The sequence below is a fragment of the Megalobrama amblycephala genome, linkage group LG11 (genome assembly GCF_018812025.1).
Source record: "Megalobrama amblycephala isolate DHTTF-2021 linkage group LG11, ASM1881202v1, whole genome shotgun sequence".
In the NCBI taxonomy this organism is placed as follows: Eukaryota; Metazoa; Chordata; class Actinopteri; order Cypriniformes; family Xenocyprididae; genus Megalobrama; species Megalobrama amblycephala.
Genome location: NC_063054.1, coordinates 37,511,445 through 37,655,623, shown reverse-complemented (window position 1 = coordinate 37,655,623; position 144,179 = coordinate 37,511,445). Strand labels below are relative to the sequence as shown.

The 144,179-nt window shown below is 35.0% G+C and overlaps 8 protein-coding genes and 1 long non-coding RNA gene across 14 annotated transcripts in view; 7 read left to right on the top strand and 2 right to left on the bottom strand.

The window, feature by feature from the left end:
• Positions 1–8,932, top strand: part of fdft1 (farnesyl-diphosphate farnesyltransferase 1) — a 15,783-nt gene extending 6,851 nt beyond the window's left edge. For both annotated transcript variants that reach the window (XM_048207875.1, XM_048207874.1), the window contains 6 exons: positions 1,050–1,233; positions 2,620–2,748; positions 2,950–3,141; positions 4,640–4,816; positions 6,230–6,382; positions 8,443–8,932. In XM_048207875.1, coding sequence (XP_048063832.1) covers positions 1,050–1,233; positions 2,620–2,748; positions 2,950–3,141; positions 4,640–4,816; positions 6,230–6,382; positions 8,443–8,664 — 1,057 coding nt within the window. In that variant the 3' untranslated portion in view covers positions 8,665–8,932. The remainder of the gene's footprint in view (positions 1–1,049; positions 1,234–2,619; positions 2,749–2,949; positions 3,142–4,639; positions 4,817–6,229; positions 6,383–8,442) is intronic.
• Positions 8,933–11,038: 2,106 nt separating this feature from the next.
• On the top strand, positions 11,039–19,117 carry ctsbb (cathepsin Bb). The gene is made up of 10 exons (XM_048207873.1): positions 11,039–11,222; positions 12,217–12,340; positions 12,448–12,533; positions 14,778–14,892; positions 14,976–15,091; positions 15,183–15,268; positions 16,655–16,798; positions 16,884–17,000; positions 17,074–17,202; positions 18,875–19,117. The coding sequence occupies exons 1-10, from the start codon at positions 11,215–11,217 to the stop codon at positions 18,949–18,951; spliced, it is 1,002 nt and encodes a 333-aa protein (XP_048063830.1). The 5' UTR covers positions 11,039–11,214; the 3' UTR covers positions 18,952–19,117.
• Positions 19,118–23,134: 4,017 nt separating this feature from the next.
• On the top strand, positions 23,135–48,266 carry LOC125278585 (nuclear receptor coactivator 7). Of its 3 annotated transcripts, none has more exons than XM_048207871.1 (16): positions 23,135–23,499; positions 24,241–24,360; positions 29,158–29,318; positions 36,954–37,024; positions 37,105–37,212; positions 37,294–37,377; positions 37,496–37,621; positions 39,635–39,819; positions 41,316–41,995; positions 42,087–42,258; positions 43,785–43,932; positions 44,520–44,642; positions 44,772–44,924; positions 45,008–45,103; positions 46,776–46,849; positions 46,932–48,266. In XM_048207871.1, the coding sequence occupies exons 2-16, from the start codon at positions 24,323–24,325 to the stop codon at positions 47,065–47,067; spliced, it is 2,355 nt and encodes a 784-aa protein (XP_048063828.1). In that variant the 5' UTR covers positions 23,135–23,499; positions 24,241–24,322; the 3' UTR covers positions 47,068–48,266. The 3 variants fall into 3 exon arrangements, with proteins under 3 accessions (XP_048063828.1, XP_048063829.1, XP_048063827.1); XM_048207872.1 differs by having other exon boundaries at positions 24,236–24,360; positions 41,349–41,995; XM_048207870.1 differs by having other exon boundaries at positions 23,136–23,499; positions 24,236–24,360.
• An 868-nt stretch (positions 48,267–49,134) lies between these two features.
• On the bottom strand, positions 49,135–64,362 carry irf4l (interferon regulatory factor 4 like). Its single transcript, XM_048207868.1, has 9 exons — positions 64,123–64,362; positions 58,204–58,401; positions 57,308–57,494; positions 54,047–54,132; positions 53,824–53,929; positions 53,621–53,728; positions 53,183–53,503; positions 49,455–49,561; positions 49,135–49,367 (listed from the first exon to the last, which is right to left on the bottom strand). The coding sequence occupies exons 1-9, from the start codon at positions 64,240–64,242 to the stop codon at positions 49,203–49,205; spliced, it is 1,398 nt and encodes a 465-aa protein (XP_048063825.1). The 5' UTR covers positions 64,243–64,362; the 3' UTR covers positions 49,135–49,202.
• LOC125278584 lies at positions 57,011–58,312 on the top strand. Its single transcript, XR_007187181.1, has 3 exons — positions 57,011–57,122; positions 57,326–57,435; positions 58,177–58,312. It is a non-coding gene; the product is annotated as an uncharacterized LOC125278584 (long non-coding RNA).
• Positions 64,363–66,318: 1,956 nt separating the features above from the next.
• On the top strand, positions 66,319–88,614 carry bphl (biphenyl hydrolase like). 2 transcript variants are annotated; one of them, XM_048207866.1, is made up of 7 exons: positions 66,319–66,492; positions 66,653–66,753; positions 85,620–85,786; positions 86,304–86,457; positions 86,526–86,657; positions 87,954–88,077; positions 88,147–88,614. In XM_048207866.1, exons 1-7 carry the CDS (start codon positions 66,410–66,412, stop codon positions 88,235–88,237), a joined length of 852 nt encoding a protein of 283 aa, XP_048063823.1. In that variant the 5' UTR covers positions 66,319–66,409; the 3' UTR covers positions 88,238–88,614. The 2 variants fall into 2 exon arrangements, with proteins under 2 accessions (XP_048063823.1, XP_048063824.1); XM_048207867.1 differs by having other exon boundaries at positions 66,342–66,499.
• A 1,389-nt stretch (positions 88,615–90,003) lies between these two features.
• On the top strand, positions 90,004–92,073 carry psmg4 (proteasome (prosome, macropain) assembly chaperone 4). Its single transcript, XM_048207865.1, has 3 exons — positions 90,004–90,334; positions 91,682–91,757; positions 91,886–92,073. The coding sequence occupies exons 1-3, from the start codon at positions 90,143–90,145 to the stop codon at positions 92,005–92,007; spliced, it is 390 nt and encodes a 129-aa protein (XP_048063822.1). The 5' UTR covers positions 90,004–90,142; the 3' UTR covers positions 92,008–92,073.
• A 5,443-nt stretch (positions 92,074–97,516) lies between these two features.
• On the bottom strand, positions 97,517–119,994 carry LOC125278579 (solute carrier family 22 member 23). The gene is made up of 10 exons (XM_048207864.1): positions 119,054–119,994; positions 113,200–113,303; positions 112,969–113,123; positions 109,952–110,120; positions 106,639–106,766; positions 106,449–106,551; positions 104,648–104,859; positions 104,523–104,555; positions 103,337–103,460; positions 97,517–99,965 (listed from the first exon to the last, which is right to left on the bottom strand). Exons 1-10 carry the CDS (start codon positions 119,456–119,458, stop codon positions 99,599–99,601), a joined length of 1,800 nt encoding a protein of 599 aa, XP_048063821.1. The 5' UTR covers positions 119,459–119,994; the 3' UTR covers positions 97,517–99,598.
• Positions 119,995–136,845: 16,851 nt separating this feature from the next.
• wu:fi04e12 (desmoplakin) overlaps positions 136,846–144,179 on the top strand; it is a 36,905-nt gene continuing 29,571 nt past the window's right edge. Inside the window, exons 1-3 of one of the 2 annotated variants that reach the window (XM_048207862.1) lie at positions 136,846–137,239; positions 141,295–141,394; positions 142,900–143,030. In XM_048207862.1, the coding sequence (XP_048063819.1) occupies positions 137,043–137,239; positions 141,295–141,394; positions 142,900–143,030 (428 nt within the window). In that variant the 5' untranslated portion in view covers positions 136,846–137,042. The remainder of the gene's footprint in view (positions 137,240–141,294; positions 141,395–142,899; positions 143,031–144,179) is intronic. The other variant, XM_048207863.1, reaches the window with a different exon arrangement.

The window sequence follows — 144,179 nt, the reverse complement described above, 5'->3', positions numbered from 1 at the left end:
CAACTTTAGCATGAAAGAATACAAATATATTTACATGGGTTGTAGCTTGTGATGAGATTGCTCGAAACTGCGCATGCGTCGAACGCATATGTATGCATGCGAGTCAAGTGAAGTATACTTTGCAAGGTTGTGCGCTCGACTGTGCGCGTACGCTAGTGTACGCATAAAAAAACGAAGTAAATCTTGAATGCTTTGGATCACAGACTGAAGTTTGGTCTTTTTATAAAGACACTTTTTCAGATTCAGATTATTGCTGAAGTGAAAAAAAGTTTATTATTATGAAAAATGCATAAAAATTGTCAAAATTTAAATATATTTTATATGAAATATAAATTTTCCAAAACATGTTTTATTGTAAAACTGTGAAAAAAATCAAAGGCATAAATCTAAACAAGTTGTGTTCCAAATTTGAGGTTGATATCTCAAAAAATGAGCTTTCAGTAAGATTGTTTGGATGCAGTACCAAACGCTTCCACTAGGTGAAATTCGCTTCCCATTAATTTCCAATGCACTCATTTTTGTCGGACAGTACAAGTGACTATTTTTTTCAGGACCACTTAACCTTTTCGAATCATGTCCATGATTTATTTGTGTGTGTGTGTGTGTGTTGGTAAAAAAAGTGCCAAAACCTTTACCATTTTGCTGAAATAAAAAACAAAACGTAAAATTTCTTTACTCAATACTCGAGATCACTTAGACTTGAGGAACAAACTGTCTTCTTCACAGTTGTGCAAATTCCTTTGCAACACACCTAAACAATGCAAAAATTATAAACTTCCCAGCTTTATATCTTCCATTGAAGACGCTCTGAGAGTAAAGCATTAGATCAGTCATGCACAGTGTGTTTCTGAACCGTCTGCGGGGTCAGCTGAGGGTCACCGATGCAGCCGTGTTGTATTTTTATCAGCAGCTCAGGATTGATCTGCACTTCTGCTTGATGCTCAATCATGTTTGTTCACACTCTGTGTTGTTTATCAATCCAATTGTTGACTTCCTGCACATTCCCTGTTGCTTTTCCATGGATATTAAATCATTAACGTCTCGCTCAGGCATGCTGTGTGTATTTTCTACCTGGTTCTACGAGCCCTGGACACCGTAGAAGACGACATGACCATCCCGCTGGAGAAGAAGGTCCCGCTGCTGCACGACTTCCACACGTTCCTGTATCAGCCCGAATGGTGCTTCACAGAGAGCAGAGAGAAAGACCGACGGGTCCTGGAGGATTTCCCCACGGTCAGTCCCGCCACAGTGTGTCTCATTCATTTCACCGAAAATCAAAATGAAAGTGTAAGAAATTGTGTTTTGCATAAAGTGAATGAGGCCTGTTTCAGGACCATAATTTTAGGATTTTATTTTTATTTTTGTTGCATTGACATTATTAATTTGTTGGCATTGTTTTGATGATAGTTAAACACATTTTACCCCCAAATTCTAATCGCTGTTATGAATAATAATAATAATAATAATAAAATTTATTTTATATAGTGCCTTCTCAATGTTACTTCTCAAAGCGCTTTACACAGAAAAGAGTACAAAGTTAAAAGGTAAAAAAATAAGTACAGTGATAACAAGAGAAATAAAAACGTGTCAAAAAAATAATTTTAATAATTTTACTTATATATTATAGTAATATTATATAATATATAATATTATAATAATATTAAATATTATATATATAATTAAATTATTTACAAAATATATTTAGAAAAAATATATAATTTTATAATTAATATTTTATTGTGTTTTTAAATATATAGTTTTAGTTTTTAGTTTTAATCCTTTTAATTTGATTTATTTTAATGCTTAAACGTAAATGAAAATGAGAAATGTTGCCTTGCCACTCTCTGAAATAAAATTACTTTATTTTATTAATTTTTTTATTTCTAGTAATGACTTTTTTATTGTTTTAATTTTAGTTAACAATAATATAATTTTTATAGTATATAATAATTTTTTGTACTATATAATAATATTTTCATAGTATAAAATAATAGTATAGTTTAATTATACACAAGATCCTAATGTACATAATTGATAACAAAAACTAAAAATAAACCTAATTATTTAAAATTATTTTAAAAATCATTTTAATAATTTTACTTATAGTAACTTATAGTTATATATTTTACTTATAGTAAAATATACTATATATAAAAAAAAACACATGTGTATGTGTTTAACAATAATAATATAATATAATATATATTTTGTAAATCAATATAAATTTAATTATGTACAATAATTAGCATTTATGTATAAATATATGAACTTTTAAATAAGACATCAGAGCCTTTAGCAAAAAAAATATATATATATTTTTTTTTTTTTCATTTTCAATCACATTTTAATCATTTAAATTTTGAATAAGAAAAATGTTATCAAAAATATAATTTTTAAATAATTTATTTAAACCCCAGGTTTCATGTGACTCACTAAAACCAGCAAATAAACAGTGGAAAACTGTTTTTCACATTTTTCTTCATGTTTGCAGTCCTGATGTCTTTGCAAGATGCTGCATTTTTAATTACTCTTTTACTCTAATATATACTAGTTTCTTTACTGTTTATTATTTTATGCTATTTTTATGTTTTTAATATTTTTTATTATCATTCTCTTCAGATTTCAGTGGAGTTCAGGAACTTGGGCCAAGAGTATCGGGACGTCATTTCAGACATCTGTCACCGGATGGGAGTAGGAATGGCTGAATTCCTGGAGAAGAAAGTTGCTTCAATGAAGGAGTGGGACAAAGTAAACTTCACACCGTCTCACATGCGTGTTTGATGCTTATGTAGATTTATAATCGTATAACTCAGCAGAAGTGCTTCACTGTCATCTTAAAGCATTTCTGCATGAGATATTTGTCATGTATGATGTTGTAAACATCTGTCCAGCTGTGTATAAATGCTTTTAGCATAAATCAGCATGTTAATGGCCCTGTTTTCCCTGCAGTACTGTCATTACGTGGCGGGTCTGGTGGGGATCGGACTGTCCCGACTCTTCTCAGCGTCCCAGTTGGAGGATGTTGAGGTGGGCCGGGACACGGAGCTGGCCAACTCCATGGGTCTGTTCCTCCAGAAGACCAACATCATCAGGGACTATCTGGAGGACCAGCAGCAGGGACGGGCCTTCTGGCCGCAGGAGGTACATCCAGCATCAACATACATGCCCTGTCATGTTTTTTGGGATATTACCTTTCATCCCGTGTGTAATCGAGCCGTTTGTGAATGTAAAGCGTCTGCAGAGTTTCAGATAAATTGAGTTATTGTCTCCCAAAAGAAAGAAGCAATTAGTAATTCCAGTCTTAGGTTTGTAACTAATTTGGATAATGCCAGCCTCTGGACTTCATTGGCTGAGCAGCGTCTCATTTTAGGTTTTATGGGACTGAACTTTTCATATTTCGTCACCTGATATACTGATAATATGCATCTTAAGAGTAATAGAATCAGGTTTTTTTTACCAGTTTTATTTTAGTATTATATATATATATATATATATTCTTTTTCTATTAGATTTTATTTTTATATTTTGTTTTCATATATTTTTTATTTATTTTTAGTCATTTTGTTGTTTTTGTGAATATAAAGTTTTAGTATTTAGTTTGATAATTTAGTTTTAATTGATTTAATTTGATTATGAAAATCAGAAATGTTGCCAGGCCACTATCTAAAAATATTTTTTTGTTTTGTTTTGTTTTGTTTTGTTTTGTTTTGTTTTGTTTTGTTTTGTTTTTTGTTTTTTGTTTTTTGTTTTTTGTTTTGTTTTGTTTTGTTTTTTTATTTTATTTCTAGTAATGACATTTTGTATTGTTTTAATTTTAGTTAACAATAATATAATTATATAATTATACACAGACCCTAAAAAAAAAAAAAAAAAAAAATATATATATATATATATATATATATATATATATATATATATATATATATATATATATATATATATATATATATATATATATAGTATAATTTTTTTTAATTAGATTTTATTTTTATTTTTTGTTTTTATATATTTTTATTTAATTTATTTTTAGTCATTTTGTTGTGTTTGTGAATATAAAGTTTTAGTGTTTAGTTTGATAATTTAGTTTTAATTGATTTAATTTGATTTATTTTAATGCTTAAACTAAATGAAAATCAGAAATGTTGCCAGGCCACTATCTAAAAATATTTTTTATTTTATTTTATTTTATTTTATTTTATTTCAAGTAATGACATTTTGTATTGTTTTAATTTTACTTAACAATAATATAATTATACAAATATACACAGACCCTAATGTACATAATTGATTACAAAAACCATAAAAACATAATTATTTAAAATCAAATGTAAAGTGTCAGTTTAAGGTTTTTCACTCTAAATTATATGACTATTTTTATTTCCAAAATCATTAAAAAAGCACAAAATAAAAACATAAAAAACATAAAATAAAAGACAATAGAGAAATTACTTTATAAAAGTAAAAGTGTTCACTGTAAATTAAAAGATGACAGTTTGTTTTTACTACCAAAATCTGCACATTTAACTCTATTTTACAGTAAAATTACATAAAATCTTCCTTTATTTCACTGTATATAGTAAAGGAACTTGCTTTGTTTTGCGGTTAAACCGAGGCTCATTATTGCTGGTTGTTTCTGCAGGCCTGGAGTCAGTTTGCGTCCCGTCTGGAGGATTTGGCCCAGCCTCAGCACCTGAGCTCCGCCCTGTCCTGCCTCAACCTGCTGGTGACCGACGCCCTCCGCCACGTCCCTGATGTCATCGCGTACCTCTCCCGCCTCCGCAACCAGAGCGTCTTCAACTTCTGTGCCATTCCTCAGGTGTGACGCACTGCCTTCATCTCACTGACCGCCCGAACCTTCGTCTGTTTGTGTCCAGTTTAATGGCGTTTATGAACACTAAAGCGTGTTCAGGTCTCACACAGGGATCATGAGCACATCTAATGCTACTAGAGTGCAGATTATAGAAATAAATGGAGAGGATATTGAAATTGAATGGTTTTAAAAACTGATTTTGCAGAAGTGTAAGTGGCCATTTAAGACACAACACATTTGTTTTCCACTTGTTTTGTTTTCTAAACATCCGTTAGACTCAGTGTTGTTATCGTTAACTAAATCTAAAACTAAAAATATTAAAAAGACACAAAATAAACGTTAACAGGAAAAAAATAATAATAATAATAATAATAATAAAAAAAAATAAAAAAAATATATATATATATATATATATATATATATATATATATATATATATATATATATATATATAATTTTTTTTTTTTTTTTTTTTTTTTTTTTTTCCCTGTTAATGTTTATTTTATGTCAATTAATGTGAGTCTTTTTAATATTTTTAAATTTATTTTATATATATATTAGTTAATTGCAAAGGCAAAAAATCTAATTTTCATTTAGTTTAACTTGGAAGTATTAAAATGACTAAAACTGAAACTTAAATAAATTAATAAACACTAAATAGACTTAAAAAAACTAATAAAAACAACTTAAACGCACAACAAAATTATTAAATCTAACTAAATTAAAGTGGAAAGTGAAACTATAAAAATTAAAACTGATTTAAAATACAATATTAAAAACTTAAAATTATTTTAATTCAGTTGCATAGTGTCTAATATTTGTTTAGTTTAGTTTGAAGTACTAAAATTACTAAAATTAAAACTGAAACAAATTTAATAAAAACTAAATAAATATATTTAAAAAAAAACTAAAACTAATAAAAATGACTAAAATGCACAACAAAATGATTAAAATAACTAAAATGAAAACTGAAACTAATTCAAAATAGAATATTAAAGTAATAAATAAAATAAAAATAATACAACTTACACTTTTATTTCATTTGCAAATTGTCTAATATTTGTTTAATTTAGGTTGAGGTACTATAATTACTAAAAGTAAAATTACTGAAATAAATTAATATGTAAATATACATAAAAAAAGAACTAATAAAAATGGCTAAAAGTGTAACAAAATTAAAACGGAAAAATGGAACAAATTCTAAAAACTAATTCAAAATATGAATAAAAAGATAGTATAGTACTGTAGTTATAATTTATGCTATTATTTGCATGTAAATAACATGCTTTATGAATATAGTGATTGTTCAGTATGGTGGTTTCACTCATTTTTGCAAGCTGTGAATGTTTGAACATGTTGGTGTCCTCAGAAAGAGCTTCCTGATGCTGATTGTTGTTGTTGTGTTCTTCCTCCGGTCAGGTGATGGCGATAGCGACTCTGTCTGCGTGCTACAACAATCCTCAGGTGTTTCAGGGGGTGGTGAAGATCCGGAAGGGTCAGGCGGTGACGCTCATGATGCAGGCCACAAACATGGGCGCCGTTCAGAGCATCATTGCTCAGTACAGTCAGGAGGTGCGTCCTTTAATTATAACATTACTGATGTTTAGATATGAAACAGCTTCACAAACAGTCTTTTCAACCACACAGTATCATTATTTCTGTCTTACAATCATTCAGATGATCACAGAAGTACTGAGATAAAAGTTTATAGTTCAGATATAAACACTGATGTCTACGGTAGAGATCAAAATAGAGTGAATCACCTTCTCAAAGTAACTTGATGCTTCAAATAAAGATTGTATCAATTACATTGTTACACCAGTAGATGGAGACAAGTGACTGTTAAAAAATGTATTTGTCATTGAATCATTCATTCAAGAGATTTGTTCAAAAACAGTGATTCATTTAGTAATGAAACAAGTGAAGTCTTTATGAGTGAGTCATTGAATCATTCACTCGAGAGATTTGTTCAAAAACGCTGATTCATCCAGTAATGAAACAAGTGAAGCCTTTATGAGTGAGTCATTGAATCATTCACTCAAGAGATTCATTCAAAAACGCTGATTCATCCAGTAATGAAACAAGTGAAGTTATTATGAGTGAGTCATTGAATCATTCACTCAAGAGATTCGTTCAAAAACGCTGATTCATCCAGTAATGAAACAAGTGAAGTCTTTATGAGTGAGTCATTGAATCATTCACTCAAGAGATTCATTCAAAAACGCTGATTCATCCAGTAATGAAACAAGTGAAGTCTTTATGAGTGAGTCATTGAATCATTCACTCGAGATTTGTTTAAAAACGCTGATTCATTTAGTAATGAAACAAGTGAAGTCTTTATGAGTGAGTCATTGAATCATTCACTCAAGAGATTCGTTCAAAAACGCTGATTCATCCAGTAATGAAACAAGTGAAGTCTTTATGAGTGAGTCATTGAATCATTCACTCAAGAGATTTGTTCAAAAACGCTGATTCATCCAGTAATGAAACAAGTGAAGCCTTTATGAGTGAGTCATTGAATCATTCATTCAAGAGATTTGTTTAAAAACACTGATTCATCCAGTAATGAAACAAGTGAAGTCTTTATGAGTGAGTCATTGAATCATTCACTCAAGAGATTTGTTCAAAAACGCTGATTCATCCAGTAATGAAACAAGTGAAGCCTTTATGAGTGAGTCATTGAATCATTCACTCAAGAGATTCATTCAAAAACGCTGATTCATCCAGTAATGAAACAAGTGAAGTTATTATGAGTGAGTCATTGAATCATTCACTCAAGAGATTCGTTCAAAAACGCTGATTCATCCAGTAATGAAACAAGTGAAGTCTTTATGAGTGAGTCATTGAATCATTCACTCAAGAGATTCATTCAAAAACGCTGATTCATCCAGTAATGAAACAAGTGAAGTCTTTATGAGTGAGTCATTGAATCATTCACTCGAGATTTGTTTAAAAACGCTGATTCATTTAGTAATGAAACAAGTGAAGTCTTTATGAGTGAGTCATTGAATCATTCACTCAAGAGATTCGTTCAAAAACGCTGATTCATCCAGTAATGAAACAAGTGAAGTCTTTATGAGTGAGTCATTGAATCATTCACTCAAGAGATTCATTCAAAAACGCTGACTCTCCAAAGTTGCATTTATTTGATCAAAAATACACCAAAATTGTGAAAAAATTTTACAATGTAAATCAGCTGTTTTCTATGTGATTATATAGTAAAGTGTAATTTATATCATGTGATCAAACCTGAATTTTCAGCATCATTACTCCAGTCTTCAGTGTCACATGATCCTTCAGAAATCATTCTGATATGATGATTTGATGCTCAAGAAACATTTATGATTATTATCAGTGTTCATATTTTTATGGAAACCGTGACAAATTTTATTTTTCAGGATTCTTTAATCAATAGAAAGTTCAAAAGAACAGCATTTATTAGAAATAGAAACATTATAAATGTCTTTACTGTCACTTTTGATCAATTTAATGCATTCTTGATGAATAAAATAAAATTAATTTTCGCATTTTGACCCCAAACTTTTGAACAATAGTGTGTGTATATATGGGCAGATGATCCGTTTACTCCTGTAATCCTGATCCCGGTGTGTAATCCCGTCCCTCCCCCACAGATCCTGCAGAAAGTCTCCGTCACGGATCCGTCCCGGGAAAAGACTCTGTGTATCCTGAATCTCATCTGTGAGAAGAGCCTGTCCGGAGCGGCGCTGTCGTCCCGAGCGCACCACATCTCTCCGGTGTACGTGTCGGCGGCCATGCTGCTGGCGGCCCTCAGCTGGCAGTACCTGAACGCCACGGCGGGACCACCAGGGGGCGCAGACATGCAGGGACACTGAGACGCTTCCCTCCGAACGCCCGACGGCTGAACCTGCCAGAACAGGCTTGAGAAGGGCTCGGGATTTTTAGGTTGTTTTTTTATTTAGGTGAATCTCACAAACACACACGTCCGGCTCATGTTTCACCTCATTTTTCTCAAGCGAGAAAAAATAAGAAATAATATTTTGCATTAAGAAAATTAAGCCTATTATGATTTTTGACTTTGTAAAATATTTTTTTACACAAATGAAATTAAATAAAACATATTTTATTTAAAAAAAAAAAAAACATGTTATAAATTAAAATATAAATAATATATAAATTCAAATTTTATATATATATAATGCATAAATATAAATTACATTTATAAAAACATACATATACACACATATATACTTATATATAATTTATATATGTATGTATGTATGTGAATGTGTAGTTTTTATAAATGTAATTTATATTTATGCATTTTGTATAATATATATATATACACACTACTGGTCAAAAGTTTGGAAACATTACTATTTTTAATGTTTTTGAACGAAGTCTCTTATGCTCATTAAGGCTCCATTTATTTCATCATAAATACAGAAAAAACAATAATATTGTGAAATATTATTACAATTTAAAATTATGAATTTCTATTTTAATATATTTTAAAGTGTAATTTATTCCTGTGATGCAAAGCTGAATTTTCAGCATCATTACTCCAGTCTTCAGTGTCACATGATCCTTCAGAAATCATTCTAATATGATGATTTATTATCAATGTTGGAAACAGTTGTGCTGCTTGATATTATTTTATAACCTGTGATACTTTTTCAGGATTCATTGATGAATAAAAAGTTAAAAAATATCAGCATTTATTTAAAATAGAAATCTTTTGTAACGTTCAAACGTTTGGGGTCAGTCATTTTTATTTTTTTTTCTTTCTTTATTTTGAAATAAATTAATACTTTTATTCAGCACGGATGTGTTAAATTGATAAAAAGTGATAGTAAAGATTTATATTGTTAGAAAAGATTTATATTTTGAATAAATGCTGCTCTTTTTAACCTTTTATTCGTCAATGAATCCTGAAAAAGTATCACAGGTTATAAAATAATATTAAGCAGCACAACTGTTTCCAACATTGATAATAAATCATCATATTAGAATGATTTCTGAAGGATCATGTGACACTGAAGACTGGAGTAATGATGCTGAAAATTCAGCTTTGATCAAAGATATAAATTATATTTTAAAGTATATTAAAATAGAAAACCATAATTTTAAATTGTAATAATATTTCACAATATTATTGTTTTTTCTGTATTTATTATGAAATAAATTCAGCCTTAATGAGCAGAAGAGACTTCGGTCAAAAACATTAAAAATAGTAATGTTTCCAAACGTTTGACTGGTAATGTGTGTGTGTGTGTGTGTATATATATAATATATATATATATATATAATATATATATATATATATATATATATATATATATATATATATAATTATATGTATGGTCATCGGTCATAGATAGCTTAAATATTTAATTTCTGTGTTTTTGTGGTGAAATATGACCTGCACATGTTCCTGAGGTTCACCGGTTACAGTAATTGCGTCTTTGACGGATGTTCTTCAAGCTTCATCTGAGACTCTCAATGAAAATTATTGTAAAGTCATTTTCTGACGCTGAAGTTTTTTTTTTTTTTTTTTTTTTTTTTTTTCCCCATTTTTTTTTTTCCATCAAAAAAAAAAAAAAAAAAAAATCAAGCACACGTGCAGACAAGCACAGTTTTCATTACAATATAAAAATAATCTGTCCTTTAGACAGAAATTTGTTTGTTTTACCTTTAATAGTTCTCAAGTTTTAGGACCATTATGATTTGTTGCATTGTAAACTATTATAATTCATTAATTTCTGCACAATTTCTCAGTGCATTAAAAAAAATAATGTCCAAAAATACTTTTTCCCTCTTGATTATGAGGTGGAAAATGACCCAGACGTGGTTTTGTCAGGTGTCATGTGGTTTTGAAGATCATACGTGTGGAAATGTTTAACGTCCGGTCGGGTCTCATCTCAACACTGGATCATAGTTCTGGTTTTGCACATGAATTGGTCCATTTTCATCGGGTCAGTTTAATTATTCAGTCACTGCGGAGTGAAGATTATCTGCCGTACGACTGCAAAGTGTCCTTAATATTCAGCTTTTATGTGGAAAAGCTTGTACATACCAACATTCGGTTTATTTAGCATTGCTATGTAATGTGGGAGTTTGGTTTGTAAATAAATTTAGAGAATATGAATATATTCAAATGTCTCATTTGATTCATTGCTGCTTTTAGCTTTTAGGAATGAAGGAAAATCCTGTAAACTCTTTCTATTATTTTTTTATGAGGAAAAGTCGTATAAATGTGTTGGTCAGGTGATGTTACACCTGCAGCATGAACACTTTTTGCTTGTCTTGTGACGCTGTAAAAGACACCTGACAGTCGGTCACATGACGAGGGTTTTTAAAGGAGCAAATTTCACATTTTGTGGCATTGTGAATCTTCAGCTTGAGCGACGGAGGAACAGAATCTGATGCTCAGGTAACGGCTTGTTTTCGTGATATTAGTGTTTAGGATCTTGAATGTTTTGAAATCATTTTGATTTTATCTGAGACCTTTATATGTATAGTATAAAATATGTAAGTTTTATTATATTAAATATGGAAAATCAAATGTTTCTATGATGTAATTGTATGTATTTATTGACATTTTATCTAATTTAAATATATTTTTAATTTTTATTAGTCTTAATTTGTCTTCACATAAATATTACAAACATGATTAATCAAATATTGCAATGAAATTGTAACAAGTTTTAATTAAAAAATTGAAAATAATAATTTTGTTAGATTTTTTTCATTTAGAATAATTTCATATTTTTAATTAATTCTTAATATTACAAAATATTTCAATGAAATTGTAACAAGTTTTAACTTAAAAAAACTCAAAATATATATATTTTTTTGTATTTTTTATTTACATAAATATTACATACATGGTTAATCAAATGTTTAAATGAAATTGTAACAAGTTTTAATTTTAAAAATCTCAAAATAATTATTTTATGTGTTCTATTATAATTTAAATGTTATCTAATTTAAATATGTTTTACATTTTTAACTTTTATTAGTCTTAATTTGTCATTTTTATTCACATAAATATTACATATCTGGTTAATCAAATATTTTAATGAAATTGTTACAAGTTTTAAATTTAAAAAATCTCAAAATAATTTAAATAATTTTTTTAATAATTTGATGTAATTTAAATGTTTTATATTTTTTAGTTAATATCTTAATTTTTTTTATTAGTCTTAATTTATCTTTTTTATTTCTATGAATATGACAAATATAGTTAAACATTTTTTAAATAAAAAAAAATGTATTTGTAATTTAGATTTTATATGATTTAAATGTATTTTATATCTTTTTATTAATATATATATTTTTTTATTTTCTTATTCACAAGAATATTAAATCTGAAATATCAGCCACATATCTGAGCCAGTAATAATTCTCATTTCCTTCCTCCTCAGGATGTTGCGTCTCAGTTTCCTGTGTCTGTTCTCCCTGCTGTCCGTCACCTGTGGCCGCCCGCAGCTCTCCACAGGGTCACATGACATGGTCGACATCATCAATACGGCCAAGACCACATGGACGGTCAGAGGGGTTTTACAGTATCTCATCATCAGAATTACGACTGATGCACCTGTTTATCGCTCTCTCTTCCTCTTTTCTTTCCATTCCTCTCTTTCGTTTCTTCACAGGCGGGTGTGAATTTCCAGAACATGAAGGACGGGTATCTGAAGTCTCTCTGTGGGACGCTGCTGAAGGGCCGCCGACTGCCTGATACGTGAGTGACATGATCACATGACACATATGAGACTCAAACTTCACATTAAAATTTCAGTAGATCTTTCTCTAAAATGCAATTAATTTGCATGCTAATATTGTTTGATTGATGTTCATTTGTATCGTTCAATCAGTTGAAAAGCATCTGCCGCATACATGAATGTAAATCTGTGTTTTGTTCTACTGCAATAACATCTGTGTTTTACACACACTAACATTTTATTGGGAAGAAGCTGTGAAATAAAACTGTACGTGTCTCACTCACATGGTACATTTTCATTAAACTAAACTCTCATTATGGTAAAGATTTTAAAGTACTAATATATTATGGTAATATTTATTGTACAACCTTTAATTTGCACTACTATAATATAAGTAAATAAATATATAACACTGAGATATAATGACAAAAATTGCACTATATTAAATAAATAAAAATAATTAAATAAATAACAATGATAAATAATGACAAAAATTGCCCTTAAATAAATAAATAAATAAATGAAAATTACTAAATAAATAACAATGATAAATAATGACACAAATTGCCCTTAAATAAATAAATAAACAAATAAATAATGGGAAATAATGACAAAAATTGCACTATATTAAATAAATAAAAATAAATAAATAAATAAATAACAATTACTAAATAAATAACAATGAGAAATAATGACAAAATTGCACAATATTATATAAAAATAAATAAATAAATAACAATGATAAATGACAAAAATTGCCCTTAAATAAATAAATAAATGAAAATTACTAAATAAATAACAATGATAAATAATGACAGAAATTGCACTATATTATATAAATAAAAATAAATAAATAACAATTATAAATAATACCAAAATTTGCCCTTAAATAAATAAATAAACAAATAAATAACAATGAGAAATAATGACAAAAATTGCACTATATTAAATAAATAAAAATAAATCAATAAATAACAATTAGAAATAATGCCAAAAATTGCCCTTAAATAAATAAATAATTAAGAATTACTAAATAAATAACAATGAGAAATAATGACAAAAATTGCACAATATTATATTAAAATAAATAAATAAATAACAATGATAAATAATGACAAAAATTGCCCTTAAATAAATAAATAAATGAAAATTACTAAATAAATAACAATGATAAATAATGACAAAAATTGCCCTTAAATAAATAAATAAACAAATAAATAATGGGAAATAATGACAAAAATTGCACTATATTAAATAAATAAAAATAAATAAATAAATAAATAAATAACAATTACTAAATAAATAACAATGAGAAATAATGACAAAATTGCACAATAGTATATAAAAATAAATAAATAAATAACAATGATAAATGACAAAAATTGCCCTTAAATAAATAAATAAATGAAAATTACTAAATAAATAACAATGATAAATAATGACAGAAATTGCACTATATTATATAAATAAAAATAAATAAATAACAATGATAAATAATACCAAAAATTGCCCTTAAATAAATAAATAAACAAATAAATAACAATGAGAAATAATGACAAAAATTGCACTATATTAAATAAATAAAAATAAATCAATAAATAACAATTAGAAATAATGACAAAAATTGCCCTTAAATAAATAAATAATTAAGAATTACTAAATAAATAACAATGAGAAATAATGACAAAAATTGCACAATATTATATTAAAATAAATAAATAAATAACAATTAGAAATAATGAAAAAAATTGCAAAATATTATATTAAAATAAATAAATAAATAACAATTAGAAATAATGACAAAAATTGCACTACATCAAGTAAATAAAATAAATAAATAAATAATAAGAACAAGGACAAATAATGAGTAAATTGCACTACATTACATTAAATAAACACATTTAATGAGCACATTACAGTAATGAGAATTTAAGGGGGTAAATGTGCAAAATTGTCTTGCAAAATAATAATGTCACAATGAAAAATAGGCTTAATTTTCTTTATGTAAAACATATTTTCTTAATTACATTTACATTCATGCATTTATCCAAAGCGACATACAAAAGAGGAACAAAAGCAATTAGTCAAAGAACTAATATTCGTAACATACAATGACAGGATTATTACACACACTTAAAAAACTAATGTTGTTGAACAATGTTTTTGTGGAAAGTGGTTTTGAAAGTGCATGAAGGGATTTCAGTAAATATATGGAAAACTCACCAAGTTATTTAATATAAACAACTCATTTTCTCCACCTGTAGGGTGAAACACGCCGCCAATGTGAAGCTTCCGGACAGTTTCGACCCGCGGTCCGAGTGGCCGTACTGCAAGAGCCTGGGTCAGATCCGGGATCAGGGGAACTGCGGGTCCTGCTGGGTAAAGAGCGTCTCAACACGAGTGCTGACCCTCTGACACGTGTGACGTCTGTGATGACCGTGTGTGTGTGTGTGTGTCCGCAGGCGTTCGGGGCGGTCGAGGCCATCTCTGACCGCATCTGCATCCACAGCAAAGGAAAAGTGTTGGTGGAGATCTCCGCTGAAGACCTGCTGTCCTGCTGCGATCAGTGCGGCTTCGGGTGCGCCCCATCATCATCATCACTGGACTGTCAGGAGAAACATCTGAGACAGACTGAGCCGTGACATCTGTGTTCTCTTTGTTTGAGGCAGGTGTTCTGGAGGTTATCCGGCAGAAGCGTGGGACTACTGGACTAAATCCGGCCTGGTGACTGGAGGACTTTATGGCTCCAATGAGGGTGAGTCTGGATCAGAACACCAGTGATCCCATCTGGATCTTTAGCCTTTCCTAATTTAGGTTAAGGATAGTAGATTTATGGTAAAGTTTCATTTGTCAAATCTGCAGCAACACACTTTTGTGGCGTGAATATTATTCTAAATATCTCCTTTTGTGTTCTGCAAAAAAACTCATGACATGAATCATAATTATAAAACTATAAAACTTTGGTGCAATAATGTGGTTTGTGCACTGGAGAAATAAAATATTAAATTAAAATATTAAAATAAATATATTACAATAAATAAAAATAAAATATTTAAACAAATTAAAAATAAAATAAAATATTAAAGTAAATTAAAAAAACATTAAAAAAATAACAAGATAAAATACTAAAAATAAACAAAAATAATTAAAATGAATAACAGAATACTATAAAATAAAATATCAAAATATTAAAATAAATTAAAAATAAAATAAAATATTAAAGTAAATAAAAAAACATTACAAAATAACAAGATAAAACACTAAAAATAAACAAAAATAAATAATTAAAATGAATAATAGAATACAATAAAACAAAATATTGAAATAAATAAAAAAACAAGAAATAACAAAATAATAAAACAAAATATAAAATAAAATAACTAAATATTAAAATAAATAAAATATCAAAATAAAAATAAAAATATTCAAATAAATTAATAATAAAATAAATGTTAAAATATGTTAAAGTAATAAAATAAAAAATAACATAATAAAATAAAATATAATAATAATAATAAATTGAAAAAATAATATAACAAAATATGAAAATAAAATAAATTAACAAAATATTAAAAAAACAATAAAAAACAAAAAATAAAAATAAAATAAATAATAAAATACAATAAAATAACTATATATATATATAAACAAATAATATAATATTGAAATAAAAAAATAAGAAATAACAAAATAATCAAATTAAATATAAAATAATAAAATATTTTTTTTTAAAAATATAAAGTAAAACAATTAAATATTAAAATACAGACAATTATAAATAAAATATAAAAATATTAAAATAAATTATTATTAAAATTTGTTAAAATAATAAAATAAAATTTAAAAATAAATAATTTAAAATATTAAACTGAAATAAAAAATAAAATAAAACATTAAAATACATAAAAAATAACAAAATTAACACTATTAAAAAAGTAATAATAATAAAAAAATTTACAATAAAATAACAATATATCATTTAAATAAAGTAAAATAACAAAATATTGAAAAAACATTAAGAAATAACATTTTAAATAAAAAAATAAACATTAAAATAAATAAAAAATAATAATATCAAATATTAAAATAAAATGAATCTAATGATAATAATAATAAAATAGATGTTTTTGAACACTTCTAGGTTGCAGACCCTACACCATCCCGCCCTGTGAGCATCATGTGAACGGCACCCGGCCGCCGTGTTCAGGTGAGCAGGACACACCGGAGTGTAACGCGGCCTGTATCCCGCAGTACAGCGTCCCCTACAAACAGGACAAGCACTTCGGTGAGTTCACTGCACCTTCCTCTTCTGTCTGTAAGCTTCCAAGCCTCGACCGCCTCACGTCACGTGTCTCCGTCGCCCCCTGCAGGCTATAAAGCGTACAACCTCCCGTCGGACCAGCAGCAGATCATGACTGAACTGTACAACAACGGTCCGGTGGAAGCGGCCTTCACCGTCTATGAGGACTTCCTGCTCTACAAGACGGGTCAGGAAGCTTTAATCATGTGTCTTTAGCGGTCATCTGCAGAACCGGTCAGTTATTCTGTTTGATCTCTCAGGCGTTTACCAGCATGTGACCGGGTCCGAACTGGGCGGCCATGCCGTGAAGATCCTGGGCTGGGGAGAAGAGAAGGGAACGCCGTACTGGCTGGTGGCCAACTCCTGGAACTCCGACTGGGGCGACAACGGTGAGAACCGACCCGGATCACCGCTGGATGATGATGATGATGATGATGCACACTGTTGCATTTTTATTATAATAACTTATTGCCAAAATATTGTGTATAATAATTACATTAATTTATTATTTAATAATACATTCATGGAATTATTTTAAACCGTAATTATTATATTATTGCATATTTTATATAATAGTTGCTCATATTTTAAGATACAGTTTTAAATAACAAGATAAAATATTAAAAATAAACAAAAATAAAAAACTAAAATAACAACATATTAAAATAAATGTAAAAAAATAGAATAACAAAATTAAAATAAAATAACTAAATATTGAAATAACTTTAAAAAAAACAAGAAATAACTAAATAATAAAATAAAATACAATATTTTTTAATTATAAAGTAAAATAATTAAATGTTTAAATAAAATTATAAAATAAAATATCAAAATATTAAAATAAATTAATATTAAAATATGTTAAAGTAATAACATAACAAAATATAAAAATAAAACATTAATACAATTATTATAAATTGTAATTATTATACATTATTTTTATATTATTGCATATTTTATATAATAGTTGCTCATATTTTAAGATACAGTTTTAAATAACAATATAAAATATTAAAAATAAACAAAACTAAAAAACTAAAATAACAACATATTAAAATAAATACAATAGAATAACAAAATTAAAATAAAATAACAAAATATATTGAAATAACTTTAAAAAACAAGAAATAACTAAATAATAAAATAAAATATAATACAATATTTTTTAATATTTTTTAAATATTTATTAATGCTACAATAAAATTATAAAATAAAATATCAAAATATTAAAATAAAGTAATATTAAAATATGTTAAAGTAAAAACATAAAATATAAAAATAAATAAAAAATTAAAACATTAATAAAATTATTACAAATTGTAATTATTATACATTATTTTAATATTATTGCATAGTTTTTTTATATTTTAAGAAACCGCTTTAATATCAGTTTCTTATATTGCAATAATTGTAAAATTATAATAATAATTTCTTATAAATATAATGTATAATATTTATAATGTACAGTAATTGAGGGATATTCCTCAGTCATATTGCAGTATATTTTTTAATAATATTGCATAATTAATGTTACAGTTTCTTATATTGTATTTTGTGGAAATTAATCTAATAATAATAACTGTTTATTATTAAGTGTAATAAAATAATGTATAATACTAATACTAATAATTTATAATAATTACAATAATTTGTAGGCTATATATGATAATTATACATTATTTTAATATTGGATATTTAATAGTTATTAATAATTATATATATATATATATATATATATATATATATATATATATATATATATATATATATATATATATATATATAATTAATTAAAATAATGTATAATAATTATTTATAATAATAATATTATATTTATAATAATACATTAATAAATAATACATTTTTTATATAAGTTTCTTATATTTTTAAAAACTAGTATCAAAGAATATTTTGTGGAAATTATTATGATATATAATTTATTACTAAAATAATGTGTAATATTTATTATTTACAATAATTTAAACCTTTATTATTGTAAATGTGCTAGATTTGACCGAGCGCTACACAGTGTTTGTTAGCTGAAGGTTTTGTCTTCTGCAGGTTATTTTAAGATCCTGAGAGGCCGTGATGAGTGCGGGATTGAGAGTGAGATGGTGGCGGGAGTTCCTCAGCTGTGAACCTTCATCACTGCGCTTTAACCTGGATTTTACATGATGCATGATAAACAGAAATATGAATATGAATCTGTGTCTCATTGTCATAATGCATTCTGAAATAATACACAACAATTGATTAAAAGCAGTTATGGTAATGTGAAAAATAAAATATATCATTTACATTTCATATTATGGTAATATTTATTGTACAGCCTTTAATTTATGATGATGTTCATTACATAGTATTACAGTGTTTGTCACCCGGTGGCTATTTTTAGTACTGCACCTAAACAGAATTTCACAGGAACCTCAATTTTAGTGATATCAACTTCAAATTCATGTTCAAAAAGGAAGTTAAGACATTTCTCCTTATATAGACACTTTTTGGCTTATAAAGTGTTCTTTAAAATTGAGTAAAGCGTAATTAGCTGGTGGATTTACTTACTGTAGAGTTAATGAAAGTTATCTTGAGCATTGTAATGTTGACTGGAAAGATTTTAAAAAGAGCCGTTCATTCATAAATCCGTAAGATCTTACCTTCATGCTGTGGAAATACAAACCAGAAGACACAACACAACGAGCGCAGCGCTGAAAAGGGGCGGAGTTACAGAAGGGTGGTTGATTATGATTTGACTTATTTTAACTTTAGTTAGTGTGTAATGTTGCTGTTTGAGCATAAACAACATCTGCAAAGTTACGACGCTCAAAGTTCAATGCAAAGGAGATACTTTCTTTTACAGAAATTGCTGCTTAAGGACTACAACAAGCTTCTTCCTGGGTTAGTGACATCACAAACCCTCAAATTTACATAAACCCCGCCTCTGAGAACATACAACAAAGGGGGCGGGGCCATGTTAGGCTGCTTTAGAGAAGAGGAAGAGTTGTTGTAGTAGAGTGTTGTTGACATGTCGTCATTTTACGCCGGACTGCTTCACAAACGAGGGTCAATTCAACACAAAAGATGAACATGACGGCACATGCTAGTGGATGAGTTGAATCAACTCCTCAGCAACTACATCAATTTATCCACTAACCATTCAGAAACGTCCAGTTTCATTCTAAAAGTTGTAACTTCTTCCTGAGTCTCTCCATCTGTGTCGACTCCGGTTTGAACAATGTAAGGCTGAACACTTTAGTCATTTTGGCTGCGTGAGATTCTCCAGCTTTGTTGTTGTTGAGCTGTTAAAGCTCCGCCCTCTTCTGGAAAGGGGGCGGGGAGCAGCAGCTCATTTGCATTTAAAGGGACACACACAAAAATGGCGTGTTTTTGCTCACACCCAAATAGGGGCAAATTTGACAAGCTATAATAAATGATCTGTGGGGGATTTTGAGCTGAAACTGAAACTGGGGACACCAGAGACTTATATTACATCTTGTAGAAGGTGTATAGGCTTATATTACATCTTTCTGACTTTTGTTGAATATGAGATGGGAAAGATGTTTTGTTGTTGTTGTTTTACAAAATTATAGCCAATCAGTATTGTTTAAATGCATAAAAAAATTAATGAATATGTTCATACATACAGGGAATTGTGTGTTTATTATTTATTATATTATTATATTATAGATCGTGTTCCAGCATATGTGACGCCAACACTTGAAAACAGCACAGATCAACCACTTCTCTTACTTTTGCATTTTTCTATTAAAAACAAAGATACACACTTCAATGACGCAAGAACTGGTTTCAGTTCTGTTTTAGACAGGTGCTTTCAGACAGATATTTCAACAGTGTTTATGTCCCGGTTAATATCACACACTTCAGTATAGTATAGGTCATGAAAGGGAGAAACTGCAACGCGCAAAATAGCGGAATAAATCCCGCCTTCTAAGTAACAGAGCCAATTGCTGATCGATAAAGTCATTGCGTCACTGCAACTGCCGTTAGAAGCGCGGTTCCCATAGAAACCTGAGACTCGCGTTTATGACTGCACATGCGCATTGGCTCGTCTAGCCTGAAAAATAAGCGTTTTTAACGCTATTTGAGAATAAGAAATAACATTTATGGAACAGCTCATGTCAGATTTTGTTGCTGATTTGAAATACGTTATTTAATTGTGAGTTCGCCAAGCAGTTTTTGAATTTCTTGGATTCCCGAAATGGCTGCCCGGAGGCGTCGAGTGAACAGACTTTCCTTGAAAGCAAAGTCGGCCATCTTTGAAACGCCTATCGGTCATCCAAGTGCAGCTCCTATCTCTTTGAATGGGGAAACATCAAATTCTCCAAAGATGTTCACCAAGCTTTCGATTAAATTTCATATTTGAAATCACCAATGAAATCTGACAACAACTGCCTCATAAACTCTCTTTCCGAACGCTCGAATTAAAAAACGGTATTTTTCAGGCTGGATCAAGCTAGCAAGCACAGTCCTAAATGCGCGTCTCTTGTGCCTCATTTCGGAGGCGCGTGTCTGACTGTTTCTATAGGAACCGGAGCTTCTAACGGCCGCTGCAGTGACGCGATGACTTTACCAATCGGTGATTGATTCTTATTTAGAAGGCGAGACTTATTCCGCCATATTGCTCGTTGCACTTTCTCCCATTCAAAACAATACGAGTGACGCTTCTTGAGTTATGCTATAGTCTTTTCTTTAGTGTAATTCAAAAGTGACCGAAACCGAAACCGGACACATGCATTACCATGGAAAGGAAACTTTAAAACATTTTAGCAGCTCAATTTTTGTGATATCAAATTCAAATTTGGAACGCAACTTAGTTAGATGTACGGCTTTGATTTTCTAGCAATTTTTAGAGTCCAGGTTATTTTGTAAAATATTTTTTTGGATTAAATATAAATATTTAGTTCACTAAATTTGCTTTACAATAAACTTAAGCTTCTACAACATATTTACAATTTTATTTTTTTAATCTGCTGAATGTCGTCTTCAAAAACAGGTCTGTACTCCAAAGAATTCATGAATTACAACCATTTTGAGTTCAAAACTGTGAGCTCAGGACAAGAGTATTATAGATTGGGGCAAGTTGTCACACTTCAGTTTCAAGTTATTTATATATTTAATTAATTACCGTTGGCGATGTTTTGATAGTTTTGGATGTTAATATACTTGTTATAATTTGCTAAAAAATAAATAAAATATAAAATATTTTAAAAAACCACTACAATTGCAAGAAAATAAAATAGAATTCTAGATAAAAACATGTAAATGATGTAAAATGAAAAAACAACACACACACACACACAAAAGGTCAAAATTATGATGACAAACAATAATTATGGCTCAAAAATTCTAAATTACAAGGTGAAGGCCATTATTATGACAAAAAGTTGGAATTATGCTGAAAACTATGAGGAAAAAGTCATAATTATGAGATAAAAGCCATAATTATAACAGAAAAAGTCAAAAGAGGAATATTTAATTATGACACGAAAGGTCAAAATTATGAGATATTAAGTCAAAATTATGACAAAAAATCCAAATCATGAGATAAAAGCCATTATTATGGCATAAAAAGTCAAAACTATCCAAAAATCTAAATTATGAGATACTATGTCATAATTATGATAAAATATATGTGTGACATGATATAAGCATTATAATAATGACATAAAAAGTCAAAACTATATAAGAAAAAATCTATTATGACATTAAATTTCAAAATTATGATAAAAGCTTCATAATTATCACATCAAAATTCAAAATTATGAGATAAAAGCCATTATTATGGCATAAAAAGTCAAAACTATGAGGAAAAAGTCATAATTATGATCCAAAAATCTAAATTATGAGATACTATGTCATAATTATGATAAAATATATGTGTGACATGATATAAGCATTATAATAATGACATAAAAAGTCAAAACTATATAAGAAAAAATCTATTATGACATTAAATTTCAAAATTATGATAAAAGCTTCATAATTATCACATCAAAATTCAAAATTATGAGATAAAAGCCATTATTATGGCATAAAAAGTCAAAACTATGAGGAAAAAGTCATAATTATGATCCAAAAATAATATAATTGTTATAATTTACTAAAAATAAATAAAATATAAAACATTTAAAAAAATAAAAAATAAAAAAAGCACTACAATTGCAACAAAATAAGACAGAATTCTAGATAAAATAATGTAAATGATGTAAAACAATAAATACAGCATAAAACAGGGAGGGGCTTTTCCGCTTTTCCTGTCAATCATATGGAAAAATGGGCGTGGTATAAGAGGACTTCGACCTATGAGAAAACCGACATTTAAATTTAGATATGAATACATAAATAATTCCATTTGCAAACCCAAACACGCACATCAAACGTTTTTGACGATTGACTCTCGATATAACGCGTCAAAGTCCCGAAAGCAGGCGTCGGTGTTTCGGAAATATATCAGGAAACAAACGGAATCCGCTCTGAATCCCGAAATGGAAGGACTTTAATACCTTTAGCTTTAGCCTGTTAGCCTGGACTGCATGTGTGTGTGTTTATATCAACAATAGTGGATTCTCATTCACATCTACACGAATAAGAAGAGCGTTTATATGATCGACGAGAACATCAAGTGAAGAAGGAGCTGCTGGATCTTCAGGGATGTAGTGTTTGTTTAGGTGGGTTCTTGTTTCTTCAAACATGCGCATGCATTTCCTGCAGGATCCAATATATGTCCTTATTATATCTGTTTTCAGATAACATGCATGTCAGGACCATGTTTCAAATGCGTGCAACAGAAAATAATTTAAACATACAGCATTTGGCCTATGCGTCGATCACGATATATAAAGTTATGCATGATGTCATCTTTATAAAATGTTTAATTTTAATGCATGCACGTAATGTTGTCTTTTGTGCATGAATTTCCATATGAAAGCTCGACTGTAATGTGATGCACGTGACGTCATTTTGCATGCATTCGCGTAAAATTACGTGACATCTCAGACGTGATAAACGTGGGTTTCACTCTCTGTTGAATAGGATTATGTCATTTATCTGTTCAGTTTAACCCCCCATCATGTAACCAAAGCAGATTGATTTGAGATATCAGATGCTTTGGCTCAATCTAATCACAGCTTATCTCAAATCAAACACTGGCTTTGTTGATCTTGAACAATAATGAGTGAAGATATGCCATCATCAGAGGTGATCTAATGGCTTCACCCCCAAAAAACAAGCTCAGCCTCAACAGATCCAGTCTGAATCGACAGTTTTCCGACTCGGAGCTGATGTTTTTGTCAGTGGGTTTATTGCAGCAACCTGTATGTGACCTATTGACCCACGACTAGAGATAACGGCAGACATATTAAGGGGCCGATATTGGCCTCCTTCTGCTTTTTCTGTGTTTGTTAGGACAGGAACGCTCGGGCAACGCTGCACGACGGAAGGAGAGGCCCCGATACCGGACTGGAAAGAGTTGCTGCGTCTCAGGGGTCCGTAATGGAGAAGACGGAGAAGAGGCCTGGATACTTTGCCAGGTGAGATGTGCTCGCTTTAAATAACACTGGATTTACACAGGAACCACTTGACAGGAAGTGTGAGGCAAATGGGCAGAACGCCGTACAGTCATGCGAGCGACATTAAGATCTGGAAATGATGATAATGCTGCTGTGGTGCGTCTGAAAGAGGAATTGATAACTTTCTTTTGGTTGGTACATGCTTTTTTCTAGCAGATTTTGCTGTAGATCTTGTTGCTGGTGTGGAAAATTGTTCACTCAAATCATTGTTTACTCACCCTTGTGATTCTCCGAACTTATGAAGGCCTATTTCTGCCACATAAGAAAAAATATGCTTTGGTAAATCATATTTATGATGCAAAAAGTCAAAACTATGAGGTATTAAGTCATAATTATGACATAAAAGGTAAAAATTATGATGACAAACAATAATTATGGCACAAAAAAAGTCTAAATTACAAGGTAAAAGCCATTATTATGACAAAAAGTTGGAATTATAATAAGATATGAGGAATAGATAAAAGCCATAATTATAACAGAAAAAGTCAAAACTGAGGAATATTCATGACATGAAAGGTCAAAATTATTAGAAATTAAGTCAAAATTATGCCAAAAATTCTAAATTATGAGATAAAAGCCATAATTATAACAGAAAAAGTCAAAAGAGGAATATTCAATTATGACATGAAAGGTCAAAATTATTAGAAATTAAGTCAAAAATATAACAAAAATTCTAAATTGTGAGATAAAAGCCATCATCATGGCATAAAAAGTCATGAGGAAAAAGTCATATTTATGATCCAAAAATCAAAATGATGAGATACTATGTCATAATTATGATAAAATATATGTGTGACATGATATAAGCATTTTAATAATGACATAAAAAGTCTAAACTATGAGGAAAAAAAATCTATTATGACATTAATGGTCAAAATTATGATAAAAGCGTCATAAAAATTCAAAATTATGAGATAAAAGACATAATTATGACCGAAAAAAGTCATAATCATGACATAAATAGACAAAATTATGAGAAAAAAGCCATTATTATGACATACAAAAGATGAAACTATGAGGAAAAATTCATAATTATGACAAAAAATTACAAATTATGAGATAAAAGCCATTATTATGGCATAAAAAGTCAAAACCATGAGGGGAAAAAGTCATAATTATGATCCAAAAATCAAAATGATTGATTATTGATATGTCATAATTATGATCAAATATATGTGTGACATGATATAAGCATTATAATAATGACATAAAAAGTCAAAACTATGAGAAAAAAATCTATTATGACATTAAAGGTCAAAATTATGATAGAAGCGTCATCGTAATTATGACATAAAATTAAAAATTATGAGATAAAAGCCATAATTATGACAGAAAAAGTCATAATCATGACATAAATAGACAAAATTGAGATAAAAGCCATAATTATGACATAAGAAAGATAAAACTATGAGGGAAAAGTCATAATTATGACACAAAAGTCAAAATTATGAGATAATACATTATAATTATGATAAAATACATGTGTGACATATGATATAAGCATCATAATTTTGACAAAACTATGAGGAAAATTCTATTATAACATAAAAGGTCAAAATTATGATAGAAGCGTCATCATAATTATGACAGAAAATTAAAAATTATGAGATAAAAGCCTTAATTATGACATAAAAAGACAAAACTATGAGGAAAAAGTCATAATTATATATAAACTTATGAGGACGTTTCAATTATGACATAAAAAGTAAGTAATAATTATGGCATAAATATTTGGAATTATGATAAAAAGTCATATTTTTGACAAAAAGTTCAGATTATGACATAAAAAGTCAAAATTATTAGATGAAAAACCAAAATTGTCAAAGTTGAAATGATGACACAAAAAGTCATAATTATAACATAAATTTTGACTTTTTAATGTAATAATTTTTTCCTTGGGTGCTTGAAACAGGCTTCCATACAAACATTTATGATTTCCTATCTCCAATAACACTATCACAAGTTTGACTCCATATCATAAAAGTAATTCACATGACCTCTGAAGACATGTGACAGTTTTAAATGAATTGTTTTAGTGTCAGCTGTGATGTCATTGGTTCAGGTGTGTGATGAAGCACTTTGAATATGTGAGGAGGAAGATTTTCATATTATTTAGACCGAAACACCGACCCACAAGCCACCAGGAATCTCTCAGATTGATGAGACACAGGATGCCGCGACCTCAGAGGAAACGTGCTTCACTTACGCCTTCATTTCGCTCACGTTAATGTAAGGCTGAACACTTTAGTCATTTTGGCTGCGCGAGATTCTCCAGCTTTGTTGTTGTTGAGCTGTTAAAGCTCCGCCCTCTTCTGGAAAGGGGGCGGGAGCAGCAGCTCATTTGCATTTAAAGGGACACACACAAAAACGGCGTGTTTTTGCTCACACCCAAATAGGGGCAAATTTGACAAGCTATAATAAATGATCTGTGGGGGATTTTGAGCTGAAACTTCACACACACATTCTGGAGACACCAGAGACTTGAAAAGGGGCGTTATAGGTGCACTTTAAAGTTGAGTGTGTAAGTGAATTTGATTGATTCCTCAGATCATGTGTGTTGTTGAGGAGAGTGTTCTGTTACATTACTAGATGCAACATTTTCACAGAAAACGAAAGAAAAAAATCTCACAAATGGACTGTTGGAATAAAGCTGAAATAAAATAAAATGGAAATTTTAGATGAAAAACTTGATGTCGCTCACTGGATAACATTCTATTTCCTGATGTGGGACATGAGCTCGGCGGAGGAATGTGTCCGTACTCGTTTTTAACTTCCCTCTCTAGTGTGTGTGTGTGTGTGTGTGTGTGTGTGTGTGTTATTGCAGCAGAGTCTTTCCTGCAGCTTCAGCTTTAACTGCGTCTCCAGTTTGATCGATCTGCTTCCCCCCGCCGTCATACTCCATTAGAGAATCTCTTTTCCAGTTTCTCCTCTCTCTCTTTCCCTGTCCATCTGTTTATGTAAATCTCTCATGGAACATGTCTGGAGCATATTTCACCTCAAAATCATAAAAAAATATGTATATGAAATTGTATTTCATATGAAAATGAATTCACTAATGAGAATTTGTGGCTAAAGGTGTTTATTTATGATTTCTTTTCTCATGATTTCAATTTTTTATGTCATAATTATGGCTTTTATCTCGTAATTTTAAATGTTTCACCTGAAAATCATAAAAAAATATGTATATGAAATTGTATTTCATATTATAATGAATTCAGTAATGAGAATTTGTGGTTAAAGGTGTTTATTTATGACTTATTTTCTCATGATTTCAACTTTTTATGTCATAATTCCGACTTTTTGTGTCATAATTATGGCTTTTATCTCATAATTCTAAATATTTCACCTCCAAAATCATAAAAAATATGTATATAAAATTGTATTTCATAATATAATGAATTCAGTAATGAAAATGTGTGGCTAAAGGTGTTTATTTATGATTTCTTTTCTCATGATTTCAACTTTTTATGTCATAATTATGGCTTTTATCTCATAATTCTAAATATTTCACCTGAAAATCATAAAAAAATATGTATATGAAATTGTATTTCATATTATAATGAATTCAGTAATGAGAATTTGTGGTTAAAGGTGTTTATTTATTATTTCTTTTCTCATGATTTCAACTTTTTATGTCATAATTCTGACTTTTTGTGTCATAATTATGGCTTTTATCTCATAATTCTAAATATTTCACCTCCAAAATCATAAAAAATATGTATATGAAATTGTATTTCATATTATAATGAATTCAGTAATGAGAATTTGGTTAAAGTGTTTATTTATAACTTATTTTCTCATGATTTCAACTTTTTATGTCATAATTCCGATTTTTTTTTTTGTGTCATAATTATGGCTTTTATCTCATAATTCTAAATATTTAATCTTAAAATCATTACAAAAATATGTATGTGAAATTGTATTTCATAATATAATGACTTCAGTAAAAAGTAAAAAGCCATAATTATAACAAAAAAAGTCAAAATTCAATTATGACATGAAAGGTCAAAATTATGACAAAAATTCTAAATTATGAGATAAAAGCCATTATTATGATCCAAAAATCAAAATGATGAGATACTCTGTCATAATTATGATAAAATATATGTGTGACATGATATAAGCATTATAATAATGACATAAAAAGTCAAAACTATGAGAAAAAAAAAATCTATTCTGACATTAAAGGTCAGAATTATGATAAAAGCATCATTATTATGACATAAAAATTCATAATTATGAGATAAAAGCCATAATTATGACATAAATAGACAAAATTGAGATAAAAGCCATTATTATGACATACAAAAATCAAAATTATGAGATTCTACGTTATACTTATGATAAAATATATGTGTGAAATATATGATATAAGCATCATAATTGTGACATAAAAAGTAAAAACTAACCAAATTTGTGGTTAAAGGTGTCTATTTCATGATTTCAACTTTTTATGTCATAATTCTAAATATTTAATCTTAAAACCATTACAAAAATATGTATATGAAATTGTATTTCATATTATTACTCATCAGTAATGAGAATTTGTTGTTTATTTGTCATAAAAATAATACAAAACCATACTGAGCTCTGTTCGGCCATCTTGGCTCTGCCCACTGCAGTTTCTCTGGATTTGGCACAGATTCACAATTACATCAGCCACCAGAGGAAAAGTGTCATGAGTCTGTGGAAGGATTTTATTTCATTAAGTTTCTTTCGACAGAGTTGATGCTGATGATGTTGTATTTTGTCTTGCAGGCTGAAGAAGAAACGGCAACAGAAGCAGAGCCAATCGGAGAAAGTGGATGCTGATTTGACGCCAGTCATCTGTGAGCCTGCTCCTATTGGACAATCTCAGGAGAGGAATGTGGAAAGAGAACAGCCTGAGAAAACCAAGAGTGGTCAAAATGACAGATCAGGTAAACATTCAGACAGTCTGAGCGTCCATAAAGTAAAGTTTTTAATCACCTTTATTTATATGGCGCATATACAATACAGATTGTTTCAAAGCAGCTTTACAGTGATAACAGAAGATTATCATTTATTATATTAGTTAATTTAGTCCAGCTCAGTTCTTTTCTCATCCAATGGTTTCAATGCAGTCAAATCAATAATATTGTTAAATATCAAGTGTCCCCAACTAAGCAAGCCAGAGGCGACAGTGGCAAACTTCATCAGGTGACAGAATGGAGAAGAAAAACCTTGGTAGAAACCAGGTTCAGTGCTCCAGGCTGCATTGTGGTCGTGTCTAGGAGCAGGTCCTCCGTCTGATCTGGATATGGACCGGATCCGGCTAACTACGGTAACCTCGGGATAAACAGAGAGACTAATATTAGCATACGCCATTCTTCAGGTGTTATGGGAAGAGTTCCCAGTTCCTATTATCAACTGGCCAGAATTTTGAGATCACAACAGACGTGAAGGACTATAATGCTTTAAGAGCTTGCTCAGGTACTGGGGAGCTAAACCATTCAGTGCTTTCTAAGTAATTAACAAGATTTTAATATGTATGTGATGTTTAATAGGGAGCTAATGCAGTGATGACAGAACCGGGCTAATACGGTCATGGTTCTAGTAAGAACTCTAGCTGCTGCGTTTTGGACCAGCTGGAGTTTGTTTATTAAGCGTGCAGGGCAACCACCCAGTAATCTAGCTTTGAGGTCATGAACGCATGAACTAACTGTTCTGCATTTGTCATTGAGAGCATATGTCGTAGTTTAGATATATTTTTAAGATGGATTGCGGTTTTACAGATGCTAAAACATGGCTTTCAAATGAAAGATTGGTATCAAAGAGCACACCCAGGTTCCTAACTGACGACGAAGACTTAACCGAGCAGCCATCAAGTGTTAGACAGTATTCTGGGTTATTATGTGTGGAGGTGTTTGGTCCAATAATTAAAACCTCTGGGGTTTTTTTTTTTAGAAGAAAGTAGTAGGAAATTACTAGTCATTCAGTCTTTTATATCAACTATGCATTCTGTTAATTTTGTGAGTTTGTGGCATGCAGAAATATAGAGCTGAGTATCATCAGCGTAACAGTGAAAACTAACGCCATGCTTCCTAACGATATCTCCCAAGGGTAGCATGTACAGAGCGAAAAGCAACGGTCCTAGTACTGAGCCTTGTGGTACTCCGTACTAGGGCTGTGCAATTAATCGCAATCGCGATTTGAGCACATGCAATTTCTAAATCGCATAAGACTGCAATATTATTTATTAATTTATTTATATTTTAAAGGTCCCGTTCTTCGTGATCCCATGTTTCAAACTTTAGTTAGTGTGTAATGTTGTTGTTAGAGTATAAATAAAATCTGTAAAATTTTAAAGCTCAAAGTTCAATGCCAAGCGAGATATTTTATTTAACAGAAGTCGCCTACATCGAACGGCCAGTTTGGACTACATCCCTCTACTTCCTTCTTTAATGACGTCACTAAAACAGTTTTTTGACTAACCTCCGCCCACAGGAATACACAAGAGTTGCGTTTGTAGAGTGTGTTTGTCGCCATGTCGTCGAAACGCTGTTATTTTCATCCCGCAGTCCAATCACCGGGTCTGATTCCGGCTCAAATTGATAGGGTAAAATTAAAGACATGTTTACAATAACACTGAGCGCGTGCATCTCCACGTTATGGTAAGAGGCGTGACTTTTCCGGGCAAGATGCGCTAAACTGCTGTCAAATCACAACACAGGAACGGCTGGCACAATCAGAACTCGTTACGTATTTCTGAAGGAGGGACTTCATAGAACAAGGAAGTCATCAGCCCGTTTTTATGACAGTGGAAACAGCGGTATACAGATAAGTAAATTATGTGAAAAATACTGTGTTTTTTTACATGCGAAACATGAACACATGTTATATTGCACACTATAAACACAATCAAAGCTTCAAAAAAACACGAAAAACGGGACCTTTAATTCAGAATATTTTGGAGTATTTTGGATTCAGGAGAGAGGATGTGTCAGAGAGCAATGTAATTTGCAAGACCTGTGAGATTATTGCAACGAAACGGGGCAATACAACAAACCTGTTCCAGCACTTAAAACAGCGCCATAACAACTGTATGTTTAATGCATGTCGACAAAGTCCATCGAAACTAACAAAAGCACGCCTCAAAGCCAGCCTGAACCGACTCAACAAGTATCCGTCGTTCAAGTATTTGCAAGCATCACGCCTTATGAGAAAGGATCAAAACGGCACAAAGAAATTACTGACGTGATCACCTAACATATATGCAAAGACAGTGCCTGCGTACATCGTCAGTAAAGACGGTTTCCGAAGACTAATACAAACACTCGAAAAATAATGCCATATCTGTTTATCAAGCTGTTAATACCTATGTTATTTAAAGGTGCCCTAGAACTTTTTTTTAAAAGATGTAATATAAGTCTAAGGTGTCCCCTGAATGTGTCTGTGAAGTTTCAGCTCAAAATACCCCATAGATTTTTTTTTTTTAATTCATTTTTTTTTTAACTGCCTATTTTGGGGCATCATTAGAAATGAGCCGATTCAGGGTGCGCGGCCCCTTTAATTCTCGTGCTCCACGCCCCAAGAGCTCGCGCTTGCCTTAAACAACATAAAAAAAGTTCAAACAGCTAATATAACCCTCAAAATGGATCTTTACAAAGTGTTCGTCATGCAGCATGTCTAATACAGTGTTTGTTTTCATGTTTACATTGATTCTGAATGAGTTTGAGGCTGTGCTCCGTGGCTAACGGCTAATGCTACACTGTTGGAGAGATTTATAAAGAATGAAGTTGTGTTTATGAATTATACAGACTGCAAGTGTTTAAAAATGAAAATAGCGACGGCTCTTGTCTCCGTGAATACAGTAAGAAACGATGGTAACTTCAACCACATTTAACAGTACATTAGCAACATGCTAATGAAACATTTAGAAAGACAATTTACAAATATCACTAAAAATATCATGGATCATGTTATTATTGCTCCATCTGCCATTTTTCGCTGTTGTTCTTGTTTGCTTACCTAGTCTGATGATTCAGCTGTGCACAGATCCAGACGTTAATACTGGCTGCCCTTGTTTAATGCCTTGAACATGGGTTGGCATATGCAAATATTGGGGTCGTACATATTAATGATCCCGACTGTTATGTAACAGTCAGTGTTATGTTGAGATTCGCCTGTTCTTCAGAGGTCTTTTAAACAAATGAGATTTACACAAGAAGGAGGAAACAATGGAGTTTGAGACTCACTGTATGTCATTTCCATGTACTGAACTCTTGTTATTCAACTATGCCAAGGTAAATTCAATTTTTGAATCTAGGGCACCTTTAATTGTGAAATGTTTTGTTATGCACTTCTTGTGCACTGAATACATTTAGAATGTAGCATATTTGAAAAAGCAAAAGCCAAAATCGCAAATAAAATCGCAATTGCAATATTCATTTAAAAAAATTGCTATATAATATCGCAATATTTTGTCAGCCCTACTCCATTCTGAACTTGTGATCGGTATGACATCTTCGTTTACTGCTACAATCTGATAACGGTCAGATAAGTAATCAGGGTAATCCAAATTTAGTTTTAAAAATGGGTCTTAATGTTCTTATTTAGCTTCTATTTTAAATTGTATTAGAGTGCAAAAGTGCTTTTTCAGTGCATTGGTTCCGGAAGTGTTTTTTTCCATTTATTTCTCACATTTAACAAAGACTTAAAGTCTTTGTTAAAGCATTATAAGCCATGAACCAAGTCAACAATCTACAATTTGAATCACAACACTATAAACTTTGATTTGAAGCAAAAAAGTTTTTGAAAATCATACAAAGGTACAAGACTGTGACGGCTTTAGTGATAGAACTGCAATAATAATAATAATTACATATTGATGCAAGATTTTGAATACAGCACCTGAAACGTTCACAATATGACCAGGAATGTTTCTTAAGAAAGTAAATTTTGAGTTCATGTGACTATGTTTGTGAGGATCACAGGAAGTAACCAGCTCTGAGTCTGTTATTTATCTGAGTCAAACAGACAGGAAGAGGGTCAGCGCTTAGACCTGAGCACACAAACACAGTCCGACCTACAGATGAACTCCAGCGGCCGAGTCAAAGGTTACGTTTTGTTTGTTAAGGAAGTTACATAACTAAACCAGATAAGTTTTGCCTGGTGTAAAATAACTGACTGGCATTGAGCTGTATATAAAGACCAGAACTTTCACACAAGACCGTAAGAAACCACCAGAACACAACTGATAATAAATAGCACAATAGTTATATGTAGAATTCAGAAACCCTTGTTTTTAGTGACACCGGTGGCCGTTAGCGGAACTGCAGCCAGGAACTTTTTGCTCGCGCTTGCACTCGTAATGCACAAGTGATTCAACGGAACGGAAGAGAGGCTCTCAGGAGCGCGTGTAAACATTAAATCCTTTTGATTTCCCGGTGTCGTGACAAATCAGGTCCTCCCTCGAAATCGTGTCAGTTAATGATTATCCCAAGTATATACAAATTATATTAATTTAAAATACCCATATAGCTTGCTATATATAAGAAAACAAAAACAATTGAACGTATTTTCTTACACTTGATTAACTGTTAATTAATAAATAATAATTATAATAGCCTATTAAGTGAATAATTGAACATCATTAATTTGTTTTATTTATAACTGAAATACTTGGATATTTAACACTTAATTTAGGGTTAAAAAAGGGTTAGTTCACCCAAAAATGCAAATTCTGTCATTAATTACTCACCCTCATGTCGTTCCACACCCGTAAGACCTTCGTTCATCTTCAGAACACAAATTAAGATATTTTTGATGAAATCCGATAGCTCAGTGAGGCCTCAGCAATGGCATTTCCTCTCTCAAGATCCATTAATGTACTAAAAACATATTTAAATCAGTTCATGTGAGTACAGTGGTTCAATATTAATATTATAAAGCAACGAGAATATTTTTGGTGCGCCAAAAAAACAAAATAACGACTTATATAGTGATGGCCGATTTCAAAACACTGCTTCAGGAAGCTTCAGAGCGTCAATCAGCGGTTCAGAGCTCCAAAGTCACGTGATTTCAGCAGTTTGACACGCGATCCGAATCATGATTCGACACGCTGATTCATAACGCTCCGAAGCTTCCTGAAGCAGTGTTTTGAAATCGGCCATCACTAAATAAGTCGTTATTTTGTTTTTTTGGCGCACCAAAAATATTCTCGTGGCTTTATAATATTAATATTGAACCACTGTACTCACATGAACTGATTTAAATATGTTTTTAGTACATTAATGGATCTTGAGAGAGGAAATGCCATTGCTGAGGCCTCACTGAGCTATCGGATTTCATCAAAAATATCTTAATTTGTGTTCTGAAGATGAACGAAGGTCTTACGGGTGTGGAACGACATGAGGGTGAGTAATAAATGACATTATTTTCATTTTTGGGTGAACTAACCCTTTAAGTATTATATTAAGCAATTGTAAACAGGTGCTAATATAATATATATATATATATATATATATATATATATATATATATATATATTATAGCGCCTTTAAAGACGTTTTACTGTTTAGTTCTTTGCAACCTGCCATAGAAAGAGTTTTTGTCCGATATGGATATGATGACTATCTCTTGCATGCGTGTTCGGTCATGTAACCGCTGGAGGTGTTGTGTTGATGTCTCTTCTCTAGTTTCAGAGGAGCGCGGTGTTGAATGACGTTCGTATTGTTCTGTATGTTTGACATGCGCTGCGTGAGATGCAGCGGCTCATTACGCAGGCTGACGTCACTGAATAAACAACAGCGCTTTATGAGTCTTTAAAAGCTTTTGTCATCAGCTGATGTTCTCCGTGTTGTTCTATAACCGGGTGTTGATATGGACCAGTGATGTTTATTGACTGCTATAGTATTCATGTTTTACATTAGCTTTTATTTTTAAGTTTTCATTTTAATTTAGTCATTTTGTTTTGCGCATTTTAGTTTTTTGTTTTATTTTTAATAATTGTAGAATTTAAACTTACTTTATTTAAACATTTCTCATTTTCTTTTAAGTTTTTAGTTTTTTTTAATTGTTTTTAATATTTCTATTTTGCATTTAATTTATATGTTATATCTATTTCAGTTTTACTTTTAGTAATTTTTAGTGTTTGAACAATTTATTTTAACTAGTGCTGTCAAATCGATTAATTGCAATTAATTGCATCTAACGAACGTTTGTAAATGTGTGTATGTATACATATGTGTGTGTGTGTATATATTTATTTTTATATATACACACACACACATTAGGGCTGTCAAACGATTAGTCGCGATTAATCACATACAAAATAAAAGTTTGAGTTTGCCTAATATGTGTGTGTGTACTGTGTATAATTATTATGTATATATATAAATACACACACATTCATGTATATATTTGAGAAATATTTACAAGTATATGTATTTATTAATATTTTTATATAATTTATATTATATATAAATAAAATATTTTATACATAAAATATTTATCTTAAATATACATTATTTTGTGTGTATTTATATTTACATATTAATTACACAGTACTCACATATATTAGGCAAACTCAAACTTTTATTTTGTAATCATGATTAATCGATTTGACAGCATTTTTTACGTTTATATTTTTCATCTAATACTTATATTTTATTTGATTTAAGCTTTATTTCAGTTAACCAAAAAAAGTTTTTAATAGTTTTATAACACTGATATGAACATTCAGTTACTTCTTAGGAAATTTTACAGCTTAACACTCAATTTTTTTTAATTAATTTTGAGTTCAATATGTCCACTCTGACTGATTCAGTGAGTGATTGAGTCGTTTGAATCATTCGACTCATTTGAGTCATTTTGATTCATTAATTTCGTTACTCGTTCATGACTATAAATTGGACTACACCCATGTTATTTTAGAGGTACTATTATAGTTTTAATTAATTAATATTATTATTTTTTATTTTGATTAGTGCTGTCAAATCGATTAATCATTATTAATTGCATCTAACATAAAAGTTTGTAAATATATATCAATCTGTGTATATATATAACTTTTATTAGTTGCGATTAATCGCAATTAATCGATTTGAATAATTTTGTGTTTTTTGTCATTTTTATTAGTTTTGGCTTTTTTTCTATATAGTTTTTATTCATTTTTATTTTTTATTTTAGTTATTTTACTGCCTTGGCAATATTTTATAATAATTTATATTTTATATTAATATTTAATATTTTATTTTCAGTTAATTTTATTTCAAGTAACTTGTTGGCATGAACAGAAGTTGCGATGGTCTTTTCTTCGTAGATCCGAGTGAAACGGCTTCTCAAACAAGAACAAATGTAGGGCGGGGCTTGATTTTGTTTGTAGAGAATTGATTGGATGGTTGTGGTTTGCTATTGGTGGATCTCATGTGAGTGACAGGTTGCCCCGCCCTCATCATCAGAGAAGAGAAGAGATGCTTGGAGAAGATATTCTGATTCAACATTACGAGGAACATGAATTTAACACAATAATGATGATAAATCATGTATAATAAGAATTTTCCATTTTGATTTGATGGCGACTTTATTTTCAGATGACAACAGTAAATCATGCAGCCAGACCAAGAAAGAGAAAAATAAACCTCCAGGAACCGTGGAGTACACCGTGAGTTTACCAACGACACTTTCTTACTGTATAAACACTGTTCATGCACATCTTTTCACCATGAATGTGGCGATCGTCAGGTTGGACTGAAGGACACTCTGAACAGCATCGCTCTGAAGTTCAACATCACTCCAAACAAACTGGTGCAGCTGAACCGGCTCTTCTCGCACAGCGTCTTACCTGGACAGGTGACTTCTCTCTCTTGGCCTTTGACTCGTGTTCCAGTAAAGTCCAAAACTTCACCTCTCGTTTTACTCCATCCCGTGCAGAAATTGTTTGTTCCTGATGTGGACCAATCAGAGGGCGGTTCTCAGGTCAACGGTTCCTCTGAACATCTCACAGCATCAGAGAAGGTAAGAATACGTTCAGACTTCAGTTCCAGACCGGTTTTTATCTTTTTTTCCCTTAAGGATTTCATGAACGGACACCGTGTGTGTGTGTGTGTGTGTGTGTGTGTGTGTGTGCTGACAGGACGGTGAATCGAGCAGCAGGTCCGGGCGGCCCGTGCGCAGAGAGGTGTCGCCCCTGTCTGAAGACGAGAGTCCGGCCACCGTCAAATTCATCAAGATGAGCTGCAAGTACTTCACTGATGGCATGGTGAGGGTCACATGATGCTGCATTATAGTTAACTTAAACCAAATTAAAATATCTATATATAATAACATTTGTGTTGTCATTAGTTAACATAAAATAACAATGGAAAATATTTCTAATGCGTTTATTAGTTAATATTAATTTTATTATATTTTTTAACAATGCAATTAATGTTAATGGACCTGATTTTCATTCTGTAATTTAGCTAAATTATAATATTTATTACTTTTCTTTTAGGTTGAAGGCAGTGTTATTTTAGTATAATATGCCATTATATTTTTATTAGATTTTATTTTTATATTTTCTGTTTTCTTTTTAAATTTAGTCAATGTTTTAGTACATTTCTTTTTCTTTTTTATTACTATCAATAGTCGTTTTCATATTAATTTTTAGTTAAAGTTTTAGTAATTTTGCTGTTTTTGTCATTTTTATTTTTTTAATATGTCTGCAGTTTTGTTTATTAATGTTTATTTGTTATTTTAGTATATCAAGTTAAACTAAATGAAAATGATAAATGTTGGTTTGGCAACTAGCTGAAATAAAATATGTTTAAGGGTTTTTTTATATTTCATTTTATTTCAGTTAAAGTTTATTTTATTTTTCAAGTAACAATTTTTTTATTATTATTATTATTATTATGATTTTAGTTATAGTTTTAGTTAACTATAATAACCTAGAACCAGTAGTGAACTATGAAATTAAACGTGAAATTAAAATAAATAATTTTAAAATAAAACACTTGCTAAAATAAGAAAATTGTATTTGTTTACCTGTATGTCAGAAAACCGTGAACACCCAAAAAAAAGAAAGTTACTTAAAAAATAAAATAAACTTTAACTGAAATAAAATGAAATATAAAAAATCCTTAAACATATTTGCCAAAACAACATTTATTATTTTCATTTTAGTTTAACTTGATGTACTAAAATAACTGAAATAAAAATGAAGAAAAAACTATAGATATATTTCAAAAATAAAATAAAAATAAAAATGACAAAACAGTAAAATTAGTAAAACTTGAACTAAAATTAAAATAAAAAACAGAAAATATAAAAATAAAATCTAATACAAAATATTAATAAAAAAACTATAGACAAAAAAGTAGTAAAATGACAAAAATGGCAAAATTACTAAAACTTTAACTAAAAATTAATATGAAAACACCTATTGATAGTAATAAAAAAATTCTTGAACACCAAAAAAAAACTAAAACTTTAACTAAAATTAAAATAAAAAACAGAAAATATAAAAATAAAATCTAATACAAAACATTAATAAAAAACTATAGACAAAAAATGTAGTAAAATGGCAAAATTACTAAAACTTTAACTAAAAATTTATATGAAAACGCCTATTGATAGTAATAAAAAGTAATAGTAATAAAAAACACCAAAAAAAAAAACTAAAACTTTGACTAAAATTAAAATGAAAACAGAAAATATAAAAATAAAATCTACTAAAAATATTAATAAAAAAATATAATAGCATATTATACTAAAATAACACTGCCCTAAACCTAAGATAAAAATAATAATAAATATTACAATTTAACTAAATGTTACAATTACAGAATGAAAATCAGGTCCATTAAGATTAATTGCATTGACATTATTTGCATGCAATTAATCACTTTTTTCTCAAATTCTTATAACATTAGTGTAGAAAACAAAAAAGCTATTTAAATTAAGTATTCATACATTGTCAAAGTATTTGGTGTACTGAATTAAACACATTTTCATAATATAGACATTAAAACTAATTCAAAATATTAATAAAAACTCTCAACGATACTAAAATAAATGTCTTTGAAATCATGTGGATTTCAGCTGTAATTTACTGAAGTCAGCCTCTATTTATGGCGTGTAATTTGCCTATTATGGGATACAGTGTTCCCACGCCTTCTGATTTCCAGTCACTCGTGATCCTCACATACTCATTTTCACTCAATAAAGCACTTCTGTGACGCATGATGCAGGACAGCTTTATTTGAGGTTTCTGAGATCTCGTTTCTTCCAGGGCGTTGTCGGAGGAGTGATGATTATAACGCCCAATAACATCATGTTCGACCCGCACAAGTCGGACCCACTGGTGATCGAGAACGGCTGTGAGGAGTACGGCCTCATCTGCCCCATGGAGGAGGTGCTGTCCGTGGCCCTGTATGACGACGTGTCCCGCATGAAGCTCAAGGACGCGTTGCCATCGTAAGCAACGGCCCCATTTCGCTTTGTTTGAAATGATTGTGTGTTTGCTGCCAGAGCACAGAGATTTGTTTTAAAGTTTAGTGTCAGCATTATATAAAAGTGAGGCTTTTATTATGTAATCTGTGAGCAGAGACTTCCTGTGTCTTTTCATTTGGGGAGTTTTAGCGGTTCTGATGTCTCTTGGTTTGTATCAGTTCTGAGGTCACTGTTTTGGTTCAGTAAATATTAAAACATAGATCAAATTAAATTAATTTAGGTTATTACACTGTGAATAATCAGTACCAGTCCAGTTACGTTTTGTTGTTTTTAATTTGTTTTAAAAGAATTCATTAAAATTAACATTTTTTTTTTTACTTATTTTCATTTATTTATTTATTTATTTATTATTTTGAATAAAACCTATTTGATTTATTAAACACTTTTATTTGAGCTCATTTATTCTCATTCTTCTTTAATTATATATTTATTTTAATTTTTAGTTAATTATTTTTTGTTTATTTTAATTTCTTATTTTTTCCATTTAATTAATTACTTAAATTTTTAAATAAATATATTAAAATAAATTAAATAAAAAAAAATATTTTTTAAATTTATTGTCCCCCATTTATTTAGTTATTTCCATTTATTATTTGTTTTGTTCTTGTTTATTTTTTTAAATCCATAATTTAGTCCATAATTTTAATTTTTGCTTATTTTCATTTATTTATTTATTGTTTTGATTAAAACTATATGATTTATTAATTTATTTTTTTATAATTATTTAAAAAAGTTAATCTAAATTTTTTACTTTTTAAATATTTGTTATTTTGATTGATTTATTTAATTTTATTAAATAAATATATTTGTATATTTGTTTTTATAATTAGTTTTATATTTTTTATTTTAATTTTTAATTTTTTCATTTATTTCGATTTATTTATTATTTATTTTTATATTTATTTTAATTTTTAACTAATTATTATATTTTAATTTTAATTAATTATTATTATATGTATCTTTATTTAAAAAATATTTCTTTTTTCCATATATTCATTTATTTTGATTTATTTATTTATTTTTATTTTATTAATTTATTTTATTTACATATATATGTATATTTTGCAAGAACAAGTAGTATACAAGTGGTATACATTTATTTATTAAATGTTTTTATTTTTTCTTATTTATTTTAATTCATTTTTAGTTTGATTCATGTGCAAGTGCAATTCATTTTTAGGTACGGATCAAAATCGTTGATGCAAATCACCTGAAATATTCATTTAAAGACCACCTTTTTCTCTTAGCTGTCAATCCACTTTTTTTAATTTGTCCCTTTTTAGTTCTCTTTTGACACCAAACATCACTTAAGTTTTGTCATCTTTATTTGTCATGTTCTGTTTTGTTTGTTTGTTTCATTTTGGATGTTTTGTTTGTTTTTCTCTCTTTAATTTCACCATCTTCCCCCTCATGATGATGATGATGATGATGATGATGATGACCCCTGTGGTCCGTGGTAGTGATGAACCGCGGGATCTCTGTCCGTTATACAGGCCAGGTGAGTGGGAGGAGCTTCCCTCAGAACGCGATCTGAACCCTTTTAGTCGTTACGAGGCTCTCGGAGCGCCCAACCGCCCAATCATATTAGACGATATCGAATCGGCCGTCTCTGAGATATCAGAGTGCCAAATCGCTGACAAATCGCCATCAGATGAAGGTTTCACTGAACTGGAGCTGCTGCAGAGTGAGTCCAACACTACCTGCTCCGGCCAGGAGGGGGCGTCGCTACAGGAGCACAGAAAGACGCCCACCCGGCTGTCAATGGACCAAAAAGACACATCCGTGAGGTCTTTTCATGCCGAGGAAGATGAAGATGAAGGACTTCACAACCGTTCCACAGATGACAACGCAGAGCTGCTACAGTCTCTTCCCGCACTGGTGCATGATGGGAAGGTGGCTGCAATAGAAGAGGATGAGGTGACCAAAACAATAGTAAACGGTGTCTCGGCAATCGAGGTGAACGCAAACGACCAAAAATGGAAGGTGACCCCAGAGGAGTCTGGGAAATGTAGTCCGCCTGGGCCAAATGTTGAGGGACCAAACTCAGACGTAGAGCTTTCTGAAGAAGAGAAACGCAGACGAGCCAGTGAAGCCGAGGTGAAGTCATGGCTGCTGAAGAGAATGCAGAGACCAATCGAAGGTGAGGGTTTTTGATTGACAGGATAGACCAACCAATCACAGCATGAGCATGCAGTTTGATAAGTTTTGCTGATATCTGATCTGATTTACAGACATGCTGCTGTTCAACGAAGAAAAGAGCAAAGCTCCGCCCATGTTCCTTTGCTTTAAGGTGGGGAAGCCAATGAGGAAGTCCTTTGCCACTGGTCGGACGTCTAGCCCCGCCCACTCATTGATTGGCAGGGGGCGGCAGCCGGAGTATTGGTTTGCTGTGCCTCAAGAGAGGTATGAGGAGTTTTTCCTTAATAAAGTGAAACAAGGCATTTAGACGCAAAATGGTTGTAATTTATTAGAATATATAAAAAATTTAAAAAAAAATTTCCAACTATATTTAATAAATAGATAGTTATTTGTTATTATCAATGTTGAAAACAGTTGTGCTGCTTCATATTTTTGTGAAAAATATTTTTTTTTTTCCATAAATAGTTCAAAAGTACAGCATTTATTTGAAATAGGAATCTTTTGTAACATTATTTATAAATGTCTTTACTGTCACTTTTGATCAATTTAATGCGTCCTTGATGAATAAATGTATTAATTTCTTAAAAAAAAAAAAAAAAAAAAAAATCTTACTGACCCCAAACTTTTGAATAATAGTGTGTGTATATATATATATATATATATATATATATATATATATATATATATATATATATATATATATATATATATATATATATATATATATATATATATATATATATATATATATATATATATATATATACATACATACACACACACACACACACACACACACACATACACATATACACACACACACACACACACACTATTGGTGTAATAAACAGAATATTGTGCCAAAATTAGTAAAATCAGTATATTTAATAATGTGTTAAATAATGTTCTTAGTCTTGCATTTAATTCAACACAAACTCTAGGCTGTGCAGACAAAAGATACAAGAGTTTGTGTTGAATTAAATGGCAGAAAAAATTTATTGCGCAGCCAAATTAGCAATAACAACTATAAGAAAACATTTTTTAATTATAAACAAGCTAAAAGTACATTGATACCAGCGTTGCCAAGTCTGCTTATTAATTGCTTCTTAAAGGGTTAGATCACCCAAAAATTAAATTTCTGTCATTAATTACTCACCCTCATGCCGTTTCACACCTGTAAGATCTTCGTTCATCTTCAAAACACAAATTAAGATATTTTTGATGAAATCCGAAGGTTCAGTGAGGCCTGCATAGCCAGCAATGACATTTCCTCTCTCAAGATCCATTAATGTACTAAAAACATATTTAAATCAGTTCATGTGAGTACAGTGGTTCAATATTAATATTATAAAGTGATGAGAATATTTTTGGTGCGCCAAAAAAACAAAATAACGACTTATTTAGTGATGGCCGATTTCAAAACACTGCTTCATGAAGCTTCGGAGCGTTATGAATCAGCGTGTCGAATCAGCGGTTCGGAGCGCCAAAGTCACGTGATTTCAGCAGTTTGTGTCGAATCATGATTCAACACGCTGATTCTAACCCTAACCCTTTAAGATCTCTTAAAATGATGATTAAGAAGTTTGTCATGACGTTTAAGATATTTAAGACTTTTTTTAGACTTTTTAAAGACCCACAGGGACTTTTAAATATTCTAAAAAATTTTACCCTCACATACATCCTCTATTTTTAGTCGCAAAAGCGAGTGAAACGCTCACACAGTCGATCCCTGCTTGTGTTTAATATGAATGTACGTTCCTAATCTGACCTTCCTGCCGTCTCTCCTTTAGGGTGGACCACCTGTACTCGTTCTTCATCCAGTGGTCTCCAGATGCTTACGGTAAGGACGCTCAGGAGCAGGGCTTCGTGGTCGTGGAGAAAGACGAGCTCACCATGATCGACAACTTCTTCAGTGACCCGGTTCCTCGCAGCTGGGAGGTGAGCGACACATGCAACGGGTTGTGTGAACTTTACACTCACCAGGACACTTGTCTCGACTAATAGCAAAATTGTAAGTTTATCTGCTTCAAGAACAGTGCCATTATTTCCTCGCTAGTCATAAATGTCATGTAGCTTTTAAGTTGCTAAACTTGTTTTTTTACTGATAAAATCGTCAGAGCGGCGCTAACAACATGTTTCTGCGCGAATGTGTGTCCGTTTGAGCAGGAGAAAGAGTGTAGTGTGCTTTTCGTACATAATAAATTGCAATTTTGTGGCAAAAACATGGAAATAATTTGTCGTTTTTATCCTATTGTTTACTATATTTATTTGCTTGGTCAGTGTCGTTGTGGGTTTTGGTTCTTTTGCTGTTGTAGGAACTTTGAAATCACTGAAATCATTTGGCGAAGTGATATGGAACTGTAAAGACCTGCCTGGAACTACTTTAGTCATGCAAAATAATTGCACATCTTAAAAACGTTCGTCAACCAATCAGATTCAAGCATTCAGCAGGCCCATAGTATAAAAGGATGCAGTACGTATGAGAATTCAGTTTATTTACCTCTGGAAACATGTTTGTTTTCTAGATCATCACGATTAATGAGGCCAAGAGACGCCAGAGCTTCAGCTTTGAGGACGAGGAACCTCTAGATCTTCTTCCTGTGCTGATGGACCCCAGCGCACTCCTGGAGGACATGCACATTGAGAAGGTCTCCTTTATTTGCTGCTTCATCTACAGACTTTAGAACGACCCTTATGGATTTGTTTGGGTTCATGACAAGTTTGCTATGAAGTGATAAGTTGTGGTTATGTGACTAGTTTGACGCTCTCCTCTGCAGTTGTCCACTCGTTTGCCGGCACGTGTTCAGGGTTATCCGTGGCGCCTGGTCTACAGTACGGTCGTACACGGAACCAGCCTGAAAACCCTGTACAGGAACCTGCTGGAGCTGGACTGCCCTGTGCTGATGGTCATCAAAGACATGGACAACCAGGTACACACACTACTGTGACCACTGGTGGTGTAAAACAGGTGGAAATTATGTCATGTTGAAAAACTCGGCATTTTCTCCTGCAGATTTTTGGAGCGTTTTCCACTCACCCTTTCCGAGTGAGTGAGCACTGTTACGGGACAGGAGAGACCTTCCTCTACAGCTTCTGCCCGGAGATCAAGGTGTGTTCCTACATAGATTGTTAAGGACAAAATTGTTGAAAAATGTTGAAAAGAAACCATTCAAAACATCCTAGCAGCTGCCTAGCAACACCTTAGAAACCACTCGGAGAACAATAGCAACTGTTAAGTAATGTCCTTGCAACCACTCAGAAAATGTTAGCAACTGCTTGGTAACCAGCAACCCACCAGCTCTCTAGCAACAATCTTGCAACAGCCTAGCAACCTCTCAGTGCTCCTTTAGAAATCAATTCAAACACTCAGAACACCTTAACAATTTCCCAGCAACACCCTAGAAACTGCTCAGAGAACAATAGCAACTGTTACAAATTGTCCTTGCAACCACTCAGAAAATGTTAGCAACTGCTTAGTAACCAGTAACCCATCAGCTCCCTAGAAACCATCTTGGAACAGCTTGGCAACCTCTCAGAGGTCCTAGCAACACCCTAGAAACCACTCAGAGAACAATACCCAACATTAAGCAATGCCTTTACAACCACTCAGAATATTTTAGCAACTCCTTAGTAACCAGTAACCCTCCAGCTCCCTAGCAGCCATCTTGAAACAGCTTAGCAATCTCCTCAGAGGTCCCTAGCAACACCCTAGAAACCACTCAGAGAATAATATCAAACATTAAGTAATGCCTTTACAACCACTCAGAATATTTGAGCAACTTCTTAGTAACCCTCCAGCTCCCTAGCAGCCATCTTGAAACAGCTTAGCAACCTCCTCAGAGGTCCCTAGCAACACCCTAGAAACCACTCAGAGAACAATACCCAACATTAAGCAATGCCTTTACAACCACTCAGAATATTTTAGCAACTCCTTAGTAACCAGTAACCCTCCAGCTCCCTAGCAGCCATCTTGAAACAGCTTAGCAACCTCCTCAGAGGTCCCTAGCAACACCCTAGAAACCACTCAGAGAATAATATCAAACATTAAGTAATGCCTTTACAACCACTCAGAATATTTGAGCAACTTCTTAGTAACCCTCCAGCTCCCTAGCAGCCATCTTGAAACAGCTTAGCAACCTCCTCAGAGGTCCCTAGCAACACCCTAGAAACCACTCAGAGAACAATACCAAACATTAAGTAATGCCTTTACAACCACTCAGAATATTTTAGCAACTCCTTAGTAACCAGTAACCCTCCAGCTCCCTAGCAACCATCTTTAAACAGCTTAGCAATCTCCTCAGAGGTCCCTAGCAACACCCTAGAAACCACTCAGAGAATAATATCAAACATTAAGTAATGCCTTTACAACCACTCAGAATATTTTAGCAACTCCTTAGTAACCAGTAACCCTCCAGCTCCCTAGCAGCCATCTTGAAACAGCTTAGCAACCTCCTCAGAGGTCCCTAGCAACACCCTAGAAACCACTCAGAGAACAATACCAAACATTAAGTAATGCCTTTACAACCACTCAGAATATTTTAGCAACTCCTTAGTAACCAGTAACCCTCCAGCTCCCTAGCAACCATCTTTAAACAGCTTAGCAACCTCCTCAGAGGTCCCTAGCAACACCCTAGCAACCACACAGAACACCTTAGCTCGCCTAGCAACCACAAAGCAAATTACTCAAGTAATCAAACCGCATGCGGTCTCGATACTTTCGGACTTCAAACTGGCCTTCAAAAAACATTTAAATAATGCCACTCAACGTCTCTCATCCTCAGGTGTACCGCTGGACGGGTGAAAACTCCTACTTTGTGAAAGGAAACACGGATTCTCTTCAGATCGGAGGAGGAGGGTGAGTTCAGAAACATGCTAACGTGCCATACATGCGTATCTCTCGCTGCCTCATGTTTAACGCTCAACCGTCCGCTTCCCAGGGGTCGTCTGGGCCTGTGGCTGGACGCTGACCTTTACCACGGCACCACATCCAAGTGCTCCACCTTTAATAACCTGCCACTGTCCTCCAAACAGGACTTCACCATCCAAAACCTCGAGGTGTGGGCCTTCGAATGAGCACCTGCGCATACATAGACACGCTTACGTACCCACACGCACTGTGAGACACGCTTCGCCAAGCTCACGGCATGACATACGAAGAAATGTTGGGCGTCGCTTTATCCCGTTCTGTACGAGGCTGTTTGGCGGGTTTGCCCTATGCGGTTTGCGCAAATCCAGTCATACTTGATGACGAGTTTTTACTTGGTCTGAGCTTCAGACTAGAGTGCAGAGAGAGAAGTTCGTGGCGGCATTAACCTCCGACGCCACTCTCAGCCATCCCAGCATGCAATGTTCTCTAAAGATGTTCTCCTGCTGAAATATAACCAATATATAAACACATATCTGTGTACGTGAACGGAGAGGAATCGTTTTCCGAACTGTGTATGATACTCGGGAAGTATTCGGTGGCCAAATCCGCTGCGTCAGGGTCAGTTGCTCAAATCGAAAATCTTTTTTGTTTACATCGTGGCGATTTGATGCGTTTAGTTCATTTGGTGCATTTTCATGTTCGTTTGACTCAAGTAAATGGACATCCTCCTGCCAATATGTACCACGAATAATTTTTTTGACCAAAGCATTTTATTTGCCTTGTTCTTCAATGTTTTATATTGTTTATTTGAGTTTTTTATATTGAACGTGTATAATCATATTCCTACGTGATGATTGTTTTACTGTTTTGTGATATTTTAGGGACTTTTCTAGTTCATTTGAAAGGGAAGCACTTGAAATGAAGAGATGTCAGTATTATTTTGAACACTATTTCACTAGTAACCAGGTTGCTTCAGTTTCTAGCAAATCAGGTTCACCACTTCACTGTGGGTTTGTGTATGCAATCACTCACTGAATGATGTCACTTCCTGATGTTATCTCGTGGCACGACTTGGAACGGCGTGAAAAGATGCACAAGTTCTGCTCGGCCTCCGTTGCTGTGACACAAACTGTTGTTGGAGGTCCGAATGCTTTGAGATCTCTGGAAGCGTCACTCATTTCACTACTAGACAGCATCTGTGGGTAACTAACCGTGTCCATTCCAAACCCATATTGTGTGGTCCGTGTAGGGAAAAAAAAAAAAGTTTACAAGTGTTTCACTCTAAAAAATTGTCTCTGATTTCAAACACTGTCCAGTTGTGTATGGTAGCCAGTGAATGTCATATTTATTGTGCATTTCTGTGTTTTAAAGTGAACCAAATAAATGCAATAAATGAAGAAATAAATGACTCATGCTTTGTTAATTGAAGGGGCAGAGTTAGACCAAACATTTATATTATTTAATGTTATAAGAATGTATAATATTTAATACTTGCATAAAGGGGCACAGGACATACTGTACGCTATAAAGAAATGTGACAAGTTAATGCATTAACTAATCAAAAATAAACAGTGTTTATTAACATACATTGGTTCATTTGTAACTAATTGTAAAGTTATGGTGAAGTGTTACTGATATGTTTATCATTGCATAATCTATAGTTTCACATACTTTTATTTTACAGTATATACTGTGCAATAAACAATATGTGGATATTTAATTCACATACATTCATTTTAAACAGATTTTGTCCCTGAGATGCTGTTGAATCAGTTTTACAACATTAAAACAGTGCAAGCAGAGAAAATGACATACAAAGCACAAAAATATAAACATTACTAATCAGACAGCCACTGAAATATTTCTTAATGTTTTCAGATTAATACTTTTAATTATTTATATATATATATATATATATATATATATATATATATATATATATATATATATATATATATATATATATATAAAATGTGTGTGTAAATATACACACTACCAGTCAAAAGTTTGGAAACATTACTATTTTTAATGTTTTTGAACAAAGTCTTATGCTCATTAAGGCTCCATTTATTTCATAATAAATACAGAAAAAACAATAATATTGTGAAATATTATTACAATTTAAAATTATGGTTTTCTATTTTAATATACTTTAAAATATAATTTATTTCTGTGATGCAAAGCTGAATTTATATATATTGTGACACACTTTGTATTAATGCATTAAGTTGCTACGTGGCTCACCTATATGTAGTTTTGGGGTTATTAATATTATTAACTGTTAATTAAAAATTGGTATCTTTTACTTTGCTAATACATAGTAAAATCTAGAAACGTCTTGTCACTCTTGGATGAAGTTGCCATGCTGTCCATTGATGGCAGGGAAATCTTGATGGGTGTAAATCTGCTCAGGGGTCAGAGGTGAAAGTTCATGGGTGCTTCTCATGTAATTCACGCCGCCCTGCTGGAGGAGGAGCAGCAGCTGCCGGGCGAACAGTGGCTCCACCTGCAGGACAAGAGAAGTGAGCTGTGTTTTGTCATGTGGAGGTGAACATTGCATATCAGTGTGGATGGAGAGGTCAAAGGTCACTACCTGAACTGTCAGGGGTCTCTTGTCTGCGGAGGGGTCACAGCACTCAAAAAACAGCTGCACGTGGAAACGCGGAGGAGGACGTGCATGCAGGAAATAACCCTGGAGTTCTGAATGAGTGAGTGAATAGAACATTAAAAGTCAACATGAAATCAAAATTGACAATTTTTTTTTTTTATGGAATATTGTAGTATTTATTATAAATGATTTGTTCATTTAATTCATGTGCCTTTATAATCTTGAATCAAAATAAAACTTCCCCTCCCTTTTGCAGTGACATCTAATGAGGAAGAAAAGACTAGTGAAACTTCTCTTTCAAGCTGACTTTAAATATGCTGTTTAGTTGTTGTCAGAGGCGACCTTTGCAATTTCCCAAAAGGAAAAAGACAGACAAAAAAACATTGTATGCAATGCAACAGCAATTACTTTATCTCTTATATTTACAATGTTATTTCATATTTCGCTCTTAATAGTCTATTTATAAATGCATTCTCTGTTTAACCAGAAAAGTGTTCAGTCTTTGTCACTCAGTCCCTCAGATAAAATGAAATTATACTTAAACGGCCTGTAGGTGGCGGCAAATCATTGTCTTAACAAGTTAGTCATTGAATCATTCACTCAAAAGATTTATTCAAAACTGCTGATTTATTTAGGGACAAAGCAGAAGTGACTGAATGAGTCATTGAGTCATTCATTAGAACGATTCGTTCAAAATGGCTGATTCATTCAGGGACAAAGCAGAAGCGACTGAGTGAGTCATGGAGTCATTCACTAGAACGATTCATTCAAAACGCCTGATTCATTCAGGGACAAAGAAGAAGCGACTGAGTGAGTCATTGAGTCATTCACTCGAACGATTCATTCAAAACGGCTGATTCATTCAGGGACAAAACAGAAGCAACTGAGTGAGTCGTTGAGTCATTCACTAGAACGATTCATTCAAAACGCCTGATTCATTCAGGGACAAAACAGAAGCAACTGAGTGAGTCATTGAGTCATTCACTAGAATGATTCATTCAAAACGCCTGATTCATTCAGGGACAAAACAGAAGCAACTGAGTGAGTCATTGAGTCATTCACTCGAACGGTTCATTCAAAACGGCTGATTCATTCAGGGACAAAGCAGAAGCGACTGAATGAGTCGTCGAGTCATTCATTAGAACGATTCATTCAAAATGGCTGATTCATTCAGGGACAAAGCAGAAGCGACTGAGTGAGTCATGGAGTCATTCACTAGAACGATTCATTCAAAACGCCTGATTCATTCAGGGACAAAGCAGAAGCGACTGAGTGAGTCATTGAGTCATTCACTCGAACGGTTCATTCAAAACGGCTGATTCATTCAGGGACAAAACAGAAGCAACTGAGTGAGTCGTTGAGTCATTCACTAGAACGATTCATTCAAAATGCCTGATTCATTCAGGGACAAAACAGAAGCAACTGAGTGAGTCATTGAGTCATTCACTCGAACGGTTCATTCAAAACGGCTGATTCATTCAGGGACAAAGCAGAAGCGACTGAATGAGTCGTCGAGTCATTCATTAGAACGATTCGTTCAAAATGGCTGATTCATTCAGGGACAAAGCAGAAGCGACTGAGTGAGTCATGGAGTCATTCACTAGAACGATTCATTCAAAATGTCTGATTCATTCAGGGACAAAACAGAAGCAACTGAGTGAGTCATTGAGTCATTCACTCGAACGGTTCATTCAAAACGGCTGATTCATTCAGGGACAAAGCAGAAGTGACTGAATGAGTCATTGAGTCATTCATTAGAACGATTCGTTCAAAATGGCTGATTCATTCAGGGACAAAGCAGAAGCGACTGAGTGAGTCATGGAGTCATTCACTAGAACGATTCATTCAAAACGCCTGATTCATTCAGGGACAAAGCAGAAGCGACTGAGTGAGTCATTGAGTCATTCACTCGAACGATTCATTCAAAACGGCTGATTCATTCAGGGACAAAACAGAAGCAACTGAGTGAGTCGTTGAGTCATTCACTAGAACGATTCATTCAAAACGCCTGATTCATTCAGGGACAAAACAGAAGCAACTGAGTGAGTCATTGAGTCATTCACTAGAATGATTCATTCAAAACGCCTGATTCATTCAGGGACAAAACAGAAGCAACTGAGTGAGTCATTGAGTCATTCACTCGAACGGTTCATTCAAAACGGCTGATTCATTCAGGGACAAAGCAGAAGCGACTGAATGAGTCGTCGAGTCATTCATTAGAACGATTCGTTCAAAATGGCTGATTCATTCAGGGACAAAGCAGAAGCGACTGAGTGAGTCATGGAGTCATTCACTAGAACGATTCATTCAAAACGCCTGATTCATTCAGGGACAAAACAGAAGCAACTGAGTGAGTCGTTGAGTCATTCACTAGAACGATTCATTCAAAACGCCTGATTCATTCAGGGACAAAACAGAAGCAACTGAGTGAGTCATTGAGTCATTCACTAGAATGATTCATTCAAAACGCCTGATTCATTCAGGGACAAAACAGAAGCAACTGAGTGAGTCATTGAGTCATTCACTCGAACGGTTCATTCAAAACGGCTGATTCATTCAGGGACAAAGCAGAAGCGACTGAATGAGTCGTCGAGTCATTCATTAGAACGATTCGTTCAAAATGGCTGATTCATTCAGGGACAAAGCAGAAGCGACTGAGTGAGTCATGGAGTCATTCACTAGAACGATTCATTCAAAATGGCTGATTCATTCAGGGACAAAACAGAAGCAACTGAGTGAGTCATTGAGTCATTCACTAGAATGATTCATTCAAAACGCCTGATTCATTCAGGGACAAAGCAGAAGCGACTGAATGAGTCGTCGAGTCATTCATTAGAACGATTCGTTCAAAATGGCTGATTCATTCAGGGACAAAGCAGAAGCGACTGAGTGAGTCATGGAGTCATTCACTAGAACGATTCATTCAAAACGGCTGATTCATTCAGGGACAAAGCAGAAGCGACTGAATGAGTCGTCGAGTCATTCATTAGAACGATTCGTTCAAAATGGCTGATTCATTCAGGGACAAAGCAGAAGCGACTGAGTGAGTCATGGAGTCATTCACTAGAACGATTCATTCAAAATGGCTGATTCATTCAGGGACAAAGCAGAAGCGACTGAGTGAGTCATGGAGTCATTCACTAGAACGATTCGTTCAAAATGTCTGATTCATTCAGGGACAAAACAGAAGTGACTGAATGAGTCATCGAGTCATTCATTATAACGATTTGTTTAAAATGCGGATTCATTCAGTAAAGAAACTGAAACTGTGTTGCTCAAAGACGCACAATGGCTCTACTGTTTGGAACTATTTTTCTTGACAAAATAGAGGAAAAACAGACATTATTAAGTCTAAAATGTAAGTCAATACCAATAACCTATTATCTTATTTATTGAATTGTTGTATAAAATCAATATCACATTTGCAAATGTGCTGATATTCGGGAAAACAGCACTTTTGCTCGAGTGATACGGCTTATAAATATTAAAAACAAGAACTTATACAGAGACTTTTTTTGCACCATATCTTGGTTTTTGAAAGCATTTTTATTCATTTTTGCCCCAAGCCCCCGTTAATTTCCAACCCTGGTGTGTGTGTGTGTGTGTGTGTGTGTGTATACGCATGGCTTAATGGCAGAGGCGGGGCTCTTTTTCCAGTGCAAGCGGAGTGAAACATAGCAAAGCCTCTACTGGTTGTCGTTGCTCATTCTAACCTGTCAGGAAGAGTTGTGTGTCCAGTAGTTTGCTGGTCTGCTCCCTCTCTAGTTTACAGAGTTTGGTGCTCAGGTTTGATTGCGTCCCGTCGCAGTAGACCTGGCTCTGACAGAAGCATCGGGCGTACAGGCCGTCGGGCGTCATCCAGAGCAGAACGCCCCCCTCCAGCGTTCCAGGAAGAGGAACCAGCTCCGGGCCGCCCTGGCCGCTGTAGCTCCAGTTGTCGTCATGAGGAGCCAGTCGACAGCCCTCGGCACTCGTGACGGTGACGTCTGCAACCAGAGTCTCACCGCTGAACACCGTCACCTGCAGACGTGTGTCTGGAAGAGATTCAGAGACACAGGTGAGACAAAACTGGTCAAAACGTCTTTAGAGTTGAGCTGCAATTATTAAGAGATCATTGCATTTGTAGGTAGATGTTTCTAGGGAGTGTGTACCTGACAGTGCCATGGCCTCTGCTGATCTCATGCTGGTCTCCAGGGTGAACGGTGAGGGAGGAGAGTCTGATGTGTTACAGCTGTAGAAAGATCCACTTAGCTGGTACCCTGGACACACACACACACATTTCTTTTCACTTTATATGACAATATATTTAACAAACACATGACCACACACACACACACACACACAGAGTAAATACCAGTGTCCCAGCGCGAGTTCTGGCTGAAGTGGATGTCTGATAGTGAGTTCTGCTCACACAGGAAGTCCCTCCAGCTACGGTCTGCAGCAGACAGGAAGTTACACACCTGAACAGAGAGACGGCCATAGAAACAGATCAGTATTGTCTTTGAATCAATTTATCTCTCATTCATATTATCATGGGCAGTTGTAGTCTGCAAGAAACTTGTGTCCGCTTGTGTTACCTGACTCTCCACAGGTTGATATGACGGATAAAACGGGTAGTTATGGTGACCTGAGGTTGTGGAAACTTTCTCATATGATTTTGGTCCTGAAATGGAGGAGAAATTAGTTTAAATTCAGTTGAATTTCTTTTCTTTCTTTTTTTTATTAATTTGTATTTTTAATATACATATATACTTATTTCTATATATTTTTATATTTATCTATTTCGTTTAAATTTTTAATAACAAATATATATACATTTTTAGAAATTATAATTTTATATATATATATATATATATATATATATATATATATATATATATATATATATATATATATATATATATAATTACAGAAAAATGTGCAATTAATTAGTTGATTTTTTTAATGCATAATGCATATATATATATATATATATATATATATATGCATTATGCATTAAAAAAAATCAACTAATTAATTGCACATTTTTCTGTAATTAATTGTGATTGATTGCGCCTAACATTACAATTTTAATTAAAATTATATTTTTTATTGTATATTGTTCTGATTTTTACCAAAATATATAGATGAATCCTTATTAAAGCTACAGAAGTTATTCAGACAAGAGCTGTGAGTGATTTTCTCTTGGTCTTTGTTCTTTGATTAACATTAAATATATAATGTTATTTCATGTATTCTGACTTATTTACACTGTTGAAGAGTTGGATTCTCATGCTAAACATGGCCAAAGTTTCAAAACACGAGTTGGACGTATGATGGAGTATTTCTGTGGCAAAAACTTCGCAGTCTTTTTTTCGAGTATGGGGCTGTGTGACATCATAAAGGTCAGAATTCCTTGTACGGGCACTTCTCCCGGAAGAGCACGTGTGCACACGTCGACCAGAGCGAGAGAGCAAGAGCACTCCCATCGACGCACGTTCAGATTTACGGAAGTTGTCGGCAGCGCTGCACAGGTCATAGGACTTCACATAGGCTGTTTTCGGAAAGACTCTGTACAGCGTTTGTATCTAAAGACTTTTCTGAGATATGAAGGATGCTTTACTACTCTATAGGTACTCCAGATTAACATGAGATTGGCAGAAACTGTGTGTGACACCCCCCTTTAATGACAGACAGCAGCAGGTTTATTAGGCTGCTGTCACTTTAAGACCTGACGCACAAGACGTGTATCTGACACACATCTGATGTTCTTATAACTCATTTAAAACTTTTTAACTCATTTAAGACTGATTACAAGGATACTCAACAATAATCGGCATGTGTGTCTGTGTTAAAGCGTGAAAGAGAACCCAGTGCGGTACTGGCGCGCTGTATACTTCGGCTGTCTGCGGCCGCGTGATGTAATTGTCGTCATAAGGAGGGTTCGCGGATGTCCACGAGCAGACCACGTGCGTATACGGAGCCCTGCACATGACATGCAAGAAAAAAAATTTAATTGTGTGCACGATTTACTAATTCGTTCCCTTGATTTACTAATTCGTGTGCACGATTTACTAATTCGTTCCCTTGATTTACTAATTCGTGTGCACGATTTACTAATTTGTTCCCTCGATTTACTAATTCGTGTGCACGATTTACTAATTTGTTCCCTCGATTTACTAATTCGTGCGCACGATTTACTAATTCGTTCCCTCGATTTACTAATTCGTTCCCTCGATTTACTAATTCGTGCGCATGATTTACTAATTTGTTCCCTCGATTTACTAATTCTGTGCACGATTTACTAATTCGTTCCTTCGATTTACTAATTCGTGCGCATGATTTACTAATTTGTTCCCTCGATTTACTAATTCGTGCGCATGATTTACTAATTTGTTCCCTCGATTTACTAATTTGTGCGCACGATTTACTAATTCGTTCCTTCGATTTACTAATTCGTGCGCACGATTTACTAATTCGTTCCCTCGATTTACTAATTCGTGTGCACGATTTACTAATTCGTTCCTTCGATTTACTAATTCGTGCGCACGATTTACTAATTCGTTCCCTCGATTTACTAATTCGTGCGCACGATTTACTAATTCGTTCCCTCGATTTACTAATTCGTGCGCACGATTTACTAATTCGTTCCCTCGATTTACTAATTCGTTCCCTCGATTTACTAATTTGTGTGCACAATTTACTAATTCGTTCCTTCGATTTACTAATTCGTGCGCATGATTTACTAATTCGTTCCCTCGATTTACTAATTCGTGCGCATGATTTACTAATTCGTTCCCTCGATTTACTCATTCGTGCGCATGATTTACTAATTCGTTCCCTCGATTTACTAATTCGTGCGCATGATTTACTAATTCGTTCCCTCGATTTACTAATTCGTGCGCATGATTTACTAATTCGTTCCCTCGATTTACTAATTCGTGCGCATGATTTACTAATTCGTTCCTCGATTTACTAATTCGTGCGCATGATTTACTAATTCGTTCCCTCGATTTACTCATTCGTGCGCATGATTTACTAATTCGTTCCCTCGATTTAATAATTTCTGCGCATGATTTACTAATTTGTTCCTTTGATTTACTAATTCGTTCCCTCGATTTACTAATTTGTTCCCTCAATTTACTAATTCGTTCCCTCGATTTACTAATTCGTGCACGATTTACTAATTCGTTCCCTCGATTTACTAATTCCTGTGCATGATTTACTAATTCGTGCGCGCGTTTTAGTAAATTGAGGGAACGAAATAGTAAATAGTAGTTTTCCCGCAGAATTGGACTACTATTTCACTGTTGCCGCAGGTTGATTTTCATGTCCGCAGGTTGAAACGACCCCAAATAACATGATATTTAGCCCCCGGAATGCGAATTTTACCAGGTGAACCTTGCCAAAAATGCAGATTTTTCCCCCCAGAACGCGATTTTTACTGGGAAACCCCATGAAACATGACTGGGCTCGTTTTGAGTAGCAATTGGACAGGTTTTGTTGTGAAAACCAGGCAACCCATATAGTCAATAGTACTGCGCATGTGTACAACCGCCATCCGCATTCATCACAGCGGTTGTGTACTTTGAAAGCTGTGCGGATGCGGACACATCCAAGATGCATCCGGACGCGGACAGTAAAGAATACCCGGGCCTTGTGCGCGTGTTTAGGGTGAGTGAAAAAAAAAAATTTGTAAAATTGATCCGTTAATTTTGACAGCCCTAATAGCATGATTTGTTATTATTTTATGTCATACGAATATCAAAGGCTATTTAAATGTAATGTGAGTGTGTCTATATGGGACATATAGAGACCCAAATATATATATATGTTCATGCTTGTATGTGAGTGTTTACCTCTTTTGGTTCCCTCAGGAATAACCCGGTAAACTTTAAACGGCTCTGATACGTCCAGCTGACTTCGGCCCACGAGCTCCTCAAAGTCGCTGCTCTTGTTCAGCGCGCACCTGAGACGCGTTTTCCAGGTGGGAGGATCCGGTTTATCTATTCCCTCACGATACTTCCCTTTAAACAGAGCCCAGGCCTGATCCAATAAACCAGACGTCATTAACACTCATTTACAAGCTGTTATATAATAATTTGCATTCATGTATGAATATATACAGCAGCCCTAAAGACACTTGAAGGTGCAGTGTGTAAATCTTAGCAGCGAGATTGCGAATTGCAATATAGAAAAGCAAAGATGTCGCTGAGACAGCAGAGACGTAGTGAGTCAAGCAAACGCGTTTGTCCATTTAGGGCTACTGTAGAAACACGCCGGCGCAAAATGGCGACATGTAAGTGGTGTATGAGATAGAAATGGCTCATTCTAACCCTGACAGCAACATAGTGTCGGGCCAGATCTGGGCCATATTATGTTGCTGTCTGGGAAGGTAATAAAAACATAATGGTTCATTATATAAGGTCTTTACACACCACAGAAAACATAGTTATGTATATTATATTGCATTTCTGTCAATAGATCCTCCTAAAATTTACATATTGCACCTTTAAAAATGGCTGAATGTCAAATGCATTGATGTAAAATATCAAAACAAGAAAGAAAAAAAAAGCACAAATACACTTTACAATTAAAACATTTAATTAAAAAAGACTTAAACACATTTATAAGTGTTAATAGCAACATGTACTTCATATTTTATTATTTTGTTGCTTGCAAATACAGTTATTATTGATTAATATTGATTATTGTGTACACTGTGCAGTGTTACTCATATAGTGACTTTCATCACCTTGAAGAGCGCCGCGTCCTCGTCTCTGTTATAGTCCTGCTTCCCTGCGTGTTTCCATGGGATGCGGAAGGTGGTTCGCTCTCGATCCTCCCACACTAACCCGGGATATTTCCCCGTGTCCACCTGTTCGATCAGCCACTGACGCAGCTTCCCGTTCCCGGAGCTTCCCGACATCCTCAGTTTGATCCAGCTGTGCAACTCAAAAAGTGGGAATATGAACTAAATAGTGCAATAATGCTGTATTATTATAAGCTGTGATAGTGGCTGATGTGTTCAGCAGAGGCTGGGCAGAATTTGGTTTTGATAACTCATGTAGTTCAGTTTTGAGATTCAATTATTTGCCTATTCATGGGTGGAGCATCACCATTCTCCAACAGATGTCAATCTCAAAGTCATGAAAGTTCGCACTGCAAATCTTTTTTTTTTTTTTTTTTTTTTACTATTTTTGTCTTGTTTTCCAGTAAAAATATCTGAACATTCTTAAATCAAGATACTTGAAAAGCAAAAAGTGTATCAGAAATAGTGCTTAAAACCAGATTTAATATCTTCAGTCATTTTGCTTCTCCAGTAAATGCATCTTGATTTAAGAACGTTTAGATATTTGTGCTGGAAAACAACATAATTTGTGGCACTATTATAGTTTAACCCCAAATTTTTTGCATTATTGAATGTGAAATAACATTAATTCGCCTACTTTATGTCACTATTGAGTCAATTTGTGCAGGTTTTACTATATTTGTCACTGTTCCATTGAAAATATTTTATTAATATCACAGACGTGACATGACAGCAGCAGTTTAAAGCCACAAATTCCCCTCCGTGTTAAATGACGGAGCAGTTTTGGTGGCGATGTGCACCTGTGAGTGTTCGTGGTCCTTGTGTTATGACTGGACGTGAACACGAGTCCTCTGGGACCACAATTACTCAGCAACACACACACAATAACAACACTTTTATCTGCTCCTTTTGGGGCGCAAATGTTAAAGAATTATTTAGAAGCTTTATACGGTTTCATGCAATGTCTTTTCCTGTATATATGTGGGAATCCAATCAATCAGACATCATTAATGTTCATTCACAAGCTAAACAGATCAATTTTACATTCATGAATGAATATACAGGAGCCCTAAAGGTGTTCAGACACTTAAAAATGTCTGAATGTCATTGCATTATAAAATGCATTGATGTGAAATATTAAAACAAGTGGCATTTATTGCAAAAAAAATATGCATGAACACACTTTACAAATAAAACATTTAACAAAAAAGGACATTGCAACAGTTTGAAATGATAAAACACTTGATCTAAATAATGATATTCACACATTTATAAGTTTGACTCTTTAAATTAGCAACATGTACTTAATATTTTATTATTTTGTCACTTGCAAATACAATTATTGTTATTATATGGGAATCAGAATCAAGTTCTACAGGAAACTCTATTCAACTCAGAAATGCATGTAAAATTCATGTAGCAGAATTCGTGTAAATATAATTAACAGCCTAGACTGTGGATTTTTTATTTAATTTAATGTTATTTTTTATTTTAATGTAATTTAATTTAATTTTAAATAAAATGTTTTTTTTTTTAGTTTAATAATTTATTTTAATTTTATTTAATTTTTTATTAATTTTAATTTTATTTAATGTTGCGTTATTTTTTATAATGTATTTTATTTTAATTTATTTTAATTTCATTCAATTTTTTATTTAATTTCATTTGAACTTTTTTATTTTATTTTATTTTATTTTATTTATGACTCAAAATGCAAACACTTTCCCAGAATTCTGTTGCATTTTATGGCAATTAAAAGCTTAGACTGTGGATTTTTTATTAAATTAAACTAATTAAAATGAAAATAAATGAAAATAAATTAAATATTAAATGAACAACATTAAATGTAATTAAATTTTATTAAATTAAATTTAAATTTAATTATTTTTAATTTTAATTAATTTAATTTAATTTAATTTTAATTAATTTTATTTTATTCACGACTCACGAAAATGCAAACGTTTTCCCAGAAATCTGTTACGTTTGTGGTCGACTGCCGGATATTCAAATGAATCCCGTCTACAAACTAACCACCTGTTTAACTCATCTTAACTCATCTGTTCAGCACGAAACTCTTACAAAACTGTTAAGTCATGAAATTAAAATGAATCTCACATCATGTTTCACCCCAAAGTCTGTTTTCTTTGATTTGACCTTGAAATGTTTTCATGAGATTCATCTAAATGCATCTTTCCGCAGACATGAAGAAAAAAACTGATGGATGGTGTGAATTAATGGTGCCTAAATGCAGAAATGTAAAAAATAATCTATAATTTTAGATGAAATGTTTTGTAACATATTTGCACTGTCATTTGAAAGGTGCTTCCCCCCCCAAAGAGACTTCTGAGGAATAATAAAAATAAACTGTTACTCATACAAAGAGTCGATTGTTCTTCAAGGTACAAATATCAGTCATTTAATATATGAGTGAGGGAAGGGTTATTATACGATATTTGACACATTTGTCATGTTTAAACTGTCTTTATTTAATCATGTCAATGTTGATAGAATTAATTTCTTTTATAAGACTTTATGCAGCTCCTGATTGTCACGTTAAATCATAAACATGTTGCATGTGTCAGAATTGGTTTATTTACACACTTAAACTCTTGCTGTCTGTTGAAATGGAAGCTCAGAAGTGACTGATTTCAAATGAAACTCGACTTCATTTCAATAAAGTAGTTAAAAACCTCATGCACAGGGTAAAACAGTTCATTTAAATTACATTGAACATTTTTTTCTTATACTTTTCTGTATTTGATTCATTTCAAGTATTTATAACCAACATCTCTTGTGTTTCTGTCTGTCATATTGGATACTTTTGTTTCTGAACTTGTTGCAGTGCATTCTGGATGTCTATGATGCCTTAACTTTAGGAACAGAGTCTTTTATTTCTTCTGTTGAAAACACGTCTAACATGACGTCTTGTTCATTTTGGGTTCCCGAGAAAAGATGAAAGTTCTGAAAGATTGACATGAATATCAGAGAAACATCCACCAGATAATTATCACAAATTCAGATATAAATACATACAACCCTTCATCATATATACAGATGCATAAAAACAGATGAGCGCTTACACACACACACACACACACCCATGAGAACGGCTTTGTTTCGATTGATGTTGTGACACTATATGAAACTGGCATCATTGGCTTAAATGTTTATTTCTGAACATATTTTATTCATTTCGCATCTTAACCCCTTCAGGAAGTTCAATGTTTGTCATTTACCGGCAACCATTTGGACTAAAACCTGATGTTGTGTCAAAAATAAGACTAAAAACATAAAATATAGTTTAATTGGATTTTATATATATATATATATATATATATATATATATATATATATATATAATATGTATATGTGTGTGTGTGTGTGTAAATCCTACTTTTAAAACTTTATTTATTTATTTATTATAAAAATAACATTAAAAAGGGAAATTTGTCACTTTTAAACCATTTTTTATTTATAAAAATAATTAAAATTGGTAAATCACTTATGGTTTAAAAGTGATGATTTACCAATTTTAATTATTTAATTATTTAATTATTTATTTATTTTTATTTTATTTGTTTATAAAATAAATACAATTTAAAAATGGGTAAATCCATCAATTCTTTTCTATTTAAAAAATAAATTATTTAAAAAAAGTGATGTTTCATCACGTTTTTTATTTTATTTTATTCATTATAAAAATAAATAAAATTTTAAAATTGGTAAATCAATCCCTTTTTAACCATTTATTCATTCATTCATTTATTTATTTTTATAAAAATAAATTATTTAAAAGTGATAGTTTTTCCCATTTTTAAATGTTATTTATTTATTCATTATAAAAATAAATACAATTTTAAAAATTAGTAAATCCATCACTTTTAAATCTTTAAAAAAAAAAAAAAAGTTAAAAAAATGTAAATCCATCACTATAAAACTATTTATTTATTTATGCAAAAACAGAATTTCTGAAACAGAATGATGCTTTTTAAACCCTTTTAACATTCATTCATTCATTCCATGCTTTTTCCCCCTAAAAACACATGGATGACACATTTATTATAAATGATAACAAACAGTTCTGATTCTCTTTATTTTTAATCAGTTTTGTCTCTCTGCCTGCATTATCTGCTTTTATAGCTTATTTTGCTCCTTCAAAACCTTTAAAAGCAAAGTATAAACCCTTCCTTTCCGCCTTTTCTGCGTCTTTCATTCTGACTTTCTCACACACACACACACACACACACACACATCTGTGAAAAACTCCTGTTAGAAAGTTACAAAACATAAGATAGAGATTCATTGTCTTGTGAGATTGTCGCACTTTCCTTTCCTCATCTGAAAACAGGGAAAGTTCAATTTCACTTGCGGGATCAGTGAAACACTCTCCACTTTCTTCAGCTTCTCTTGATCATGAGTTTCACAGCGTTTGTTTTCAGAAAGTCTAAAGACCTGAATGTTTTCTCAGATGACGACTGTAGTCTACTGGTTACGGTGCTTTATGTTATCTTGATTTGATTGATTTGGACAGTCAAGAAATGTGATTTATTATGTTCGCTCGCTGCAGTTTTGTCTGAAATGCACACGCTTCTGAAGCAGGATGGATTCTGATTGGCTGGCAAAGTTTTTATCTTTCATCAGATGGGAAAAAAAAGCGTTCAGAAAGTGATTTTATTGTGTGGACAGTGCTATTTTTAAAACCATATATTTATCGTTATTGGTATAATTATGTGGGTCAAACAAGCCTTTGCAGGGATTTCTGGTTGAAAAAGTGCACAAACAGCAGTGCATGTGCACTTAAAGGAACAGTTCACCCAAAAATGAAAAGTCTGTCATCATTTGGTTGAAAAAACCTGTATGAATTCCTTTCTTCTGCTGAACACAAAAGATATTTTAGGTAACCAAACAGTTTATGGGCCCCATTGACTTTCATAGTATGGAAAAAAAATTAGTAGCTAGTTTGGTTACCCGTATTCTTCAAAATATCTTCTTTTGTGAGTAAATTATGACAAAATTTTCATTTTTTTCGTGAACTATCCCTTCAACCAGGTGACCTGCCGCTGCAAACCAAGCATTTGCAACGTCAACAGGTCGTGTTGCTAAATGCGATTATTTTTGCCCGGCAACAGGGCCCTTTGCCCCCCTCTGTCCTCAAATCCAGCAACATCTGCTGCCATATTCTTTCACACATGCCAAAATAACACACACAGGCTTTTCTCATTTGAACTGAAAGAAAAACCGGAAAACCAGTGTTGCTAAAAGAGTTCAACACCTTGTCCCAAAAGCAAGAAACAGTAAATGTCCTAATCAAATATGGTGTGTTAGAGGAAGCCAAGGCCTGTGAACCCTGGACAGATGTTCTCAGGGCTGAGTTTAGGGTTTGGCCTTGAATTAGGCCAGATTAAACACAATTAAAGCAAATCACAGGAGTATCAGACTTCATATAATGAATGCATTGGATGTGCAATGGTGTTTAAACTCAACATCAGGTGGTTATTGGTAAAAAAATGTTAGTGAAATAACTATAATCAAATAACTCTGCAAAGACATCAGAATGCACAATACACAGGCATTACACTTTAATATGTTTTATACAGATTGCAGTACAATCTGAATCTATTAACCACTTTCCCCACAAATGATTATTTGCATACGAGTTATTAAACTATAAGTTAGTTTTATGAAGTGCAAACAGAACCTCAAATTAAAATCTGGGATATGAGAGGAAATAGAACGAGACATGCTTCATATTTGCATATGCTGATATTAAAACATAAGAATATTGGATTAAATTGGAGCCGAATGCAGATATGTGTGATGTGAAGCTGTTATTGCGCTCTGCCGATGTTGTCGTGCTCTTACCACACTCATGCATTGCTGACGGTTGTACACATTGGAGATTGTGAGAATGTCAGAAAAATCCCCTTCAATTCCCCATGCACTCGCTGATGTACATGCACTCATACACACAGATGTAAACATTCCTCTGTCCTGTCCTTGAATGATCAATCTCGGGGGACGCTGAGGGGCCAGAGTCTCGAGGAGGGACACCCCCACTCATCCCAGCACCTGTGGGCAGAGCAGCACGCGTGTGTCAGGCCAACTGTGTGTTGAGCAGATGATTGTTAGTGAAACCCCAGTGCAGACCAGCGTGACGCTGCGGGCTTGAGCCACTGGGAAGTGAAACACTCTTATCGACTTTTCCAGAGCTTTAATTCTGCTTTCACATGCGTGCATCAAAGACATTTTACAGTGAAGACTCCAAATACTGCTCAACAAATATTAAACATTGGCATAAATGAGTACACCCCTCTGAACAAATACAAAAGATGTATTTTCTTTATGATCACTAATACAATTAATGGAAAGATGGCAAAACTAAAATGCATTAAACATATACATAATAAAAACTGAGAAAGTGATAACAACAACCATGCATGTCATTTCTGCAGGCTGCATCTTACTCTGTGAGATAAACAGTCACTCTTTTCATAGCTGACACTCGCTTGGTATTTATCCTGCTCTTTGTCTAGCAAAAAAATCCCTCATCCCTAAATGAAAACTTAAAAATGCATGTCATTTCCGCAGGCTGCATCTTACTCTGTGAGATAAACAGTCACTCTTTTCATAGCTGACACTTGCTTGGTATTTATCCTGCTCTTTGTCTAGCAAAAAAAAAAAACCTCATCCCTAAATGAAAGCTTAAAATGCATGTCATTTCTGCAGGCTGCATCTTACTCTGTGAGATAAACAGTCACTCTTTTCATAGTTGACACTCGCTTGGTATTTCTCCTGCTCTTTGGCTAGCAAAAAAATCCCTCATCCCTAAATGAAAACTTAAAAATGCATGTCATTTCTGCAGGCTGCATCTTACTCTGTGAGATAAACAGTCACTCTTTTCATAGTTGACACTCGCTTGGTATTTCTCCTGCTCTTTGGCTAGCAAAAAAATCCCTCATCCCTAAATGAAAACTTAAAAATGCATGTCATTTCTGCAGGCTGCATCTTACTCTGTGAGATAAACAGTCACTCTTTTCATAGTTGACACTCGCTTGGTATTTCTCCTGCTCTTTGTCTAGCAAAAAACCCTCATCCCTAAATGAAAGCTTAAATTGAAGGCCTGATTATTTCAGGGGTCTTGTCACAAGTCCATTGTTTTTGAATTTCTGTGTTACTTTTGCTATATTTTCACACTTAAAACAATGATTTGGTAATCCTCTTGTACCACTGTCCTCTTTTGTGCTAAGAAATAAGTCTCCTGACAGTTCTCTCCCATTGTTGTCAGCATAAAGTCTGAGAATGATTCAGTGGGCTATATAACACTTTTAATTGTCAAGAAATTACTTCTCTTTAAATGTTTTGGTTCAACAATTACCTGTTCAAACATTGCCTTAAACTTACACCAGAAAATTTTATTTAGTAACTTTTAGGAGGGTGTACTCATGTTCTACACAACATTTTATCACCTTGATAAGAAAATCTTATTTTCCTGAATAATTTTGACATGCTTCTTTGGTAAATGATTAAGCAGACTTGCTGGAACATTATAACTCTAAATAACCCTAACATGTCTTCTAAGTAATTGCTGACTTTCAGAAGTTTCAGAGGGGGTGTACTCATTTATGCTGTGCACTGTAAGATTAATAAAGTAAATGATTGATAGTGTTGTAATAACAATAATAATAAAACACTAAAATAATATATTGTGATTTTTATATTATATATTTGTTGTTGTTAAGCAATTATGGCAGGCAATAATAGTAATTATTAATAATAATCATAATTATATAATGATTGAATAATTAATAATAAAGACAATACAGAATTTTAGCCCTCATCATCAACATTGTAAAGCTGTTTGTTCTCTTGCTCAAGTGATTCCAAAACTTTATAATAATATACTGGTTTTGTTCATTTCAGGTGCGGCAGAAATTAGATTATTTCCTCATCTATAGATATAAAATTAGTTTTTTTTTTTTGTTTGTTTTTTGCCTTTTTTATAAAATCAGGAAAAATGCCCGAAATCTCTGTTCGTTTTCCATGTGTGTAGAATCTGCTGAACATGAAATCAAAGACTGATTGTTAATCCCGACGATCACATTCGCAGTCTCGGTGTTTTAACTTCAGTTTCAGGTGTTTATGTCTAATAATGGCGACACTCGTTTACAGTCAGACTGGACTCTTACTATACGGCGTCTTCAGAAGAGCTGTAATACAGAGACGATTCTACGGGTAAAACGTCAGTTCTCGAGTTATAGACTAGTTTGCAGAAGATGAAATCATGCATTCTGTTTAGTTTTGTGCGTAGAATTATATGGTAGTAAATAAAGTGGTTGCTCGGTGGAGTGGAGTTCTTCACGATACTCTGAATGTCTTCTCATGTCTTGTACAGTATGTCTGTCTCCGGTAAGATGTCCGTGAATGGAGTGGATCTGCACTATCAGCGCGCTGGAGACGGAAAACACGCTGTGCTGCTGCTGCCTGGAGCTTTAGGTCTGCATTGCAATACACACAACCCGTCAAAGTCTGTCACACGTGACTGCATTTGTTTCTCATGATCCTAAACGCCTTCTGCTCTGCTGAAATGAGCTTTGAAATCATCCAGAAAACTAAACAAGTAAAGTGGATAAGCTGGAGAAGATAATCAAATATTCACTGTACATTTTCCTTTAATTATAGTAAAGAATGAGTGTGTTTCAGTGTTATTTAAGTATTATTTATATACTATTATATACGGTGACCGGGAAAGCTCAATGCACTACAACTGAAGAAAACACATGCAAATAGAAAAAAACACTAGCATACACCAGCAAGAAAACATCAATTTGACAACATAAACCTGCAAATACTCACAACGCAACCAAATACAAAAATGCGCTGCAAATACTCACAACGCAACCAAATACAGAAATTCGCCGCAAATGCTCACAACGCAACCAAATACAGAAATTCGCCGCAAATGCTCACAACGCAACCAAATACAGAAATTCGCCGCAAATGCTCACAACGCAACCAAATACAGAAATTCGCCGCAAATGCTCACAACGCAACCAAATACAGAAATTCGCCGCAAATGCTCACAACGCAACCAAATACAGAAATTCGCCGCAAATGCTCACAACGCAACCAAATACAGAAACGCGCCGCAAATGCTCACAACGCAACCAAATACAGAAATTCGCCGCAAATGCTCACAACGCAACCAAATACAGAAACGCGCCGCAAATGTTCACAACGCAACCAAATACAGAAACGCGCCGCAAATGCTCACAACGCAACCAAATACAGAAATTCGCCGCAAATGCTCACAACGCAACCAAATACAGAAATTCGCCGCAAATGCTCACAACGCAACCAAATACAGAAACGCGCCGCAAATGCTCACAACGCAACCAAATACAGAAACGCGCCGCAAATGCTCACAACGCAACCAAATACAGAAACGCGCCGCAAATGCTCACAACGCAACCAAATACAGAAACGCGCCGCAAATGCTCACAACGCAACCAAATACAGAAACGCGCCGCAAATGCTCACAACGCAACCAAATACAGAAACGCGCCGCAAATGCTCACAACGCAACCAAATACAGAAACGCGCCGCAAATGCTCACAACGCAACCAAATACAGAAACGCGCCGCAAATGCTCACAACGCAACCAAATACAGAAACGCGCCGCAAATGCTCACAACGCAACCAAATACAGAAACGCGCCGCAAATGCTCACAACGCAACCAAATACAGAAACGCGCCGCAAATGCTCACAACGCAACCAAATACAGAAACGCGCCGCAAATGCTCACAACGCAACCAAATACAGAAACGCGCCGCAAATGCTCACAACGCAACCAAATACAGAAACGCGCCGCAAATGCTCACAACGCAACCAAATACAGAAACGCGCCGCAAATGCTCACAACGCAACCAAATACAGAAACGCGCCGCAAATGCTCACAACGCAACCAAATACAGAAACGCGCCGCAAATGCTCACAACGCAACCAAATACAGAAACGCGCCGCAAATGTTCACAACGCAACCAAATACAGAAATTCGCCGCAAATGCTCACAACGCAACCAAATACAGAAACTCGCCGCAAATGCTCACAACGCAACCAAATACAGAAACGCGCCGCAAATGCTCACAACGCAACCAAATACAGAAACGCGCCGCAAATGCTCACAACGCAACCAAATACAGAAATGCGCCGCAAATGCTCACAACGCAACCAAATACAGAAACGCGCCGCAAATGCTCACAACGCAACCAAATACAGAAACGCGCCGCAAATGCTCACAACGCAACCAAATACAGAAACGCGCCGCAAATGCTCACAACGCAACCAAATACAGAAACGCGCCGCAAATGCTCACAACGCAACCAAATACAGAAACGCGCCGCAAATGCTCACAACGCAACCTAATACAGAAACGCGCCGCAAATGCTCACAACGCAACCAAATACAGAAACGCGCCGCAAATGCTCACAACGCAACCAAATACAGAAACGCGCCGCAAATGCTCACAACGCAACCAAATACAGAAACGCGCCGCAAATGCTCACAACGCAACCAAATACAGAAACGCGCCGCAAATGCTCACAACGCAACCAAATACAGAAACGCGCCGCAAATGCTCACAACGCAACCAAATACAGAAACGCGCCGCAAATGCTCACAACGCAACCAAATACAGAAACGCGCCGCAAATGCTCACAACGCAACCAAATACAGAAACGCGCCGCAAATGCTCACAACGCAACCAAATACAGAAACGCGCCGCAAATGCTCACAACGCAACCAAATACAGAAACGCGCCGCAAATGCTCACAACGCAACCAAATACAGAAACGCGCCGCAAATGCTCACAACGCAACCAAATACAGAAACGCGCCGCAAATGCTCACAACGCAACCAAATACAGAAACGCGCCGCAAATGCTCACAACGCAACCAAATACAGAAACGCGCCGCAAATGCTCACAACGCAACCAAATACAGAAACGCGCCGCAAATGCTCACAACGCAACCAAATACAGAAACGCGCCGCAAATGCTCACAACGCAACCAAATACAGAAACGCGCCGCAAATGCTCACAACGCAACCAAATACAGAAACGCGCCGCAAATGCTCACAACGCAACCAAATACAGAAACGCGCCGCAAATGCTCACAACGCAACCAAATACAGAAACGCCGCAAATGCTCACAACGCAACCAAATACAGAAACGCGCCGCAAATGCTCACAACGCAACCAAATACAGAAACGCGCCGCAAATGCTCACAACGCAACCAAATACAGAAACGCGCCGCAAATGCTCACAACGCAACCAAATACAGAAACGCGCCGCAAATGCTCACAACGCAACCAAATACAGAAACGCGCCGCAAATGCTCACAACGCAACCAAATACAGAAACGCGCCGCAAATGCTCACAACGCAACCAAATACAGAAACGCGCCGCAAATGCTCACAACGCAACCAAATACAGAAACGCGCCGCAAATGCTCACAACGCAACCAAATACAGAAACGCGCCGCAAATGCTCACAACGCAACCAAATACAGAAACGCGCCGCAAATGCTCACAACGCAACCAAATACAGAAACGCGCCGCAAATGCTCACAACGCAACCAAATACAGAAACGCGCCGCAAATGCTCACAACGCAACCAAATACAGAAACGCGCCGCAAATGCTCACAACGCAACCAAATACAGAAACGCGCCGCAAATGCTCACAACGCAACCAAATACAGAAACGCGCCGCAAATGCTCACAACGCAACCAAATACAGAAACGCGCCGCAAATGCTCACAACGCAACCAAATACAGAAACGCGCCGCAAATGCTCACAACGCAACCAAATACAGAAACGCGCCGCAAATGCTCACAACGCAACCAAATACAGAAACGCGCCGCAAATGCTCACAACGCAACCAAATACAGAAACGCGCCGCAAATGCTCACAACGCAACCAAATACAGAAACGCGCCGCAAATGCTCACAACGCAACCAAATACAGAAACGCGCCGCAAATGCTCACAACGCAACCAAATACAGAAACGCGCCGCAAATGCTCACAACGCAACCAAATACAGAAACGCGCCGCAAATGCTCACAACGCAACCAAATACAGAAACGCGCCGCAAATGCTCACAACGCAACCAAATACAGAAACGCGCCGCAAATGCTCACAACGCAACCAAATACAGAAACGCGCCGCAAATGCTCACAACGCAACCAAATACAGAAACGCGCCGCAAATGCTCACAACGCAACCAAATACAGAAACGCGCCGCAAATGCTCACAACGCAACCAAATACAGAAACGCGCCGCAAATGCTCACAACGCAACCAAATACAGAAACGCGCCGCAAATGCTCACAACGCAACCAAATACAGAAACGCGCCGCAAATGCTCACAACGCAACCAAATACAGAAACGCGCCGCAAATGCTCACAACGCAACCAAATACAGAAACGCGCCGCAAATGCTCACAACGCAACCAAATACAGAAACGCCGCAAATGCTCACAACGCAACCAAATACAGAAACGCGCCGCAAATGCTCACAACGCAACCAAATACAGAAACGCGCCGCAAATGCTCACAACGCAACCAAATACAGAAACGCGCCGCAAATGCTCACAACGCAACCAAATACAGAAACGCGCCGCAAATGCTCACAACGCAACCAAATACAGAAACGCGCCGCAAATGCTCACAACGCAACCAAATACAGAAACGCGCCGCAAATGCTCACAACGCAACCAAATACAGAAACGCGCCGCAAATGCTCACAACGCAACCAAATACAGAAACGCGCCGCAAATGCTCACAACGCAACCAAATACAGAAACGCGCCGCAAATGCTCACAACGCAACCAAATACAGAAACGCGCCGCAAATGCTCACAACGCAACCAAATACAGAAACGCGCCGCAAATGCTCACAACGCAACCAAATACAGAAACGCGCCGCAAATGCTCACAACGCAACCAAATACAGAAACGCGCCGCAAATGCTCACAACGCAACCAAATACAGAAACGCGCCGCAAATGCTCACAACGCAACCAAATACAGAAACGCCGCAAATGCTCACAACGCAACCAAATACAGAAACGCGCCGCAAATGCTCACAACGCAACCAAATACAGAAACGCGCCGCAAATGCTCACAACGCAACCAAATACAGAAACGCGCCGCAAATGCTCACAACGCAACCAAATACAGAAACGCGCCGCAAATGCTCACAACGCAACCAAATACAGAAACGCGCCGCAAATGCTCACAACGCAACCAAATACAGAAACGCGCCGCAAATGCTCACAACGCAACCAAATACAGAAACGCGCCGCAAATGCTCACAACGCAACCAAATACAGAAACGCGCCGCAAATGCTCACAACGCAACCAAATACAGAAACGCGCCGCAAATGCTCACAACGCAACCAAATACAGAAACGCCGCAAATGCTCACAACGCAACCAAATACAGAAACGCGCCGCAAATGCTCACAACGCAACCAAATACAGAAACGCGCCGCAAATGCTCACAACGCAACCAAATACAGAAACGCGCCGCAAATGCTCACAACGCAACCAAATACAGAAACGCGCCGCAAATGCTCACAACGCAACCAAATACAGAAACGCGCCGCAAATGCTCACAACGCAACCAAATACAGAAACGCGCCGCAAATGCTCACAACGCAACCAAATACAGAAACGCGCCGCAAATGCTCACAACGCAACCAAATACAGAAACGCGCCGCAAATGCTCACAACGCAACCAAATACAGAAACGCCGCAAATGCTCACAACGCAACCAAATACAGAAACGCGCCGCAAATGCTCACAACGCAACCAAATACAGAAACGCGCCGCAAATGCTCACAACGCAACCAAATACAGAAACGCGCCGCAAATGCTCACAACGCAACCAAATACAGAAACGCGCCGCAAATGCTCACAACGCAACCAAATACAGAAACGCGCCGCAAATGCTCACAACGCAACCAAATACAGAAACGCGCCGCAAATGCTCACAACGCAACCAAATACAGAAACGCGCCGCAAATGCTCACAACGCAACCAAATACAGAAACGCGCCGCAAATGCTCACAACGCAACCAAATACAGAAACGCGCCGCAAATGCTCACAACGCAACCAAATACAGAAACGCGCCGCAAATGCTCACAACGCAACCAAATACAGAAACGCGCCGCAAATGCTCACAACGCAACCAAATACAGAAACGCGCCGCAAATGCTCACAACGCAACCAAATACAGAAACGCGCCGCAAATGCTCACAACGCAACCAAATACAGAAACGCGCCGCAAATGCTCACAACGCAACCAAATACAGAAACGCGCCGCAAATGCTCACAACGCAACCAAATACAGAAACGCGCCGCAAATGCTCACAACGCAACCAAATACAGAAACGCGCCGCAAATGCTCACAACGCAACCAAATACAGAAACGCGCCGCAAATGCTCACAACGCAACCAAATACAGAAACGCGCGCAAATGCTCACAACGCAACCAAATACAGAAACGCGCCGCAAATGCTCACAACGCAACCAAATACAGAAACGCGCCGCAAATGCTCACAACGCAACCAAATACAGAAACGCGCCGCAAATGCTCACAACGCAACCAAATACAGAAACGCGCCGCAAATGCTCACAACGCAACCAAATACAGAAACGCGCCGCAAATGCTCACAACGCAACCAAATACAGAAACGCGCCGCAAATGCTCACAACGCAACCAAATACAGAAACGCGCCGCAAATGCTCACAACGCAACCAAATACAGAAACGCGCCGCAAATGCTCACAACGCAACCAAATACAGAAACGCGCCGCAAATGCTCACAACGCAACCAAATACAGAAACGCGCCGCAAATGCTCACAACGCAACCAAATACAGAAACGCGCCGCAAATGCTCACAACGCAACCAAATACAGAAACGCGCCGCAAATGCTCACAACGCAACCAAATACAGAAACGCGCCGCAAATGCTCACAACGCAACCAAATACAGAAACGCGCCGCAAATGCTCACAACGCAACCAAATACAGAAACGCGCCGCAAATGCTCACAACGCAACCAAATACAGAAACGCGCCGCAAATGCTCACAACGCAACCAAATACAGAAACGCGCCGCAAATGCTCACAACGCAACCAAATACAGAAACGCGCCGCAAATGCTCACAACGCAACCAAATACAGAAACGCGCCGCAAATGCTCACAACGCAACCAAATACAGAAACGCGCCGCAAATGCTCACAACGCAACCAAATACAGAAACGCGCCGCAAATGCTCACAACGCAACCAAATACAGAAACGCGCCGCAAATGCTCACAACGCAACCAAATACAGAAACGCGCCGCAAATGCTCACAACGCAACCAAATACAGAAACGCGCCGCAAATGCTCACAACGCAACCAAATACAGAAACGCGCCGCAAATGCTCACAACGCAACCAAATACAGAAACGCGCCGCAAATGCTCACAACGCAACCAAATACAGAAACGCGCCGCAAATGCTCACAACGCAACCAAATACAGAAACGCGCCGCAAATGCTCACAACGCAACCAAATACAGAAACGCGCCGCAAATGCTCACAACGCAACCAAATACAGAAACGCGCCGCAAATGCTCACAACGCAACCAAATACAGAAACGCGCCGCAAATGCTCACAACGCAACCAAATACAGAAACGCGCCGCAAATGCTCACAACGCAACCAAATACAGAAACGCGCCGCAAATGCTCACAACGCAACCAAATACAGAAACGCGCCGCAAATGCTCACAACGCAACCAAATACAGAAACGCGCCGCAAATGCTCACAACGCAACCAAATACAGAAACGCGCCGCAAATGCTCACAACGCAACCAAATACAGAAACGCGCCGCAAATGCTCACAACGCAACCAAATACAGAAACGCGCCGCAAATGCTCACAACGCAACCAAATACAGAAACGCGCCGCAAATGCTCACAACGCAACCAAATACAGAAACGCGCCGCAAATGCTCACAACGCAACCAAATACAGAAACGCGCCGCAAATGCTCACAACGCAACCAAATACAGAAACGCGCCGCAAATGCTCACAACGCAACCAAATACAGAAACGCGCCGCAAATGCTCACAACGCAACCAAATACAGAAACGCGCCGCAAATGCTCACAACGCAACCAAATACAGAAACGCGCCGCAAATGCTCACAACGCAACCAAATACAGAAACGCGCCGCAAATGCTCACAACGCAACCAAATACAGAAACGCGCCGCAAATGCTCACAACGCAACCAAATACAGAAACGCGCCGCAAATGCTCACAACGCAACCAAATACAGAAACGCGCCGCAAATGCTCACAACGCAACCAAATACAGAAACGCGCCGCAAATGCTCACAACGCAACCAAATACAGAAACGCGCCGCAAATGCTCACAACGCAACCAAATACAGAAACGCGCCGCAAATGCTCACAACGCAACCAAATACAGAAACGCGCCGCAAATGCTCACAACGCAACCAAATACAGAAACGCCGCAAATGCTCACAACGCAACCAAATACAGAAACGCGCCGCAAATGCTCACAACGCAACCAAATACAGAAACGCGCCGCAAATGCTCACAACGCAACCAAATACAGAAACGCGCCGCAAATGCTCACAACGCAACCAAATACAGAAACGCGCCGCAAATGCTCACAACGCAACCAAATACAGAAACGCGCCGCAAATGCTCACAACGCAACCAAATACAGAAACGCGCCGCAAATGCTCACAACGCAACCAAATACAGAAACGCGCCGCAAATGCTCACAACGCAACCAAATACAGAAACGCGCCGCAAATGCTCACAACGCAACCAAATACAGAAACGCGCCGCAAATGCTCACAACGCAACCAAATACAGAAACGCGCCGCAAATGCTCACAACGCAACCAAATACAGAAACGCGCCGCAAATGCTCACAACGCAACCAAATACAGAAACGCGCCGCAAATGCTCACAACGCAACCAAATACAGAAACGCGCCGCAAATGCTCACAACGCAACCAAATACAGAAACGCGCCGCAAATGCTCACAACGCAACCAAATACAGAAACGCGCCGCAAATGCTCACAACGCAACCAAATACAGAAACGCGCCGCAAATGCTCACAACGCAACCAAATACAGAAACGCGCCGCAAATGCTCACAACGCAACCAAATACAGAAACGCGCCGCAAATGCTCACAACGCAACCAAATACAGAAACGCGCCGCAAATGCTCACAACGCAACCAAATACAGAAACGCGCCGCAAATGCTCACAACGCAACCAAATACAGAAACGCGCCGCAAATGCTCACAACGCAACCAAATACAGAAACGCGCCGCAAATGCTCACAACGCAACCAAATACAGAAACGCGCCGCAAATGCTCACAACGCAACCAAATACAGAAACGCGCAAATGCTCACAACGCAACCAAATACAGAAACGCGCCGCAAATGCTCACAACGCAACCAAATACAGAAACGCGCCGCAAATGCTCACAACGCAACCAAATACAGAAACGCGCCGCAAATGCTCACAACGCAACCAAATACAGAAACGCGCCGCAAATGCTCACAACGCAACCAAATACAGAAACGCGCCGCAAATGCTCACAACGCAACCAAATACAGAAACGCGCCGCAAATGCTCACAACGCAACCAAATACAGAAACGCGCCGCAAATGCTCACAACGCAACCAAATACAGAAACGCGCCGCAAATGCTCACAACGCAACCAAATACAGAAACGCGCCGCAAATGCTCACAACGCAACCAAATACAGAAACGCGCCGCAAATGCTCACAACGCAACCAAATACAGAAACGCGCCGCAAATGCTCACAACGCAACCAAATACAGAAACGCGCCGCAAATGCTCACAACGCAACCAAATACAGAAACGCGCCGCAAATGCTCACAACGCAACCAAATACAGAAACGCGCCGCAAATGCTCACAACGCAACCAAATACAGAAACGCGCCGCAAATGCTCACAACGCAACCAAATACAGAAACGCGCCGCAAATGCTCACAACGCAACCAAATACAGAAACGCGCCGCAAATGCTCACAACGCAACCAAATACAGAAACGCGCCGCAAATGCTCACAACGCAACCAAATACAGAAACGCGCCGCAAATGCTCACAACGCAACCAAATACAGAAACGCGCCGCAAATGCTCACAACGCAACCAAATACAGAAACGCGCCGCAAATGCTCACAACGCAACCAAATACAGAAACGCGCCGCAAATGCTCACAACGCAACCAAATACAGAAACGCGCCGCAAATGCTCACAACGCAACCAAATACAGAAACGCGCCGCAAATGCTCACAACGCAACCAAATACAGAAACGCGCCGCAAATGCTCACAACGCAACCAAATACAGAAACGCGCCGCAAATGCTCACAACGCAACCAAATACAGAAACGCGCCGCAAATGCTCACAACGCAACCAAATACAGAAACGCGCCGCAAATGCTCACAACGCAACCAAATACAGAAACGCGCCGCAAATGCTCACAACGCAACCAAATACAGAAACGCGCCGCAAATGCTCACAACGCAACCAAATACAGAAACGCGCCGCAAATGCTCACAACGCAACCAAATACAGAAACGCGCCGCAAATGCTCACAACGCAACCAAATACAGAAACGCGCCGCAAATGCTCACAACGCAACCAAATACAGAAACGCGCCGCAAATGCTCACAACGCAACCAAATACAGAAACGCGCCGCAAATACTCACAACGCAACCAAATACAGAAACGCGCCGCAAATGCTCACAACGCAACCAAATACAGAAACGCGCCGCAAATACTCACAACGCAACCAAATACAGAAACGCGCCGCAAATGCTCACAACGCAACCAAATACAGAAACGCGCCGCAAATGCTCACAACGCAACCAAATACAGAAACGCGCCGCAAATGCTCACAACGCAACCAAATACAGAAACGCGCCGCAAATACAGCGCGCGCAAATGCTCACAACGCAACCAAATACAGAAACGCGCCGCAAATGCTCACAACGCAACCAAATACAGAAACGCGCCGCAAATGCTCACAACGCAACCAAATACAGAAACGCGCCGCAAATGCTCACAACGCAACCAAATACAGAAACGCGCCGCAAATGCTCACAACGCAACCAAATACAGAAACGCGCCGCAAATGCTCACAACGCAACCAAATACAGAAACGCGCCGCAAATGCTCACAACGCAACCAAATACAGAAACGCGCCGCAAATGCTCACAACGCAACCAAATACAGAAACGCGCCGCAAATGCTCACAACGCAACCAAATACAGAAACGCGCCGCAAATGCTCACAACGCAACCAAATACAGAAACGCGCCGCAAATGCTCACAACGCAACCAAATACAGAAACGCGCCGCAAATGCTCACAACGCAACCAAATACAGAAACGCGCCGCAAATGCTCACAACGCAACCAAATACAGAAACGCGCCGCAAATGCTCACAACGCAACCAAATACAGAAACGCGCCGCAAATGCTCACAACGCAACCAAATACAGAAACGCGCCGCAAATGCTCACAACGCAACCAAATACAGAAACGCGCCGCAAATGCTCACAACGCAACCAAATACAGAAACGCGCCGCAAATGCTCACAACGCAACCAAATACAGAAACGCGCCGCAAATGCTCACAACGCAACCAAATACAGAAACGCGCCGCAAATGCTCACAACGCAACCAAATACAGAAACGCGCCGCAAATGCTCACAACGCAACCAAATACAGAAACGCGCCGCAAATGCTCACAACGCAACCAAATACAGAAACGCGCCGCAAATGCTCACAACGCAACCAAATACAGAAACGCGCCGCAAATGCTCACAACGCAACCAAATACAGAAACGCGCCGCAAATGCTCACAACGCAACCAAATACAGAAACGCGCCGCAAATGCTCACAACGCAACCAAATACAGAAACGCGCCGCAAATGCTCACAACGCAACCAAATACAGAAACGCGCCGCAAATGCTCACAACGCAACCAAATACAGAAACGCGCCGCAAATGCTCACAACGCAACCAAATACAGAAACGCGCCGCAAATGCTCACAACGCAACCAAATACAGAAACGCGCCGCAAATGCTCACAACGCAACCAAATACAGAAACGCGCCGCAAATGCTCACAACGCAACCAAATACAGAAACGCGCCGCAAATGCTCACAACGCAACCAAATACAGAAACGCGCCGCAAATGCTCACAACGCAACCAAATACAGAAACGCGCCGCAAATGCTCACAACGCAACCAAATACAGAAACGCGCCGCAAATGCTCACAACGCAACCAAATACAGAAACGCGCCGCAAATGCTCACAACGCAACCAAATACAGAAACGCGCCGCAAATGCTCACAACGCAACCAAATACAGAAACGCGCCGCAAATGCTCACAACGCAACCAAATACAGAAACGCGCCGCAAATGCTCACAACGCAACCAAATACAGAAACGCGCCGCAAATGCTCACAACGCAACCAAATACAGAAACGCGCCGCAAATGCTCACAACGCAACCAAATACAGAAACGCGCCGCAAATGCTCACAACGCAACCAAATACAGAAACGCGCCGCAAATGCTCACAACGCAACCAAATACAGAAACGCGCCGCAAATGCTCACAACGCAACCAAATACAGAAACGCGCCGCAAATGCTCACAACGCAACCAAATACAGAAACGCGCCGCAAATGCTCACAACGCAACCAAATACAGAAACGCGCCGCAAATGCTCACAACGCAACCAAATACAGAAACGCGCCGCAAATGCTCACAACGCAACCAAATACAGAAACGCGCCGCAAATGCTCACAACGCAACCAAATACAGAAACGCGCCGCAAATGCTCACAACGCAACCAAATACAGAAACGCGCCGCAAATGCTCACAACGCAACCAAATACAGAAACGCGCCGCAAATGCTCACAACGCAACCAAATACAGAAACGCGCCGCAAATGCTCACAACGCAACCAAATACAGAAACGCGCCGCAAATGCTCACAACGCAACCAAATACAGAAACGCGCCGCAAATGCTCACAACGCAACCAAATACAGAAACGCGCCGCAAATGCTCACAACGCAACCAAATACAGAAACGCGCCGCAAATGCTCACAACGCAACCAAATACAGAAACGCGCCGCAAATGCTCACAACGCAACCAAATACAGAAACGCGCCGCAAATGCTCACAACGCAACCAAATACAGAAACGCGCCGCAAATGCTCACAACGCAACCAAATACAGAAACGCGCCGCAAATGCTCACAACGCAACCAAATACAGAAACGCGCCGCAAATGCTCACAACGCAACCAAATACAGAAACGCGCCGCAAATGCTCACAACGCAACCAAATACAGAAACGCGCCGCAAATGCTCACAACGCAACCAAATACAGAAACGCGCCGCAAATGCTCACAACGCAACCAAATACAGAAACGCGCCGCAAATGCTCACAACGCAACCAAATACAGAAACGCGCCGCAAATGCTCACAACGCAACCAAATACAGAAACGCGCCGCAAATGCTCACAACGCAACCAAATACAGAAACGCGCCGCAAATGCTCACAACGCAACCAAATACAGAAACGCGCCGCAAATGCTCACAACGCAACCAAATACAGAAACGCGCCGCAAATGCTCACAACGCAACCAAATACAGAAACGCGCCGCAAATGCTCACAACGCAACCAAATACAGAAACGCGCCGCAAATGCTCACAACGCAACCAAATACAGAAACGCGCCGCAAATGCTCACAACGCAACCAAATACAGAAACGCGCCGCAAATGCTCACAACGCAACCAAATACAGAAACGCGCCGCAAATGCTCACAACGCAACCAAATACAGAAACGCGCCGCAAATGCTCACAACGCAACCAAATACAGAAACGCGCCGCAAATGCTCACAACGCAACCAAATACAGAAACGCGCCGCAAATGCTCACAACGCAACCAAATACAGAAACGCGCCGCAAATGCTCACAACGCAACCAAATACAGAAACGCGCCGCAAATGCTCACAACGCAACCAAATACAGAAACGCGCCGCAAATGCTCACAACGCAACCAAATACAGAAACGCGCCGCAAATGCTCACAACGCAACCAAATACAGAAACGCGCCGCAAATGCTCACAACGCAACCAAATACAGAAACGCGCCGCAAATGCTCACAACGCAACCAAATACAGAAACGCGCCGCAAATGCTCACAACGCAACCAAATACAGAAACGCGCCGCAAATGCTCACAACGCAACCAAATACAGAAACGCGCCGCAAATGCTCACAACGCAACCAAATACAGAAACGCGCCGCAAATGCTCACAACGCAACCAAATACAGAAACGCGCCGCAAATGCTCACAACGCAACCAAATACAGAAACGCGCCGCAAATGCTCACAACGCAACCAAATACAGAAACGCGCCGCAAATGCTCACAACGCAACCAAATACAGAAACGCGCCGCAAATGCTCACAACGCAACCAAATACAGAAACGCGCCGCAAATGCTCACAACGCAACCAAATACAGAAACGCGCCGCAAATGCTCACAACGCAACCAAATACAGAAACGCGCCGCAAATGCTCACAACGCAACCAAATACAGAAACGCGCCGCAAATGCTCACAACGCAACCAAATACAGAAACGCGCCGCAAATGCTCACAACGCAACCAAATACAGAAACGCGCCGCAAATGCTCACAACGCAACCAAATACAGAAACGCGCCGCAAATGCTCACAACGCAACCAAATACAGAAACGCGCCGCAAATGCTCACAACGCAACCAAATACAGAAACGCGCCGCAAATGCTCACAACGCAACCAAATACAGAAACGCGCCGCAAATGCTCACAACGCAACCAAATACAGAAACGCGCCGCAAATGCTCACAACGCAACCAAATACAGAAACGCGCCGCAAATGCTCACAACGCAACCAAATACAGAAACGCGCCGCAAATGCTCACAACGCAACCAAATACAGAAACGCGCCGCAAATGCTCACAACGCAACCAAATACAGAAACGCGCCGCAAATGCTCACAACGCAACCAAATACAGAAACGCGCCGCAAATGCTCACAACGCAACCAAATACAGAAACGCGCCGCAAATGCTCACAACGCAACCAAATACAGAAACGCGCCGCAAATGCTCACAACGCAACCAAATACAGAAACGCGCCGCAAATGCTCACAACGCAACCAAATACAGAAACGCGCCGCAAATGCTCACAACGCAACCAAATACAGAAACGCGCCGCAAATGCTCACAACGCAACCAAATACAGAAACGCGCCGCAAATGCTCACAACGCAACCAAATACAGAAACGCGCCGCAAATGCTCACAACGCAACCAAATACAGAAACGCGCCGCAAATGCTCACAACGCAACCAAATACAGAAACGCGCCGCAAATGCTCACAACGCAACCAAATACAGAAACGCGCCGCAAATGCTCACAACGCAACCAAATACAGAAACGCGCCGCAAATGCTCACAACGCAACCAAATACAGAAACGCCGCAAATGCTCACAACGCAACCAAATACAGAAACGCGCCGCAAATGCTCACAACGCAACCAAATACAGAAACGCGCCGCAAATGCTCACAACGCAACCAAATACAGAAACGCGCCGCAAATGCTCACAACGCAACCAAATACAGAAACGCGCCGCAAATGCTCACAACGCAACCAAATACAGAAACGCGCCGCAAATGCTCACAACGCAACCAAATACAGAAACGCGCCGCAAATGCTCACAACGCAACCAAATACAGAAACGCGCCGCAAATGCTCACAACGCAACCAAATACAGAAACGCGCCGCAAATGCTCACAACGCAACCAAATACAGAAACGCGCCGCAAATGCTCACAACGCAACCAAATACAGAAACGCGCCGCAAATGCTCACAACGCAACCAAATACAGAAACGCGCCGCAAATGCTCACAACGCAACCAAATACAGAAACGCGCCGCAAATGCTCACAACGCAACCAAATACAGAAACGCGCCGCAAATGCTCACAACGCAACCAAATACAGAAACGCGCCGCAAATGCTCACAACGCAACCAAATACAGAAACGCGCCGCAAATGCTCACAACGCAACCAAATACAGAAACGCGCCGCAAATGCTCACAACGCAACCAAATACAGAAACGCGCCGCAAATGCTCACAACGCAACCAAATACAGAAACGCGCCGCAAATGCTCACAACGCAACCAAATACAGAAACGCGCCGCAAATGCTCACAACGCAACCAAATACAGAAACGCGCCGCAAATGCTCACAACGCAACCAAATACAGAAACGCGCCGCAAATGCTCACAACGCAACCAAATACAGAAACGCGCCGCAAATGCTCACAACGCAACCAAATACAGAAACGCGCCGCAAATGCTCACAACGCAACCAAATACAGAAACGCGCCGCAAATGCTCACAACGCAACCAAATACAGAAACGCGCCGCAAATGCTCACAACGCAACCAAATACAGAAACGCGCCGCAAATGCTCACAACGCAACCAAATACAGAAACGCGCCGCAAATGCTCACAACGCAACCAAATACAGAAACGCGCCGCAAATGCTCACAACGCAACCAAATACAGAAACGCGCCGCAAATGCTCACAACGCAACCAAATACAGAAACGCGCCGCAAATGCTCACAACGCAACCAAATACAGAAACGCGCCGCAAATGCTCACAACGCAACCAAATACAGAAACGCGCCGCAAATGCTCACAACGCAACCAAATACAGAAACGCGCCGCAAATGCTCACAACGCAACCAAATACAGAAACGCGCCGCAAATGCTCACAACGCAACCAAATACAGAAACGCGCCGCAAATGCTCACAACGCAACCAAATACAGAAACGCGCCGCAAATGCTCACAACGCAACCAAATACAGAAACGCGCCGCAAATGCTCACAACGCAACCAAATACAGAAACGCGCCGCAAATGCTCACAACGCAACCAAATACAGAAACGCGCCGCAAATGCTCACAACGCAACCAAATACAGAAACGCGCCGCAAATGCTCACAACGCAACCAAATACAGAAACGCGCCGCAAATGCTCACAACGCAACCAAATACAGAAACGCGCCGCAAATGCTCACAACGCAACCAAATACAGAAACGCGCCGCAAATGCTCACAACGCAACCAAATACAGAAACGCGCCGCAAATGCTCACAACGCAACCAAATACAGAAACGCGCCGCAAATGCTCACAACGCAACCAAATACAGAAACGCGCCGCAAATGCTCACAACGCAACCAAATACAGAAACGCGCCGCAAATGCTCACAACGCAACCAAATACAGAAACGCGCCGCAAATGCTCACAACGCAACCAAATACAGAAACGCGCCGCAAATGCTCACAACGCAACCAAATACAGAAACGCGCCGCAAATGCTCACAACGCAACCAAATACAGAAACGCGCCGCAAATGCTCACAACGCAACCAAATACAGAAACGCGCCGCAAATGCTCACAACGCAACCAAATACAGAAACGCGCCGCAAATGCTCACAACGCAACCAAATACAGAAACGCGCCGCAAATGCTCACAACGCAACCAAATACAGAAACGCGCCGCAAATGCTCACAACGCAACCAAATACAGAAACGCGCCGCAAATGCTCACAACGCAACCAAATACAGAAACGCGCCGCAAATGCTCACAACGCAACCAAATACAGAAACGCGCCGCAAATGCTCACAACGCAACCAAATACAGAAACGCGCCGCAAATGCTCACAACGCAACCAAATACAGAAACGCGCCGCAAATGCTCACAACGCAACCAAATACAGAAACGCGCCGCAAATGCTCACAACGCAACCAAATACAGAAACGCGCCGCAAATGCTCACAACGCAACCAAATACAGAAACGCGCCGCAAATGCTCACAACGCAACCAAATACAGAAACGCGCCGCAAATGCTCACAACGCAACCAAATACAGAAACGCGCCGCAAATGCTCACAACGCAACCAAATACAGAAACGCGCCGCAAATGCTCACAACGCAACCAAATACAGAAACGCGCCGCAAATGCTCACAACGCAACCAAATACAGAAACGCGCCGCAAATGCTCACAACGCAACCAAATACAGAAACGCGCCGCAAATGCTCACAACGCAACCAAATACAGAAACGCGCCGCAAATGCTCACAACGCAACCAAATACAGAAACGCGCCGCAAATGCTCACAACGCAACCAAATACAGAAACGCGCCGCAAATGCTCACAACGCAACCAAATACAGAAACGCGCCGCAAATGCTCACAACGCAACCAAATACAGAAACGCGCCGCAAATGCTCACAACGCAACCAAATACAGAAACGCGCCGCAAATGCTCACAACGCAACCAAATACAGAAACGCGCCGCAAATGCTCACAACGCAACCAAATACAGAAACGCGCCGCAAATGCTCACAACGCAACCAAATACAGAAACGCGCCGCAAATGCTCACAACGCAACCAAATACAGAAACGCGCCGCAAATGCTCACAACGCAACCAAATACAGAAACGCGCCGCAAATGCTCACAACGCAACCAAATACAGAAACGCGCCGCAAATGCTCACAACGCAACCAAATACAGAAACGCGCCGCAAATGCTCACAACGCAACCAAATACAGAAACGCGCCGCAAATGCTCACAACGCAACCAAATACAGAAACGCGCCGCAAATGCTCACAACGCAACCAAATACAGAAACGCGCCGCAAATGCTCACAACGCAACCAAATACAGAAACGCGCCGCAAATGCTCACAACGCAACCAAATACAGAAACGCGCCGCAAATGCTCACAACGCAACCAAATACAGAAACGCGCCGCAAATGCTCACAACGCAACCAAATACAGAAACGCGCCGCAAATGCTCACAACGCAACCAAATACAGAAACGCGCCGCAAATGCTCACAACGCAACCAAATACAGAAATGCGCTGCAAATGCTCACAACGCAACCAAATACAGAAATGCGCTGCAAATGTTCACAACGCAACCAAATACAGAAATGCGCTGCAAATGCTCACAACGCAACCAAATACAGAAATGCGCTGCAAATGCTCACAACTCAACCAAATACAGAAACGTTCTGGTAGTGTATTGTTGTTTAGCAAGAATCCATTAAGGCATATCACATTATTTTCTGGTCTATGTTGTCTCTTGTCTCTTCCTGTGGTGACAGGAAGTGCTCAGACTGATTTTGGCCCACAGCTTGAGAAGCTGGATAAGAGGCGGTTTACGCTGGTGGCGTGGGACCCGCGGGGTTACGGACGCTCACGTCCTCCAGACAGAGATTTTCCTGCTGATTTCTTCCACAGAGATGCGAAGGATGCGCTGGACTTGATGCAGGTATGACACGAAAGAGTTAAATATCAATCAGTGGCATGTTGAAATTTTAAACCAGAAATCAGAAAGAAATCTACCTTGATTCCAGAGTCAATTATGTGACACTCAAAATGACACTTTAAAATGCAATAGTGACTCAAATACACCTTTTCTGTGATGAACATGTTTTCAATTAAAATTAAATGTATAATTTTTCATCAAAAGTCAAAAACGTGGTGATGTAACCGTAATGAAGTTTGTAATAGAGAAAAAAAGTCAAGTATGAAAATAGTCAATATCTTTATTGGCATCTGTACTTTAGTACAATGAAATTCTTATTTTGTCCATTTCTCTTAAGCAAGACAGTAAATCATAAAGGTTATAAATAAAAAAGATTAGACCTACACAAGAGTTCTTTAATATTCATTAATTTGATCATTTTGTGTGACCCACAAGCCACTATGATGCTAAACTGACTACCATATTCATAAAGCATTGTAAACAGACCTCTAATAGAGTGTAATTCCTCACTGTCCTTCAGGCTCTGGGTTTCAGGCGTTTCTCTCTGTTAGGCTGGAGTGACGGCGGCATCACTGCTCTGATCGCGGCTGCGTTAAACCCCAAACTCATTGACAAGATGGTGGTTTGGGGCTCCAACGCTTACGTGTCTGAAGAAGATGTTCAGATCTATCAGGGTAAGACAGGACAAGAGTTTATCAGAGGAAAGGCAGGGATTTTCTTGTGTCATCACACTGTGTTTCAGCGATCCGTGACGTGTCGTTGTGGAGTGAGCGGATGCGACGGCCGATGGAGGAGATGTACGGCGTTCAGTACTTCCGTCAGACGTGGGAGAAATGGGTAGACGGGATCAGCCAGTTTACACGCAACCCGCAGGGTGAGGAATAGTTTCATTTTATCGCCCAGTTTTAGTGTTTTGTAGTGGCCTGATTAGCCTGATATTTTAATTCAGCCTTTTATTTAAGTGCATTGTGACATTATTTGTATTTTCCAGTGATAAAATGTCAAAGCATCAGATTGCACCATGCAACTTTGATGTCAGGGTCAATTACAGTATGAGATTTGTTAATTTGTTAAAAATGAATGCAATTCATAGTGATATATCTCTTCTGAGATGAACATGCTTTCAATTTCTGAATTAAATTTTAATTTTTTATTTGAATAAAGTTGATGAGATTATAATGAAGAGTTATTAAAAGGCTGAAATACTTTTACATTTATTTGCATTTATTCTTTTAACAGACATTTAAGCAATTTACAAAAGAGGAATATTATTTTTTATAAATATTATATAAATATTATTTTAGAATGAAACTGCTTTAAAAAGTATAAAGTTAAAAAAATCTTATTATTTATTTATATATTCTTCTTTTGAAGCAATAGAGTAGTTTTGATTTAAAATAATATTCGAAAAGATTTCAATTAAATTAAATGTCACTGTGGTTCAAATTCATGTTAATCAGGCCTTTTTTATTTGTTATTTATTGCTTTAAAAACAAACAAACAATTACAATTTATTATTTGTTTATATATTATTCTTTTTTGAAACAATAAAGCATTTGATCTAAAATATTTCAATATTTTATCCACTAAATTAAACATCATTGTGATTAAAATTCATGTCATTCATGTGCTGTCAAATCGATTAATTGCATCTAACATAAAAGTTAAATGTAAATATATAATATAAATGTGTGTGTGTACTTTTTTATTTGTTCTTTATTGCTTTAAATTAAAAATAAACAAATAAAAAAATAATGTTAATCAATCCTTTTTTTTTTTTCCTTATTGTTTTGAAAATAAATAAATGCATTTTATTATTTATTTATATATTATTTGTTTTGGATGCAATAAAGCAGTTTTGATCTAAAATATTTTAATATTTTATCCACTAAATCAAACATCATTGTGATTCAAATTCATGTTAATCAAACCTTTTTTGTTTGTTCTTTATTGCATTAAAAATAAATAAATAGATAAATACTTTTTTTTTTTTTTTTTAATGCATTAAAGTGGTTTTGATCTAAAATAATATCTAAAGCACTTTTATCCACAATCAAATTCATGCTTTTTCTCTTTGCATTCTGACGTTATTCTCATTCTTATTATGATAATACATAATGAATCATCCTGTCCACATGCATAATGAGCTAAAATGTGTCTTTCTCATTAGGGAACATCTGTATGGAAGTGCTGCAGCTGATTTCCTGTCCCACACTGATCGTCCACGGGGCCAAAGATCCCATGGTGCCCTCATGTCACCCAGAATACCTTCAGCAGAACATCAAGGGCTCGAGGTGATTTCAGCACAAATCCTGCTCATCTCAGTGATTTTCTCTGTGCTGATGGACGCCTTCTGTTTTCAGGCTGTACGTGATCCCGGAGGGGAAGCATAATGTGCACCTGCGATATTCCACTGAGTTTAACACACTGGTGGAGGAATTTCTGACTCGATGAGAAGATCATGACCTCCAGAGGTTTGGTGTCCAGATACTGAGGAAACGAGGAGGTGGACTATGAAATAGTGTTATTTTCGCAAAACAATGACAAAAAAAGCTTTTTTCCCGTGACTAAGACGATAACTGTGACTATATCAACATGCATATCATTGACGAGACTAAAATGTAGTTGCAAAAATAAAACCTTTGCCAAAAATTGCGACTAAATCTGCGTTTCGAACCTTCTTGGCGATGAACTGTAATAAATCCAAACATGAATCTCGACTATATTGTGATTGCTGAACTTACGCAATCTCTGTGTGACGATACAAGGTGTTTTTTGCTGTTGTTTTAATAGAAATAAACATTGTTTTCTTGCTTTAGCAGTTTTCGAAATGCAGAGAGTGTGTTAATTGATATGATAAATAGCTTATAATAAATCATGAAACTAGATAAGGTAAAATAAAGCACTTTGACATTCTCTTGATTTGGGCTTATAGGTGAAAGTGCAATAATTCTGATGAAATGTAAAAACAAATTTCTGTTATTTTGAAGGGAAAAAATACTATGGAAGTCAATGCGGCCTATCAACTGTTACTGACATTCTTCAAAATATCTTCTTTTGTGTTCAGCAGAAGAAAGAAAGCCGTACAGGTTTGGAACAACTGACAGAATTTACATTTATTTTATTTTTTTTTATAATTTATTATGTCTTCCAATTCAAGCATATTTAATACAATTATACCAATTATACCTTTAAAGACATATTTTTTTACCAATAGTTATTTCCTCATTTTTCATTCTATTTTCTCTTCCTTTTTCTTTTTCTTTTGTGATAATCCCCATCACCAACACAAAATAAATAAATAAATAAATAAATAATTAAAGGCATAGCCAATACATACCTAATTAAACACTTTTACAAAAAAAAGAAATATACACACACAGATAAAAAATTTGACATTAAATATTCATTTTAAAATCTTATAATGACACCTATTTCCTAAGAAGTAATTTAAATACTATTATTTAAACATCAATTAATAGTAATAATAAGTATATATATATATAAAATAGTAATAATTTTAATGATAATAAGTAAGTTAAAAGGAAGCAGAATTGTGCAAGAAGGTAATTAAATTAGGCATTCCTTTATTTTTTATGATATATACTTTAATTTTAAAGGTGCCCAAATCTTTTCAAAATGTATACTTTTGCTCTTCATTTCATGCGTTATCCTCTTTTGTTATACTTGAATGACTTGCACTAGCATATTGTATATGATAATTTAGTTCAAACTTTGACCTGTGGAGGGCAGTAATACACTTAGCAGTGTCTACACTGCTGGAATTCAAATAGAGAGGAAGAAGAGATCTAGTTCAAAATGAGCATTTATAGTTAAAACGTATAAAATTTTAAAAAAATTTTAGAAAATGAGTGATGGTTTCTCTAGATAAGACTCTTATTTCTCATCTCGTATTATTTAAAGCTCTTTGAAGCTGCACTGAAACTGTAATTTTGACCTTCAACCGTTTGGGCTCCAGTGAAGTCCACTATAAGGAGAAAAATCCTGGAATGTTTTCCTCAAAAACCTTCATTTCTTTTTGACTGAAGAAAGAAAGACATGAACATCTTGGATGACATGGGGGTGAGTAAATTATCAGGAAATTTTCATTTGAAAGTGAACTAATCCTTTAATTCGTTTTATCAGAATTTTCATTTTTTTGTGAACTGTCCCTTTAATATAAAATTCATGACGGTTTTGTTTTTGCACTCCTCCGCCAGACCCGCTGGTGTCGCTAGAGTCTCGCGTCGCTGTCATTGAGCGGAACTGAGGAAGAGCGGGACGCGTGTGTCAGACGTGTGTTTTTACTTTCATTATGAGATTTCTGCATGATCTGATCGCGGTGTGAAGCTGATCGGGATGGAGACTGTGGCGAACGGAGACTGCAGCGCTCAGGCGCCGGTGGAGTCCATCACGGTCCATGATTTCTCGGAGAAGATCCTGGAGCAGCAGGTTCATTTCCATGTGATGAAGCTGAGCGGCGGATTCTTCCTCTGGATCGGGTCCAGCCCGGTTCTGTCGAATCTGGCCGTTTCCATCAGCAGTAAATATGTGAGTCCAGTATTATGTTCGACATTTGTGTTATGAAAAGTGCGTGTGTGTGTGTGTGTGTGTATGTGTGTGTGTGTGTGTGTGTGTGTGTGTGTGTGTGTGTGTGCGCGTGTGCACACACACACACGTATATAGTAAAAGCAAATTCAAAATATCAATAAAAAATAGTAGTACATTAATAATGTACTAAAACAACACTCCACACACACACACACACACATATATATATATATATATATATATATATACACAGATATTACACATAATACACAGAAATTATTGTATATATTTAAGAGAAATGTTATTTATGTACAAAATATTTTTATTCTATTTTATAACTTAAATACAAATATAAAAAAATACATATACTTGTAAATGTTTCTCAAATATATACATGAATGTGTTTGTATTTATTTATACATAATAATTACACACAGTACACCCACATATATTAGGCAAATCAAACTTTTATTTTGTATGTGATTAATAATGATTGTTTGACAGCCCTATATATATATATATATATATATATATATATATATATATATATATATATATATATATATATATATATATATAGTTAAATGTATAATATATAGTTAAATGATTGTATACAATTAATTGAAATGTTATTTTTATTATGATTATTGTGAATTTTATTACTCTTGAGTTTTCCATGAATATAACCTTTGATGCTGAATGCGTTAAATGGTAAATAAGTAAATATATGTATGTTATTTTAGTTATTTTATATACATATATAAATAATATATATGTATATATGTATATACACACTATATATGCAGTGTTTTTTTCAGTACATTATGTACTATTTATTGATATTTTGAATTTGCTTTTATTATATTTTAATTTTTTTAAGTTTTAATTTATGTGGATTTAGTTTTCTTTCAGTTTTAGTAATTTTAGTACTTTTAACTTATTTCAGTTAGTTTTCTATGCATTTCTCTTTAATAATTTTTAAGCTTGCATTTTTCATTTAATATTTATCTTATATTTCATCTTTATTTCAATTAACAAAAAAAGATTTTTAATAATTTTAGTTAATAACAATAACAACAGCGGTTGAATCTACTTCATTTTAACTTTTGGTGGTTGCAGTTGACATTTATAAATATGTTCAGTCTATTTTTCATAACAAGCATAAATTATCATAGTTAATTTAACATAACTATAGCAATATAATTTTTTTTTGTCTGTGACAAATATATTTTGTTACTGGCATGTGTGTATTTTCGATTTAAAATGTCTTCCAAATGTCTTCCTTCCAGCTCCATCGGAGTCGTGTTTCCTGCAGCTCATGTCATGTATTTGCTCTTTTTTTCCCAGGATTCAGTGCCTCTGTCTACTCTGGTGCTGGGCGACACGTCAGACACGACACCAAGCTCTCTCGCACAGAGACTCAGTACGAACACTTTCACTCATAATTAATCACACTCATTACTGTCTAATTTTAAAACTTTATGTGGCGAGAATTTGGCAAACCTGGTGTTCAACTAGTTTTCAAGCATTTATTTTTCTCTTTCTTTTCAGCAAAGAAGACAAAGAAACAGGTGTTTGTAAGTTACAATTTACCCATGACAGACTCAAATCTTACATTACTGGTGGAGGACAGAATCAAAAAGGAGATGGAGCTTCATCCTGACAAGTTTTAAACATTCACTGTTTTACTTCATGGCACTTCTTTTGTATATAGCTCAATAAATCTAAAGCAAAAACTATGCTGTTGCAATGCAATATTATTTTGTGTGGTACTTTTCTGGTTATGAGCCAGATATATGTGAGTTATAGCAAAGAATAACCTGGTAAAAACTGATCTGGTATTTTCTAACTTTTCGTAATTTTAATGTAATCATTTCAGGTTGTGTAAAACCTGGAAATATGAGGGAGATTTTAAAGCGTCTCTATGTAGAATTCAGAAAACCTTGTTATTAGCGACACCGGTGGTCGTTAAGTGAACTGCATCCAGCAAATTATTGCTCGTGCTCGCACACGTAACGTAAAACAGACGGTGAAGTTCTCTTTCAGTCTTTGCTTAGAAGTAAAAAGAAGTTTTTGCAGCGAACTAACATCCGCTGAGAACGACAGTTAGATGAATATGTAAATATGTGCGGCGCTTTCCTCTCAATAACAAAATAAACACAACAAAATGACTGCATTGAGAAACAGCAGTTCAGAAATCATCTGATCATGTTTGCACCAGCTCTGTGATTCACCGGCATCATGTTGACGGATGAGGTCATTAAAATTACACTGTTAAGATAGTTTGATTATGAATTTGAGACTATAGACTATATAGATATGACTGTGTGAGACTATAGTTTGAATTTAATCCCTTTTCGATGGCTTTTTCGGCATTATAACGCATAATAGCATTCGGTTTGTGTGTCACTGAATGGAAGAGACGATGTCGGGAGCGCGCGTAACCGTCCTATCCTTTGAATTTTCTCGGGGAAACCGACCCGAGTCTTCTGCATAAAAATCAGTTTACAGGCTTTCATAGACAACCTAGGAAGTCGAGGAAGGTCTCGTTTTTTAAGTTTCGTTACAAGCTGTTCACTACGGAAGAGGATTAGGGCCAAGCAATAATAAAAAAATAAAACCATCTCGAGATTAAAGTTGTTAAATTTCGAGAAAAAAGTCAAGATAAAATGTTGAGAATAAACTCGTTAAATTACGAATTTGTTCTCATAATTTAACGAGTTTTTTCTCGTAATTTAATGACTATTCTCAACATTTAATCTCGACTTTTTTCTCGTAATTTAATGACATTTAATGACATTTTTCTCATAATTTAACGACTTTTTTCTCGAAATTTAATGACTTTATTCTCATAATTTAATGAGTTTATTCTCAACGTTTTAACTCAAATTTTTTCTCGAAATTTAAAGAATTTGTTCTCGTAATTTAATGAGTTTATTCTCATAATTTAATGAGTTTATTCTCAACATTTTAACTCAAATTTTTTCTCGAAATTTAACGAATTTGTTCTCGTAATTTAACGACTTTTTTCTCGTAATTTAATGACTTTATTCTCATAATTTAATGAGTTTATTCTCAACATTTTATCTCGACTTTTTTCTCGAAATTTAACAAATTTGTTCTCGTAATTTAACGACTTTTTTCTCGATTTTTAATGACATTTTTCTCATAATTTAACGACTTTTTTCTCGTAATTTAATGACTTTATTCTCATAATTTAATGAGTTTATTCTCAACATTTTATCTCGACTTTTTTCTCGAAATTTTACGAATTTGTTCTCGTAATTTAACGACTTTTTTCTTGTAATTTAATGACTTTATTCTCATAATTTAATGAGTTTATTCTCAACATTTTATCTCGACTTTTTTCTCGAAATGTAACAAATTTTTTTCTCGTAATTTAACGACTTTTTTCTCGAAATTTAATGACTTTATTCTCAAAATTTAATGACTTTATTCTCAACATTTTATCTCGACTTTTTTCTCGAAATTTAACGAATTTGTTCTCGTAATTTAACGACATTTTTCTCATAATTTAATGACTTTTTTCTCTAAATTTAATGACATTTTTCTATAATTTAACGACTTTTTTCTCGTAATTTAATGACTTTATTCTCATAATTTAATGACTTTTTTCTCGAAATTTAATTACTTTATTCTCATAATTTAATGAGTTTATTCTCGACATTTTATCTCAACTTTTTTCTCGAAATTTAACGAATTTGTTCTCGTAATTTAATGACTTTATTCTCATAATTTAATGAGTTTATTCTCAACATTTTAACTCAAATTTTTTCTCGAAATTTAACGAATTTGTTCTCGTAATTTAACGTCTTTTTTCTCGTAATTTAATGACTTTATTCTCATAATTTAATGAGTTTATTCTCAACATTTTATCTCGACTTTTTTCTCGAAATGTAACACATTTTTTCTCGAAATTTAATGACTATTCTCAACATTTAATCTCGACTTTTTTCTCGTAATTTAATGACATTTAATGACATTTTTCTCATAATTTAACGACTTTTTTCTCGAAATTTAATGACTTTATTCTCATAATTTAATGAGTTTATTCTCAACGTTTTAACTCAAATTTTTTCTCGAAATTTAAAGAATTTGTTCTCGTAATTTAATGAGTTTATTCTCATAATTTAATGAGTTTATTCTCAACATTTTAACTCAAATTTTTTCTCGAAATTTAACGAATTTGTTCTCGTAATTTAACGACTTTTTTCTCGTAATTTAATGACTTTATTCTCATAATTTAATGAGTTTATTCTCAACATTTTATCTCGACTTTTTTCTCGAAATTTAACAAATTTGTTCTCGTAATTTAACGACTTTTTTCTCGATTTTTAATGACATTTTTCTCATAATTTAACGACTTTTTTCTCGTAATTTAATGACTTTATTCTCATAATTTAATGAGTTTATTCTCAACATTTTATCTCGACTTTTTTCTCGAAATTTTACGAATTTGTTCTCGTAATTTAACGACTTTTTTCTTGTAATTTAATGACTTTATTCTCATAATTTAATGAGTTTATTCTCAACATTTTATCTCGACTTTTTTCTCGAAATGTAACAAATTTTTTTCTCGTAATTTAACGACTTTTTTCTCGAAATTTAATGACTTTATTCTCAAAATTTAATGACTTTATTCTCAACATTTTATCTCGACTTTTTTCTCGAAATTTAACGAATTTGTTCTCGTAATTTAACGACATTTTTCTCATAATTTAATGACTTTTTTCTCTAAATTTAATGACATTTTTCTATAATTTAACGACTTTTTTCTCGTAATTTAATGACTTTATTCTCATAATTTAATGACTTTTTTCTCGAAATTTAATTACTTTATTCTCATAATTTAATGAGTTTATTCTCGACATTTTATCTCAACTTTTTTCTCGAAATTTAACGAATTTGTTCTCGTAATTTAATGACTTTATTCTCATAATTTAATGAGTTTATTCTCAACATTTTAACTCAAATTTTTTCTCGAAATTTAACGAATTTGTTCTCGTAATTTAACGTCTTTTTTCTCGTAATTTAATGACTTTATTCTCATAATTTAATGAGTTTATTCTCAACATTTTATCTCGACTTTTTTCTCGAAATGTAACACATTTTTTCTCGAAATTTAATGACATTTTTCTCATAATTTAACGACTTTTTTCTCGTAATTTAATGACTTTATTCTCATAATTTAATGACTTTATTCTCAACATTTTATCTCGACTTTTTTCTCATAATTTAATGACTTTTTTCTCGAAATTTAATTACTTTATTCTCATAATTTAATGAGTTTATTCTCGACATTTTATCTCAACTTTTTTCTCGAAATTTAACGAATTTGTTCTCGTAATTTAATGACTTTATTCTCATAATTTAATGAGTTTATTCTCAACATTTTAACTCAAATTTTTTCTCGAAATTTAACGAATTTGTTCTCGTAATTTAACGTCTTTTTTCTCGTAATTTAATGACTTTATTCTCATAATTTAATGAGTTTATTCTCAACATTTTATCTCGACTTTTTTCTCGAAATGTAACAAATTTTTTCTCGAAATTTAATGACATTTTTCTCATAATTTAACGACTTTTTTCTCGTAATTTAATGACTTTATTCTCATAATTTAATGACTTTATTCTCAACATTTTATCTCGACTTTTTTCTCGAAATTTAACAATTTTTTTCTCGTAATTTAACGACTTTTTTCTCGAAATTTAATGACTTTATTCTCAAAATTTAATGACTTTATTCTCAACATTTTATCTCGACTTTTTTCTCGAAATTTAACGAATTTGTTCTCGTAATTTAACGACATTTTTCTCATAATTTAACGACTTTTTTCTCTAAATTTAATGACATTTTTCTCATAATTTAACGACTTTTTTCTCGTAATTTAATGACTTTATTCTCATAATTTAATGACTTTTTTCTCGAAATTTAATTACTTTATTCTCATAATTTAATGAGTTTATTCTCGACATTTTATCTCAACTTTTTTCTCGAAATTTAACGAATTTGTTCTCGTAATTTAATGACTTTATTCTCATAATTTAATGAGTTTATTCTCAACATTTTAACTCAAATTTTTTCTCGAAATTTAACGAATTTGTTCTCGTAATTTAACGACTTTTTTCTCGTAATTTAACGACTTTTTTCTTGTAATTTAATGACTTTATTCTCATAATTTAATGACTTTATTCTCAACATTTTATCTCGACTTTTTTCTCGAAATGTAACAAATTTTTTCTCGAAATTTAACGAATTTGTTCTCGTAATTTAACGTCTTTTTTCTCGTAATTTAATGACTTTATTCTCATAATTTAATGAGTTTATTCTCAACATTTTATCTCGACTTTTTTCTCAAAATTTAACGAGTTTTTTCTCGTAATTTAATGAGTTTATTCTCAACATTTTATCTCGACTTTTTTCTCGTAATTTAATGACTTTATTCTCATAATTTAATGAGTTTATTCTCAACATTTTATCTCGACTTTTTTCTCAAAATTTAACGAGTTTTTTCTCGTAATTTAATGAGTTTATTCTCAACATTTTATCTCGACTTTTTTCTCGTAATTTAATGACTTTTTTCTCGTAATTTAATGAGTTTATTCTCAACATTTTATCTCGACTTTTTTCTCGTAATTTAATGACTTTTTTCTCGTAATTTAATGAGTTTATTCTCAACATTTTATCTCGACTTTTTTCTCGTAATTTAATGACTTTTTTCTCGTAATTTAATGAGTTTATTCTCAACATTTTATCTCGACTTTTTTCTTAAAATTTAACGAGTTTTTTCTCGTAATTTAATGAGTTTATTCTCAACATTTTATCTCGACTTTTTTCTCAAAATTTAATGACTTTATTCTAAACATTTTATCTTGACTTTTTTCTCGAAATTTAACAACTTTAATCTTGAGATGGTTTTATTTTTTTTATTATTGCTTGGCCCTAATCCTCTTCCGTAGTTCACACATTGGTAATACAAATAGCGATTAATACATAAAAATACTTAAAAAATTAAAGCAGTTGATTTCCAGTCCTCTTGTAAAAGGTATTTTTCTGTTCTCTAATTGCTTATAAATTGCTCTTTGTGAATGATCACAAGGTTATAGAAATGTATTGATCAGAAGGTGTGGGAACCCTAATAAAATACGAGCAACAAAATACACTGTATTAAAAATGGTATTTATTTACAAGTGCAATGTCTTAAAATGGACTATTAACATGTATGAAATTCTAATCTTAATCGTCAAAATGAGTCAAATACAGAAAAATACGCTAATTGAAAATGTTTCAGTCTCTTGCACAAATTTGTTTATGCACTCCATGTTTGAGTGAATCTCATTAATGTGTGTCCAGGTCATGTTTCAAGCCAAAAGAATCTATTATTTTAGTCTATTTTTAAAACAAAAATATTTTTTTATTTATAATTAAGCAGTTTTTTGGTGACGTATACCTTACAATTGTGCATGACAATTTTATCCCACACAATATTTTGTCCCACATTAAAGTAATGAGAGATTTTTGGTCCTAAAAATAGGTTTCATTCTCTTTAAGAAAAATATACTTTGTCATTTCTTTTGGATTTTTGGAGTGAAAAAAGGCCTGGGCATGTTGTTGTTTTTGTGAGATTCACTCATTTGTGCTCGTTCTTCCAATGTGCTTTAATCAGTATCGTGGAGTGCTGAAGCTTATACAGGACAGTAGCCAAATGCATATATACGTGAGTATTGATCCTGTGCTTGTTTCTGATTACTCACTATTACTCCTGCTAGTAGGATGTGAAATACCACGACTCACATTCAGAGATAAATACATATATCCCAGAAGCCTGTATACACACAATACCTGCAATCACAGTTTAAAACCTTGAAATGTTTCATTAATGTCCTGCTATAAGGTCGAGAGACTGTTGTTTTTTCATAATTTGGTTCCATATTCAGTAGTTTAAGGATAAACAGGAGTTTTGTGATGTTCAAGTTACTCCACTGCTATTCTACACATTAATAATAATAATAATAATAATATACATGAAAACACTCAGCAGCCCTTCTAGTGGTCATGCTCCACATCAACCAGAGTTCACATTTATGATTTGAGTAAATGTCATGAAAGTGTGTCTGGGTCTCATTTCACTCCAGAATCAAAAGTAAAATAGATAAAATGGTTGTTTTTACAACCATTATAATAATATTTAAGCATTGTGACATTATCCTCTTAAATATCATTAGCACAATGCAAAAGGAAATGACCATAATGCATCTGCACATTATTCCTATTTTTATTATTCTTGATGATTGTCATTAAATTCTCATTACTTTAATACATTTATGTTTTTACTTGGCAAATAACAAACATATCAAGCCAGTACAATACTAAAATAGTATATGAATACTTGAATATTTTCACATTACATTGCGAATTTGGGAGGAAAATGTATTTAATTGCCATTGATGTAATGAAAAATCTTAATGTTCTTAAAAGTACACCATTTATTTCTTGTTTTTATTGATTTTGTTGTGCGATGTGACCCGTGACACTTTCCTGACAGGTTTCACCAGATGAAGGTTATTGAGTTTGTGAATGTTTGCTTGTTAAGAGCAGACCATTAAGTTGTGCTGTTGTATTTTTTTTAAACAGCCATCATCTGTCTAGATGTGGTTTCATACACATTCAGTTCAGATTCATCTGGCCGACTGATGATTGCTTTTCTAGTTTTAGTGCAAAACAGACAGACTAAAAAAAACCTGAACATAGTGAGGTGCACACGAACACGACGCGCTTCATTCAAGAAACGTGAGCAAAACTCATTTCTGTCGCGCTTGACCACCATTCCTACGAATGGAAAGCATTACAACTACTTAAATTTGCTTCACTCGTGTCGTGAACGAGGCCCGTCGGTTCTTACTGTCGTCATTCTGTCCTTAATAAATACCAAACATTTACCAAACATACAAAAAACACATTCAAATCAGTGAAACTCCTCCATGAGGTTGTTGTTCGGAGACATTAAATTAGTGGCCGTTCGAAAAATAGAACTCCTTTCATTGAATGCAAGTTAAAATAACATTTTCAGTTTCTACAATGGTAATAATCTTCACCGATGCTGGTTAATGAGGCGTTTGACACTTTTATCGGGACATCTGTCTCAGTCCGCGGTTTTAAAAACAAATGAATGAAACTCGTTCTTTACAATCGAAACCTATCGCTCCCACTGTTCTTCGATTGGCCGTTCTTAGAAAATGCTGTCATGAAGTCCTCACGCCATTGGCTGTACTGTTGCTAGGCACTGAGCCGTTGCCGGGGTTCACGACCTGGTGAAGGGGCGTGTCCTGAACACGCGAGTATTCCCTGACCTCGGTCCTGGCCAGGAGGTGGTGCTGCTCTCCAGGGAGGATGGGCCGCCGCAGTAGCCCCTCCCCTTCAGCTATAGTCTCGGGCAGCGGTTGGCCGGCGGTCTCCGGGAGCAACGGTATGCAAATGATGCAGAGCAGCGTGCAGCAGGTGAGGATCACGTGATGCAGGAAGAAACCCTTCTGATTGTGGAGCTCCATGAGAGGTGCTGTTAACATGCCGAACCCTGCACTCGCGAGGACCAGACCGACGCCGCCACCCCTGTTACGACAAACGAAAGGACAGTGGTCAAAACACGTATTTATTACAGGTAATGATGTTTATTGCTAAGCCAGGCATGCAAGTATTAACCCTTTAAAGTCTAAAATAATAGGTTTAAAAATCTTTTTTTTTAAATGGAACAGTTTATTGAACCTTTAGACAAAATAGGCTTTCTCTATTTTAACGTTTATTCCCAATAAACACAGACCGTTAATACAAAATCGAACAAAAAGTTTTAGTTAACCCTTTCCTGAGTCCGTAGCTTCCGTGTTGAGATTTGTAAATTCCTTCAAAGTACAATTTTGGTCAGTTAACTCTTTCCTGAGTCCTTAACTTCACTATTCCGAATTGTGAAATTTTTCACAGTACAGTTTTGGCCAGTTAACCCTTTCCTGAGTCTGTTGCTTTCCTGTTGGATTTGTGAATTCTTTCACAGTACAATTTTGGTCCCGTTAAATCTTTCCTGGGTTAACTTCAGTATTGTGATTTGTGAATTCTTTCACAGTACAGGTTTGGTCAGTTAACCCTTACTTCAGTATTGTGATTTGTGAATTCTTTCACAGTACAATTTTGGTCAGTTAACTCTTTCATGAGTCATTAACTTCACTATTGTGATTTCTGAAATCTTTCACAATACAGTTTTGGTCAGTTAACCCTTCCTTTATTATTGCAATCAGTTCTTCCCTGGGTGCCTAACTTGACTATTCTGGTTTGTGAAATCTTTCACAGTACAATTTTGGTCAGTTAACCCTTTCCTGAGTCTGTAGCTTTCCTTTTGTGATTTGTGAAATCTTTCTCAGTATTATTTAGGTCAGTTCTTTCCTGAGTCCTTCAGTAATGTGATTTCGGAAATCTTTCACAATACAGTTTTGGTCAGTTAACCCTTTCCTGAGTCTGTAGTTTCCCTGTTGTGATTTGTGAATTCTATCACAATACAATTTTGGTCCGTTAACTCTTTCCTGGGTTAACTTCAGTATTGTGATTTGTGAAATCTTTCACAGTACAATTTTGGTCCAATTAACTCTTTCCTGGGTTAACTTCAGTATTGTGATTTGTGAAATCTTTCACAGTACAATTTTGGTCCAATTAACTCTTTCCTGGGTTAACTTCAGTATTGTGATTTGTGAAATCTTTTACAGTACAATTTTGGTCCAATTAACTCTTTCCTGGGTTAACTTCAGTATTGTGATTTGTGAATTCTTTCACAGTACAATTTTGGTCAGTTAACCCTTTCCTGAGTCTGTTGCTTTCCTGTTGTGATTTGTGAAATCTTTCACAGTACAATTTTGGTCAGTTAACCCTTTCCTGAGTCTGTAGCTTTCCTTTTGTGATTTGTGAAATCTTTCTTAGTATTATTTAGGTCAGTTCTTTCCTGAGTCCTTCAGTAATGTGATTTCGGAAATCTTTCACAATACAGTTTTGGTCAGTTAACCCTTTCCTGAGTCTGTAGTTTCCCTGTTGTGATTTTTGAATTCTATCACAATACAAATTTTGGTCATTTAACCCTTACTTCATTATTGTGGTTTGTGAAATCTTTCACAGTACAGCTTTTGTCTGTTAACCCTTCCTTAAGTTCATAACCTCACTATTCTGATTTGTGAAATATTTTACAGTGCAGTTTTCATCAGTTAACCCTTCCCTGAGTCCTTAACTTCACTATTGTGATTTGTGAAATCTTTCACAGTACAATTTTGGTCCAATTAACTCTTTCCTGGGTTAACTTCAGTACTGTGATTTGTGAATTCTTTCACAGTACAATTTTGGTCCAATTAACTCTTTCCTGGGTTAACTTCAGTATTGTGATTTGTGAATTCTTTCACAGTACAATTTTGGTCCAATTAACTCTTTCCTGGGTTAACTTCAGTACTGTGATTTGTGAATTCTTTCACAGTACAATTTTGGTCAGTTAACCCTTTCCTGAGTCTGTTGCTTTCCTGTTGGATTTGTGAATTCTTTCACAGTACAATTTTGGTCCAGTTAACTCTTTCCTGGGTTAACTTCAGTATTGTGATTTGTGAATTCTTTCACAGTACAGGTTTGGTCAGTTAACCCTTACTTCAGTATTGTGATTTATGAAATCTTACACAGTACAATTTTGGTCAGTTAACTCTTTCATGAGTCATTAACTTCACTATTGTGATTTCTGAAATCTTTCACAATACAGTTTTAGTCAGTTAACCCTTCCTTTATTATTGCGATCAGTTAACTGGGTGCCTAACTTGACTATTCTGGTTTGTGAATTTTTTCACAGTTCAATTTTGGCCAGTTAACTCTTTCCTGAGTCTGTAGCTTCTCTGTTGGGATTTCCAAAATATTTTACTGTAGAATTTTGGTCTGTTAAGCCTTCCTTGAGTCCTTAACTTCACTATTCTGATTTTTGAAAATTTTCACAGTACAGTTTTTGTCAGTTAACCCTTTCCTGAGTCTGTAGCTTCCTTGTGATTTGTGAATTCTTTCACAGTACTATTTAGGTCAGTTAGCTCTTTCCTGGGTTAACTTAAGTATTGTAATTTGTGAAATCTTTCACAATACAGGTTTGGTCAGTTAACCCTTCCTTCATTATTGTGATTTATGAAATCTTACACAGTACAATTTTGGTCAGTTAACCCTTTCCTGAGTCTGTAGCTTTCCTTTTGTGATTTGTGAAATCTTTCTTAGTATTATTTAGGTCAGTTCTTTCCTGAGTCCTTCAGTAATGTGATTTCGGAAATCTTTCACAATACAGTTTTGGTCAGTTAACCCTTTCCTGAGTCTGTAGTTTCCCTGTTGTGATTTTTGAATTCTATCACATTACAAATTTTGGTCATTTAACCCTTACTTCATTATTGTGGTTTGTGAAATCTTTCACAGTACAGCTTTTGTCTGTTAACCCTTCCTTAAGTTCATAACCTCACTATTCTGATTTGTGAAATATTTTACAGTGCAGTTTTCATCAGTTAACCCTTCCCTGAGTCCTTAACTTCACTATTGTGATTTGTGAAATCTTTCACAGAACAATTATGGTCAGTTAACCCTTCTCTGAAGGTCTAACTTCACTATTCTGATTTGTGATTTTTTTACAGTGCAGTTTGGGCCTGTTAAACCTTTCTTAAGTCTTTAACTTCACTATTGTGATTTGTGAAATATTTCACTGTACACTGATATATTTCACAGTATAGGAAGGGTTAACTGACAGGAACTGTACTGTGAAACTTTCACAAATCAGAATAGTGATGTTAAGGTCTCAAGAAAGGGTTATCTGACCAAAACTGTACATTGAAATATTTCACAAATCTCAAGTCCTCTGTAAACTGCTTTCTGTGTGAACAGTCATCGTCCCTTAAGAGTCATCTGACAGACAGGATCTGTGCTGGAGACAGAGATGTGCTGACCTGATGACAGTCGGCGTGATCTCTGCGCAGTAAAAGATGCTGAGTGTGCTGACAGCATGAGACGAGAACATCCCGATGATGGAGAACGCGTAGGAGAAGCGCCGATTCAGGGTGTCTCGCAGAACTATGACAGACAAGAGAAGATTTCAGACAAAATGCACTTTGGACAAACAGATCCAGTGTTTCCCTGCATTTTTCCGTCTAATGTATAGCAACATTGGTAATCACTGAAATTTTTGTGCATGTTGTTATATTAATAACAAGCACAAATGTAAATATTTCTTACAAAAATGGTTGCAATCAAATCAATGTGACAATTTATGCAAAAATTTTGTGATTTTTAAAAAATTTATATGAAATATATATATATATATATATATATATAACATGTTTTACTCTAAAACTGCACGTTGTGTCCCAAATATGAGCTTGATATCTCAAAATATGAGCTTTCAGTAAGATTTTATTTGGGTGCAGTACCAAACAATTCCACTAGTTTCCCATTAGTTTCCAATGCAGTTATTTTTGATGCAAACAGTACAAGTGTGACACTATTTCCAGCACCATTTAACCTCTTCGAATGATGTCCATGATTTATTTGTGTTCATATAGCAAGTGCTAAAACCTTTACCAAGTTTCGTACCATTCTGATGAAGTAAAAAAATTCAACAACAAAAAAAGTGTGAAAAGGAAGCAATAAAGTCGCAATTACATTTTTTTACTTTATTTTTCTATACTAAAGTGGAAACAGGGTTCCATAATTATCAATTATCCTTTATAACAGTGGTTCTCAACTGTTTTCTTTCCAAGACCGAACATAGTAGTAACCCCACACTGAAGTTGTTTAGCATACAAAATGTAAACAAAAATGTCTTCAAAATGAAATACTGAAATGTATTGGTTTTTAATTGGTTTCTGAATGTTTCTTGAATTGGATAAACTTGCAAGAATAAACTGGATGTATATTTTTAAAACGTTGCACAGATTTTTCATTGTTTCATTGAATGTGTCACACGACCTGTTTATGTTGCCATATAATACTAATTTGGCCAAGTGAGATAAAAGTGCACCAAAATAATGAATTAATAACCAGCTTAATTTTGATAATAAAACCCTACCATCAGTAGAGAACCACTGCTTTATAAAACATATAATGCATAATACAGTACTTCTTGTTTAGTTTTACCTGCATCATGCCGAAGACTGTACTTCCCAATAACTGTGTTAAGAGAAAGAAAACAGCCATTACTGCACATTCAGAGGACGATACACAACCACAGAGTCTCTGTTATAGACTGTAAGTGTACGTACGGTTGAGCAGACCCAGCTGCAGCAGCGATGCCAAGGCTGTAATGATCATGAAGGTAAGCAGGCCTCCTCTCCTGCCAAAACCACCCACCACAGGACACACCACAATACAGGAGGCGAATGCGATGGCAGCCACTGCGTAGTAATTCAGATGAGATTCGCTGCCTTCCAGAACACTGCGAGCAAAACAGTGATGGATGCCGTAGCCTGTCAACCTGAGAGGAAGAAGGGCCGATAACAGACGCACAATGATTAGCTCGCACACTAGGGTTGCATTTCAATCAAACTGCCTTTCGAGATCGCTTTGATTGCACCTTCGCCTATGCAAAACTGCAGGTAGTGACATCATCTAGATCAGTGGTTTTCATTGGGAGTGAAAGGAGGTCTGTGAAATACTTCAGAGAAGTAAATAATAAAAAATGAAAAAATATATAATAAATAAGATTAAAATAAACAAAATTACATGAGTACATGAGAAAATACATGAGTAAAAATTCAATTAAAATAAATTAGATTTAAATAAATACATAAAAATGAGAAGAGATGTAAATATGTACACATTAATAAAAATATAAAATTTAAATAAAAATTAGATTAAAATAAAAATATAAAAATTGATTAAAATAAATAAAAGGAAATGTAGAGAAGAAAATATGTAAAAATAAAATAAATAAAATTAAAATAAAAATGTTTAAAATAAATATATAAAAATTGATTAAAATAAATAAACATTAAAAGTAAATATAATAAGGAAATGTAGAGAAGAAAATATGTAAAAAATAAAATAAATAAAATTAAAATAAAAATGTTTAAAATAAATATATAAAAAGTGATTAAAATAAATAAACATTAAAAGTAAAAAATATAAATTAAATAAAAATAGATTAAAATTAATAAATAAAAGTAGATAAAAAATAGAAATGTAGAGAAGCTATAAAGATGTGAAAATAAGAAATATAATTTAAATAAGGTTATTAAAATTAGATTAAAATAAACAAGTAAACAATAGATCAAAAATAGATTTCAATAAATTAAAAATTTGATTAAAATATATAAAAATGTATTAAAATAAATAGAGAGATTTAGAGAAGAAACTGTAAAGGTGTAAAGAAATAAGAAATAAAATTACAATACATATATAAATATATTACAATAAATATATCAAGATGTATTTAAATAAATAAATAAACATTAAAATAAAACATATTAAAATGAATAAATTAAAATAATTATAGAAATGTAGAGAAGAAACAGTGTAAAGATGTGAAAATAAATAAATACAATTCAAATAAATAAGGTTATTAAAATTAGATTAAAATACACAATAGATTAAAATAAAAAAAAGATTAAAATAAATAATTAAATATATAAAAATGGGAAATGTGGAGAACAAAGTATAAAGTTGTAAAAATAATAAATATAATTCAGATAAGTTTAGAATAAATCAAAAATGGATGAAATATCTAAAAATGCATTAAAAAAATATATAAATAAAAATTAGATTAAAATAAAAAATAGATTATAATAGTAATTTTTCCACAGTATAAACTGCCTTTTAAATTTCAGGAAGAGTGTCCCTGATATTTGGTTAGAATGTAAAACACTGAAAACCCCTGAACTGGATGACAGCTAGGCAACATCACAAACAATCCCAGAAAAGAGTCATTTCAGTTTATAAATCTACTTGCCTTCCAAAAGTGACTCTAATATAAACTCTGATATTTCTGCCTGTGTTTCAGATCACTCTCTAGTGAGGCTCATTTCAGCTCACTAGGTTTTGAGACGCAGCCGAGACAGCACTTACGAGTTCACGCACAGGACTACGGTGTTCTTCCACAGGTTTCGGGTGCCGGTCAGCTGCGTTACGCAGGACGTCTTTGGCTTCTGCTGCAGTTCCGTCTCCAGCTCTACAAAACCACCATCATCATCATCATCATCCTCATCCTCCTCAAGGTAAAACACATTCACCTCACATCAACAACAGCCGTATTCACCTGAGAGGATGCCACTGGGGTCGGTTGCTGTGTCGACGCTGTTGCTCTGGGCGATTCGGTACATTTGTCGCTTGGCTCTTTGGTAATGTTGAGTGGCCAACAACCAGCGCAGGGACTCGGGAAACATCCTGACAAATAAACGGCGATAACAGGAGGGTTAGTTCAAGTCTGACTAACATGTGAAGTGATCAAACTGTTTGTCTTGTTTTTGTGTGTTGTTTCAGGATGGTCCAATTTGAAATAGATTATACACTAGCATAATGGACCAAAGCAAAAACTCAATCAAGATGTGGCACAGCAATTTATGCAAACGGTTACAGAAAACAAAACACCACTAATAAGAGGAAATGTGGTCTGTCCAAAAGTACTAATTATTTCACATGCACAAAACAAAGTGGAATACAGTTCTGCATGTAGATATCTAGTTTACTAAAAGATTTAATGGTAAAAATTATCAAACTTAGTAATTACCCAGCTAACAAAAATATGTTCTAATAAAATTTTGCTAACGTTCCCTCTAAGTTATAAAAATGTTTCTTCTAAATGTTCTCTGACCGCTCAAAACGTCCAGATTTTTAAATATTTTAAAAACACTTGGTTATGCGAACCATTCAATTTTATTATTCTTCAAATATTATGGTAATGATACTTTTGAAGGTTCTCTGAACATTCTGAAACGAGTAGAAACATTTAACCATCTGGTGCTCTTCGGTCGAAAAATTTGTTTAATTTTTTTACTTAAAGGCAGGGTAGGTAAGAAATTTTGTTCCAAATTTGTTTAAACTTTCTATATATATACATGCATAATTAAAATGTAAGAACTCTGATAAAAAGAGTATAAAAATCGAGTGACTCTAGACCGTTTAATCTGTATTAAACACAGCTCATTATTTCCATCCGGGACGAAACATAGGATTGGCTTAGGCGGCTGTCACTCTCTCGCAACCATGGCAACCACCCTTTTGCCACACATGACCTGCCCACTTGCGCGCGCACGTTTGATTTGGGGAATCCAAGAGGCATGGATCCTAGGAATACCAAAACAATGGCAGAGAAACAGCAAGCTAAATTCACAGTATCGGCCTATGCAGTTAGTGAAGGCAAACCAGGCAAAAAAAGGAAGACAGTAACAGTACAAGAAAAGGCAATGAACAAAAAGTCTTTGGATAAACAAAGAAATAAAACGCGAGTTAATATCGGCGTGGCTTTCCAGCGATGGCGAGAACTGAGGGAACTCAAGGGGCTGAAAAGTGACTCCTTGATGGCTTTATTTCTGCTGGACAGGTAAATCTTTCTTTTTGTATTTTGATCATACATATTTTTTTGTTTATTTTTTCATGAAGCATGTGTCATTAGCACACGTAGCTGCGTAATATAGCTAACATAACATTACTTAGCGAGCCGTAGTAGAGACGATAAATAATGATAGCTATAGTGTTGAATTGTGCATAATTTTACCCTCTGTCTAAGTCTTTTACCATGTTCACCTGCAAGTTTACCTGCACGTTTTTTTCGCCTTTGTTTTGTTTTTATATTCTCTACCTATGTTTACTGATGTCTTTATCTTGTATCTGTGTGTGTCGTACACACTTTGTTGTATGTGTGTGTTATTATTTTGTGTCTGCAATGCAGTTGTGAGTTGATATTTGAGTGTATGTTACTCTGTTTATCTGTAGAACAACGTATATGTTATGAATCTTACACGAAATTCATCTTCATCACAGTGTAAATGATGGTAATGGAAAAACGTGTATCATGCAACCTGTTTTTAGCTTTGCCTTATAGATAACTAGCTCGTTAGCGAATCAAAAAATATATATTTTAAACTTTACCAATATCAATATGCTAGCTTGATAGTGAGTACTAAAATACATCTTGTTTGTTTATCTTCATAATTTTAAAGTTATTTTTATTACATGTGATTCTGACATGATGTCACTACATGCACTGTGCTCCTTCCTCTCCGCTCGTCTCAGGTAAATAATGCGTCTTCCAGCTCAGTGGTCGGAGTCACACGTTCATGCGTTTTGGGGGCGTGGCTTTGGAAGGAGCCCAGAAGGGAGGGGGTGGAGTGAATGGAAATAATGAGCTGTCTTTAAAACAGTCGTGAGAGGTCTACAGACACTCGATTTTTATACTTTCTTTTTCAGAGTACTTACATTTTAATTATGTATTGATATATAAATAAAGTTTAAACAAATTTTGAAAAAAAGTTTTTTATACATTTTTTTGCCTACCCTGCCTTTAATCTGAATGGTACGAAACTTGGTAAAGATTTTGGCACTTGATATGTGAACATAAAAAAATCATGGACATGATTCGAAAAGGTTAAATGGTCCTGAAAAAAATAGTCACACTTGTGCTCCTCGCAGTTAAAAATGAATGCACTGGAAAGAATGGGAAACGAATTTCACCTAGTGGAAGCGTTTGGTACTGCAACCAAACAAAATCTTACTAAAAGCTCATTTTTTGAGATATCAACCTCAAATTTGGAACACAACTTGTTTAGATTTATAGCTTTATAGATTTTCTCACAGTTTTAGAGTAAAACGTGTACTATGTAAAATATATACTACATATATTTGGAAAATATATATTTAATATAAAATTTAAAAATCACATTTTTTTTATGCATTTTTCATTTTATACTTTTTTTAGTTCCACTTTTTTATTTGTACGTCAGCAATAATCTGCCAAGTGTCTCCTTTGAAAAAAATGACCAAACTTAAGTTTGTGCTCCAAAACATTCTTGATTTACCACAGTTTAAGTCGGAAATTTAATTTTCAGGTCTATGCTAAAAAAAAAAGAAGTAATTAACAGGTAATAAATGGATCATAACTATCCTATAAATATAGTTTAGTAACATAAAATCCCCTAAAATATTACATAAATAACATTATCAAACTAAAATATAGTATATTCTTTTCATTGAATAAAAAAAAAAAAATCTGTATTTTTTGACCGCTACGCAAGCAACACCAGAAGGTTAAAAAACATCAAAGTAAACCTTTCAGGTAAAAATGTTCCATGAACTATCTATAAATGATATTTTTGTGCTAATGTTTTGAGAACATTAATAAAGACCAGATAAATTTGAACAAGTGTTTTATTAACATTACTGGAAGAACGTTTGTTCATAACTTTGAGAGAACCTTGCCTGAACGTTCCCTGTTAGCTGGGTCGGTTCTTCCTTATAAAACAGATTTTATTTCCATTCATTGCAGTCGTGCAATCTGATCTGAGCGCTCTTCTAGTTTTGTGTTTCATGCATCTGTAGGCGAACCGAACTATATGCTTTATTGAGCGTCTTACCAGACATACGGCAGCATAAGCACAAATGGGGCGATGATCGCGATCTGAAGAATCTGCCAATCACGGCACAGCGCCGCCAAACCGGGCATCAGCAGCTGCCCGCCCACGATGATCAGACTGGCGATCATGGTCATGGAGAAACGCCATTTGGGCAAACACAACTCAATCCCTGAGAGACGGAGAGATCATCACAGAATCAAAACAAACGGACACTTAAAGTCATGAAATCAAAATGGACAATTCTTGTTTATTATGGAATATTGCAGTATTTATTATTATAAATGATTTATCATCATTATTGTGTTAAATTCATGTTCCTCGTAATCTTGAATCAGAATATCTTCCCCTCCATCTTGCAGCATCTCTTCTCTGATGATGAGGGCGGGGCAACCTGTCACTCACATGAGATCCACCAATAGCAAACCACAACCATCCAATCAAGTCCACACAGACAAAATCAAGCCCCGCCCTACATTTGTTCTTGTTTGAGAAGCCGTTTCACTCTATAAACGTCAAATGTGTAAAAAAATACAAGATTCAATAGAAATTACATTAAAGTATATTTTAGTTTACCATAAATGCTTGTCAGTACACCTTACAGCTATACTTCAAAAACAATAACTTATTTAAAATTACATATAAAGAGAAGAGACTACAGTGTAATGTTATACTACAACTCTACTCATGTGTGAGTAACTCATTCATTTTGCCCCGATGAACTCCCAGCAGATCAATTTGTCATGTCATGAGCGGATATTAAACAAAGAAGAGATGCTGATTATTCTGTTCTTGTGAAGATGCATTTAAGAGTTTTGTATTTTTTCATCTGATTTGACTTGGCAAACACCAGGAAACAAAATATTTGATGAAAGTGAAAGTCTTGTTAATGTTATGGCTTATTTCTCCCTCTGTAAATCATTTTGATGTCCATTATAAACAAAAAGCTTCTGAGAAAATTGGGTGCTGTAAAGCATCAGACTTCAAATGTCATCTGAGTCTGAGCGAAGCAGAAAGTGGCTCCATTAAAGCAAATTAATGAACTCTAAGGTGTTTTTTGCGATTAGACACACACACACAGCTTCCCCCGGCCTCTGAAAAAGCTACTTAATCAGCAACACTTAATGTCTGCTCATCAGAAAACCACTTTCTAAAGCACACAGAGAATTAAATGGATCACATAAATTAAACTGTGTGCTTACAGGAGGACCTTGGCTTTGAGGCGACTTTTTCAAATCAAAATAATATGTATGAAATTATATTTTGCATAAAGAAAATAGACTATTTTAGGCTTTATACATTCCAGATATTTTGGTTTGTTTGTTTGTTTATTTTTGCAAATCTTATTCTTAATGCTGATTCTCATTAAAAAAAAATTCTTATAAAAAAATATAAATATAGTAAAAAAAAAAAAAAAAAAAAAAAATATATATATATATATATATATATATATATATTTTTTTTTTTTACTATATATTTTTTATAAGAATTTTTTTAATGAGAATCAGCATTAAATATATATATATATTTATTTATTTATTTATTTTTATTTTTATTTTTTATTTTTTTTGTCAAACGATTAAAATGTTAAATCAAATTAATTATTCTATGATGTGCGATTAATTTGTGAATAATTAGATTAATTAATTGCCATTCATCTAATAATTCGCAAATTAATCTCACATCAAATTTGGCAGAGAAATTACCCCCAAAAGATCAATTATAGTCATTATTGTGTTAAATGAGAAAAGCATCAAATAGACAAAAAAAATACTTTATTTGATTGAAATGATACTCTAAATAAGAAATTAAAGCTGCCAGTAGGTGGCAGTAAATGTCTAAATGAATAAGTCATTGAGTCTTTCATTCATTCGATTCATTCAAACAGCTGATTCATTCAGGAATTAAGTAAATCGCTGCGTCTGAAATCGAATACTTCTCTACTATATAGTATGCGAAAAAGAGTAGTATGTCTGAATTCATAGTATTCGAAAAACAGTAGGCGGTAGACTTACTACTTCCGGCAAGATTCTGAAGTGCGCATTGGATGGACACTTTACTATCCCATGAGATCACGGGAGATGATTTGTGAATGGAGTTGAAGGGATGTAACTGACGCTGGTAGGTCATGTGACAGGAACAACATGGCGGATTGGATTTTCATTCATACTACACACATTCATACTATATAGAACATACTTTTTCAATGGTCATGAAGTAAATTTAAATTCAAATGTAGTACCTATTCAACAGAACGCGATTTTGGACGCAGCTACAGTGTCTTTATGAATGAGTCGTTGAATCATTGATTCGCCTGATTGATTCGCTCAAAACACCGCTGTGTTTTGCTCGGAGATGCAGTTCTGCTCTGGCTTTATATTTAATATTTTCGTTGGCAAAATTGATCAAAAACAGACAATATTGTGTCTAAAATATCACAATATTAACTTCTTATTTATTAAACTGTTGTAAATCAATATCACATTTGCTGTTCTGGACAGAAAAACAGCACTTGTGTGATATTGCTTAACCATATCATATGATATAAATATGAGACAAAAACTCACACAATGCATTGCATTAACAATTTTAATGCATTATTTTTTCCCATAACTAATTCATTAAATTAATGCGTTAAATCAACAGCCCTAATTTTTATATATATATATATATATATATATATATATATATATATATAGTTCAGTCATGAAACTCTAGATGGCGCAGGATGATCGGTCCTTTACATGCAATCTGCAAGCAATCACATCATTAGCACATGGCACAAGCTGATTGGCCTCTGCTGATCCTGCAGCCAATGAGATTGCTTGCTCAACATTTAAACTGTCTGACTCATTGGCTCTGAACCCCTCCACCTCCCCAGCTCCACCTGCCTGGATCTGCTACAGGATTTATGTATGTCTATTTATGCAGCAGATCCTACATGCTCACAAATACTAATACTAATAACAAATACTAGATTGATGGATAAATACTTTACACTTTAAGAGAATAAAACTCACTCAGGACATAAAGGGACAGTCTGATGGCCGCCAGACAGAAACCTTCAAAGAAGCGCAGTGTGCTGAACATGGCCATATCCACGGAAAACGCCACGGCTAACCCGAACACCAGCACGGACAGCACGGACACCAGCAGCACTGGGATACGGCCCAACCTGACAGGGTTCAGAGTAAGTATTGTAAATATATATTTATATGATCGTAACCATCATACATATTTTGTTAACGTACCAGTCTGCCATCGCTCCCATCAGCAGGTAGCCAAAAATGGAGCCGACCAACAGAGAGAACTTGGCGATGTGAACCTTCCACTCTCCGTCACACACCAGCGTCCACTGCAACCAAAACAAGACAGATGGATACATAAATATCATATACCAATAAAAAACATTATATAGCACCATAATTGTCAATATAATCAAAATATGACATACAGTAAGTCATACAGGCATGTACTTGACACCATAAACCCGGCCCAATTTAATTAGCAAGTATGAAATATATGGTGTAACCTCTCAAGAATATAGTGATATTTCAGCCTAAAATTAAAATAAGATGTTTTGCAATATTTTCAAGTCTCAAAAATATATATATATATATATATATATATATAATTATCCTAACAATATGTAAAAAAATGCATTTAATGAAATTCTATATTTATACATAATTATAGTATGTTATAATTTAATTTATGCTGATTAGAATGTTTGTATCAGAGTATTTTTATTGTATTACATTAAAACATTTAGTGAATTACAATTGACAATCAGAATCAAAATGTTTTGTGATATTATTTTCATGCCAATTAAGCACATTTCTCCTCACTAGTTATAAAAAAAATCTAATTTATTTTACTGTAATGTGTAAAAATACATTTATAATTTCATTTATCGAAATTATAAAATACTTATACATGATGGAACTATTTGTCATATTTTAATTTATGCTGATTTAAATTTTTGTATTACAGTATTTTTATTATAATACAGTAAAACAAAATTAAGACACACCCTAAAAACAAAATGCAAATGCAAAAAATATAAAAATGTTTACTTTTTATGTCAGTTAAGCACATTTAAGCATATAACCACTAATTATCATTATCCTAATTAAAATATCTAATATATATTATTACTGTACGTGTAAAAATAAATCCATTGAAATACATACAAATTCTTGTATTAGAGTATTTTTACTGTAATACAGTAAACACAATTAGCGAATTATATTTGAGAATAATGAGAATCAGATTTAAACTCAATAATGAAAATTTGATGGTGAAATGTGGTCAAATATCATGAAAACAATGTCACGTTGCAATGCAATATATCTTTATAAGTATAATTAATTTGTTTATACTGATTTTCAGAAGGAAAAAGAAGCAGGGCCTAAAATATCAAACGCATCCTGCATGACTCACTTCACATCTACCTTTGAAGGACACTGTGTTTCTGTCATTGAAACATGACAATTACCACGACAAATTTGATTAGAAACTGCACTGCTGAGTTCACAATGACCAATAAACTTCAATAAACCTATAGTGAGCAAATATCCTCTCTCCTGCAGTGTCGTCTCGTCCTCAAACACCAAACGGGCCAGAATGCTTCATTAGCATTTGTTTGCACGCCCGGCGGCATGAATGAATGACCCTCTTTAACACACTCGGTAAAGACACTAGACTATCGGTGTGAGAAAGGTCACACACACACAAAACAAGTCATCAGGCGTCCGGCTATTCGGGCAAAGAAAAACAGGAACGCCGTGCATCACTTATCTCAGAGTTTGAAGGAGAGCTTGTGTTTACAGGGCATCTTCTGTGGAAATGGGAATGTGGAAGGGAAACGTGTGAGATAATGCTAGTTCTGCATGCAGCAGTCATAGATGTTTATTCAGAGTCTGACCGTCCCTTTAAACTCTTGGTTCAGAGCGCCGAGCAGTTGTCGGGCCTCAGTTATCTCTCTGCACGTTGTGGTGAGCATTTACACGGGTTATCTGCTCCAGTCTGTGCTGGGTGTAACACTCAATTATCCGTCTGATATGCATACTGTAGGTGAAGTGATACGCTCACGAACCCCGTGACACTGCTGTTTAAACACCTCATTTACATAACCATCGCTGATCAATGCAAGCTTGAGCAAAAAAGGCCTATTCAACAAAATCTGCAATTTGCATCAAATAATTGATATAGTTCTGTGACAACTGGTTAAAAATGGAGACAAAATACCAGCTGAATGTTGTTTGCATATTCAGTGTGAATTTCAGTGCATGCAACATGATTTTATGTGATTTCTTCTCATCAGAAGTAGATGGTAAACACATTGTGCCATGTTAGATCTAGTAATAAAGGAGAAGATCCTGTACATTTCCAGTGTTTTGCACAGTTGTCTCTTTTAAAGGAAATAAAGGAATAGTTCACCCCCAAACTTTAAATTCTGCCATAATTTCTCAGTTTTCTCATGTTACCTGAGGTTTGTCACTCCAGACCAATGCAAAATTAATGTTAAATGCTCATTTGCACTTGCTGATATGTTTCTGACTTGATGTTGTTGAACTTAAAAATGATAAAAATAAGAAAAAAACATCATATAAGAAATGTCTTAAAGTAAAGGAAGCCCATTTCCTCCAATCATGCTTTGGTGGATTATAATTATGAGATTAAAACATTGTCATTATAAGGCAAAAAGTTAAAATCATGTCATAAAATTCAAAATTAATGATGTTTTGTCATCATTTTGACTTTTTTTCATAATTGTTAAATTTGATGTCATAATTATGACTTAGTATGTCATCATTTTTAGGGATGCACAATATATCAGCCACCATATCGATATTGTCTGATAAATGTTAATTTTAATGTTATTGTTATCGGCCTGATAAGAAAATTTGGCCGATATATTAAAGCCGATAAATAATGGATTATTTCCTTGAGCTGAGACACTTCAGATGCGCACTGTTCGCAATGATGGTTTTGATTTAGATTTATCAGCATATATATCGGTTATCGGCTTTCAAATAGAAAGAATTATCGGTTATCGGTATTGGCTGATATGTTCATTTTTAATGTTATCGTTATAGGAAAATATGGCCGATATATTAAAGCCAATAAATAATGGATTATTTCCTTCAGCTGAGACACTTCAGATGCACACTATCCACCATTATGGTTTTAAATTGCCTGAAATATGATTGAAATCACTTCAAAAAGGAAAACACAGTTAAGTGCAACATGTACAGCACAAGTCTGTCATATAAGCATTATAATATTATAATGAGAACATTATAATTGTGTGCTTGAGACATGGATTTAATGGTGAGACTTTTGTTTTTGTAATCAGCCTCTCAAAAATTATATAAAAATTTGGATTTAGATTTATCTGCAAATATATCGGTTATCAGTTTTCAAATATAAAGAATTATCGGTTATCGGTATCGACTGATATATGTTCATTTTTAATGTTATTGTTATCTGCCTTATAAGAAAATTTGCCCATATATTAAAGCCGATAAATAATGGATTATTTCCTTCAGCTGAGACACTTCAGATGCACACTGTTCACCATTATGGTTTTAAATTGCTTGAAATATGATTGAAATCACTTTAAAAAGGAAAATACAGTAAAGTACAACATGTACAGTGCAAGTCTGTCATATAAGCATTATAATTGACTTTTGTTTTTGTAATCAGGTTCACAAAAATTATATAAAAATTTGGATTTGGATTTAGATTTATCAGCCAATATTTTGGTTATTGGCTTTTAAATATAAAGAATTATCGGTTATCGGTATCTGGCTTATAAGAAAATCTGGTCGGTGTATTAAAGCAGATAAATAATGGATTATTTCCCTCAGCTGAGACACTTCAGATGTGCACTGTTCACTATGATGGTTTTAAATTGCTTGAAATATGATTAAAAATCACTTCAAAAAGGAAAACACAGTAAAGTACAACATGTACAGCACAAGTCTGTCATATCGGCTACATAAAATTATAATGAGAACATTATAATCATGTGCTTGAGACATGGATTTAATGGTGAGACTTTTGTTTTTGTAATCAGGCTCTCAAAAATTATATAAAAATTTGGATTTGGATTTAGATTTATCAGCCAATATTTTGGTTATTGGCTTTTGAATATAAAGAATTATCGGTTATCGGCATCTGGCTTATAAGAAAATATGGCAGATGAATTAAAGCAGATAAATAATGGATTATTTCCCTCAGCTGAGACACTTCAGATGTGCACTATCCACCATTATGGTTTTGAATTGCTTGAAATATGATTGAAATCACTTTAAAAAGGAAAATACAGTAAAGTACAACATGTACAGCACAAGTCTGTCATATCGGCTACATAATATTATAATGAGAACATTATAATTGTGCACTTGGAACATGGATTTAATGGTGAGACTTTTGTTTTTGTAATCAGGCTCTCAAAAATTATATAAAAATTTGGATTTAGATTTATCTGCAAATATATCGGTTATCAGCTTTCAAATATAAAGAATTATCGGTTATCGGTATCAACTGATATATGTTCATTTTTAATGTTATTGTTATCTGCCTTATAAGAAAATATGGCCGATGTATTAAAGTAGATAAATAATGGATTATTTCCTTTAGATGAGACACTTCAGATGTGCACTATCCACCATTATGGTTTTAAATTGCTTGAAATATGATTGAAATCACTTCAAAAAGGAAAATACAGTAAAGTACAACATGTACAGCACAAGTCTGTCATATCGGCTACATAATATTATAATGAGAACATTATAATTGTGTGCTTGAGACATGGATTGAGACGTTTGTTTTTCGTAATCAGGCTCACAAAAATTATATCAAAATTTGGATTTAGATTTATCTGCAAATATATCGGTTATCAGCTTTCAAATATAAAGAGTTATTGGTATCGACTGATATATGTTCATTTTTAATGTTATTGTTATCTGCCTTATAAGAAAATATGGCCGATGTATTAAAGTAGATAAATAATGGATTATTTCCTTTAGATGAGACACTTCAGATGTGCACTATCCACCATTATGGTTTTAAATTGCTTGAAATATGATTGAAATCACTTCAAAAAGGAAAATATAGTTAAGTACAACATGTACAGCACAAGTCTGTCATATCGGCTACATAAAATTATAATGAGAACATTATAATTGTGTGCTTGAGACATGGATTGAGACTTTTGTTTTTTGTAATCAGGCTCACAAAAATTAAATAAAAATTTGGATTTAGATTTATCGGCCAATATATCGGTTATCAGCTTTCAAATATAAAGAATTATCGATTATCGGTATCAAACAAAACGTTTATATCAGTGCATCCCTAATAATTTTGAGTTTTATCTTATAATTATGTCTTGGTAAGTCGAAAAAATTAACACTTTTTTTTAAATCTCATATTCCCCCGTTTCACAGACAAGGCTTAAAATAGTCCAAGACTAAAAGGCATGTTTGAGCTGTTTTACCTGAAAGCATATCTTAAAATACGTCAGAGCCATTGTTTGGTCTCAAGATACACACCAGTAATGTTTGTTTCTAACGCATGTTTATTAAAGCTACTTAAATGCTCTAATTGAACTAAGGCCTAATCCTGGCTTAATCTAAGCCCTGTCTGTGACACTGGGCCAATATGTCATAATTTTGACTTTTTATCTCATAATTATGATCAAAAAACTGTCTTTTTACGTCATAGTTGACATTTTATGACCTCAGTATGATTTACCAAGGAATGTTTTTCTTTATGTGGCAGAAAGGGCCTCCATTATGTGATGAACAATCCTAAATTCAAGCTGTTATTTGCTGACAATCTTCCCAGCTCAACCGGCCCAGTCCCTATTCACTCCCATTGTGTAGAAATTAACGGTGTAAACATTTGGTTAAACATCTTTTGTGTTCCAGTGAAGAAAGCAAGTCATAGAGGTTTGGAGGGACACGAGCATGAGTGAATATGACAGAATTTGACCGATGACGGAATTTTCATTTTTAGGTGAGCTATTCCTTTAAATGGTAGATTTCCATCAGCCGGAGGGAATCCTTTCCAAGGGCATCCATCAGAGGATCTTACCTTGGTGACCACATTCTGCTGCAGTCCCGACTGCAGCTCAAAGCGCCACTCCGAGCACATACACGCCGTAACGTAGCTGTTATCGGTGGCGTCGCTCCCGTTCGCGATCAGATCCAAGAATAAATCCCGATCCGAGCCCGTCCCGTTCCCCGCGCTGCCCTGATCCGGGCGGACGCACTTCCTGTCCGGCTGGCCGAGCAGAAAGTGATCCGAGAACTGGATGAACGAGATGAGGAACGCCGGGATCCACGTCAGGGCCACCAGGCGCCGCTGATACCTCCCGAACCCCCCGAGGAATGGCAGAACCACCGTGTCCACCTGCGAGAGCCGCTTGGGCGGTTCGGGCTGCGACACATTGCCGTTCTCCGCCGGTGGGTCGAGCCCGTCCAGCCGAACCGCATCCATAGCGCGTGGGTTTCAGCGGTGCGCGCAGGGTCTTTGTCTCAAAATCACACTCACACACACTGAGAGAAGGAGGAAGGTTCGGTCCAGTCAGTATAAGGCCGGTCCGAACAGAATCCAGAAGCTATGATAATCCAGCGGGCGCGTTGATGCGCAAGGGGCCCCATAAGGTCTTTGTCGAACCCGGTGGTCACAGCGCCATCGCTGGGCTGTCTGCTGCCCAGAGCTGCGAGTCTGTGCCCGGTGGTCTCCAACAGGTCCGCGGGTTACGCAGCTGGCGCACAGGTGTGGCCCGTGTATCCATCCTTGAATCCCGCTGTACTCACATCAGGGATGATGCTGAGCCGATCCCACCCGACGCTCGCGCACTAGCTCATAAATAACCCCTATGTAGTGAAGGTTTGGTCAGTGCATCGCACGCCCGACGCAGAGCAGCCCCAGTGTCCGTCCGCCCGCTTGCACCGGTGATCGAGCATCGCACGGCATCCAAATGCGAGATCCGCCCTCGTCTCAGGGACCGAGCTCTTCCATTGGCGCGCGCGTGCGCGCACACGCACTAGCGGTTCTGTCCTCCAGTGTGTGTGATTGGACGAGCGCAACAAAGAGCCTTTGTGTGGCATCTGCCCCCCATGAGCTCAGGGCAAAAACACTTCAGTGGCTTGAACATTTACTGCGCGTTCAACTTTAGCAGGAGATTTGATGCAGATTTATGTTCAGTTTATTTCAAATAAACAGATTACACAAAACAGCATTCGGGCATTATATTATATTATATTATATTATAATGTGCATCATATACTGTACATTACCTCGCCACATAAATAATTATTGCCATTTAATGGACATGAAATATTGATTCATAAAAGTATGTATTTGAGAAGTGTTAAGTTATATTATATTATATTAAGTAATATAATATTACATTTTAATGTGCATTATGCTGTACATTATCTTGAAAAATAAATAATTAAATAAATGGACCTGAAATATTGATTTGAGTTAAGATGATACACTGTCAGAAAAAAAGGTACGGCGCTGTCACTGGGGCTGTACCCTAAGGTACAAAAGTAAATAATTAAATAAACAAACATGAAATATTGATTTTAAGAAAAATTGATTTTGAGTTTAACAGAGTGATATTCATGTTAAATCGTGTTAGCAACATGTTAAACATGCTAAAACATTAAATCATGCCAACAAAATGATAAAACATACTAGCAATGTGTTAAATCATACAATCAACATACTAGCAAACATGCTAATTCATGCTAACAACAGACCAACAATTCTTCTAGCAACATTTTAAAACGTGTTAGCAACGTGTTAAATCATGCAATCAACATGCTAGCAAAACATGCTAATTCATGCTAACAACATGCTAACACAATCCTTCTAGCAACATTTTAAAACATGTTTGGAAAACATGCTAATTCATGCTAACAACAGGCCAACAATCCTTCTAGCAACATTTTAAAATGTGTTACCAACGTGTTAAATCATGCTAGCAAACATGCTAATTCATGCTAACAACATGCTAACACAATCTTTCTGGCAACATTTTAAAACGTGTTAGCAATGTGTTAAATCATGCAATCAACATGCTAACAAAACATGCTAATTCATGCTAACAACAATCCTTCTAGCAACATTTTAAAATGTGTTAACAACGTGTTAAATCATGCTAGTAAAATGCTAACACAATCTTTCTGGCAATATTTTAAAACATGTTAGCAAAGTGTTAAATCATGCTAGCAAAACATGCTAATTCATGCTAACAACATGCTAACACAAAGCATGTGTTCTAGCAACATTTTAAAACATGCTAGCAATATGCTAATTCATGCTAACAATAGGCCAACAATCCTTCTAGCACCATTTTTAAATGTGTTAACCACAAGTTAAATCATGCTAACAACATGTTAAATCATGCAATGAACATGATAGCAACATGCTAATTAATGCTAACAACAGGCCAACAGTTCTTCTTACAACACTTTGAAATGTGTTAGCAATGTGTTAAATAATGCTAGCAACATACTAAAACATGCTAACAATGTGTTAGCTAGTAATATGCTAAAAAATGCTAACAACATGTTAAAGCATGCTAGCAACTTTTTATTTCATGGTAGAAATGTGTTAAAACATGTTAGTAATTATTTTTTTACTTCCTCTGAGTAATAATTTCTAGCTTCTAAAGTTGTTTTGAACTTTCAGACAAGGCTTTGCCAAGCCAACATCAGAGTTTGTTCACAAACTTTACTCATTTAGTTGTAAATTATTGTCCATCCGGTTGCAGCGCACGGATTGAAGAAAGACAATGCAGTGATATTCATTTTAAATGTTTACAATGTACTGAACGTGTTTGCAACACTATAGGAATGTTTAATCAGTCTTTTAGTGGTTGATTGAAGTCACTGAAAGATCTGCATGTTTTCATTCATTCAGGCCCTGATGCACGACCATATGGTCTGGCACAACTCAACGCCGCTCTTCTGGCCAAATGCGTCTCACAAAGCTTCTCCTGGAAGTGTCTGCTGTCCTTGGCTCAGTCTGCTGCGGATTATCCTTTACTTCCAAACAAGGACAAGTTCAACACTTCAGGACACTGTACTGTTCATCAGGTGAGCTTCATCACAGGTGACTCATGCACTGCAGCAGCGTTGGATCTATCGACACATTTATGTCTATTGAAATATGAAATTCCATCTTAAAATATAATGATTAGCATTTTAAACTATCTGAACAAAGAGTGCAATGAATACTCTTGTAATGAAGCACTTCAGTATTATGTTTGTACACAAACAATCCAATCAAGCTGTTGACCATCTTATGTTTAAATAGTCACAAATGAATAATGACTTGAAATTAAGTGAATGACATCAAAAGAGAAAAATGATGTACGTGTACCTCAAACTTTTCATGAGTTCCCCCTGGAACATGCTAGTAAGAATTCATGCTAACAACATGCTAATCAAGCTGGCAACATGTTAACAACATGCTAGTCATGTTATCAACATACTAAAACATGTTAGCAATGTGTTAAAACATGCTAGCAACATGTTAATCATGCTAACAACATGCTAATCATGTTATCAACACTAAAACATGTTATCAATGTGTTAAAACATGTTAGCAAAATGCTAATCATGTTAACAACATGCTAACAACATGTTAACAACATGCTAATCCTGTTATCAACATAGCAAAACATGTTAGCAATCTGTTAAAACATGCTAACAAAAAGCTAATCATGCTAACAATGTTAACAACATGCTAGTCATGTTATCAACATGCTAAAACATGTTATCAACAATGCTAAAACATGCTAACAACATGCTAATCATGTTATCAACACTAAAACATGTTAGCAACGTGTTAAAATATGCTAGCATTATGCTAATCATGCTAACAACGTGCTAACAACATGCTTATGTTATCAACATACTAAAACATGTTAACAATGTATTAAAACATGCTTGCAAAAAGCTAATCCTGCTAATCATGCTAACGACATGTTAGCAACATGCTAATCATGCTAGTCATCTAGGCAACATGTTAGAACATGTTAGTAATGTTGTAAATCATCAAACATGGTATCAAAATGCTGAAACATACTAGCAATGGGTTAAATCATGTGAACAAAAATGATAAAACATGCTAGTAACGTTAACAACATTCTAAGTCATGTTATCAAACATGCTAATAATGCTAACATGTTAATAATGCTAGCAACATGTTAAAACATGTTAGCAACATGCTAGCAATGAGTTAAATCATGCTAGCAAACATGTTAAACCATGCTAGTAATATGCTAATCAATCGTTAACATGTTAAACGATGTTAACATTATTTTAAATAATGCTAGCAAACATGTTAAACATGCCAGTAGTATGCTAATCAATCGTTAACATGTTAAACCATGTTAACATTATTTTAAATCATGCTAGCAAACATGTTAAAACATGCTAGTAGTATACTAATCAATCGTTAACATGTTAAAACATGTTAACAACATATTAAGTAATGCTAGCAAACATGCTAAAACATGCTAGCAACATGTTAAATCATGTCAAGCCAACATCAACATTTGTTCACAAACTTTACTCATCTAGTTGAAAATGATTGTCCAGCTGGTTGCAGCGCACAGACGTCCCTGTCACATGGTTGCTGTTATTCCTCTCAGCGCTGGTCAGAATGGACCAATCACAGTCATTTGTGATGGGCAGATAGTAGTTTTTATAAACCAATTTACAGAAATTCAGCCACAATTCAGCTACAACCGATTCATATTCACATCAATTGTTGGTGTATTTTTTTTAGTGTAGAATTTGTAGTGTACAAATGTGTCCATTAAAACAAAACCCAAACAGGGCTCAAGAGAGGATTGGGATTTTAACCCATAATGCACACTCTGGAGGAAGAACAATTATCTCATAAAAAAAAAAAAAAATATATATATATAGAGAGAGAGAGATTTTCCGTCTGAATGGTCAAATACAAATTCAATTAAATTCTAATAGACTAACAAAAGGTCAAAGGCCAAAGCATTTGTACATAAGAGAAGAAATGCTGCTGTTTGCTTCCCCCTGGAGGCGCATGACTGTAAGTGCATAATCCAAATCTGAGTTCATATTTAGTGACCAGCAGATGGCATTACATGTTAAAAAGAACAATATGGAGCAGATTTATCATGTGACCACTGAGGAGTGAAGGCAGAACATTAGTTTCAGTCTGGTGCGTCTCCTCCTGCTGTTATTACATAAAACTCCTCTTCATCTTCTCCAGAGAGTAACATGATTTCCAGTAAATGTAAAAGCACACACACTCCCAGCGTGAGCTGCAGAATCTGCAGAATTTCAGCTTCTTGTTTTCTTGTGTTCCAGTTCATCCCAAAGGTTCAAGTAGGGTTTAAGAATTTTATTTTTAATAGTTCAAGAATTTTCTAAAATGCATATGGAATTTGTATGTTTGTTTATTTTATTCATTCATTCATTCATTCATTCATTCATTTGTTTCATATTATCAAATATGTTTTATATTTGATAATAGAGTTTTATTTTTAATAATTCAAGAATTTTCTAAAATTCATATGGAATTTGTTTGTTTATTTATTTATTTCATCATACTTTTTGTATTTGACATTATAAGAATTTTATTTTAAATAATTCTAAAATTTTCTAAAATCCCTATGGAGAGTATGTATGTAAGATATTTATTTATTTATTTATTTATTCATTCAATCATTCGTTTGTTTGTTTCATGTTATCAAATACTTTTTTATATTTGATAATACAAGAATTTTATTTTTAGTAATTCAAGAACTTTGTAAAATCCATATTAAGAATTTATTTATTTATTTAAATTAATTCATTTAGCCATTCATTTTCACTTTTTTGTATTTGATAATAGAAGAATTTTATTTTTAATAATTCAAGAATTTTCTAAAATCCATATGGAGTTTATTTATTTATTTTCATTTATTAATTTCATTCATTCATTCATTCATTCATTCATTCATTTATTTCATATTATCAAATACTTTTTTTAGTATTTGATAATAGAAGAATTTTCTAAAATTTCTAAGTTTATTTATTTATTTAATTATTGCATCATACTTTTTGTATTTGATATCATAACATTTTTTAAATAATTCTAAAATTTTCTAAAATCCATATGGAGAGTATTTATTTATTTATTTATTTAATATTAATTATTAATTAATTAATTAATATTCATTTATTAATTTAATTAATTAATTCTATATTTCATTAATTCGTTTCATATTATCAAATACTTTTTTATATTTGATAATACAAGAATTTTATTTTTAATAATTCAAGAATTTTGTAAAACCCATATGGAGCATATTTATTTATTTATTTCAGATTATCATATACTTTTTTGCTTCAAATGAAAGTTTGTAATGCTGTGGTTGGTTTGGTGGTTGGATCAGAAATCTTTACTCAAGAATTTCCATATGAAGAAAATGAATGGAAGAAAATACTTCATAAATTCACAGGCACATTGAGATGATCTACTGTACATCATTACCTGATTCACACACCGTGATGTTTACATGCTAAACATCAAAACTACCACAAATAATACTCCAGTATCACCGGCAGCTCAAACATGTGCTTTACATTGAGTGTTTTGTTCTTCTTTCTACAGAAGGTCTCATCAATCATTGATGACAGCGAGCGTTCAGCTGCCAGATGCCACTGCGACCAACAGGTGACATCATGAGCTTAGAAGAGGAACATTATTATGAGAGAGAGAGAGAGAGAGAGAGAGTGAGAGAGAGTGATGAGCGTCTTCACACTGAGACGACAAGAGTACAGTCAGAGCTTATCCAGCTCACACATCTATCTATCTATCTATCTATCTATCTATCTACAAACCCGATTCCAAAAAAGTTGGGACACTGTACAAATTGTGAATAAAAACAGAATGCAATGATGTGGAAGTTTCAAATTTCAATATTTTATTCAGAATACAACATAGATGACACATCAAACGTTTAAACTGAGAAAATGTATCATTTTAAGGGAAAAATAAGTTGATTTTAAATTTCATGGCATCAACACATCTCAAAAAAGTTGGGACAAGGCCATGTTTACCACTGTGTGGCATCTCCTCTTCTTTTTATAACAGTCTGCAAACATCTGGGGACTGAGGAGACAAGTTGCTCAAGTTTAGGAATAGGAATGTTGTCCCATTCTTGTCTAACACAGGCTTCTAGTTGCTCAACTGTCTTAGGTCTTCTTTGTCGCATCTTCCTCTTTATGATGCGCCAAATGTTTTCTATGGGTGAAAGATCTGGACTGCAGGCCATTTCAGTACCCGGATCCTTCTTCTATGCAGCCATGATGTTGTAATTGATGCAGTATGTGGTCTGGCATTGTCATGTTGGAAAATGCAAGGTCTTCCCTGAAAGAGACGACGTCTGGATGGGAGCATATGTTGTTCTAGAGCTTGGATATACCTTTCAGCATTGATGGTGCCTTTCCAGATGTGTAAGCTGCCCATGCCACACGCACTCATGCAACCCCATACCATCAGAGATGCAGGCTTCTGAACTGAGTGCTGATAACAACTTTGGGTTGTCCTTGTCCTCTTTAGTCCGGATGACATGGTGTCCCAGTTTTCCAAAAAGAACTTCAAATTTTGATTCGTCTGACCACAGAACAGTTTTCCACTTTGCCACAGTCCATTTTAAATGAGCCTTGGCCCAGAGAAAACGCCTGCGCTTCTAGATCATGTTTAGATATGGCTTCTTTTTTGACCTATAGAGTTTTAGCCGACGACGGCGAATGGCACGGTGGATTGTGTTCACCGACAATGTTTTCTGGAAGTATTCCTGAGCCCATGTTGTGATTTCCATTACAGTAGCATTCCTGTATGTGATGCAGTGCCGTCTAAGGGCCCGAAGATCACGGGCATCCAGTATGGTTTTCCGGCCTTGACCCTTACGCACAGAGATTGTTCCAGATTCTCTTAATCTTTGGATGATATTATGCACTGTAGATGATGATAACTTCAAACTCTTTACAATTTTTCTCTGAGAAACTCCTTTCTGATATTGCTCCACTATTTTTGGCTACAGCATTGGGGGAATTGGTGATCCTCTGCCCATCTTGACTTCTGAGAGACACTGCCACTCTGAGAGGCTCTTTTTATACCCAATCATGTTGCCAATTGACCTAATAAGTTGCAAATTGGTCCTCCAGCTGTTCCTTATATGTACATTTAACTTTTCCGGCCTCTTATTGCTACCTGTCCCAACTTTTTTGGAATGTGTAGCTCTCATGAAATCCAAAATGAGCCAATATTTGGCATGACCTTTCAAAATGTCTCACTTTCAACATTTGATATGTTATCTATATTCTATTGTGAATAAAATATAAGTTTATGAGATTTGTAAATTATTGCATTCCTTTTTTATTTACAATTTTTACAGTGTCCCAACTTTTTTGGAATTGGGTTTGTATCTATCTGTCTATCTATCTATCTATCTATCTATCTATCTATCTATCTATCTATCTATCTATCTATCTATCTATCTATCTATCTATCTATCTATCTATCTATCTATCTATCTATCGTTCTATCGTTCTATCGTTCTATCGTTCTATCTATCATTCTAACATTCTATTATAGTTTGCCTCGCAGTGTGGGTGTGTTGCAACACAAAATATTTGTTTCATCTCCACCCACTCAAGGTCACAAACACACACACACCCATTTCCACTCCCAGCCCCTCACTCACACACACACACACACACACACACACTCATACAAACCTGTTCTGATCAGGATTATGGAAAACCTGCATGTGTGAGAGGCGGAGACACAGAGTGGGTGTATGTGGTGTATGTGTGTGTGTGTGTGTGTGTGTGTGTGTGTGTGTGAGAGAGAGAGAGAGAGAGCGAGAGAGATAAAGAAGTTCAAGGTAAAGTGACTTTCATTTAAATAGTAATATATTAAAATAATCAAATGAAAATGTAATTTTAAACATATTTGAAATATAATTTCCAGCACAAAATAAATAATGATTGGAGATGTGGTGGAATTGGATGTCTATTGTCAGACAAATTAAATAAACTATAAGAAACAGTTTATTTTAGTCCACATGAATGAAAGTGTGCATTGTTGAAGAAACACCCAGTTTAAAAATGGAGTCGCTTTTAACCACATAAATAATTCTGCTTGAATCTTGGGAATGATGGACAATAGACTGACAGAGAAGGAAGCGAGTTTAACAAGAGTATCAGGTGAAGCGTAACATGATCACTTTGGGCTTTTGGGAACAAAACACAAACACACAGTGCCTCTCTCTCGCTTTTCTCCAGAATATCTGAGCGTTTCTCATCAGGAGGGTCTTTCTGACTCACTTCCTGCTGAAAAAGCACAACTGCATCCTGAGGTTCCTCCAATCACACATTCATTCATTCACACTGCCCTCCGTACAATGGACTTACTGAACTTAAGAGGATATTCCCCAGACAGACAATAATAAACATCTGCCCAGCTAACAAAAACGTGTTCTAATATGTTTTTTTCTTGGTTATGCATACGTTCAGGATAGGGAACATTACTTTTGAATGAACCTGTATGAGCAAGTAGTAGTATTTAGCAATTATCAAACAAAACAAATTATACTTAGAAATCATTAAAATAGCCTCTTCTTTTCTTTATATGTCTGTTTTGCTGAGCATTTGATTTTCAGTAAGTGACGCAGGTGCTTTCCATGTCGCTCATTTGTTTGGTGTGAACCATTGTAAGGGCGTGTGATTGTAGTGAGTTGCCAAATATGCCAGTTTCGATTGTGCCTATTTGCATTTTAGATCAGACACTCTGGCATTGTCTCCTAAAACAGTATATGCCAGTCTAGACATATTTAACAGATATTTCCATGTGTTTTAGAAAACGTTGATGTAACTCTTTTATGAAAATGATAGATAGTCAGAGTTTATAAATAATTAAAGTCCCCCTGTAGTCAATAATTTTATCTTTTAAAACTCATCTTTGATCACCAAAATTACATATTTAAACGTTTTTTCCTGTGAAAAAAATTCTTCATGACTTAAAATAGCTTGAATGTAACTCTACACCAATGTAATGATATCATTTTTGTTGCGTGCACCCAAGCGAACTTGTGGACGCATCGATCAGGCTTCAGATAGTGTGGCATTACTGAACTGTGTTCTCTTTCATGTCTTATCGCACTTAAAGTTGCCCTTGAACCAGTTTTCACAAGATGTAATACAAGTCTAAGGTGTCCCCTGAATGTGTCTGTGAAGTTTCAGCTCAAAATACCCCATAGATTTTTTTTTTATTAATTTTTTTAACTGCCTATTTTGGTGCATCATTAACTATGCACCGATTCAGGCTGCGGCCCCTTTAAATCACATGCTCCCTGTCCCCTGCGAGCTCTCGACTATAATACAGTGCATTTACAAAGTTCACACAGCTAATATAACCCTCAAATGGATCTTTACAAAGTGTTCGTCATGCATACTGAATGCATGCGTCGGATCATGTGAGTATAGTATTTATTTGGATGTTTACATTTGATTCTGAATGAGTTTGATAGTGCTGATTCTGAATGAGTTTGATGGTGCTCCGTGGCTAAAGCTAACATTACACACTGTTGGAGAGATTTATAAAGAATGAAGTTGTGTTTATGAATTATACAGACTGTAAGTGTTTAAAAATGAAAATAGCGACGGCTCTTGTCTCCGTGAATACAGTAAGAAACGATGGTAACTTTAACCACATTTAACAGTACATTAGCAACATGCTAACGAAACATTTAGAAAGACAATTTACAAATATCACTAAAAATATCATGTTATCATGGATCATGTCAGTTATTATCGCTCCATCTGCCATTTTTCGCTGTTGTTCTTGCTTGCTTACCTAGTCTGATGATTCAGCTGTGCACAGATCCAGACGTTAATACTGGCTGCCCTTGTCTAATGCCTTGAACATGAGCTGGCATATGCAAATATTGGGGGCGTACATATTAATGATCCTGACTGTCATGTAACAGTTGGTGTTATGTTGAGATTCGCCTGTTTTTCGGAGGTCTTTTAAACAAATGAGATTTACATAAGAAGGAGGAAACAATGGAGTTTGAGACTCACTGTATATCATTTCTATGTACTGAACTCTTGTCATTCAACTATGCCAAGGTAAATTCAATTTTTGATTCTAGGGCACCTTTAAACGGACAAATACACAAAATGCCTGTTTTGGTGAGTATCCTCGTAAACAGTCTTAACTAAGTTCAAATAAAAAGTCTTAATAAACTTAAAAAGTTGGGAGAAAAAGTTTGGTGCATGTCTGATCCATGCATTTGGTCTTAAAGTGACAGTAGCTGAATACCTTGTGCCATTAATGCTGAATAAAGAACAACAACAACAACAAAAACTGCTCAAATCTGCTCTTGACTTAAAAACTTCTTTAGCTTTAATAGGATTAATATACAGTATTCAACACTTGAAGTGCATCACAAAAGTTCATCATAGTTTATATCTTATAATTTTTCACAATTCCGATCTATCTAATCTCACAATTTCAACTTTTTCTCACAATTCCAAATTTATATCTGAAAATTCCGACTTTTTTCTTGCAATTCCAAGCTTTATCTCACAATTCCAACTTTTTTTCTTGCAATTCTGAGTGTATCTCACAATTCTTACTTTTTTCTCCAACATTTTTTTCTCACAGTTCGAGTTTATATCTCACAATTCCGACTTTTTTCCCCGCAATTCCGAATTTATACCTCACAATTCCGACATTTGTCTCGCAATTCCAAGCTTTATCTCACAATTCAAATTTTTTTCTTGCAATTCTGAGTTTATCTCACAATTCTGACTTTTTTCTCCAACATTTTTTCTCACAATTCCGAGTTTATATCTCACAATTCCAACTTTTTTCTCCAACATTTTTTTCTCACAATTCAGGTTTATATCTCACAATTCTGGCTTTTTTCTTGCAATTCCGAATGTATATCTCACAATTCCGAATTTTTTCTCACAATTCCGAGTTTATATCTCACAATTCCAACTTTTTTCCCCCGCAATTCCAAATTTATACCTCACAATTCCGACTTTTGTCTCGCAATTCCAACCTTTATCTCACAATTCTGACTTTTTTTCTCGCAATTCCAAATTTATATCTCACAATTTCAACTTTTTTCTCACAATTCCAAATTTATATCTGAAAATTCCGACTTTTTTTCTTGCAATTCCAAGCTTTATCTCACAATTCCAACTTTTTTCCTTGAAATTCTGAGTGTATCTCACAATTCCGACATTTGTCTCGCAATTCCAAGCTTTATCTCACAATTCTGACTTTTTTCTCACAATTCCGACTTTTTTCTAGCAATTCCGAATTTATACCTCACAATTCCGACATTTGTCTCGCAATTCCAAGCTTTATCTCACAATTCCAACTTTTTTCTCACAATTCAGACTTTTTTCTCGCAATTTCGAATTTATATCTCACAATTCCAACATTTGTCTCGCAATTCCAAGCTTTATCTCACAATTCAAACTTTTTTTCTTGCAATTCTGAGTTTATCTCACAATTCTGACTTTTCTCGCCAACATTTTTTTCTCACAATTCAGGTTTATATCTCACAATTCTAGCTTTTTTCTTGCAATTCCGAATGTATATCTCACAATTCCGAATTTTTTCTCACAATTCCTAGTTTATATCTCACAATTCCAACTTTTTTCCCCGCAATTCCAAATTTATACCTCACAATTCCGACTTTTGTCTCGCAATTCCAAGCTTTATCTCACAATTCCGACTTTTTTTCTCGCAATTCCAAATTTATATCTCACAATTTCAACTTTTTTCTCACAATTCCAAATTTATATCTGAAAATTCTGACTTTTTTCTTGCAATTCCAAGCTTTATCTCACAATTCCAACTTTTTTCCTTGAAATTCTGAGTGTATCTCACATTTCTGACTTTTTCTCCAACATTTTTTTCTCACAGTTCGAGTTTATATCTCACAATTCCGACTTTTTTCCCCGCAATTCCGAATTTATACCTCACGATTCCGACATTTGTCTCGCAATTCCAAGCTTTATCTCACAATTCCAACTTTTTTTCTCGCAATTCTGAATTTCTATCTCACAATTGCAACTTTTTTCTCACAATTCCGAGTTTTTTCTTGCAATTCCAAGCTTTATCTCACAATTCCAACTTTTTTCTCACAATTCCAACTTTTTTCTCGCAATTTCGAATTTATATCTCACAATTCCGACATTTGTCTCGCAATTCCAAGCTTTATCTCACAATTCAAACTTTTTTTCTTGCAATTCTGAGTTTATCTCACAATTCTGACTTTTTTCTCCAACATTTTTTCTCACAATTCCGAGTTTATATCTCACAATTCCGACTTTTTTCTCCAACATTTTTTTCTCACAATTCTGGCTTTTTTCTTGCAATTCCGAATGTATATCTCACAATTCCGAATTTTTTTCTCACAATTCCGAGTTTATATCCCACAATTCCAACTTTTTTCCCCGCAATTCTGAATTTATACCTCACAATTTCGACTTTTGTCTCTCAATTCCAAGCTTTATCTCACAATTCCAACTTTTTTTCTCGCAATTCCAAATTTATATCTCACAATTTCAACTTTTTTCTCACAATTCCAAATTTATATCTGAAAATTCCGACTTTTTTCTTGCAATTCCAAGCTTTACCTCACAATTCCGAGTTTTTTCTTGCAATTCCAAGCTTTATCTCACAATTCCAACTTTTTTCTTACAATTCCGAATTTTTTCTCGCAATTCCGAATTTATATCTCACAATTCCGAAGTTTTTCTCGCAATTCCGTGCTCTATCTCACAATTCAGTCTTTTATTGTTGACAGGTTTTATTGTGACAGATTGCACTTATATTGCTGCCTATGATGAGTGATCTGTCACATAATGAACATGAACATCCTGCACTGTCTGAGAATCTGCCATTGAGATGAATGGGATGAAGAATTGAGATGAAAACAAACAGCCTCTCTCAGGTATTACACATCTCTGGTTGTGATACAGAGGACATGAACACAATACCATTGCATAATGTTTTGAGAAAAGACGCCTAATCTGTTATGTGGGTTTTTAATGAAGACTAAATTATTTGAAATTTAAATAACGTTACTAAAAACAGTAAATGACATGAAGACATGCTTGCGTCTTGAGTCATTATAACCCTGTCGAGACTCATCATGAGTTTACTCATCTCAATAGAAGGGATTTATAACAAGCATCACTGATTAAAAATTTCTCGTAGGGCAGTTTGTTAGTCATATAATTGTTGAGATGATGACAGCAGTAAGTCTCATGCCCAACAGCTACATAATAACATGCAACTCACAGAAACATGTTTGGGTCATATTTCACCTCAAAATCAAAAGAAACGTACTTTGCATGAAGGAAATTTTTTCATTTTGTCATTATTGTAATCCTAATTAAGCATGTTTCTTCCTAACTTATGGAATAATTTGCATTAGTTTCATTTAAAGGCATTTTAGGCAACAAATATTAAATATTAAAAATATAAATATTATTTATTGCATTGCAGTAATGAGATTTAGCTTCTTTTATTTTTTTGCAAAATATAATTGTTTTCTTTTGGTTTTGCGGTGAAATATGACCCGGATATTTTCTCAACAGGTTTTCTGAAATTCACTGTATGTGAACCAAAATCAGCAGAGTTGCAGCATGTCGGTATGTTTGTGTATTTTAAAGGAAAGTGCGTCTGTTAGGCCGTGTTCTGATCATCTCCACCCTCGCTAGAGGCAACACGGAAAAAAGACTGAACATGTTTGCATGTGTAAGTGTGTGTGAAAGATAGCCTCATTTCTGCCGCTCTGGGAAAATTAGAGTGACATCTGAAAAAAACATATACCTCTAAATGTGTGTTGGTACAGTCAGAGAGTGTAAAATATCAACTACGCCTCGTCCATCTCATGATGGAACCCTTAAAAAGTTCTGTACTGTATATGAAGGAACTGTTATAGGTTCTATGTAGAACCTTTTCTTCTAAGAGTGTAGAGAAGACTGGGTTTTTAGCCAGTAGAAACATCTGAAAAGCAGGAGATTTCAGTAAAGTCATTGCTCACTAGGAGAAGCAGTTGAAAAGTTGAAGAAATCCCAGTTGCAGCTTTCTATCTTATGCAATAATGATGTGTATTTCTTGGTGAGAAAGTGTTTTTACAAATGCTTCTGATTATATGTTTGATGACAGTCAGAGGTTTGCTGAGATGGAATGTGTGTCAGGCTGAGACATGCAGTAAAAACCTCAGAAATGTGCCCAGAGCATTGATTAACCGATTGAATCTGACAGGCAGAAACTCTCTCTCTCTCTCTCTCCTGTCACAGAGAGAGTGACCGTATGCGCGGTCAGATGCGCTCATTCACACGTCCTGGTGTGAAATACTGCGACTGCATGGCTGAGCTAACACGCCATTCACACCCACAGAAACACCAGCGTTCTGATGGCATTATTAAAGACAATGTGAAACGGCGTCCAGAACACATTTTACTTCAGTAATGTGATGCATTTTGAGTTTCAGAGGCGAAGTTATTATATTTTGATTACCTAAGCAATCCTTTTCTTCTTGGGAATAACATGCACTGTTGAAGCTTGCACACTAAGACAAGGAGCATGCATTAAGAAAGAAAATCATTTAAAACATGTCCGTAAAAAAGGTAGTTGCGACATTTTATCCCTTTTATTCGCCCAATTTTAAGTTTATATCTCACAATTCTGACTTTTTTCCGTGCAATTCTGAGAAAAATTCAGAATTCCAAGAAATAATCTTAGAATTGCAAGATATAAAAGTTTATTAAAAAGTTGAAAGTTTATCTCACAATTCCGAGATTCTAACAATTCCTACTTTTTTCTCACAATTCCAAGTTTATATCTCACAATTCCGAACTTTTTTTTTCACAATTGCTGGTTTATATCTCACAATTCAGACTTTTTCTCGCAATTTCAAGTTTATATCTCACAATTCTGACTTTTTTCTCACAATTCCAAGTTTATATCTCCCAATTCCGACTTTTTTTCTCACAATTCCAAGTTTATTTCTCACAATTGCAAGTTTATATCTCACAATTCTGACCTTTTTTCTTGCAATTCCAAGTTTATTTCTCACAATTCCGACTTTTTACTCACAATTGCAAGTTTATATCTCCCAATTCTGACTTTTTTCTCACAATTCCAAGTTTATTTATCACAATTCCGACTTTTTACTCACAATTGCAAGTTTATATCTCACAATTCTGACTTTTTTCTCACAATTCCAAGTTTATTTCTCACAATTCCGACTTTTTACTCACAATTCCGAGTTTGTATCTCACAATTCTGACTTTTTTCTCACAATTCCAAGTTTATTTCTCACAATTCCGACTTTTTACTCACAATTGCAAGTTTATATCTCACAATTCTGACTTTTTTTTCACAATTCCAAGTTTATTTCTCACAATTCCAACTTTTTCCTCACAATTCCGAGTTTATATCTCACAATTCTGACTTTTTTCTCACAATTGCAAGTTTATATCTCCCAATTCCGACTTTTTTTCTCCCAATTCCAAGTTTATTTTTCCCAATTCCAAGTTTATTTCTCACAATTGCAAGTTTATATCTCACAATTCCGACTTTTTTCTCACAATTGCAAGTTTATATCTCCCAATTCCGACTTTTTTTCTCCCAATTCCAAGTATATTTCTCCCAATTCCAAGTTTATTTCTCCCAATTGCAAGTTTATATCTCCCAATTCTGACCTTTTTTCTTGCAATTCCAAGTTTATATCTCACAATTCTGACTTTTTTCTCACAATTCCAAGTTTATATCTCACAATTCCGACTTTTTACTCACAATTCTGACTTTTTTCCCCAAGTCTGAAAAAGTCAGAACTCCAATTAGAATGTCAAGATATAAAAGTTTATTTAAAAAGTCAAAAGTTTATTTCTCACAATTCAGACTTTTATAAAATTCTGAATTGTAAGATATAAACTCACAATTGTGAGAAAAAAGGTCAGAATTGCAAGATGTGAACTCAGAATTCCAAAACAAATTCTAAATTGTGAAATGCAAACTCAGAATTTGGAGGGGGGAAAAAAGTCAGAAATGTGAGAAAAAGAGGAGTGTGCATGAGGAAAGACCCTAAAACAGCACACAGAGATTCTGCATTTACTGCAGCAACGACCTCTGAGTTCAGGAGAAAGTCGAAAGCCACAACACACCCCACCCATACACACAACTAAAACTGCACTCTAATCATTTCAGAAATGATGGCATGCATTGATAGTTGGAGTTTAATGTGCATGCATTATAATCGTGTCCTGTGTCAACCTGTTTGATTTCTGACATACCAGTGCACCGTTTCTATAATCAGGTGCCAAGGGCGATTGAAGCTTGGAGAAGCGTAATGACAGAAATGTCTTCAGGGGTTTTTAGGAGAAAGACTCGTCTTTCCTGTAGACCCAGAACCATCAGTGATGGCAAACACATGTGAATGATCTCAGCTTGGACTTTTAATTTCATGAGCATTCAATTTTCATATGTAAATACATCAAGGGAAAATGTTTTAAAACATTTTGTGCACAGTACATTTCAAGTTACTACAATGAAAAACTGAAATTCAGTTGCACCTAAACGGACATGGGGATGGAAAAAATATATATCAATGCTTTTAATGCATTTAAATCATCATGCAAATGCATTTCTGAAAGTAGCCTACACATATGCTCTCGGAGGACATAAATCTGCATGCGCGATAATTGGCAACAAGTATGTTGTTTAAAATAGTTTTTTAACATGTCATAATGCTGAATGTAATTGTGAACTTCCCTCAACAGTGCACAGAGAGACGCCTCCAGGCGCGTGAGGGTGTGTTCAGATGGAGGTCTGTGGGAGTGACTTCGGATCAGTGAACTGCGGCTCTTCCTAGTGGAGTTGCGCTCGGAGGCTCTTCACGGCTGCTTCATCTGGAGCTGCGCATCTGACCTCAGGTTCACTTTTAAAACTCCGCCATTTTAAGTGAAGCTCGGGCGCAGTCATGAGCATGTACGGGTCGCAGCGCGGGCTCAACATGATGGGACGCCGCTCCGGGTCGCGCAGCGAGCTCAACGCCGCGGCTCCGTACGCGCGCAGTGAGGTGGTGGTGGTGCAGCGGGGGAATAATGGCTTCACTCAGGAGTACGTGGAGGGATACAACCAAAGCTTCTCCAGAGCCTCTATGAGCGCGGGGCAAGTGTGAGTAAACACCTGTTACTTGCGTTTTTTTGGCTTTTTATACACTTTTTAACACTGCAGGTTCGTGCGTTTAATATGAACGTGTTATTATTATTTCACCTACATCACAAATAAAATTAGATTAAACGTTTGCATTAACATGCACTATAGGCAAAAAGTGTCTAATTTGTTTTTGTTTGCGAAAGTTTTCAGTTTATACAGAATAAAATAAATGCTTCAAAAGTACACATAATTTATTAAAATAAACCATATTCAAATATTTTTTATTTGAATTAATTTTATCTGGTGCATTATTTTACATTAATATCTTGAGTAGGTGTTCTGAGTTCTTCTAAAACATGTGATTCAAAGTTGAAACAAAATGGAATGTTCTGGAGCAAAAACTTAGGCGAGTAAACAAATAGAATAGAATAGAAACAAATAGAAACCAGAAAAATGTTAGTATTCAGTCTTCAGACATGGGCTATTTAAGAAAAATTAAATCTAATACAAAATGGTAGATCATTCAAAATAATTTTAAAAAATAATAATGCAAGTTTATATCCGAGTTTATATCTTACAGTTTTGAGTTTATATCTCACAATTCCGACTTTTTTCTCAAAATTCCAAGTTTCTATCTCAAAATTCCGACTTTTTTTTCAAAATTACAAGTTTCTGTCTCACTATTCTGAGTTTATATCTCATAATTCCGACTTTTTTCTCAAAATTCCAAGTTTCTATCTCACTATTCCGAGTTTATATCCCACAATTCCGACTTTTTTCTCACAATTCCGAGTTTATATCTCAAAAATTCCGACTTTTTTTTTTCAAAATTACAAGTTTCTGTCTCACTATTCTGAGTTTATATCTCATAATTCCGACTTTTTTCTCAAAATTACAAGTTTCTATCTCACTATTCCGAGTATCCCACAATTCCGACTTTTTTCTCACAATTCCGAGTTTATATCTAAAAATACCGACTTTTTTTTTTTTCAAAATTACAAGTTTCTGTCTCACTATTCTGAGTTTATATCTCATAATTCCGACTTTTTTCTCGCAATTCCGAGTTTATATCTCACAATTCCGAGTTTATATCTCACAATTCCGACTTTTTTCTCGCAATTCCGAGTTTATATCTCATAATTCCGAGTTTATATCTCACAATTCCGACTTTTTTCTCACAATTCCGAGTTTATATCCCACAATTCCGAGTTTATATCCCACAATTCCGAGTTTATATCTCACAATTCCGAGTTTATGTCTCACAATTCCGAGTTTATATCTCACAATTCTGACTTTTTTCTCACAATTCCGAGTTTAGATCTCACAATTCTGACTTTTTTCCTCGCAGTTCCGAGTTTCTCCCCCCGTAATTCCGAGTTAATACCTCGCAATTGGGTTAAAGCGGCTGGGTTAATTGTAAACCTGCTGGCTAGTTTTATTTAACTCAACTATTGTTTGAAAATTACTATATTGCTCGCTTGAAATGAACCTAAAATAGGTAACATTTATTTAATAAGTTTTTATAACTAAATAGTAAACATTTATTAAATTGCTTATTAATAAAATGTTCACCTTCTGATTATTATTGTTGCCTCTAGTAATTATGTGTCTGATTTTTAATTTCCAACCTATTTTGGGTTCATTTTAAGCCAGACATAAAGTCATTTTTAAACAAAAGTTGAGTTATATAAAACTGACCAGCAGGTTGGTCAAACGTTTAACTCAACCGCTAAGTTTGTCCATATTTAACCCAACTAGGGTTGTTTTTTAACCCAGCATTTTAATAAAAACAGCGATGGAGTAAAACCTATGTGAAGTACATCTGTTGAAGTGAAACGGTATCATAAATCAGCAGAGGTTCAAAGATTATATAAGCACATCAAAGGCGCTCATATCTTCCAGAACGAGAGTATATAAAGCTGGGAGTTTCTGAAGTGTGCTTGTGTAAATGTAGGCCTCTGCTGCAGGTGGATCGGCCTCTTCGGTAACACAATCCCTGCTGATACTGTGTAGCTCCTTTGTTTTCATTTCTGCACGAGTTTACAGGTCACTTTCAGACTCACACTTGTCGTGCAAAGCTTCCTGTAAATCTACATACTCAGTAATTGCAGGATCCTGTGGGAAAGTCAATGGCTGCCGTATCCGAGCGCTGCGCAGAAGTTCATGAGTCATTTGGCAGCTACTGGTCATAAACATGAATAACGACTCTGTTGTGCATTCAGTGCATATTCTCCATTCAAATGAGACGCATCTCAGCTCGTTCAGAAGTGTCTGGTTTCTATTTGTTTACTTGCCTAATTTTATTTGTTGAATGTTTTGCACCAAAACATTCCATTTGGTTTCGACTTTGTATCACATATTTTAGAATTTAGAACGCCTAGTCAAGATATGAATGCAAAATAATGCACCAGATAAAATTAAAACCAAATAAAAAATATATATTTTAAGATGGTTTATTTTAATAATTTATTTAAGAATGTATTATACTGAACTGTATCATAAATAATGCATTAAAAAACTTTCATTTTCAACAATAGGCTATGCTTTAAAAATGTAATATATATTATAATATAAAATATATGAAATATTTAAATACATTTTAATTATTCAATATATAAAATATATAATATTTAATATATTTTAATGTATAACATATATAATTTTGTATTTGTTTTACATTTTTAAAGCTGCTTTTTAATTTTATGCAGAAATATTATATAATAATAATAATCATAATAATATAATTATATACTTTAATATGTGTATATATATATATATATATATATATATTTATTATAATATAGTAAATATTATATTTTAATTATACATGTAATTTCATTTCAATAATTTCAGTATATATTTTTAAAATGTATTTTACATTTTTAAAGCTGCTTTTTAATTTTATGCATAAAATAAAAATATGCAAAAAAAAATATATATATATATATATTATACTTTAAATATTTTATATTTATATATATATATATTTTATTTTTATTTTTATTTATTTATTATATATATATATTTTTTTATTATAATATAGTAAATATTATATTTTAATTATACATGTAATTTCATTTCAATATATATTTTTAAAATATATCATATTTTAATATATATGATGTATATATAATTTTGTACTTAGTTTACATTTTTAAAGCTGCTTTTTAACTTTTCAATTTTATGCATGCACTCTAAAATGTTTGGGTCAACCCAAATTTGGGTCAAATATTGACAAACTCAACCGTTGGGTTAAAAATTGTATTTAAAAATGTAACCCAATGGTTGGGTTTGTCCATTTTTGACCCAAATTTGGGTTGAAACAACCCAGCATTTTTAGTGTATTGTTGAAAGGTTAAAAGCGTTTGTATATTTTTCTAACAGGATCTGATGTGCTTGATTGCTTTGTTTGCACAGCATTAAACGGTCCTTATCTACAGTTAATATTTATTGAATAAGTGATCTATAAAACTATCATTTTCAGCTGGAAACATACATGTATAACCTGTAATATAATAAAACCTGACAAGTATTACTCTAAATAGAAAGTATTGGAAGCAAAACAGTCGTGTTTTCAGTATTGGAGAGATTTATGAGGTGCGTCAGATTCATTAATACAGGAGTTTTTTGACCTGCTCCGGCTGGTTGGGCGTCTCTGTATCGGGGGTCGACTGAGAGATTCTGCAGGGCGGTAGAGGAATGCATCGCCGAAAATCAGTGAAGAACAAGCTGCTCATAAACCATAATGAATCAGTCAGTGTTGAGATGGGCTTTTGAAAGCGTTTAGAGGGGCAGATAATAAGAGTTGTCCTGAAGAAGTGTTTACTCCAGAAATATTGCATTGCTTGTAGATACTGATAATTGCATTTACATACAGTACTGGTCAAAAGTTTGGAATAAATACGATTTTTTTTAGTGTTTCTGCTTTTATTTAATGCAGTAAAAACTGTAAAAAATTGCAATATAATATTACAACTGAAAAGAACTGTTTTCAATTTGAATGCATTTTAAAATATAATTTATTCCTGTGATGCAAAGCTGATTTTTTTTTTTTTTTTTTTTTCTCCCACCAGGCCTACCATGTCGTCTGTGTCGTCTATGCAGCAGCGGATATTGTTTCTACAGAACCAGTGTCAGGATTACCTGGACAAGGCAGCATCAGTATTTAAGTCTGTGAGTAGCTTATATATTCACACACACAGTTTTGTGGATTCAGGCCCTTGTCAAGAGATCATAAATGTGCTGTACAGCTCATGAGAATCACATGGGTGTGTTTAATGCATTCACCCGCACACATAATTAACATTGCTCAGATAATAAAACACTCCCGTTCCTCATCTGGCATTCTGGAAAATGAAAGTGAAACATATATTTAGTGCATGTGCTAAAATAATAGTTTATTTTTAGTTCCTTACTTTCAGATATTAAAGTGATTTATTTATATTTTAGTGTTTATTTTTCATTATTACCTCCGTTTTTTTTGGATTATTGTTTTTTTCCCGACTGATATGTATCATAAAAATAATATAATATATTATAATTAAATAAATATATATATATATATATATATATATATATATATATATATATATATATATTTCACAAAAAAAAATAATTATCCTTATTTACTTATTTAAAAAAATAGCATGAATAAAAGTATGAAAAAGTTATGTAAGTTTAAATTTTTTGTAAATCAAATGTATTGTAGTAAACATTTTTATTTCATATAAAATTTATATTTTATCAAATATATTGTACTTTAAAATGGATATCAAATGAAAGCCATATGTCTAACCAACCAATCTGTTTCAAATTTGAAGTTGATATCACCAACATTCTATTGAATTTTTTCTCCTGTTACGAATCGATACATTTCTGTCCAAATTTCACTTCTATCACAAAACACTGGCAAATATGGAACCGTGAGACTCAGACCTTTCCGACGATTATGCGTTTTATCAAGATTAAAAAAATTTTTGACTATAAAGTAGCTAAAATAAATATTGTAATATGAAACCTGACACCACCCACTAGGGGAGGAGGTAAATCAATTTCCAATTTCAAAACAGTTTTCACAGGCTGAATCTTGAGTTCGTAAGCTTTCGAATGATACCTAATTTAATATGTGATACGAAAAAAGGCAATAAATAAAAAGAGCGACAAGCGGCACTTAAGGGGTTAATATCTTAGGTAAGTAAATATATCTTGATTTAAGAATATTTAGATAATTGTGCAGAAAAAGACAACAAAATACTAATGCGGTGACTATGTAAAAGAGCAGCGTGAACATTCTTCAAAATATCTTCTTTTGCGTCTTACATGTTTGGAACGACATGAGGATGAATAAACTCATTTTGACGCATTTTGCACACAAGAATCGCATCTTTAGGAGTTCAGTTTGCAGATAACCACATAAATTAATATGCATTGAACTGTATCTTCTGCTTTGTTTTCATAATAAATCTCTACTTTCTTTAATGTTGCTGTTTGAGCATGAGCTCAAAACACTGAACTGAGTTTACAGATTTAAGTTTTGTTTGTTCTGTAGTTCAGATTGCCACATAAACGAGGTTTAGTCACACTCGGCAGGGTGACTGTGTGGATTTGTTGATCCTGGGCTTTTCTGACGGCTGGTTTCTATTGTTCTCGGCGTGTGTGTGTGTGTGTTTGCGCTGCAGGGAGGAGATGCCAACGCTTTCATGGAAGCTCAAAGTTGTCTGGCGTCCGCTGCTGATAACACTGACCAGCTCAGAAGCTTTGCCATGGAGCTGAACCAGCAGAACCTGCCGTCTGACGGTGTGGTGCGGAGGTGAGACACGCGCAAGCATGCATTTACACGTTGTGGTTGCAACTTCCCATTAACCTTGCAACCTCACAGCAACAAAACAGAACACCATCGCAGAGTTTTGCACCAATCACGTTGTGCCTTTTTGCCAAAATATTTAGTGCTGAGAGGACAGGAAATGATGTGGAGTAGGTATGGGGAGGGGCTTCAGGTACTAGGCCACACCCATTTAGAAGTACATTTCTGTTGGCACCAAGTGGAATTGCAAAATAATAAAGTTAAGAGGGTCATTGACGAATAAGGTTTTTTAAAACGTAATGGAGATATGATTAATTTTAAAGTTTTATTAAGTGTTAACAATGAGATTATGTGGTTTTTAGAATCAATTAACACTGATTTTGTCATTTTTTTACTAGAAAAAGCCCCAAAAAATCATTCGGTTTAACCAAAATTTTGACACGTTTGGTTATACCGAATGACGATATCGTCAAACAATGCTAACAGGCTGATATCTAGTTAGCAAATATTTTATATTTAGTACAAGTTTATAAAATAATACATTTTTCATGTTTTATAACGGTTGCACTGAATGACGTATGAATGATATTGACCACATGACTTGATCCAAAATGGTCCCTTTATATTGGTTACTCCAAATGACATCAATGAAATTCATTTTTCCAGACAATCTTTCTCGTAACAAAGCAACGACTTCTACACATAATTTTAATATCATTTTGCACTATGTTGATATATGATGTTATAAAATCATGCCAGAATAAAAATATATACATTTATTACATTTTAAGATATTTTAATCACAAATAAAATGGCTGTATTGGCCTTTGGACGGTTAAACCGAATGACCTTTTGACACTTCAAAATCTTTAAAATATATTTATATGTAGGAAAATATAATTAAAAACTTTTGGATTCAATAAAAGACATCTAGAAAAGAAATTAATACTTTTATTCAGCAAAGATGCATTCATTTTATCTAAAGAGAGAGTAAAGATATTACAATTTTAATTTCAAATAAATGCTTTCTATTCATCAAAGAATTCTAAAAAATAAAATGCATGATGGTTTTCACAAAAATATGACTGTTTTCAATCATAATTGTTTCTTGAGCAGCAAATCAGAATATCAGAATGATTTCTGAAGGATCATGTG

Bases quoted from the DNA above. Each gene is read 5' to 3' on its own strand.
- ctsbb (XM_048207873.1), top strand. The intron at 15,092-15,182 runs GTGCGCCCCATC...TGTTTGAGGCAG, and splicing joins TGCGATCAGTGCGGCTTCGG to GTGTTCTGGAGGTTATCCGG. The intron at 17,203-18,874 runs GTGAGAACCGAC...TGTCTTCTGCAG, and splicing joins CTCCGACTGGGGCGACAACG to GTTATTTTAAGATCCTGAGA.
- LOC125278585 (XM_048207871.1), top strand. From the start codon at position 24,323: ATGGAGAAGACGGAGAAGAGGCCTGGATACTTTGCCAG. The intron at 41,996-42,086 runs GTGAGGGTTTTT...TCTGATTTACAG, and splicing joins AATGCAGAGACCAATCGAAG to ACATGCTGCTGTTCAACGAA. The intron at 44,925-45,007 runs GTACACACACTA...TTTCTCCTGCAG, and splicing joins TCAAAGACATGGACAACCAG to ATTTTTGGAGCGTTTTCCAC.
- irf4l (XM_048207868.1), bottom strand. From the start codon at position 64,242: ATGTTTACATCTGTGTGTATGAGTGCATGTACATCAGCGAGTGCATGG. The intron at 58,402-64,122 runs GTAAGAGCACGA...CCACTTTTTGAG, and splicing joins GTCAGCAATGCATGAGTGTG to TTGCACAGCTGGATCAAACT. The intron at 53,930-54,046 runs GTAACACAAGCG...CTCTCTGTTCAG, and splicing joins ATCAACCTGTGGAGAGTCAG to GTGTGTAACTTCCTGTCTGC.
- bphl (XM_048207866.1), top strand. From the start codon at position 66,410: ATGGCGACACTCGTTTACAGTCAGACTGGACTCTTACTATACGGCGTC. The intron at 85,787-86,303 runs GTATGACACGAA...ACTGTCCTTCAG, and splicing joins ATGCGCTGGACTTGATGCAG to GCTCTGGGTTTCAGGCGTTT. The intron at 86,458-86,525 runs GTAAGACAGGAC...ACTGTGTTTCAG, and splicing joins AGATGTTCAGATCTATCAGG to CGATCCGTGACGTGTCGTTG.
- psmg4 (XM_048207865.1), top strand. From the start codon at position 90,143: ATGGAGACTGTGGCGAACGGAGACTGCAGCGCTCAGGCGCCGGTGGAG. The intron at 90,335-91,681 runs GTGAGTCCAGTA...TTTTTTTCCCAG, and splicing joins TTTCCATCAGCAGTAAATAT to GATTCAGTGCCTCTGTCTAC. The intron at 91,758-91,885 runs GTACGAACACTT...CTTTCTTTTCAG, and splicing joins CTCTCTCGCACAGAGACTCA to CAAAGAAGACAAAGAAACAG.
- LOC125278579 (XM_048207864.1), bottom strand. From the start codon at position 119,458: ATGGATGCGGTTCGGCTGGACGGGCTCGACCCACCGGCGGAGAACGGC. The intron at 104,556-104,647 runs GTACGTACACTT...CTCTTAACACAG, and splicing joins GCAGCTGGGTCTGCTCAACC to TTATTGGGAAGTACAGTCTT. The intron at 103,461-104,522 runs GTAAAACTAAAC...TGTCTGTCATAG, and splicing joins CAGTCTTCGGCATGATGCAG to TTCTGCGAGACACCCTGAAT.